Genomic DNA, 108,727 nt, shown 5'->3' with positions numbered 1-108,727 from the left:
CATTGACTTGAGCACTAGGAGACTCGAACCGCTAACCCCACGGCCGTGAAGCAGAAGCTCTACCACTGGAATATGAGGTAGCCACAATACAAAAGATTTAAGAAGCAGCAGTCCGCTATTTATATCATAAAACTACATAATAATACACAGAGGAAAATGAGAGGTTGAAAGAAACTGAAGAGTTGTATCACCACCAAGGTTACAGTTCGATACAGTAAGCTACTGGGAGAGCGATACAGCAAGCTGCTGGGAGAGCGATACAGTAAGCTGCTGGGAGAGCGATACAGTAAGCTGCTGGGAGAGCGATACAGTAAGCTGCTGGGAGAGCGATACAGTAAGCTGCTGGGAGAGCGATACAGCAAGCTGCTGGGAGATCGATGCTGCATGCTGCAGGAAGAGCGATACAGTAAGCTGCAAGCAGAGCGATACAGTAAGCTGCAAGCAGAGCGATGCTGCATGCTGCAGGAAGAGCGATACAGTAAGCTGCTGGGAGAGCGATACAGTAAGCTGCTGGGAGAGCGATACAGCAAGCTGCAAGCAGATCGATGCTGCATGCTGCAGGAAGAGCGATACAGTAAGCTGCAAGCAGAGCGATACAGTAAGCTGCAAGCAGAGCGATACAGTAAGCTGCAAGCAGAGCGATACAGTAAGCTGCAAGCAGAGCGATGCTGCATGCTGCAGGAAGAGCGATACAGTAAGCTGCAAGCAGAGCGATACAGTAAGCTGCAAGCAGAGCGATGCTGCATGCTGCAGGAAGAGCGATACATTGTGAACAACCGGAGCAACAAATCTCAAGGCAGCAAAACCTGACTAGGTCCGAGATGGAGAACCCGGCCTCCAAGGACGCTATCAACGGCCTCCAAGGACGCTATCAACGGCCTCCAAGGACGCTGTCAACGGCCTCCAAGGACGCTGTCAACGGCCTCCAAGGACGCTATCAACGGCCCTAGCTGTGGAGAGCTACAGTGGAGTCAGACCAACGTTTAGTGCACCGAGTGAGTGAATTAAGAGGACGGGATACTACCCTGTGGTTTACGTAAACCCCAAACAACGAAAGGGACACATCATTCACGATTCTTGGTCAGTAAGTCCCCCAGAGGAGAGCCAATTCCGTCGACCTCAGGAGGTCAAAATCACAAGAGAACTGACAACTAATATCGCCCACGACCGCATTCTTCTCTTGTGCTTGTAGTTATCATCGATCGTGGCTTTCCTATTGAAGGTCCAGGACGACGTGTGAAGGAACTGATAGAAGGAGATAAGACTTTAGGAATGAAGATTATAATTTTGAGATGCTGCAGTTTTATTGTGATGGCTGAAGGGCACTTTGTTGGTGAACTTCACAAAGGAAATTGGTTCAGATATAAAGAAAATAATTAGGATATCTTTATTTAATAATATATTTTTTCCATGGATATGCCTGTATAGAACAGGAACTCGGTCATTACTTCGTAAATTGGATTATATATATATATATATATATATATATATATATATATATATATATATATATATATATATATATATATATATATATATATATATATATATATATATATAATAAGTATAATATATATGCCTAATTTAAGCCAAGTTTTCATGAATTAATTGTTTTTCGACTACCTAACCTACCTAACCTAACCTAACCTAACTTTTTCGGCTACCTAACCTAACCTAACCTATAAAGATAGGTTAGGTTAGGTTAGGTAGGGTTGGTTAGGTTCGGTCATATATCTACGTTAATTTTAACTCCAATAAAAAAAAATTGACCTCATACATAATAAAATGGGTAGCTTTATCATTTCATGAGAAAAAAATTAGAGAAAATATATTATTTCAGGAAAACTTGGCCTATTAGGCAAATCAGGCCTTGCATAGTAGGCCGAGAAGTGCATTCTGGCTATTAGGTACGACATATATATATATATATATATATATATATATATATATATATATATATATATATATATATATATATATGATCAGTATAACATATAAGATATATGAGGAAAACATATATTATGAGATTAACATTTTATTCTTCTGGACACAGCTGAAAGGTCCCGGAAATAAATCCCGAAATAAGACATATGCATTTGGGAGACATTTCCTTTCACCTGAAGCACCTCTTCACCTAGTATTAAATATATACCTAGGAGTTAGACAACTGTTATGGGTTGTAACCTGGGAAGAGGCCTAAGTAGGCCTAGGGGACCTGAACGAGCCTAACAGTGTGTCCCCAGATTAGTATGGGGGAACTAATTGTTCCTCTATATTGAAGCTAATATATAACATATGATGAACGAGACATATAACTTATATATGATTAGACTAATGGTATAATTATAGCTGATATGGTCAGTTTCTCAAATTAAAACCCCGACTTTCTATTAAGAGCAAGGACGGAGGCACATTATTATGTCTCTTCCGACTAATTGCAATGATTGCAAAATCAAAAATTAGTCAGTATTGACCCACTATCTTGAGATGATTTCGGGGCTTTAGTGTCCCCGCGGCCCGGTCCTCGATCAGGCCTCCACCCCCAGGAAGCAGCCCGTGACAGTTGACTAACACCCAGGTACCTATTTACTGCTAGGTAACAGGGGCATTCAGGGTGAAAGAAACTTTGCCCATTTGTTTCTGCCTCGTGCGGGAATCGAACCCGCGCCACAGAATTACGAGTCCTGCACGCTATCCACCAGGCTACGAGGCCCCCTATACCCCAACCGCTATATAAAATGTTAAATCTCTCAGGGAATAACTAGACGCTCAGCACCTGAGAAACGAAAGCTAAATCATTTTTAACGAAAGTTAAACCATTTTAACGAGAGCTAAATCATTTTAACGAAAGTTAAACCATTTTAACGAGAGCTAAATCATTTTATCGAGAGCTTAGTTTGATTCTAAAATCACAGTCAACCTACAATTACATTTATTCGTGTGTGTGTAATTAGTATATGTGTACCGCATACCACACAAGTGTACCCGGATGTAGTCGAGTGAGTGGTCGAGAGGCGGATGGCGGAAAACTATTCGACCCGTTATTACTGGGATTAATTAGCCGACGAGGCAGACCAGACGCCAGGTGCTAGTCTACTGAATATGCAAGAGTAGCCAGAAGCTAGCAACGCTGCACAGCAGAAACATCACGCCTATAGTGAAAACTCTTTTGGTTGCGAAATGTTTCCTCTTATAGGAAGGGAATGGAATTATCGGGGAAAGCGCCAAGCCATTACGCCTATATAGCACTTGGAAAGGGTCAGGAAAAGGATTTGGGATGGGACGGGGGAGGGGAAAGGTTGGGGGATTAAACGCCGACCTACATGAAGCGAGACCAACACCCTACCGTCCAGCCCAACTGGTTAGGCTCCTCTTATAACGAGGAGGTTAACGTTGAATTGGGACTACAATTCAAGAAGACTTTTCGTTCTCTAAAGACTGAGAAAGCTCTCCTCACAGCCACAAGGCAAATTACATTGAAATAGTAATTACCTCATGTTTTTGCGTCTTGGCCTCACAAAATGATCTTCATTACTATAATTGCTCTATAATATACTCCAGGATTTCGGGACTCAACGTCTCTAACGGCCCGGTCCCCGACAAGGCCTCCTGGTTGCTGGACTGATCAACCAGGCTGTTGGACGCTGTCAGACAAAAGTGGATTCGTATATTCTTCGTCTCCAGCGCCAACGAGACCACACTAGCTTAAGATTATAGCGAACAGATCCTCAAGAATATATCCATAAATACTTTCCCCTTGAGTTAAACTGAAGTACGACATATTCAAAATTATTTCTCTAAATTTAAAGATGTCCGACTGCATTACTTTATAATAATTATGGTTTAAAATGCAATATAATTTAAGGCAGACACGATAAATATTCCTTTATAGAAACTCACATTTTTCAAGTGTTTTCTAAGTTGCACTCTACAACAACGAGTGATATTTCAGTCACTCTGTTCACCGGACGCTCGAACTCGGACTTCAGAAGTCCAACTCCGTTATCCTACCAACCAAACCATAGCTCCTCACAATAATGTAGTGGTAGGCATCTTGTAGTCTTGGGACACTATGGCGTTGCGCTCTGGTTGATGAGGCTTCATTGTCCTCTTCAGGGCGCAAAACCTGGGTAGGTCGATATGGAGGAGAAGCTGTTACCCATGCAGCAGGTCCCCCCTCTCCACGTTGCTGAAATTGCCTAATGGAAAGGCAAACGTCAATACGATTGGTTCCAGCGCCGTCGTAGGAGCTGCTAGAACGAGGTTGAATTCAACAAGAACTGCCTAGGGGCTCCACCTCCGGATTTTTCCTTGATCTTGTCTCAAAAGTATCTGACTGGTACCTCAAAAGGGTCTCAAAAGTATCTGACTGGTACCTCAAAAGGGTCTCAAAAGTACCTGACTGGTACTTCAAAAGTGTCTCAAAGTACCTGACTGGTACCTCAAAAGGGTCTCAAATTACCTGACTGGTACTTGAAAAGGGTCTCAAAAGTACCTGACTGGTACTTCAAAAGTGTCTCAAAAGTACCTGACTGGTACCTCAAAAGGGTCTCAAAGTACCTGACTGGTACCTCAAAAGGGTCTCAAATTACCTGACTGGTACTTGAAAAGGGTCTCAAAAGTACCTGACTGGTACCTCAAAAGGATCTCAAAAGTACCTGACTGGTGCCTCAAAAGGTCTCAAAAGTACCTGACTGGTACTTCAAAAGTGTCTCAAAAGTACCTGACTGGTACCTCAAAAGGGTCTCAAAAGTACCTGACTGATACCGAGCTTAAATATTTAACGTTCTCTTGAGCACCAAGTTAATTAAAACAAAGTGGCTGCCAGCATAAAATAAAAACATAGTGGGGGAAAATGTTCTTATATTGCATTCACCTGGGCTCGAACCGTAGACCCCACGCTTGTGAGGTCCAAGCTTTATATCGACTGAGCTATTGACTCAAACCGAGCTAGGTCCGCTGTTCGAGTCTCCTACAGCCCACGTAAATATAATGCTTATTTTCACGGAAGTGGAGATGACAATTTATAAGGTTCTTATATATTCTAAAGTTATCCTCACTGAACACTTAGGAGTTTTCGTTTCTTGAGGATCAATTTCATTTTGGCCTCTAATATTTACATGTGTTCCTTTCGAGATTAAAATTACCAGTATTATCAAATCACCTATTTTAGTTATAGTAGAGATGTCCATGACAGGAATTATGTGGGGGTGGTATATGCCTCTTCACTTCCAGCATGTGAGTAGCGAACACATCAATGGCACATGAGTATATTTCGTTCATTAATGATTCATATTCTTATATAGACTATCTAATTATGACCTAATCAGTGGATTGTATATCACTAATTATGATTTACTGACTCTCCATTGCTAATCGGGAAGGTAAAACATTTTGATATTTCTATCTGTTGGAATATGTTCATATATGAGGCTTGACTGCTCAAAGAATACAAAATTTTGATGAGTGTCATGCCTTGAAAATTATCCAGGTTACATAAGTGAATGAAGCAACATATGACAGATAGAATTCAATGTAGTGGCACATTTATGATTTTAAATCAGTTAACATTTTCTGTGATGAGTTTTTTAACCTGAGATCATACACCTATTTCTAAGATTCAACGGAGAAAAATTTCCCAACATACTCAAGGATCCTAACAATCCTAGAGATATCATCCTAACAATCCTAGAGATATCATCCAAACAATCTTAGAGATATCATCCTAACAATCCTAGAGATATCATCCAAACAATCTTAGAGATATCATCCTAACAATCTTAGAGATATCATCCTAACAATCCTAGAGATATCATCCAAACAATCTTAGAGATATCATCCTAACAATCTTAGAGATATCATCCTAACAATCCTAGAGATATCATCCTAACACACAGAAATCACACTAACGTGATACATCCAATGATGTAACCCTGTCGTAGCTCAGTCGATTAAGGCAGTGTCTGGGATGTTCCCGGACGCAGGTTCGTACCCTCGTCACGGCCCTTGTGGATTTGTTCATCATCCAAACAATCCTAGAGATATCATCCTAAAATTCCCATCGAAGCCCATCGTGGTTTGAAACACTCACTAACTTTAACTTTACTAACTTTACTTTTAACTTTACCGAAAAGCTAAAAACGAAATAGAAAGAGCAGCTAGATCGAAGGAAGGGAAGACAACTATCAGGGGGAAAAGCGCCAAGCCATTACGACTTATATAGCACTGGGAAGGGGTCAGGATAAGGATTTGGGATGGGACGGGGGGGAAGGAATGGTGCCCAACCACTTGGATTGTCAGGGATTGAACAGCCGACCTGAAATAAGCGAGACCGTCGATCTACCGTCCAGCCCAAGTGGTTGGGTCTCGTATAGTTAGAGAAAACCATTTCATCAAAGCGAAAATAAGGGAGACAACATCAATAGATGATGGTGGTTTAGAAGCTATATAATTTACTCACATTAGCATATAACTATACTCGCTGTTATAGGAGATTTTGGGGTAAGGATGGACTGTAGATGAAAAATTTAAGTGACATCAGAATTTTTTTTTCCAATTATGGCCCATTTTGTACAAGATCTACTGGAATGGGGAAGTAACTGTTGATTTTTCATGGGTTTCCTTGATCTCATAAATGGTCAGATGTTGATGAATCCTCATTTTCATCTCACAACGCAAGAGAATCACTCGTTTAAATTTTATTAAAAAAGATTCTATTATCATAACACTGACTGTGTTTAACATTTCATCATTTCCTTGAGGGGAAATTTTACTCTGAATCTTTGAGTGTAATTTGCAACTTGTGCACCCAAATTGGACTCCTTCTTACGGGTGAAAGATGGCAATACTTTCTCTTATTCCTAGTTGGCACCAGTGTGAAGTTTGGTGGTTCTCCGAAATCGTGAATTCTCTCCTTTCACTTCAGTATTTCAAAAGGAATTCTCTCCTTTCACTGTAGTATTTCAAAAAGAAGATTCCCTCAGGATGACTTCTTGATAAAAATTATATTGATAACCGTGGAGATTTTACACGTGAGAAGTCACGTTTTTCATATTCGTGAAAATGGGGAGAATTAGATATGAGTCAAAGAAGATAGGTGCAAACTTAGGCAAGAGGATGCTGGCTGCTATCAGCCAGCCGGCGCGGTGTACATACGCATTATGTGTGATGAACGGTGATGTAAAAATGTTCCCAGTGTGAGAACGAGTGTGTGTTTGTGTGTATATGTGTATTTGAGTGTGTGTGTGTATGTGTATTTGTGTGTGTGTGTGTGTGTGTATTTGTATGTGTTTGTGTGCGTTTGTGTGTATTCACCTCGCTTTGAACCTTGCAATCCACCCATCAATTGCTTGGAAATCACTTATTTCAAGGCTCGTTGCAAACCTGCTTCCAGCATTTCTTATTTCTGGACCGCGAATTGTCACACCAGCTGTGCGGTGTTGTGTGTGTGTGTGTGTGTGTGTGTATGTGTGTGTGTGTGTGTGTGTGTGTGTGTGTGTGTGTGTGTGTGTGTGTGTGTATGTGTATTTGAGTTATCTATATGTATTTATTATTTGTGCTTGCAGGATCGAGCTGTTAGTTCTTAGACCCCGCCTTTTTAGCCATCAGCTGTCTAATGTACTGACTCCCGACCTATTTTTCTTGATCATATCAACTCCATATAATACACTAACAAATTCACCGTGCCTTATATTAGAGTGTTCTCAACAACGCCACCATAAAATAGGACATTTACGCGTAATAAAGAGTGCCATTAGTGCCATGCAAAACAATAAAAGGTAATCATTCGTTCATCAAGAGGTCAGAAACGACTCAGATGGTGACACGACTAATGTTGCCCCAACTTCCGATATGGCATCTGTGTTGTGAGTCACGGAATTCTTTCCAAAGAATTAGTGAGCTGTCATAGGGGACAGTCTTGCGTATGTTATTTAATGTCTATTTTGAGAAGCTCTGCCCACAACTCACCATCACGACGGATTTGCTTAACTGGTTTTTGATGATAACTAAATTCTTGAAGAGCTGCAGACTTGGGAGTCTAACAATGGAGTGAGCCCGTCAATTTTGGCAGCCGACTCGGGAGACAGTCTTTTGAGGTTGTCACCTCCTTTGGCAATAGACTTAAGAGATAGTCTAGTTGTGTAATGAGAACATCACCTTTGGCCGCAGACTGGAGAGTTAATGTAGCTGTACACTTGACACAGTCACCTTTGGCATTAGACTTGAGAGACAGTCTAGTTGTACACTGAGGTGTTACTAATGATTTAAGAGGTCAGTCCGTTTCCCCAAAGTTCAATAAAAGTCCGTAGAGTAATTACCAATTAATTGTTCTTATCAGGAAGACGTCAGTTCTCTATGAAGTCAATAAACTCCCATAGATTTTTCTTCAACTAAATAAATTCTTCAAAGATATATTCATTCTGTATAAATAATCCGGCATAAAACCGTCTTTTAATTATCTTTCCCGACTATTTGCTTATAAAAAAAAATTCATGGCGCAAACAAGAAGATTTTCCGTTATACACACACAAGAGGAAGCACTGTGACGTGATATATATATATATATATATATATATATATATATATATATATATATATATATATATATATATATATATATATATATATATATATATATATTATATATATATATATAAATATATCACGAAAATAAACACGTGATTAAGAATGTGACAATGTCAGACCACGGAGGAAAAATGAAACAGGAAATTTCCTTAAGAACTTTCGTATATTAAATACATCTTCAGAAGGTCAGAAGGACCTTCTGAAGATGTATTTAATATACGAAAGTACTTAAGGAAATTTCCTGTTTCATTTTTCCTCCGTGGTCTGACATTGTCATATATATATATATATATATATATATATATATATATATATATATATATATATATATATATATATATATATATATATATATATATTCCAAGACCGGAATATAACGATGCCAACACAAAAGACACTGCACAACATAACAGGCCTATTACGTCCCCCATTTATCCCCTATATATTTATTATATATATATATATATATATATATATATATATATATATATATATATATATATATATATATATATATATATATATATATATGAGAAAATCACTAGGGCAAACTGCCGACGAATTAAACCATCGAATTAAACCGAATTAAACCAAAAAAATCATGGCTAATTCTCCGGCAGTTTGTTAAGGCTCCTCAACAATCCAGTATCATTTGAGGTTGTTACAACGTCTTTTCTTGCAATTACAACAACTATAACATTTATTTGTTTTCGTTTGTAAAGTTATTTCGTCTAGGCGTTGAATAAATCAAAGAAATTAAAACTTTTTTTTAATTTTATTTAAATATAATTTCAAATTACTTTCGCTGACAAGTTGAGAACTTTTCCTTTACTATCCTTGCTTTATGCACTTGGTTTTATTCACGTAAAGATTTTCTATCGTAATAGTAGTCGAGCTTCTAAATCCACTGCTTTAATTAACTCTGCACAAAAAGTTGGTCGAAAAGGGTATCTGCGAATCTATCAAATAGATATCTTAAATAAAGTGGTGTGTTATACTTTTTTTACCTTATAATCTAACAATTTAGAAACAAAATTTTAGATTTTTTTTTTAACATTTAAGCAGGTGTCGTTTATTATATATTTTTTTCAGTTATAAAACTATATGGGATCCCTTATTTTGCTTTCTCTTAAACATGAACACTTCTAAATAAACCTTTAATTGTCATTTTGTACTAAGATTCATTCATTGTGTGTGTTCAAATTTCAAAAGGAAATTATATAAATTTATATATAATAAATTTGTGTTTGTGTGTATATGTGTGTGTGTACATCTGTATGTGTGGGTGAATGTATTTATGTCGGTATATACGTGTATGTATACGTGTACCTGTGTGTACGCAGGTATACACATAGGTGAATGCATATGTACCTGAGTACCATCATCTGCGTGTACTTATCTCCTCATTTATCCGTGTGCGTGCGTGTATATGTGTATGTGTGTGTATATATATATATATATATATATATATATATATATATATATATATATATATATACATACGATGCCTATACATACATATGACAAAGACATACATATATAGCAGTTCAAGACAACGCACATACCTACACTGAGGAACTCACACGCACACAGCGGCGCACATGGCCAAAGGAAAGCATGGATTTCTCATCAGTGGGTAACGATGCTCACTCTCAGGGAGTTTCAGCCTCCTTGGCCAGCCTCTGCTCTCAAATGTCACAATACACCGTCCAGTTTCCTTTCTTCATCTCCAGGTCTACCTCTGGCAGGCAGCCGGTCCCAGGCGTTCGTGGATCTCAACATCCATTGCCAAAAGCATAAATAACTTTCGTAGGGAGAAAAACGCTGTATTGATGCACCGTGAGAGTGTTTTCTGGCCTCTCCTGCGGGCACCAGTGGCCTTTGACCCCTTGTTTGTTGTTATGGTGAGGACCGGAACGCAGCCGCAGCCCCCTGACGGAGGCCGCCAAGCTGCTGAAAGGGTCACACAAATTTTGTTACATTCGGTCAAGAGTCGTTGACTACTGACGTCTGAGTTGCCACCCCTAAGCCGCCTCCTGCGTTCAGTCCTGCTACTTGATTGTATCTACCCAGAGGGGGATTGTCTCCTGCTGGAACGGTAAATTCTTAGATAAATAATACACATAAATATGCCCGGAAGATATATAACAACACAATCGTACAGTACTTCAAGTTAGTCACAAGATGAAATCAGTTTTATTCTTCAGAACGCAAGTACACAGATCTAAGTCTACATAAAAATATTATATTATCGCCTAAACAAAACAAAGAATCAATTTTGACGTGTCAAAAGCGTCTGGGGGGAACTAGGAGGCACCAGGGGCTAGGTGGATTAGTGGCAGTGGGGCTAGGTAGTTAGCAGAAGTAGAGGGGCTAGGTAGTGGAGTAGATACAGTGGGGCTAGGTGGGTGAATAGAGACAGGGGGGGGGGCGCTATCTTCTTGAGATGATTTGATTGGCTACGTGGGTGAGTTCGAGCAGAGAGAACAAACACCACCTACACCATGAGCGGCACAAGCCCATCTACACACCCACACTACGCCTCTCACCATCACCAACCTCTTCCTCTCCCTCTCCCTCTCTCATATCCTGCTTATTGGTCCCACGCTTCCTATCAGAACACCTCCTATGGGCCTTCTACCCTTATGCTATCCCACACCTAGTCTTCTCTATCCACGCTCCTCGTCCCTTTCCCTCTCTCTATCGTCCCTTTCTTGTCTTTCCATTGCTCCGTATATATGTTTCTTATTACTGTTCCAGTCCTTTTCTTTCTTTATGTGTTCCATATGTTTTTAATTATTGTTCTGTCCCTAAGAACCGAGGAATAAAGAGCACTTCAAAAGTCTTATTGGCCTTAGCAAGACAGTTCCTCTCTATATCAACCCAAATTCATTCATCTGTCATTGTGATATCTCTGAGTGTCTTGTTAATAATGTTTTCTGAGCAGATGTTCTGAGGTACTTTGAGCTCTGTAACTGTTTCATGCACTCACGAATATTGGAAGAAATTCGTGTGCTCTAGCCTGAGTTTGCTAGTGCAGGCTGATAGACTTGCGTTTCATGCTTTCTATTGATACCATGTATGACTAACCGTCCTGTGAGATGGAGATATCAGGTGAAGACCAATCAACTTGAGAATGGTCCAGGACGGACCGAAACGTCGTCGTCCCTTCACTTTCTAGTGCGTGGTTTAGTCAACATATTTCAGACAGGTTATTGTGACTCCTCGTCTACATCAGGTAAACTCATAGCTAGCATCTGCTCTGCACCGTATAATTCTACATCTAGAATAGGATAGCAGTACATTGCTGTGTATATTCAAGATTGTTAATATATAAATAATATATTGTATAACCTTCGCTTGAAACAATTCAGGGATGCCAGGTTTATTGTGTTAGCCAATAACGTGTTCCATTAAAACAACCTAATTCCCAAACTAGTATTTACCCAGGTCTTTTCTGATTCTAATCCTATCTAATTTGTCTCCACTGGTTCGAGTTCTGCTTTGTGGTGATGTATTTATGTCCCCATTGTTAGACTTTTTCATTGAATAACGTCACTTGAATAACGTCACCCCCATACACTTTGCTTATCTAGAGAATAAGCAATAAGTTTTTTATTTATCTTAAGACATTCTTAATTCCTTATATCATTTACACAATATAATTCAAAACAACGTGATATATCTGCGAGAAAATCTTTGGACCAAGACGGAGGTATCGAACCATCGCCCCGGTCCTCTCAGACACGAGCCGTGCTTCTCAAAGGATTTTCTCAAAAGTCTTCTTAGTCAGTCAGTCTTCTTAGTATTCGTTCAGGCGAATTTAAATCCATTCTACAGAACGGAGACGATAAAGCTGGGGAAAAATAATTGGTATCTTATTGGGTTTTTGGTTCAGCGTCCGGCCTATCACCAACGGGGGAGGGTTTATGACAAGAACAATAGTTTACTGTCAACTCAGTATACTGGAGCTCTAAATATACTCCAGGACTGAAGTAAACTTAGTGTATACCTAATCAGAGAAGCGAGGTTCACCTCTGGTGATGTATTCAGTGTTGTTTGTTCCGCAGTCAACTAGTGGAACAACTGTAACTAACTGTAACTAACTGTAATTGTAACGCAGTCAACTGTAACTAACTGCCTGATGGTTAAGGCCGTGACACCAGCTTACTGGCCAACAAGCAAGTATTATTGAGCCCTGAACTTAGTACCTGACTTAAGTAGACTCTCTGAGTATACACGGATAAACGGGGAACACCTCTCATTGTATGTAACATTTTAATGCCAATTTTCTTATCGCTAACGCTTCTTGAAATAAATCCTAGTATGCTAATTGCTTTATTCCAGACATTAATGCAATTTTTTGGCTTAAATTCTCTGTTAATCACTCTGACTGCGCAATTTTAACGCTGTCCAGGTGATATATGGGAATTGTTATCATTATCTAGGTTCAGAATCCGTAATTTTATCTGCCTAATTTTTCGTCCATTTTAAAAGCATTTCTCGATCGTGTTGTAGGGATTTTGAGCTTTCTTTTGCCTATATTTTTCTGTAGCTTGAAAAATACATCCAAAATACAGCAATATTTTGATTGTTGCCGCCGGAGGCGGCTAGTTTATTGTGCACCCTATACTCATCCTGTGAGCGGTAGCGCAAAAAGCATTATAGAGGGCACAAAAGGTCTTTATCAGACCTCATCTTTGATTATTACATAAACAATTTCATCTATCCTTCACAACTTATAGTTACAATGTCAGCTAGTTACAGAGAAAGTGCTATTTCAAGAGCTATATATTTACAGTAAGTCATTATACATTAATGGTAGGTCTTATCGCTAATACATAATAGTACATCAATAGTAGTGCTGAATCCTGTGTCTAAGTTCTTTTTATGTAAATGCACATAACAGGCGTGACAAGTGTTGTGATAATGGGTTATTTTGTCATGATCGATATCACTGAAAACTTAGATACAAAAAAAGGAAAACTAGTCGAATCCCTGCGATTATCGACCAATAAATTTAATATTAGTAGTCGGGAAACATATGGAAACAGAGATTGCGGAGATCACTCGCTAGGTAAGAATTCGCAACACTATTTACGAAAAAAAACGTTATATATGTATACATATTTTGCAATATGCACATGAAGGAAATTCCGCGAAAATAATATATCCAGATATCCAAAAAAATACTTTCAATAAATTTCCAAATAGAAGACGTCTCTTCAAATTATATGCCACCGGATTATAAATTCATGCAATAATATGAATGGTAAATTGGCTAATTGGTAGTTAATAACGTAGAGTACTCAATGTAACTGTATCAACCAGGCTTCGTGCGACAAGGGGAGTGCCACAGGGTGCATTTTTGGGGGATTCTGTATTTTTCGTTTTTACTGAAAATTGCGTCGACGATAACTTAAAAAAGCACAGTATAACAATTTGTTGATGTCAGCAAACTAGATAACAGTTACTACTGAACCTTAGGAGCCACAGAGATTATGGTAATTTAAACACACAAGTAAATTGATCTGACTTTATTGATTTTATCCTGGCTTATTAGGTGTTTCTTCATGGTAAAAAAGATATTAAGCGCTCCACATTGTTAGGATAAAAGAAGAAGCAAACTATTATATAAACGCCAAAAATTCTAGCAAAAACAAACAATGTTAAGGACCATGGCGTGAGAGGAACTTTTAACCAGGCTAACAATATGCAAAGGCTGCAAAGAAGGAAAGTAGAATTCGAGGTTTAAGCCACTTGGACAGAACGGTAGAGCGACGGTCTCGCTTCATGCAGGTCGGTGTTCAATCCCCGACCGTCCAAGTGTTTGGGCACCATTCCTCCCCCCCCCCCCCCCCGTCCCATCCCAATTTTATATTCTGACCCCTTCCAAGAGCTATGTAGTCGTAATGGCTTGGCGCTTTCTCTTGGTAGTTCCTCCCTTTTCCCTATTTCGAAGGTATTTATGAATGTCTTCCTGTTGGCCAACGCTGTCCAATATATTATTTCTACTTGTCTGTTTCGTAATATGTTATCTAAGGGGATAATTAACTCTAAAATGCTTTTGCTTCAGAATTGCCTGATTCAGGAGTCAGGTTGAAATTACAATCACCTCTTTCAGACCGAGATGCTATAGACATTTCTGTCCGTAAATGCCTTTCTTCTATTTTTTCAAGGATTGATGGCCTATATATAACTGATATTATTTTGCCTTGTTTATTTTAATTTTAATTTATTCAAATTATTTTTGTTTGCCTCTTTAACTCCAAATTATAAATTTTCCTTCGCGTATATTGCTAATCGCTCACTTCGTCTACTATTCTAACGTCTCAACTGTCTATCAGTATGTAATAATTGTGCTAATTGTTCCCTATTTTCTGAATTCATCCATGTTTCTGTTATCGCAATAATATTAAATGTTTCTCTGTTCACATGAGCTTATAATTCGATCGCTGTTTGTGGAGTCTACACCCGTGGTCTGACACCAAGTGAATTTAATAAATATTGTTCAATGATGGCTCCTATCTTGAGGTTATCTTGAGATGATTTCGGGGCTTAGTGTCCCCGCGACCCGATCCTCGACCAGGCCTCCTTTCTGTTACACACCTCCAAGGAAGCAGCCCGTAGCAGCTGTCTAACTCCCCGGTACCTATTTACTGCTAGGTAACAGAGGCATCAAGGGTGAAAGAAACATTTTGCTCATTTATCTCCGCCATCACCGTTGACCGAACCCGGAACCTCAGGACTACGAATCTGATGCATTGTCCACCCAGCTGTCAGGCGCGATTTGGCTCGTGGCACATTCGCAAACATCAGACTTGTGAATAACTTTGTTGGAAAATCTGAACCATACATTATTCACATACTTGTATGTATGTACCTTACCTAAATAAAAATTATTATTATTATTACATGTCATTTGGGGAAGAGCTTGAAGAGTTTGATCCTGCGGAACGTTACCGGGAGGAAAATCATCCCCTTATAATCCTGACAGTGAAAAGGATATGAGTCTGGATCATCCAGAGATTGGGCTGCTAAAGTGCCATTCCTATGAATAAATCCACAAGGGCCGATGATCCCGGACGCAGGTTCGAATCCTAGTCACGGCCCTTGTGGATTTATTCATTTGATTCATCACGTTAGTGTGATCTCTGTGTGCCATTCCTATTGGGTGTTAGTTTAGTTCATTTATTATGCACCCCATACCCATCTTGTGGGCGGTAGGGGAAAGGGTTACAGAGGCACATAATGGGCTCAGGGACTGAACCCCACAATTCATTTAGCTGAGCAAGTTACAATCTTGATGAGCTGATTACAAAATTCAGTATAAGTCGTCACATTGGGTGTACGTGCGGTAATAGCAGAGTCCTATGAACGCATCCACCACAGGAACCTAGTTGGAATGGGCATTATCCTTATGTAGTTCTTGGAGGGTCATACTGCAAAGTCTTTAGGAGTCATTGGGAAAGAACTTTTACTTTTTATCTTCTAGAAGAATTGAAGTGTAGAGGGATGATCATCCCTGTACAGGTCAACAATGGTAATTCATTTGAAGCTATCAAAAGGGAGCCGGTGGCTGAACGGACAGAACACTGGACGCGTGATCCTGTGGTCCCGGGTTCGATCCCGGGCGCCGGATAGAAACGATGGGCAGAGTTTCTTTCACCCTGATGCCCACTGTTCACTAAGAAGTAAATAGGTACCTGGGAGTTAAACAGCTGCTACGGGCTGCTTCCTGGAGGGAGGGGGGTGTAACGAAAAGGAGGCCTGGTCGGGGACCGGGCCGCAGGGACTCTAGTCCCCGAAATCACCTCAAGATAACCTCTACTTTTAAGATGTCGTTATGTTTACGTTTAAGTCCTTTTCTTCATTATCCTTTTTTAAATTCACTTCATTAATCCCCCAAAACGCCCAACCACTTGGGCTGGACGGTAGAGTGACGGTCTCGCTTCATGCAGGTCGGCGTTCAATTCCCCGACCTTCCAAGTGGTTGGACACCATCCATTTTCCCCCGTCCCATCCCTAAATCCCCCAAAACATATATTTTCGGCCTAAACTATACTCTAGCAATCTCAGCCCGACCCATCTTGAAGGGATATCTTGAGATGATTTCGGGGCTTAGCGTCCCCGCGGCCCGGTTCTCGACCAGACCTCCTTTTTATTACACATTCCCCAGAAAGCAGCCCGTAACAGCTTTCTAACTCCCAGATACATATTTACTGCTAGGTGAACAGGGCAATCAGAGTGAAAGAAACTCTGAACATTGGTTTCCGACTCCATCGGGGATCGAACGCGGAACCTTAGGACTATGAATCCCAAGCGCTGTCCATTCAGCTGTCAGGCCCCGATACTGTTTAGAACTGCCTCCTTACCAACACAGTTTCTACCTGTTGTCACTACCAGTTTAAAACCTGAGAAATGGGTCCCTGTTGTGCGTTAACTACTACAGTTACCCCAGCACGATATGACTTTGTCTCACGTACATGAAAACGAGGGATAGTAGTCCTAAGGGGCCTGGGTTCGATTCCCAACCGAGGCAGAAACAAATGAGCAGAGTTTGTTCCACCTGGTGCGCCTGTTCACCTACCAGTAAGTAGGTACCTCTGAGTTTGATAGCTGCTACGGGCTGCATCCTCGAGATGTGTATGTGTGAGAGAATTATATGTAGTAGATATGAAAGAGGAAAATAGGTTCGGGGAGGTAGTACATTAGACAATCAACGGTTATTAAGCGGGATCAAAGAGCTAGCAGCTAGAGCTTGCTGACAGACACAGAAACTGTCGTAAACTGCACAAATGTCGACACAAATAAGATAGTTACGACAAAAATGTCGAAATTGCAATATAAATTATATCAGATGCCAATAAAAAATCCCATTGACCGTACAATATTAACTCAGTCGGTATTTAACACCAATTTCCCTGATTATCCATTAATTGGCAATTCATCTTTCATGCATAGTGCCAGATATGAATGGGACATCTATCTCCCTTAGATCTAATTTTATCTATAGCGTTTCTATATTTAGCAAGCAACTCCTCACTTCTAGAGGGATGAATTCTAGAAATTTTCTGGTATAATAGAATGAATTCTAGAAGTAGAAAATTGTCCCTGTCAAGTTCAAGTTCAAGTAAGTTTATTGAGACAAGAAAGAAATACATCTCAAAGGGATAGAGTAGCTTTGGCTATTTCTACAGGTGGTTCTATTTCTATTTGCTATTTTCCCCTCTACATTTCTTCTTCTATTAGGGCAGGTAACTCCCTCAACCACGAGGGAAGCCCCACTCCCCCCTTCCTCTCACCAGGAGCCACAAGGCCCTTGGGAACTAAGACGAACATTACGGCTGTGTTGACAAACTGGAGCGATGAAGCCAGACCTTATGACCTGACCTCGTCTGACCTCCGGGGAGACTTTCACAGGGGCCGTGAGACCTGTTAACAACAGCTGTCGGCAACACCTGCAACACATGAACAATAAAATATAGAAAAGTATCTTGTTTTGGGAGGTACAGATGATGGTATAGGTTGTGAGAGTGAGGTAGTGAAGAGGCACGGTTGTGTGAGTGAGGAAGTGAAGAGGTACGGTTGTGAGAGTGAGGTAGTGAAGAGGTACGGTTGTGAGAGTGAGGTAGTGAAGAGGTACGGTTGTGAGAGTGAGGTAGTGAAGAGGTACGGTTGTGTGAGTGAGGAAGTGAAGAGGTACGGTTGTGAGAGTGAGGTAGTGAAGAGGTACGGTTGTGAGAGTGAGGTAGTGAAGAGGTACGGTTGTGAGAGTGAGGTAGTGAAGAGGTACGGTTGTGAGAGTGAGGTAGTGAAGAGGTACGGTTGTGAGAGTGAGGTAGTGAAGAGGTACGGTTGTGAGAGTGAGGTAGTGAAGAGGTACGGTTGTGAGAGTGAGGTAGTGAAGAGGTACGGTTGTGAGAGTGAGGTAGTGAAGAGGTACGGTTGTGAGAGGGAGGTAGTGAAGAGGTACGGTTGTGAGAGTGAGGTAGTGAAGAGGTACGGTTGTGTGAGTGAGGTAGTGAAGAGGTACGGTTGTGAGAGTGAGGTAGTGAAGAGGTACGGTTGTGAGAGTGAGGTAGTGAAGAGGTACGGTTGTGAGAGTGAGGTAGTGAAGAGGTACGGTTGTGAGAGTGAGGTAGTGAAGAGGTACGGTTGTGAGAGTGAGGTAAGTGAAGAGGTACGGTTGTGAGAGTGAGGTAGTGAAGAGGTACGGTTGTGAGAGTGAGGTAGTGAAGAGGTACGGTTGTGGCGAAGGTGGAGTCCCTCTGTCGCTCGGATACTAGCGGCGTCCGGTTACCGGAAACTGTTTGTTGCTGTTCGGAATTCTACCTCACCAACCTCTAAACTTTTATCCCCTTTCCCCCCCCCCCTCCTCCCTCTTTCCACCGACCCCCCATACTTCTATCCCCCCCCCTCACTCCCGAACCCCCCCCCCTCACACACTTCACCCCTCACAATGCTCACCGCATAGAATACTCCCCCCATCCAACACTTCCCTGAACTATGAGGAATGAGTCACGAGGAAAAACTACCGGAATTAAGCTTCGCGTCACTTAAGAAGACAGAAAAGTTACTGGAGGCATGATCACCACATACGAAATTATCAGGAGAATTGATAGAATTAATGTAAATAACACGAAAAAGGGAACACAGGTGGGTGCTCGAACAAGGGAACACAGGTGGAAAATGAGCGGCCAAAAGAGTCAAAAAGACACCAGAAAAGTTTTCTCCGTGTCAGAGTAGTAAACAAGTGTAATGCACTAATTTGTGTAATAGAATTAAAAATCCCAGTCACTGTTTCAAATGTAGATTTCACAGCTCACGATAGCTTGAGGATTCTGGGAACTAGTTAAATGAGAGTTGAGAGGTTGGGACCCAAGAACCGAAGCTCATCCTCTGCAAGTACAATATGGTGAGTAAACATGCTTGCAGAAGGTCAACCTTGAGTTGCTCCAAACATGAATCTCCGAATAAGAAAAACAACACAACTCAGAAGTGAAAGTAAAGAGCATTTAGTCACCAGAGCAGCTTCCCCCTAGCTCCTTGGTCATCTGTGAACCCCCCCCCCCACTTTTCCCAGCTGCGTTCTGTGAACCACCTTATCCCAGCTGCGTTCTGTGTACCACCTTATCCCAGCTGCGTTCTGTGAATCACCTTATCCCAGCTACGTTCTGTGAACCACCTTATCCCAGCTGCGTTCTGTGAACCACCTTATCCCAGCTACGTTCTGTGTACCACCTTATCCCAGCTGCGTTCTGTGAACCACCTTATCCCAGCTGCGTTCTGTGAACCACCTTATCCCAGCTGCGTTCTGTGAACCACCTTATCCCAGCTACGTTCTGTGAACCACCTTATCCCAGCTACGTTCTGTGAACCACCTTATCCCAGCTACGTTCTGTGAACCACCTTATCACAAATGAAATGTTTAAAAATGGAACCAATAAACCACTGTCACAATCTGTGAGTGTTGCAGACTCTTTTTTTCCCCACAGCAACCAGAGTGCATCCAGAGTGACCTCGACGAGCATGCTGCCTATTTAAGGACGCTGGCATAGCTCAACTGTTGCAAAATGCTGTTGAGTATAATCCTTCTCCTCTCACTAAGACATCTCCCTCCCTCCAAGACGTCTTTAGACTATGTTAGAAACTAATTAAACACATTCTGTCAGGCTATAACAATCAATGTTTTATAGTACTGATTCGTCCATAAATTTGTAAATATATGAGGGGGGGGGGGAAATTTCCTAGACGGTATTAAAGTTTGGCGGACGATGAGTATTAAATAACATTAGGGAATGTGGGAGCGTGAGAGACACAGGAAGGGAGTATAGGCCTCTGGGAGGATGATGGGAGGTGGGGATGGGGGAGTGGAGGGAAGATAAGAGGTCGTAAGGAGTTACATTTCGTAAACACAGTGAGAACTTTGCTCAGTACGTGATCACAGCTAAATCACAGAGCAGGTGCAGCAGATGGAGACACTCTCTCTCTCTCTCTCTCTCTCTCTCTCTCTCTATATATATATACATATATATATATATATATATATATATATATATATATATATATATATATATATATATATATATATATATATATATATATATATATGTCGTACCTAGTAGCCAGAACGCACTTCTCGGCCTACTATGCAAGGCCCGATTTGCCTAATAAGCCAAGTTTTCATGAATTAATGATTTTTCGACCACCTAACCTGCCTAACCTAACCTAACCTAACTTTTTCTGTTACCTAACCTAACCTAACCTTTAAAGATAGGCTAGGTTAGGTTAGGTAGGGTTGGTTAGGTTCAGTCAAATATCTATGTTAATTTTAATTCCAATAATATTTGTTTACCTTATACGTAATGAAATGGGTAGCTTTGTCATCTCATAAGAAAAAAATTAGAGAAAATATATTAATTCAGGAAAACTTGGCTTATTAGGCAAATCGGGCCTTGCATAGTAGGCTGAGAAGTGCGTTCTGGCTACTAGGTACGACATATATATATATATATATATATATATATATATGTCGTACCTAGTAGCCAGAACGCTCTTCTCGGCCTACTATACAAGGCCCGATTTGCCTAATAAGCCAAGTTTTCCTGAATTATTATATTTTCTCAATTTTTTTTCTTATGAGATGATAAAGCTACCCATTTCATTATGTATGAGGTCAATATTTTTTTATTGGAGTTAAAATTAACGTAGATATATGACCAAACATAACCAACCCTACCTAACCTAACCTAACCTATCTTTTTAGGTTAGGTTAGGTTAGGTAGCCGAAAAAGTTAGGTTAGGTTTGGTTAGGTAGGTTAGGTAGTCGAAAAACAATTAATTCATGAAAACTTGGCTTATTAGGCAAATCGGGCCTTGCATAGTAGGCAGAGAAGTGCGTTCTGGCTATTAGGTACGACATATATATATATATATATATATATATATATATATATATATATATATATATATATATATATCGTACCTAATAGCCAGAACGCACTTCTCAGCCTACTATTCAAGGCCCAATTTGCCTAATAAGCCAAGTTTTCATGAATTAATGTTTTTTCGTCTACCTAACCAACCTAACCTAACCTAACCTAGCTTTTTTTGGCTACCTAACCTAACCTTACCTATAAATATAGGTTAGGTTAGGTTAGGTAGGGTTGGTTAGGTTCGGTCATATATCTACGTTAATTTTAATTCCAATAAAAAAAAATTGACGTCATACATAGAGAAAAGGGTAGCTTTATCATTTCATAAGAAAAAAATTATAGTAAATATATTAATTCAGGAAAACTTGGCTTATTAGGCAAATAGGGCCTTGAATAGTAGGCTGAGAAGTGAGTTCTGGCTACTAGGTACGACATATATATATATATATATATATATATATATATATATATATATATATATATATATATACACACACACACATATATATATATATGTGTGTGTGTGTTTGTGTGTGTGTGTGTGTGTGTGTGTGTACTAACCTAGATGGGCTTGCAGGGACCTGGCAGCTGAGTGGACAGCGCCTCGGATTCGTAGTCCTGATGTTCCGGGTTTGATCGTCGGTGGAGGCGGAAACAAATGAGCAGAGTTTCTTTCACCTTGATGCTCCTGTTACCTAGCAGTAAATAGGTACCTGGGAGGTAAACAGCTGCTACGGGCTGCTTCCTGGGGTGTGTAACAAAATGAAGGCTTGGTCGAGGACCGGGCCGCGGGGACACTAAGCCCCGAAATCATCTCAAGATTACCTCAAGATAACGTTCTAAGATTAATGCAATGACTCATTTCTCTCGTTTTTCTCATATTTGCATTTACAACTTTGAATCGGATTAGAATAAACTACTTCTACGTCTGGCATATTCCATTTTTTCTCCCTTTCCTCATAACTTATGCCCTTCAATTCAGGAACCAGTCTTGTAGCATACTTCTGGACCTTTTCTAGATTTTCCTTGTTCTTTTTCAGGTAAGGGTTTCATGATGGGGATACATAAGAGTGAGTCTCACCTTCGCTGCATATAGGGACTGGAAAGCCACTTTCTCTAGGAGTATGGGGTGCACAATAAACGACTCGCCTCCGACGGAAACAATAAAAATAAAAAATCCAGATTTGTGGTGTGTGTACTCACCTAGTTGTACTCACTTATTTGTGCTTGCGGGGGTTGAGCTTTTGCTCATTGGTCCCGCCTCTCAACTGTCAATTAACTGGTGTTCAGATTCCTGAGCCTACTGGGCTCTAATCATATTTTCCAATTGTGTATGGAATCAGCCTCCACCACATAAATGCATTCTATCCGGTAACTACTCTGACACTGAAAAGTTCTTTCTAACCTCCCTGTGGCTCATTGGGGCACTCAGTTTCCACTTGTGTCACCTTGTTCGCGTACCAGTTTATCCTTATCTGCCCTGTCAATTCCTCTGAGAATTTTGTAGGCAGTGATCATGTCTCCTCTTACTCTTCTGTCTTCCAGAGTCGTGACGTGCTTTTCTTGCAGCCTTTCCTCGTAACTCATGCCTCTTAGTTCTGGGACTAGCCTAGTGGCATACCTCTGAACTTTTTCCAGCTTCTTTTCATGCTTGACACGGTACGGGCTCAATGCTGCATATTCCAGGATTGGTCTTACATATGTGGTTTTAATGTAATAATCTAAGATGAGGTCTGATAAAGACCTTTTGTGCCCTCTGTAATGCTTTTTGTGCTACCGCTCACAGGATGAGTATGGGGTGCACAATAAACTATAAAAATATGTGGTATACATGGTTCTGAATGATTCCTTACACAGGTTCCTGAAGGCAGTTCTGATGTTAGCCAGCCTTACATACGCCGCCGATGTTATTCTTTTTATGTGGGCTTCAGGAGACAGGATTGGTGGGATATCAACTCCGAGATCCTTCTCTCTGTCCATTTCATGAAGGACTTCTTCTACCATTCGGTATCTTGTGTCTGGCCTCTTGTTTCCACCGCCTAGTTTCATTATCTTACATTCATTCGTGTTGAACTTCAGTAACCATTTGTTGGACTATTCGTTCAGTTTGTCTAGGTCATCTTGGAGCCTCATACTATCTTCCTCTGTCTTAATCCTCCTCATAATCTTGAGGTGTGTGTGTGTGCGTGTGTGTGTGTGTGTGTGTGTGTGTGTGTGTGTGTGTGTGTGTGTGTGTGTGTGTGTGTGTGTGTGTGTGTGTGTGTGTGTGTGTGTGTGTGTGTGTGTGTGTTTGTGTCTCTGTATGTATGTATGTATGTATGCATGTATGTATGAATGTATGTATGTATGTATGTATGTATGTATGTATATGTGTGTGTCAATGTGTGTATGTGTTTTTAGTATGTGTTTTTTAATCTTAATATATTACTGCACTTTCATTATATATGTATCACAAAATTGTACAATTCATCACACACATAGATCCCATACTGAATAAAAATAATGAGAACTTTAGTTAATAAATCCTCAATACATTAACTTTAAACCTCTATAAGATTGCCCTTATAAAATCCTCCCCCCAAAAAAAGTCTGGGAGCGAAAAACAACATCGTAACGTAGGGTGAGGGGAAACGGTGTTGACAGTAAGGGGGTAGGGGGATACGAACCCTGGCCGCCTCGACACCGCCTTCCGTCAGTTGATCCACGACTCCGGGTCTTTTGTTTTGGTTAGGGAGTGATGGTGGTGGTGACCGCGGGTTGCCACCATCCTGGGGCTTGTCTAGTTAAAGCCCCTCACCGCAGCCTTCATTATACGCCACTGTGCACAGTAGAAAGTTGTTTTCACATAGGGGGAGCCGGTCGGCCGAGCGGACAGCACGCGAGACTTGTGATCCTGTGGTCCTGGGTTCGATCCCAGGCGCCGGCGAGAAACAATGGGCAGAGTTTCTTTCAGCCTATGCCCCTGTTACCTAGCAGTAAAATAGGTACCTGAGTGTTAGTCAGCTGTCACGGGCTGCTTCCTGGGGGTGGAGGCCTGGTCGAGGACCGGGCCGCGGGGACACTTAAAGCCCCGAAATCATCTCAAGATAGCCTCAAGATATCCATACATTAAAACATTGATTGTATCCATGATATATATGTGCTTCAGCCTACAGTTTAGACCTATTGTCTTATGTATGACCCTCTGTCCTGCGTGACAGTGAATACCAGCATTATCCTCACTTTAATAAGACCATCAAAATCCTCATATTAGGCAAAATTGTAATTAATTTTGTCAATAAAGATGTTAATAATAATAACTGTGCTTGGTTACGGGCTCACCATAGCCCGTGCTACATGGACACTTCGTTCTGAGTAGCTAAATCTATAACAACAACATTCCACTGTGCAGAGATGCCTCCATTATTGTATGGAAGGTCTGAGCTAGGCCAGATTCCCGAAGCAGTTACACAAGCATTTACGAACCTGCATATTTTTTCTCAATCTTTGGCGGCTTTGTTTATAATTATTAAACAGTTAATGAGCTCCGAAGCACCAGGAGGCTGTTTATAACAATAACAACAGTTGACTGGCAAGTTTTCATGCTTGTAAACTGTTTAATAAATGTAACCAAAGCCGTCAAAGATTGAGGAAAGATGTACACGTTCGTAAGTACTTGCGTAACTGCTTCGTGAATCTCGCCCCTGGTCACTTAGTTAGCTTAATTAGTTTATCAATGACCCCATGCACTTCTTATATGGGCTACGTAGAGGATAGGTTAAAGAATTTCAAAATGAGTTTAGATACTGAACCCTATTATCTCTGAGGTAAGCATTCTATACTTGTTCAGTTCTTGAACTAATTGTGCTATTAGAGACTATTGGTATTAATTAAACTGTGTTCTTAGCTTATCAGAACTGTAATTTAGCAAGTTAAATGAATTATGGGTCAGATCCCTGAGCCCATTATGGGCTTCTGTAATCTTTTCCTCTCCCGCTCACGGGATGGGAATGGGGTCCATTACCGCCAGTGGGATGGGTATGGGGTCCACTACCGCCAGTGGGATGGGTATGGGGTCCACTACCGACCGTGGGATGGGTATGGGGTCCACTACCGCCAGTGGGATGGGTATGGGGTCCACTACCGCCAGTGGGATGGGTATGGGGTCCACTGCCGCCCGCGGGATGGGTATGGAGTCCAAAACAACCCACAGGATGGGCTTGGGGTCTACTACCACCCACAGGATGGGCTTGGGGTCTACTACCACCCATAGGATGGGTATGGGGTCTACTACCACCATAGGATGGGTATGGGGTGCATAATAAATAAACAAAATACACAAACATGCAAGTGGTGAGAGCTTGATCAGCTTATCAGCGAATAGTGACAAGTTAGTTCTCCGCACTGGACGAGGCATGAGAGCGGTTTTCTTACACCCGACGCAACTGATCACTTAGCCGTAAATACTGGGGTACAGGCAGCCAGCTCTCATGGGTGACTTTCTTGGGAAAGTCAGCCGTTGGACTGGACTTAAGACTCCACACGAGACGTCGGTAAAAGATAGATAAGATTTCATTTTGTCGTAGACCTACGTAGATTTGTTGGAGTTCCTGATGTTAGTCAATTTCAGGCTTTGATAAGCACATATTCTGACTAATTAGTCAGAATATGTGACTAATTAATATGTGAATATGTGAATAACTAATTAGACTAACACATCAATTCTCTCGTGCTTGTTGTTGTTTAAGATTCGTTACTTGGAACAAAAAGTTCCAAGTAACACGGGCTATGGTGAGCCCGTAGCCTCTCTCATGCTTCAAGAGGGCAGTCGAGGTGTAATTCACGTGAAATGATCTTTGCTGTCATTATAAATAATATTGCTGCTGCATCTGTGTCTGGCTTTGAACAGAATGTTGCGACTTTGTTTGAAAGATTTAGTCGTGCTGAGGAACCACTGATAATTAATGTGCCAAGGGACGGTGAATGTCAAGGGTATAAGCACTAGGAAAGGAATTGAGGATATGAACTTAGGATAGGATGCTGAAAAGGAATGGTGGCCACCATTTGGTGGGTCGAGGACTGAATGCCGATAATGTGTTATCTTGGTTATCTTGAGATGATTTCGGGGCTTAGTATCCCCACGGCCCGGTCCTCGACCAGGCCTCCACCCCCAGAAAGCAGCCTGTGACAGCTGACTAACTCCCAGGTACCTATTTACTGCTAGGTAACAGGGGCATCAGAGTGAAAGAAACTCTGCCAATTGTTTCTCCATTGTTAATCCACGTGAATATTTGGATTCACGTGGATTATACCGGAGAGTGAATATTTTTAACAAATGTTTGACAGCGTATTAGCCACATTTCGTTTATAAATTTCTAGATTAAATATATAATAACATTTTCTACCGAATACGGTTTTTAGGTGTATATGATAGGACAAAATATGTGTTAACTCTATGAAACAATGTTGCATTTTCATATATCTTCTAATGATAAAATAAACATTTAAATGAAGTGTTTAAATTAATCTACAGTTATCAAACATAATTTTATTCCCGTTCTTGGCAGCAGTAAATATTCAGGAAAGCAGTGTTTTATATATAAATATCATCGGTCATCAAATTTCCACTTATATATCTTCTGAAGTCATTCATCATCATAGACATATCTAGCGGACCAGCCAGAGGTGCAGGGGCCCACACAGGACTATTTCTGCAAAATAAATAAATAAATAATGTAGTAACGACATTCAAACCATGGCGACAGATGTTAACCTAATCAACCACTTCTTGCTAGTCTGTAAAACTACTGGTTTCCAGCTGGCATTGATGGACTCACAGGAACCTGTTAACACCTGTGTGTCTGAGAGACATGCAGATTGTGCAGTAGTAGCAATTAAATACACACACACACACACACACACACACACACACACACACACACACACACACACACATATATATATATATATATATATATATATATATATATATATATATATATATATATATATATATATATATATATATATATATATATATATATATATATATATATATATATATATATATATACATATATATATATATCCATCGCAGTCCTGCTAACTGCGGACTATAGATTGACTTCTTGCAAAACAGTACTTTAAATGGAACTAAATCTCACTATTAAGGGGAAATATCAGGAGAAATCGCCAAGCCATTACGACTATATAGCACTGGGAAAGGGTCAGGATAAGGATTTGGGATGGGACGGGGGGATTGAATGGTGGCCAACCACTTAGACGGTCGGGGATTGAACGCCGACCTGCTTGCAGATCGGCGTTAAAATTGCAAAAATCGGCGTTAAAATTGCAAAAATGAGACACCAAGATTTTCTGTTCATCAGAGAGCTAAAACATTTTTCTAGAGGCTCAGGGTAGGAAAGAGTAGTTTTCGTTTTTTTTTAATTAATCTGCATTCAATACCCACCGAAAGTGGTGGTAGAAATGGTTACAGAGACACATAATGGGTACGAAACGGAACCTCAAGGTTCATTTAGTAACGCTCTTGAGAAACAAGTTACACAATATGAATCACAATATGAATCAATATGAATAATTCAGGTAGTGGCCCTCAACAGTTTCCATACTGAGAACTTTATATATATTTTAAAACGTTACTAATCATATCCCACACATTAATCCAATAAGAGGCAGCTGTGGACAGTTTACGTAGACTTTCTACAATAAGCAAACTTTGGATTTCAGGAAGTAAATTATTTTGAATGTATGCGAACGTTTTCCAGTAATTTCTGTGATTCACTTACACAGAGAATATTCAGTTCCTTCCTGTTCCAATATCTATAAATAATTTACTTAAGGCTATAGGAAGAGTATCATCTGATACGATAGTGATTGATGATTGATCTGATGTAAAGGTGCAAAACCTGTAATAGGAAGTTGTCGAGACCACACACTAGAAGGTGAAGGGACGACGACGTCTCACAATCGACTTGAGAATGGTCCAGGACGGACCGAAACGTCGTCGTCCCTTCACTTTCTAGTGTGTGGTCTGGTCAACATACTTTAGCCACGTTATTGTGACTCATCGTCTGTAATAGGAAATTGGCAGCTGTGAGCTCTATTGAGTAAATCACATTTAATTGGAAAAACTGATATCTTTGTGCTTGGTGTGATAGCGAAGTACGCGACACAGAAATGTGAGGTCTGTGTTTTCTAATAGGGAATGAACGTAACATTGGACAGGTTGAACTTTGGAACGAAGGAGACAGACTTACAAGACAAAGGATAGGGGGTGGATACAGGATAGGAGGGTAGGGCAATGTACCTATGTGTAGGGGGGTGAAGGGGGGAGATACAGGGGGGGGTGTAGAGGTGGTTATAGCAGTGAGGGATGAGTGTGAAGGGACCTATTAACCCTACCGTCATTATAGTAATGGCCTTTAACTGATGCTCGCTACTCTGACGACACTAGCAGGTGCCCAAGGATGAGCTGGCGTTGGTGATATGTGGTATGTGGTATGTGGTGTGTGGTGTGTGGTATGTGGTGTGTGGTATGTGGTATGTGGTATGTGGTATGTGGTGTGTGGTATGTGGTATGTGGTATGTGGTATGTGGTGTGTGGTATGTGGTATGTGGTATGTGGTAGCATGTGTGGTGGTAGAGGGACAAGGAGTCGTATGTTGTCGTGGTAATATTTCGTGTTAATGAAAGTCATGAGGCAAAAAAAAGGGATTTGGGATTGTGATAAAGTTTTAGTAAAGCTGATGAAGAATAGGACAGTAAGGACGAGTTACGGAGATAATAGTGATGTTCATAATGAACATTCTGGTGACATTAGAGCACACACATGGAGAGTGCAACTGTGGCGTTCAAATGATTATAATCCGAGCGATTCCGCGAATTAAAACATTTTAAAGGAGTACTGTATCTACTGTATTTCCTCAAAATATGTTAATATACGAAAGCGCTCGGATTATTTTCGTTTTTCTTTCCTAAGAGGATACTTAAATGTTATATTTGTTTTGCCCAAAACAAGAACAATATTAAACACGGAATATGCATTCATATGCAATGAAACGTGTGTCAGTGTTCGCGGGAGCCCCACAAGGCTCCACCGGGTGCTGCATATCCTCTTCTTCGAGGAGTGAGTGTCCCTGCAAACAACCAGAGGTGGTACCCACTATATATATATATATATATATATATATATATATATATATATATATATGTGTGTGTGTATATCACGAAAATAAACACGTGATTAAGAATGTGACAATGTCAGACCACGAAGGAAAATGAAACAGGAAATTTCCTTAAGTACTTTCGTATATTAAATACATCTTCAGAAGGTCCTGGACCTTCTGAAGATGTATTTAATATACGAAAGTACTTAAGGAAATTTCCTGTTTCATTTTCCTTCGTGGTCTGACATTGTCATATATATATATGTATATATATATATATATATATATATATATATATATATATATATATATATATATATATATATATATATATATATATATATATATATATATATATATATCTTAGTGTTTCTATTTAATAGTGAAAAAGATTGGCAAAAAATATATAATTTCATAGAAAAATGGGTAATTAAACACAGCTGGATTTGCACACTCAAGAATATAATATCATATTCAAGCCAAAACAATTTAAATTGAATAGACACACAGAGTCTGTTCTCACACTGCATATTACAAAATAAAAAGAAGAATATAAATACTGAACTACAAATTTTTTAGTAAAAAAAATCGAACTTATATAATATATAATTATTATATTATCTGAGAAAACAGTGAGCAATAACACATTAAAAGATTACCATACTGTTTTCAAATTGTCTATACCATCCACATATGATTTTACACGTTACAAAACAAATATGTAATAATTATCACACTCTAAATTAAGAAACGAGGCTGGTAGTTACACATTTTTGGTATATATATATATATATGCATATAGGCCTATAATGTCATTCAAATTATTTCTTATTATGAGAAAAGTTTCGTAATCTAGCTGGCAATCTAGCTGGATTTTGAAACTTACAAAAGTTTCGTAATCTAGTTTGAAATTTATGTTGATATAGTAGATCATGGCGCGTATTGCACAACTGTATGGAGATGTTAAGTGTGAAGATTTCTGGCAGAATCGGTAATGGGTATTGAAGGCCTTGCAATAATCATGTATATTGCAAGGGAATAATATAGAATTTATGGGGAAAGATAGCGGCAGGATTGCAGGCTCAGGATCACTTGCAAAAAAAAAAAACTGGGTACCTTCTAGTTCATTATTTGAATTGCAAAAACAGGAATATTTAGGTCAATTTTTTTAGAATATAATCATAAATTTTTACAAATTAAATATTAACTTTATTTCCAGAACTAGTCGTAATTATTTTCTATTTCTAACCGGTGGGTAAGGAAGCTACAATTTTACAAGGTATGCGAATATGTTATGTAATATATTGTATAAGATTGTTTTAATATTCTGCAGTATATTGTATTAGATATCATCATAATATCAGAATATATGCATGTTTTTCATATAATATTACATCCAAAATCCTACAAAATACCACAGTTCCTTAGAAATTTTTCGAGATAATTTTTTAGCAATGAACAAGCGTGATAACATTCAGAGATAACAGGAGTGAAATAAGTTTGATAACCGTTGTGTTATCGAGTCTGCGGCCTTGGCTGGGAGGATATACTCGCACTCTGAGACCAATCAAAATCAACCATTGAGAATCATGAACACCTGTTATACTAATAATTCAGCTTATGTTGTAATCGTATAAATAAATATGAAATTAGCTAATCTACGAGTTAGAATGAGTTAGAAGTGAAAAATAATAAAGAGAAGCGAAGCAATACGTGTGTTACTAGCAAGTCTCATCTTCCTGAAGGTACGGGCTTGTGTCTCTCAGGTCTTGTTGAAGGCTAGTGAACGTACCACTATCCTCCAGAGGGCCAGGAAGAGGGGTGGTGGATAGGGGCGAGGATGGTGGTGCAGGAGCGTGGTGGAGGCTCCGGTAGGGGTTCTGGAGGTGACCTCCTTGGAGGTCAGTGGAGGAGAGTGTCGGAGGAGTGGATGGACCATCCAAAACTCCATGATGAGTGAGTACTGGGTCACGCTGCGTGCTGTCAGTGCTGTCGCTGCTGCTGCTGCTGCTGCTGTTCGTATCAGGAATGTTGCTGTTTTCGTTGCTGCATCTAAGGTTACTGGTGATGGGTGGCTGTTGAACAGCTTGTAGCAGGAGTTTTGTGTCTTCAGGTTGAGGCTTTGGAGCCTCCTGGTTCGGGGATGAACTCGTCTCCTCCTGCTGCTGTTTTTCCAGATGATGCTGTTCCAGCTGCTGTTGCTGCTGCTGCTGCCGTTTCATAGCCAGCTGTCCGCTCTTAGTCCGCTTCCACTTCATCCGTCGGTTTTGGAACCATACCTTTACCTATAGAGGAGGAAACATAACAGTGTAAGTAACTGGGCATTAAGTAATAGAGTAATACAAACTCCAGCGTTTCTGTTACATTTGTAATATAATTGACTACAAATCAAAGCCAGGATTTAATGAGAACTTTCGTGCTAGCTTACGAAACCCGTACATCTGTCTTCTCTTACGTGTTCGCTTACGAGACCCGCACACTTGTCCTCACTTAAGTGTCAATTAACGAAACTAATTCAGCGATACTCGCTAACGAAGCCTTTACGTCTGTCCTCAATCACGGCAGTTTAGTCTGTATTTACTTAATCGTTTAACAAGCTCGAAAACGCAGCGAGGTAGTTCTCGACTCAAGAGTATGATTGTTATAGACAACTTCGTAGCGGTTTTCGATGCTCATAAACTGTTTAATAAATGCAAATTAAGTCGCCATGATTGAGGAAAGATGTAATGGTTTCGTAAGTGAACACTTAAATGCTTAATGAATCCTGGTCCTGAGTATTTTTGTTTCTAATTAAAATTAGAAATGCATCCACTTATTCATATGATTTTTATTAACATTCGGATTTGACTGAAAATCCTTTATTATCCGTTTTTTACTTTATACTCAAAATTTTTATTCATTATGGGGCCTGACAGCTGAGTGGACAGCGCTCGGGGTTCGTAGTCCTAAGATTCCGTTTTCGATCCCCGGTGAAGGCGGAAACAAATTGGCAGAGTTTCTTTCACCTTGATGTCCCCTGTTCACTTAGCAGTAAATAGGTACCTGGGAGTTAGACAGCTGTTACGAGCTGCTTCCTGGAGGTTGTGTAACAAAAAAGGAGGCCTGGTCGAGGACCGGGCCGCGGGGACGCTAAGCCCCGAAATCATCTCTAGATAACCTTAAGATATCATTGGAGTTTCTACAATGCCACTGAGTTTTGGTAACACAATCACAAATAATTTTTTTAAACTTATATATCTCAGTTACTGGTTTACAGTGATGGTTTCAGTTACTGTTTCAGTTTCAGTTACTAGTTACAGTGATGGTTTCTCTTATACGAGGACGGCCTCTAGTTTCCCTGCAGTATTTCTACAAATCTTCAATAACCTTTGGGAGGGAGAGAGAGAGAGCGAGAGAGAGAGAGAGAGAGAGAGAGAGAGAGAGAGAGAGAGAGAGAGAGAGAGAGAGAGAGAGAGAGAGAGAGAGAGAGAGAGAGAGAGAGAGAGAGAGAGAGAGAGAGAGAGAGAGAGAGAGAGCGAGAGAGAGAGAGAGAGATTTGTATTCAAATATTTATTAAAATTTGTGTGTATAGTCCAATTACAGATTTGATGCACGCAAGACTCACTTCAGAATAATATTATTCCTGGAAGGCTCAGTAACTGGGTTAGGGAGCCGTCTTAGATCTCTTCCGAGCATTCTTCCACCTCTGTGCTACCGGTGTTTGATGTTTAGTGTTTTCCATCGACATTAAAGACTATCTCCTTTATTTCAGTCCCACGTTCGGATCCATCTATGATCCGAGTAAATGAATTGTTATCACATACGATATCTTTATTATTATTAATATTATTTTCTACCACAGACGTGGCCACACATTAACAATGCCAACCACATATATACGTTTTCTTGTGTCCTCCATGGACAGGGTTAGAGATTTGTTAAACATATAGTTCAGGGATTTATTGAACAATCAACCACTATTGTATGGCACTTAAGAAGGTGATGATAGTTACCATTTAGACGCTCTAGAGATGAGTGATGGTTTAAAGTCTCATTTGAGTATCAGTTAGACACCTCTGAAGCATTTCTTGAGAGTGTGCAGTCTCGTTGCGTTGGCTTGGCGGCTACTGACAATTTGTCACAGTTTGTTGCATAAAGTGATGTTTTAACAACTAATACGTTCATTGTTATGTCTAGTTATTATGTCGTATCTTTGTTTACAAATGTCTAACATAAAAAATCTTCTCAGTTGACTTTAAATTATCTATCTTGTAATTTTGGTTGGAATAAAAAAGCAGCTAAGTTTTAAGAGATTGCAGCTTTAAATTTAGTTTTGTTTTCTTTCATTTAATGGTGAACATATGGAGTAGCAATATGGCTCAGTTCTCGGCTCATGTTATGCTTGCGTGTTCGTTAGTGTGAGAAACTTTGGATAGATACTTGTCCCTCAATCTATAAGAATATTTTTTACCATCAACATGTAGATGAATCTTTACTAATGTTTAAACATCACTCAAAGATGGATATGTTTGTTTATTACTGAAATATTAAACGCTTGAACTTGAAATTTACGTATTAATTTCAGCCTTATTAAAAAACTAATTTTCTTCATTCATTAATTGCTAATAAGGTTGTTCATTTAATATTTCCAAATCACTGTGAACTAACATTCCTGGGACTAGGCCTACAATATTATCTTTTTTGACCTAAACAATATCAGAATTATTCATTTAAAAAATTTAAGTATTTGTTAATCTTTGCTCTATTTATAATTGTTTTTTAATTTTGCCACGGAGGTCAACGTGACTCTTCCTGTGAGTGAACACACTGCCATATGTACAACACCCCCTAGTAGGAAGAAAACCCTTCCGGGTTGTTCATTGTGTCATTTGTACCCCTGAGGTTGCTTGGACTTCCTTAAGTCTCAGGTGAACAAACTGTGAAACAAGTGAGTAACATCTTCCAATAGTCAAGTTTTCGTTATTCTGGGGGTACTGGGTTACTCTCGTTTTGGTAACATATTCACTAATAATTGTTTAAACTTATATATCTCGGTTACTGGTTCGGTTTCAAATTTGATGTCAAATTCAAATGTGTGTGTGTGTGTGTGTGTGTGTGTGTGTGTGTGTGTGTGTTTGTGTGTGTGTGTGTGTGTGTGTGTGTGTGTGTGTGTGTGTGTGTGTGTGTGTGTGTGTGTGTGTGTGTGTGTGTGTGTGTGTGTGTGTGTGTGTGTGTTTGTGTGTGTGTGTGTACTCACCTAATTGTGCTTGCGGGGGTTGAGCTCTGGCTCTTTGGTCCCGCCTCTCAACTGTCAATCAACTGGTGTACAGATTCCTGAGCCTACTGGGCTCTATCATATGTACATTTGAAACTGTGTGTGTGTGAGTGTGTGTGTGTATGTTTGTGTGTGTGTGTGTGTGTGTGTATGTGTGTGTGTATGTGTATGGATTACATAAAAAGGAAGGGAAGGGGGGGGGGGGGGGGTCCGCTCGCGCCAGACACTACACCAACGCGCCCACAATACCCTGAGCTGTGTATACATTTACAACATAAACACGGTGACTCACTTGTCTCTCGGTGAGGTCAAGCGAGACGGCAATCTCGTAGCGGCGGAGTCTGGTGAGGTAGTTGGAATGCTGAAACTCAGCCTCCAGCTCTCGGATTTGGTGTTTGGTGAAGGCGGTCCGCTCCTTCCTCGGCTTGCCCAGCAGGTCTGCCTTCAGCGCCTCTTCTGTTGAAGGAAATGAGATGGAAAGATGTTAGAGGAGGTCTGTTGTAAGCCCAAAGAAGAATTTTGTGTTCTTTTAACTCCTGATGAATCGTTTGGTATAACGAACTAAGACATAAATTTCCTTTACACAATGAATGACACCTGTGGAAGTAATTCTGCTTCCCCCTTTTTCCGTTTGTAATTAAATGTCTGTGATAATTATTTAGCATTAAGTCGGCGAATAAACTATAATGCTATTCATATTACACATGACAGTTTATATATTTGAGCGCCATGGTTCCTCTTAATATCGCAGGTTTATCGTTGCCGTTAGGTTCTATTTGTCCTTCAACGTGTAAACAGAAGGTTTTGATCGAGCCATTCACGGTCTGGGCCGCTCATAGGTACTGCTATATGCAGTGCTAGAACTGTTTACAGTGCTGGTACTGTTAGCAGTACTAGAACTGTTGGCAGTGATGTGCTATTGGTAATGGCCTGGGTAGTGCTAGCATACATTCTCATGGGTTATAGTGCAGCAAACATCATCGTCCCAGATTCTTAGAAAATGGAATATCCATCGCGTGTACAATGACTATTATTCTTCATTTAATTTAGATATGGGAATCTAATTCAATTATCCATCTTAAATCTGGCTCAAAATGGGTGCAGATCGTCAGTGGAGAGTTGAGGAACTCTCTAATCTTTTCCAATACCGGCAATTTGCTGGGTATGATTACCGCCCATGGGATGGGTATGCTAGAGACCATACCCATCCCATGGGCGGTTGTGGAAAAGGTTAGAGATTGCTCAAAGTAGCCTCATGAACTGAACTGGTCACTGACCATCTCCACCCCTTTTTAATTCTCACCTTCTTGAGCCATGATTAAGGTGGATAGTTATCATATATATGCTTGTGTACATGTAATGGATCGTGAATAGCTACCCAGTCCGAAGATTGTCAGTCTAAGATTGACCGGTGCTGTAAGGACGGGACTCCAGATAGTGAATTTCGACAGAAACACATTAGGCAGTGAAGTAGTGGAGGCAGACTCCAGTGTGTGTGGGGGGGGGGGGGGAAGAATAAAAAGATAAAAAGTTGATTGACAGTTGAGAGGCGGGTCGAAAGAGCAGAGCTCAACCCCCGCAAGCACAACTAGGTGAATACAACTAGGTGAATACAACTAGGTGAATACAACTAGGTGAATAAACTCACACACATACATAACGGTGGGTGGTGGCTGAGTGGACAGCGCTCTAGACTCGTGGACTTAGGGACCGGGTTTCGATCCCCCGGCACCGCCGGAAAAACTAATAAGCAGTTTCCTTCACCCTGATGCCCCTATTACCTAGCAGTAAATAGGTACCTGGGAGTAAGACAGCTGCTATGGGCTGCTTCCTGAGTATGTGTGTGTGTGGGGGGGGGGGAGTAGTTAGTAACAGATGATTGATTGACAGTTGAGAGGCGGGCCGAAAGAGCAGAACTCAACCCCCGCAAGAACAACTAGGTGAATACAACTAGATGAATACACACCCACACTGTGTGTGGGTATCATGCCTAACAAACCTTTTGGAATTCTATGATAAAATAACGAGGATAAGGCAGAACGGAGACGGATGGCCAGACTGCATATTTCTGGACTACCATAAAGCCATTGAAACAGTACCGCACAGGAGACTGCTATTTAAACTTAAGAAGCCGGCAGGAGTAAGCGGAAGGCCCTAGTATGGGCAAGGAACTACCTAACAGGAAGGAGCAAGAGAATTACGGTAAGGGGCGAGAAACTAACTAACGAACTAACTAACTAACTAACGAACTAACGTTCGGACTAACGAACAGTAACGAGTGGAGTACCTCAAGGATCGGTGCTGGGAACCTATTCTATTTCTAATATACGTTAATGACATGTTTACAGTAGTAGAAATGGAAAATGGGAAGTTATGAAAATGGGATTAGGTGATAGGAGACCAAAGGGACAGTACACAATGAAGGGGAACTACCTACCTGTGACGACGCAAGAAAGAGACCTGGGAGTGGACGTAACACCTAATCTATCTCCTGATTCACATATAAATAGGATAACGACAGCAGCGTACTCTACACTGGCAAAAATTTGAGCATCATTCAGAAACCTAAGTAAGGAGGCATTTAGGGCGCTTTATACTGCCTACGTGAGGCCAGTCTTAGAGTATGCCGCCTCATCACGGAGTTCCCACCTGAAGAAACACATAAGGAAACTGGAAAAGGTTCAAAAGTTTGCGACGATGCTCGTCCCAGAGTTACGAAGGATGGGATATGAAGAGCGCCTGATGGAACTGAACCTTACGACACTAGAAAAAAAAAGAGAGAGGGGGGATATGATAGGAACGTATAAAATATTCAGGAAAATTCACAGAGTGGAAATAGAAGAAATGTTCCCACGGAAAAAAATAACAGAACTAGGGAACATGGGTGGAAGCTGGAAACTCAGATGAGTCACAGAGATGTAAGGAAGTTTTCTTTTAGCGTGAGAGTAGTGGAAAAATGGAATGCACTTAAGGAGCAGGTTGTGGGAAGCAAACTCTATTCAAAATTTTAAAACTAGATATGATAGGGAAATGGGACAGAAGTCATTGCAGTAAACAACCGATGGCTAGAAAGGCGGGATCCAAGAGTCAATGTTCGATCCTGCAGGCACAAATAGGTGAGTACACACACACACACACACACACACACACACACACACACACACACACACACACACACACACACACACACACACACACACACACACACACACACACACACACACACACACACACACACACACACACACACACACACACACACACACACACACATACACACACACACACACACACACACACACACACACGCACGCACACACACACACACACACACACACACACACACACACACACACACACACACACACACATACACACACACACACACACACACACACACACACACGCACGCACACACACACACACACACACACACACACACACACACACACACACACACACACACACACACACACACATACACACACACACACACACACACACACACACACACACACACACACACACACACACACATACACACACACACACACACACACACACACACACACACACACACACACACACACACACACACACACACACACACACACACACACACACATACACACACACACACACACACACACACACACACACACGCACACACACACACACACACACACACACACACACACACATACACACACACGCACACACACACACACACACACACACACTCACGCCACGTGCTCACTCTTTCTACACTTACACATTATCTTCCTCCTCCTCCTGCACCCACATGTTCGCCTCTAATAAACATATCATCATCACTTCCTCATTTTCGTTCCTTGAACATAATATTCTCCTTGCCTACTCTACTCCCACCCTCAACACCTCCCCCCCTCACCCCCCCCACCTAGCCTGCCTCAACACCCTTCTCCCCTCCCCCTAGTCTGCCTCTCCTCTCCTAGCACCCTCACCCCTCATAACATACACCCTCACCCCCCTTACAACATACACCCTCACCCCCTCACAACATACACCCTCCCCCCCTCACAACATACACCCTCCCCCCTCACAACATTCACCCTAAATCCTCATAAAATTCCCAAATCTTACACATCACTCAACACTGCCTCTTCCCCTTCCTAACACGCTTCCCTCCGACCCTCTCAACCCCCCTCCCCCCCCTCTTCCCCTTTACCTCCCCCCCCCTCACAGCTCCATCTGCCCCCTCTCACAGCCCCGCCCCTCTCCCCCCCTCTCAACACATTCCAACCTTCGTCACAAAAAAGCTGTGTGTGTGTGTGAAGCTGCAGTGATTAAAAGAACAATAGCGGCCGAGGAGTCAGAAGCATCATGCCCCAGACACCCGGATGCTGGCAGCCACATCCGGGTAGGGAAGGCCAGCAGCAGCAGGAGCAGGAGGAGAAGGTGTAGTGTCAGGAAGCAGGGCCAAGGTGGTGTACTAGGAGGAGGCAGGCCAAGGTGGTGTACTAGGAGGAGGCAGGCCAAGGTGGTGTACTAGGAGGAGGCAGGCCAAGGTGGTGTACTAGGAGGAGGCAGGCCAAGGTGGTGTACTAGGAGGAGGCAGGCCAAGGTGGTGTACTAGGAGGAAGCAGGCCAAGGTGGTGTACTAGGAGGGGGCAGGCCAAGATGGAGTACTAGGAGGAGGCAGGCCAAGGTGGTGTACTAGGAGGGGGCAGGCCAAGGTGGAGTACTAGGAGGAGGCAGGCCAAGGTGGTGTACTAGGAGGAGGCAGGCCAAGGTGGTGTACTAGGAGGGGGCAGGCCAAGGTGGTGTACTAGGAGGGGGCAGGCCAAGGTGGTGTACTAGGAGGGGGCAGGCCAAGGTGGTGTACTAGGAGGGGGCAGGCCAAGGTGGTGTACTAGGAGGGGGCAGGCCAAGGTGGTGTACTAGGAGGGGGCAGGCCAAGGTGGTGTACTAGGAGGGGGCAGGCCAAGGTGGTGTACTAGGAGGGGGCAGGCCAAGGTGGTGTACTAGGAGGGGGCAGGCCAAGGTGGTGTACTAGAAGGGGGCAGGCCAAGGTGGTGTACTAGGAGGGGGCAGGCCAAGGTGGTGTACTAGGAGGGGGCAGGCCAAGGTGGTGTACTAGGAGGAGGCAGGCCAAGGTGGTGTACTAGGAGGAGGCAGGCCAAGGTGGTGTACTAGGAGGGGGCAGGCCAAGGTGGTGTACTAGGAGGAGGCAGGCCAAGGTGGTGTACTAGGAGGGGGCAGGCCAAGGTGGTGTACTAGGAGGGGGCAGGCCAAGGTGGTGTACTAGGAGGAGGCAGGCCAAGGTGGTGTACTAGGAGGAAGAAGGTAGAACGAGAAGAACCAGGAGTTAAGGGAAGGTAGCAGTTGAGGACCAGAAATAGGACAGAACCTGAGAGGGAACCAAAGGAGAGTGCCAAAGTGGAGAGCCATTACAAGCACCAGGGCTGAGAACTAAGGGGGATGGGATGGGATGGAGGGATAATGGCCAAGGATAATGAATGTGGTAGGAGAGAGAGAACGAGGTCAAAAACGGGGAATAGGACCAAGGTTGGATAATGTGATGGAAGAGGATCAAGGCTGGATAATGTGATGGAAGAGGATCAAGGCTGGATAATGTGATGGAAGAGGATCAAGGCTGGATAATGTGATGGAAGAGGATCAAGGCTGGATAATGTGATGGAAGAGGATCAAGGCTGGATAATGTGATGGAAGAGGATCAAGGCTGGATAATGTGATGGAAGAGGATCAAGGCTGGATAATGTGATGGAAGAGGATCAAGGCTGGATAATGTGATGGAAGAGGATCAAGGCTGTATAATGTGATGGAAGAGGACCAAGGCTGGATAATGTGATAGAAAATAGCTGGTGAGAAACAAATATGACTTGCACTTCTGCAATTTTGTAAATCCTCATCACATGTTTTGCTGCATCCCCCTCGCCCCCCCCCCCCCTTCCCCCTCCACCACCCAAAAAAAAATGAACCATTAGGATATTATTTTGCAATTCCAATCAAAAGGAAAAAGCTGTACTTCCATTTTTATTGATAAGAAACCGAAATGATTCAAAAACATTATCATATTGTAATATACAGAAAGTTAACATTTAATAATTTTTTTATAAATTATTAATTTTATTAATCATTTATTAAGATTTCTTCACTTATTCCAATTCAAATTGGAATTACATCAGATTTTTTAGAATATTTGATGTAATTTCACTCGGAATAAGTTTCCGGAAAAAAAAATTATTACTAAAACATAACACAAAAATCGGGTTCCAAAATAAATTCAGTTGTATGCGCACTGGCAAAAAACTTTAGATCAATTTACGAAGCTTCCAGAAAGCTATACCGCCAAAAGCCCTTTACTTGGGCTGGACGGTAGAGCGACGGTCTCCCTTCATGCAGGTTGGCGTTCGATCCCCGACCGTCCAAGTGGTTGGGCACCATTCCTTCCCCCCGTCCCATCCCAAATCCTTATCTCTTCGAAGTGATATTTAGTCGAAATAGCTTAACGCTTTCTCCCGATAGTTCCCTTCCCTGCATTAGTGCATCAATTTACCTCCATCTACAGATAAATTAATTACTTTCCAATGGTTTACACAGATGAGTATAGTTATTCACCTCACACTTACGGCGTGAGGTAAGGTGTGAGTAAACACCATGCAGGTAAGGGTCGTGTTGGGGTCTAGATTGAGACATTCATCTGTCGAATCAAATGTTTTTTGTATTTGTATCAAAAGCAAATGCTTTTGATACTCTCCTGATAAGATCTTAGCTGATCAGGAGAAAGCGCCGAGTCTCTAGGACTATATACCTTTCACGTGACTTATTGTCCTCAATCAAGGTGGTGTTTTAAGCACGCAGATACTGGCTCATGAACTCACACACTATGTTGACCAGACCACACACTAGAAAGTGAAGAGACGACGACGTTTCGGTCCGTCCTGGACCATTCTCAAGTCGATTGTGAGAATGATCGACTTGAGAATGGGCTAGGACGGACCGAAACGTCGTCGTCCCTTCACTTTCTAGTGTGTGTGGTTTGGTCAACATATTTCAGCTACGTTATTGTAACTCCTCGTCTCACACATTATGTTATAAAATGGTTAGTCGTGAGACCCTTCAGACCTGCCTGTATCAGGCACCTGAAGCTGTGGACTCACTTGGTTAACTCATGTGTTCTTGTGCAGGCGATGAGTCACAATAACGTGGCTGACGAATGTTGACCAGACCACACACTAGAAGGTGAAGGGACGACGACGTTTCGGTCCGTCCTGGACCATTCTCGTGTTCTTGATGATGTCCTTATAATGCACTCATAAAGATCATGAGTGGAGGCTACTTATCACATGGTCCTAACTAACTACCCAGTGAGATGGTGAGGTTTTAACACACACACACACACACACACACACACACACACACACACACACACACACACACACACACACACACACACACACACACACACACACACATACACACACACACACACACACACACACACACACACACTATGTAACGCTTCACATGGTCTTAGATAGCTGCATAAGTACAGATGTATCTATATATAAGAAAAAAGAATGCTTTCTCGAAAGGTACAAATATATCTCTCCAGACATACAATACCATGAGAGTGTTTGCTGAGCTGCCAATTAGACTTCAAAAAGACACATTGAACACTGTTTATATAGGGCTGACGTAAATCTGTGTATTTATGTATGTATGTATGTATGTATGTATGTATGTATGTATGTATGTATGTATGTATGTATGTATGTATGTATGTATGTATGTATGTATGTATGTATGTATGTATGTATATATGTATGTATGTATGTATGTATGTATGTATGTATGTATGTATGTGTGTGTGTATGTATGTATGTATGTATGTATGTAGGTTAGATTAGCATTTTATAAGCCCTACAATCACCTGTGATTGTTCAATAAATCGGTGATCTATATGTTTAACAGAGCTCTAACTAATTCAGGGTGTATGATTAGAAGAAAATGTATATATGTTAATTTATCATTGTAAATGTGTGGCCACGTCTGTGGTAGAACACAAATAAAAGTCCTGTGCTAGTACTGTTTAATGGAAGTCTGAAACATGACGTCTTACCTGACGCGAGACAAAATTCACCACAATTTGAGACCAGTTTCCTTAACATAATTAAGATACAAAGTTTTGGAGAGAATTAAAATCGACAGTTCGAATGTTGATCAGACCACACACTAGAAGGTGAAGGGACGACGACGTTTCGCTCCGTCCTGGATCATTCTCAAGTCGATTGTAATGAGGAAGTAGATGCAGGCAATAAATAGGCAAGAGCGGTGAGGAACAAAGTAAGATGTAGTAGAAGGGATAGTAGTAGGAATAAGAACGTAGAGAGCCTATTGGCCCATGCGAGGCAACTCCTATTAAAACCACCGAATGAGAGGAGATAGTTCGAATGTTTCAATTTAGACCCAAACATTCTTCTAACCTACATAGTTTCCTTCCCGATCAAAACTTGCTTCGCTTAATATTTTATTGGGTTAGAACCCAGCTCTCAGACGACATTTATTGATCTATAAATGATTTTGATGCAACAGAGAATTAACCTTTGAATAAATAGCCTCTCTAGACCCGTCTTGCTGACACAAAGTGTGCGTGTTTGGCAGCTAATCTAAGTTTGCTATCTTTACTCATGAGTATGGCTCATCATGTGTATTTCAGCATATATGAATGTCTATAGCTGAAGACTTGTAAAAGTCACATATACACATTCAGCTCCTCATGTACATGTTTTGATATTCTGTTTATGGGTCAATTTTTACTATTATTATTCTTTATTTAATTATTATTGAATTTTTTGTTTATTAGTGGGGAATATCTGGTTAGTATTTCATCTAAGAAATGTATAATGTGGGGGCTTGATTTCATAGAAGAGATCTAAGCTCTTGGGCCACCAGCTGTCGGGGGCGAGGCAGCTCATCTTAGAGTAATCTCTCTAGCACTGAGTGGTCTAAATTATCAATGGTGTTCCACACCCTGGAAGTTTACCTCTGCAGTCTGATGTCCAGTGGGTACAAGTTTAGTTCACATGATGAGGGGAAGAAGGGAGAGGGAGGCGAGGGAAGAGAAGGAAGTAATGGGGAGAGAGGTTTAGTGAGAGGGGAGTGAGAGGGGGTGAGAGGGGAGTGAGAGGGAGAGAGAGGCGGGAGAGGGGGTATGGAGACACTAAGGAAGACCGAGGGTGAAGGATCATCTTGCACCATGTAGACACTCCCTCATACACAGTCATCTTGGTTTTTATACAATCTCCCTCACTTTTTTTGGCCTCACTTTCTTCCTACTCTAATCATTCATTGTAATATGTTGCACGCATTAACCACTCCATCATTGCAAGCCTTAACACTCCATCATTGTACGCATTAACCACTCCATCATTGCAAGCCTTAACACTCCATCATTGCAAGCATTAACCACTCCATCATTGCAAGCCTTAACCACTCCATCATTGTAAGCATTAACGACTCCATCATTGTACGCATTAACCACTCCATCATTGTACGCATTAACCACTCCATCATTGCGCGCATTAACCACTCCATCATTGCAAGTCTTAACCACTCCATTATTGCAAGTCTTAACCACTCCATCATTGCAAGCCTTAACCACTCCATCATTGCAAGCCTTAACCACTCGATCATTGCAAGCATTAACCACTCCATCATTGCAAGCCTTAACCACTCCATCATTGCAAGCATTAACCACTCCATCATTGCACGCATTAACCACTCCATCATTGCAAGTCTTAACCACTCCATCATTGCAAGCCTTAACCACTCCATCATTGCAAGCATTAACTACTCCATCATTGTAAGCATTAACCACTCCATCATTGCACGCATTAACCACTCCAGAGACGTCGGGCTATAGACAGTAGAGACGTCAGGCTATAGACAGGAGAGACGTCAGGCTATAGACAGTAGAGACGACAGTTTAAGACAGGAGAGACGTCAGGCTATAGACAGGAGAGCCGCCAGTTTAAGACAGGAGAGACGTCAGGCTATAGACAGGAGAGACGTCAGGCTATAGACAGTAGAGACGCCAGTTTAAGACAGGAGAGACGTCAGGCTATAGACAGGAGAGCCGCCAGTTTAAGACAGGAGAGCCGCCAGTTTAAGACAGGAGAGACGTCAGGCTATAGACAGGAGAGCCGCCAGTTTAAGACAGGAGAGACGTCAGACTATAGACAGGAGAGACGCCAGTTTAAGACAGGAGAGACGTCAGGCTATAGACAGGAGAGACGTCTGGCTATAGACAGGAGAGACATCAGGCTATAGACAGGAGAGACATCAGGCTATAGACAGGAGAGCCGCCAGTTTAAGACAGGAGAGACGTCAGGCTATAGACAGGAGAGACACCAGTTTAAGACAGGAGAGACGTCAGGCTATAGACAGGAGAGCCGCGAGTTTAAGACAGGAGAGACGTCAGGCTATAGACAGGAGAGACATCAGGCTATAGACAGGAGAGACATCAGGCTATAGACAGGAGAGACATCAGGCTATAGACAGGAGAGACATCAGGCTATAGACAGGAGAGACATCAGGCTATAGACAGGAGAGACATCAGGCTATAGACAGGAGAGACATCAGGCTATAGACAGGAGAGACATCAGGCTATAGACAGGAGAGACATCAGGCTATGGACAGGAGAGACGTCAGACTATAGACAGGAGAGACGTGGAGTTACAGACACTAGAGGCTACACGACGCATGCGCGGTGGCGTCGGGTACCAGACGACGGGTCGTGCCGGGTCCCATTACATCCACACTCCACCAGGGATTTATTACCAACATTGCCCCATTTTATGTCGGAGGTTATAAAGCTGGATATTATCACCCCGTCCCATTAAGCTTGAATATCAGGGCGAGCTGCGTGAGTGTGATACTACACCTAGTGTGCTGAGCCCCTCTGACACGAATGGCACAGGAGTGCCACCAGATGATAGGTACAGCGACACCTGTTAGACAATAGCCAGCGTGTCCCCTTTGTAGCAGCAACAGTGGTGTCTGTCAGACATGAGCCAGCGTGTTCCCTTTGTAGCAGTACCAGTGGTGCCTGTCAGACATGAGCCAGCGTGTTCCCTTTGTAGCAGCACCAGTGGTGTCTGTCAGACATGAGCCAGCGTGTTCCCTTTGTAGCAGCACCAGTGGTGCCTGTCAGACATGAGCCAGCGTGTTCCCTTTGTAGCAGCAACAGTGGTACCTGTCAGATATGAGCTAGGGGGGGACATCTGTTTCCAGCGACAGCTGCACCTCTTAGACATGTGCCAGAGCGACATGTGCAGCCAGTTATCAGATAAGAGCCAGAGCGACACCTGTTCCCGACATTTTCTTTCCACTTGAAGAGCGGAAAATCGCTGCGAATGCATCATAGGTTCCTTTATCTGGCATCACATTCCGGAGACTAAAGTTACTTAGAAGGCCTCGTTGCAAGGAGCAACATTCGTTATATTCTAAGTGGCTACTCGTCATTCCCAAGATTAAAAGCATTCCTGGCACCACCAACAATGTAACATATTAATGTCTGCAACCAGAGCAAATCACAGCTCATGCATGATTGCACAATAAAGTGCTCTTATCACTGAATAATATTCCTCTCCACAAAGGCACTTGACGACTTAAAGCACTCACTGGGAAGCTTGTTTTTACGCCAAGTTGCTCAGTATAATCGACTTTAATTAGCGCCTAGCGTGATAAACTGGAGTAGATTCAAGCGTTGTTTACGGATCTAGTCTGGATTTTAAGACCGTAATCTGACGCCTATCTTGGTATAAAATGATGAAGTTCGCTTTTAGAAAAAATTTACCACCAGTCACCAAGGAACTGGGTCCCTTCTAGGAGGGGAATTCACTCTGTGTAAAATTGTGCTTTAGTGCCCTCTAGTTTTCTCTGGCTTGTCTTTTCAAACGAGCTTATTTTGCCTCCCCTTTTAATCTCATAACAAGGCACTTGAAACTCGTATGTGTGTGGAAAATTTAATGAACTTGCAAAGGATAGGAAAAAAAAGTCTTCGTATTTATTCGTGTGAAATAGAGCTAATTAGACTTTGATGGTGTTTGCAGCTGTGATAATCAGTCTCGACTCCATACTCTGACTTAGATGACACATTTCTCCCCTACTCGAGCCTTTCAACATCCATCCTTCCCTTATAATAGTGGCCACTTTCCCCCCATAAAACTGTCTGACACCTCCTCTCGCCCTCTTACCACACTGCTTCTTGCTTCAGCCCCCAAACACTAACCCACACTGCCCATGCCACAGCCCCCAAACACTACCCACACTGCCCATGCCACAGCCCCCAAACACCACCCACACTGCCCATGCCACAGCCTCCAAACTCTATCCCCACACTGCCCATGCCACAGCCCCGAAACGCCACCCACACTGCCCATGCCACAGCCCCCAAACACCACCCACACTGCCCCATGCTACAGCCCCCAAACACTAACCCACACTGCCCATGCCACAGCCCCCAAACACCACCCACACTGCCCATGCCACAGCCCCCAAACACTACCCACACTGCCCATGCCACAGCCCCCAAACACTACCCACACTGCCCATGCCACAGCCCCCAAACACCACCCACACTGCCCATGCCACAGCCCCAAACACCACCCACACACTGCCCATGCTACAGCCCCCAAACACCACCCACACTGCCCATGCCACAGTCCCCAAACACCACCCACACTGCCCCATATCACAGCCCCCAAACACCACCCACACTGCCCATACCACAGCCCCCAAACACTACCCACACACTGCCCATGCCACAGTCCCCAAACACCACCCACACTGCCCATGCCACAGCCCCCAAACACCACCCACACTGCCCATGCCACAGCCCCCAAACACCACCCACACTTCTCTAAAGACTCCCCACCGCAGCCTGTCGCATAATTTCCCCAGTTGTCGGCGTGAAAGTGGCTGAGCAAGTTTCGTGTCCTGGTGTTGGAGTTGGTGACGCAGGAGCTGATGTTCCACATCCTGGTGGAGGCGGGAGTGTGTCGACCGCCATATCCCGGCCCCCATCCTTGCCTCCATGCTCTGACACTAACTATATCCTCGTAATGACACTGCTATGTGACTCCCAGTCACAAAAAAGCGCCAAGAAAAACGTGTGTGACTGGCCTGAGTAGCGAGCAACCGCCGCTCTGACGTAGCTCTGACGTAGCCGTGACGTCAGCCGACGAAGACTCAGGTGGGACACAGAAAAACAAAGAGGATCTCGGCTCAGGTTTCTTTGCAGACGGCCATGTTGCTGACTTGAGGCAGCTGCCTTCCTCTCGCCTCACTGCTGGCACCTTTTACCGCACGATTACGTTCACAAAGAGGTAGATTAAAGAGGTTACGATGGATTGGGTTACTCAGAAAGAAGTATTATTCAGGCACTTGGATTCTTGGATATTTCTCGCCTGGGGCAAGAGGTGAAAGGTCAAGAGAGAGGGCAGCCAACACTGGTCTGACAGCAGCTGTCTGCCACTCAACGATACTCACAGTAATTGTCTGAAGTTCTTGACAATCATTATGTTTTGTCTTAAGGAACTCAAGGGTCTTAAGACACTTTGTCTTCGTATAGAGTTTTCTTAACATTTTGCTAAATGGTATTAATATAAACTTTCATTTTAAAGTGTTCATAACTTTTTGTATTATGTTTTTTTGTAATGTTAGCACAGCTGTTCTCCTGAAATACTGCTTCTCCCACAGACTCTACCGCAGACACTCCAACAGACACTTCCACACAGACTCCACCACAGACACTCCCACAGACACTACCCCAGACACTCCCAGACACTAGCAGACAGTGACACACTCACAGTCCAAATTAGTGACAAAGACATAACTGTACGAATATTCAAAAATTCTGTTACAGGATCTACCAAAATCACTTTCATAACAACTACTAAAAAACGCTTTCTAATTAACTGTCACAGACATCCTTTACAGAAAATGATTCACTATCATGCTGTCAAATATATTTTCACAGGCACTGAAAAAGTAAATTTTCTAAATAAATTGTTACAGACAATCTCACAGGAGCACTCACAGACTGTAACAGTCACTGAAAATATCATATGTAGCACCATAGACTAAATCAGAGAAAATTTCACAATTGGCACAAAGTCTGCCAGTGCAGACTACTGATCACATGCCTCTATATGACTAACTATCCTGTGTGATGGGGATTTTTTAGCATCACGTAGCTAGCTTTTTGACACACTGTACTCCTCTTCATATAGTCTAGGTTAGCTGCACAAATGCAGATGTACCTAATGTGATATTAATAATAAAAAAATCCCAAATTGTAAGAATCTGACGACTGACTAAGCATCCTGTTAGATCGGATTTTTTTAGCATCATGTAGCTAGCTAGCTCTTGAAACATAGTATGTAACCCTTCACACAGTAGCTGCATAAATGCACATTTACCTACATATGTTAATAAAAATACGACACAAACTATATACTCTTTACACTGTCTTGAGTGGATACATAAATGAACATGTACAGTACATATGTATGTGTTAATGCAGGGGGGGGGAAAAAGCGACAATGTTCCTTGTAATATATGCAAAGTTTGCGGATGTAGGATACTGATCACATGGCCATTCTTGACTAACAGTCCTGTGGGCTGAAGGTTTGAATCATTTAATCCTACGTATAGTTATGATAGCTGCATAAATGAGGGTGTACCGAAGTATGTGGATTAAAAAACTAATGAAATACATATTTGTAACTGATACTGATACACTGACACTCACACAGATACACTGACACTCACACAGATACACTGACACACTGATACACCGACATGGCACTCTCACACTCACACAACAAACAAACATTGTGTTTGTTATGTGAAATAAAAAAAAATTGTGCAGTTTGTTTGCTCAAACTATGTCACTTTGTCAAAAAAACAGCAGTTACTCTGACAGGCGCTGTTGTTCACATTAGCACATAAATAACCACAGATATCAGCAAAGAAACTGTTAAACTCAATTCACAGGAACTACCTCTAATATAATCACAGGAACTACCACTGGCACTGTCATAGGAACTGCAGCTACTGCCTCTAAGACAACTATCTTAGACACCATCGTAGGAACTTTCAACATTATAGCAATCAACATACCAGTAATTTACAACAATATCACAACAATTGCAGCTACAGACACCACTAATTAGCCTCCACAGACACCACCTTAACTGCCTCGTTCTTAATCTCAGGAGAGTAGGACAAACCCACCCATAAAATTCCGAATAGGGAGGTTATCTTCTTGAGGTTATTTTGAGATGATTTTGGGTCTTATTGTCCCCGCGGCCCGGTCCTCGACCAGGCCTCCTTTTTGTTACACATCCCCAGGAAACAGCCCGTAGTAGCTGCTACGAGCTGGGAAGCTGTTTATTCACAACAAGTCAATTAATAAGCAGATTTATGTCGTGCTATTAGTCTGCAACTAGCTAATTACTAGTCTAAGGCTAGCTCCTGGTGCGGAGCCTTGGGTACCTATTTACTGCTAGGTGAACAGTGGCATTAGGTGAAACGTAACGTGCCCAACCACTTCGCCCAGAAATCGATCCCAGGGTTCCCAATTGTGAGTAGAGAACCAAGGCAAGGGAATTACCATGAGAAAGAACTAAGCTATTTCGACTTTACAGCACTTGGGATCGAGAACGAAGCCAACTGCGCTACGAGACCGTAGAAGGTTTTGACAAACTAACAGATACCAAGAGACAAAAATAACGAGATGTTTTCCAAAAAAATGTAGATAAAGGCCTCCAATCAGCATTTATAATCACTAGAGAAACATATCAAATTATAATTATCAGAGAGGTTGATAAACATATCCAATCGTCAGAGAAGATGAACACATACAATCATCAGAGGAACAAATTAACAATATCCTCAACTAAGTATATGTTAAAAAATCAAACAATCTCGATGATAACAAATATTAACTCCTAGAAATATAATTCCAGCATTAGAGCCAATCACCTCGTGAACAGAAGACAACTTCAAACTCTTCAAGACAACAAGACATTGAACACTGATATGTATCTTAAGTCAGCGGGTTATTATTGACCTCACCAACGCCCAGTGACAATACTAACCCGCCTCTAGCATCATATTGACCACGGTGTTCCCGGCTAGTTTGGGGCCAGATTCACAAAACTGTTACGCAAGTACTTACGAACTTCCTCAATCTTTGACGGCTTTGGTTTCATTTATTAAACAGTTTACTACCATGAAAACTTGCCAATCAACGGTTGTTACTGTTATAAACAGCCTCCTGGTGCTTCGGAGCTCATTGGCCTCGTAGCCTGGTGGATAGCGCGCAGGACTCGTAATTCTGTGGCGCGGGTTCGATTCCCGCACGAGGCAGAAACAAATGGTCAAAGTTTCTTTCACCCTGAATGCCCCTGTTACCTAGCAGTAAATAGGTACCTGGGTGTTAGTCAGCTGTCACGGGCTGCTTCCTGGGGGTGGAGGTCTGGTCAAGGACCGGGCCGCGGGGACACTAAAGCCCCGAAATCAACTCAAGATAACCTCAAGATAACTGTTTAATAATTGTAAACAAAGCCGCCAAAGATTGAGAAAAGATGGACAGGTTCGTAAGTGCTTCGTGAATCTGACCCCTGGTGATGACATCTGTCATGATAGGATCTACGGGAGGTTTCATGGTGAGCTTTAGTGAGCATGAATCATGGTAATGCCATATTTGTACTTCATGATGCTATCGTTTTAAATTCGGGACCAAATAATATACTTGATATCTTATTTTGCATGTTTCTCATTAGTAGTATGGTGTTGTTATCGTGTGTTGTGAGATATAAGGGTACATGTTGTGGCCAGAGTATGTAACATTATGGGGTCATATAACATCATGTGTAACATTATGCTATATAACAGCATCCCATATAACACCATCACATATAACACTATCCCATATAACACCATTATATATAAAACCATCCCATAACACACCATCACATATAACACCATCACATATAACACTATCCCATATAAAACCATCATATATAACACCATCATATATAAAATCATCACATATAACACCAACTTATATAACAGCATCCCATATAACAACACTCCGATATAACAACACCCCGATACAACAACACCGATATAACAACACCCCGATATAACAACACCCCGATATAATAACACCCCCGATATAACAACACCACGATACAACAACACCCCGATATAACAACACCCCGATATAACAACACCCCCGATATAACAACACCACGATACAACAACACCCCGATATAACAACACCCCCCCATTTAACAACACCCCCATATCTCAATCAATGAATCATGCTGTCAGGATTTTTGGCACAGGCCGAGAGGGAGCCAACATCTCAAGGAAGATAATCCTGGCTGCGATGTTAACCTGAGAGTGTCATGGTACAACCAACCTGTGAGGGATAATACCGGAACTTCATGGAAATAATATGTAAATATTGTTAGGATATGTTAGCATCTTCATAGCATGATCTAAGATATGTTGAACTGACTATTGTACTAGTGACTCACTAACAAGGCTAAGATTAAGCCCTTGGTGTGATATTTAAGGCGGGGGGACATGCTTAATAGTCACTGTGAAGAGCGAAATATGACACATTCACTTACTTTATATATATATATATATATATATATATATATATATATATATATATATATATATATATATATATATATATATATATATATGCGGAAAATCCACAGAGAAATATGAAATGAGGTGAACGTTTCGGCTTTGTTAAAGCCTTTGTCAACACCAGACTGACTAAGGAGAAGGGAGAAGGGGGGAAGATATATAGGCCGACACCTGACCACCCCATCCCAAGGGTTGGTCAGGTGTAATTAACCAAAAACAGGTATAGCTTAGCTTAGAATGGTCAAAGAGGATTAAGCGGTCAGAGAATAAGGATGAAAGATTAAAGAAAAGCCTCATGAACACACAATATTTGAATATACAATTATAATGAGACATTGTAAGCCTCTCTATCAGAGTTGTTTCTTAAACTGTTGTGCAATATTATAACTTAAAAATGGATCAAGTTTGTACATTCCAGTACTAACATTAAGAAGATTTGGACACTGACTGATTAGAGCAGACTCAATCAAATTCCGTTCCACGAAATCCCCACAATTGGTAATGCTTTTTGCCCCATTCCAGTTAATATTGTGATCGCATAAACTCGTATGTAGATATAATGCATTAGACGTTTGGGCAGTTCTAATACTATAAGCATGTTGTGACAACCGCAATTGTAAGGACTTTCCTGTTTGTCCAAGGTACACAGAATCACAATCATTGCAGGGAATCGAATACACACAACCTGCTGTATCAGGGGAGTTTTTTATTAAATTGGATTTGATCGTACTATTAGTGAACACCAAATTTATATTAAGTTTCTTAAAAATCAGAGACAATTTTTCAAGTCCACTCGCATAAGGTACCACCAATGAGTTAATAATTTTTGGTTTCGCCTTAGGGACGTGATTATAAAACGTACGCTTGGCTTGTACAAACGAGAAATCCAAAAACCTCTTAGGATATTGTAAACTCTTCCCAATTTCATATATATATGAAATTGGGAAGAGTTTACAATATCCTAAGAGGTTTTTGGATTTCTCGTTTGTACAAGCCAAGCGTACGTTTTATAATCACGTCCCTAAGGCGAAACCAAAAATTATTAACTCATTGGTGGTACCTTATGCGAGTGGACTTGAAAAATTGTCTCTGATTTTTAAGAAACTTAATATAAATTTGGTGTTCACTAATAGTACGATCAAATCCAATTTAATAAAAAACTCCCCTGATACAGCAGGTTGTGTGTATTCGATTCCCTGCAATGATTGTGATTCTGTGTACCTTGGACAAACAGGAAAGTCCTTACAATTGCGGTTGTCACAACATGCTTATAGTATTAGAACTGCCCAAACGTCTAATGCATTATATCTACATACGAGTTTATGCGATCACAATATTAACTGGAATGGGGCAAAAAGCATTACCAATTGTGGGGATTTCGTGGAACGGAATTTGATTGAGTCTGCTCTAATCAGTCAGTGTCCAAATCTTCTTAATGTTAGTACTGGAATGTACAAACTTGATCCATTTTTAAGTTATAATATTGCACAACAGTTTAAGAAACAACTCTGATAGAGAGGCTTACAATGTCTCATTATAATTGTATATTCAAATATTGTGTGTTCATGAGGCTTTTCTTTAATCTTTCATCCTTATTCTCTGACCGCTTAATCCTCTTTGACCATTCTAAGTTAGCTATACCTGTTTTTGGTTAATTACACCTGACCAACCCTTGGGATGGGGTGGTCAGGTGTCGGCCTATATATCTTCCCCCCTTCTCCCTTCTCCTTAGTCAGTCTGGTGTTGACAAAGGCTTTAACAAAGCCGAAACGTTCACCTCATTTCATATTTCTCTGTGGATTTTCCGCATAAAATGATCAGTGTTTTGTGATCGTCAATTGCATATATATATATATATATATATATATATTGAAATAGAACATTCTCTGTAAATAGCTGACATTGTAACTATAAGGTGTGAAGGATAGATGAAATTGTTTGTATAATGATCTAAAATGAGGTCTGATAAAGACCTTTTGTGCCCTCTGTAATGATTTTTGCGCTACCGCTCACAGGATGAGTATGGGGTGAACAATAAACTAGCCGCCTCCGGCGGCAACAATCAAATCAATCAATCAAACTGCGAATTGCCAAAAATATTAAACAAAATCGTAATAATAATTTATTTATATAAAAAAATACATTGGGAAAGGGGGGATGATCATACATTATGCATATATTATAAATTATCTTCATGGCAATTCATACTAATTTTAATGTCAATAACCACGTACAAATCTTCAGGCAGGAAACAATGCCCAAAACTACTCGAAAGGATGTTAGTTTAACAAACAATTATTACACTATTGGGTCATTTGGATCAACAGATTACGCAAACAGCTCATTAGAGTTTGGACTAGCATTGCTAAACGAATTTGGGGGTTTGAAGCAATTATGTGTCGCTGGAACCATTTGTCCACGACCGTTCACTGGATGGGTACAGTGTATTATATCTGAATTTGACTGAGAATTGTCCATAATTACGAGTAGTGATGTTGATGGGTAGTAAAAGTGACGCAGAGTGACGCAAAGAGACACAGAGTGACACAGAGTGACACAGAGTGGCACAAAGTGGCACAGTGTGACACAGAGTGGCACAGAGTGACACAGAGTGACACAGAGTGGAATAGAGTGACACATAGTAACGCAGAGTGGCACAGAGTGACACAGAGTGACACAGAGTGACACAGAGTGACTCAAAGTGACAGAGATCGAGGCGTTGGCCGGCCACCAGCGGTACCTGAAGTGGCCGACAGGTAAAGCAAGATACTGAACTCATACTGTTGAAAAGTGCAACATACTTGCAATGTCTTAATGCTCCCTCACGTCACAGTCACTGTGCAGCATCACGACAGTCACTGTGCATCATCACAACACAGTCACTGTGCATCATCACTTCACAGTCACTGTGCAACATCACTTCACAGACTGCAGCGTCACCGTCTTTCTGAATGCTTTCATCTGGGTAAATGTACTACTAAATCTTTCTAAAGAAAATCTGCCTTTGTTACATGATGCTTGAGATGAGCTGAGGAAGGGTAAGTGTTCTTGAGTTGCAGGATTAAGAAAAACCTCAAGACAATTGGTAATTAACTTAGTGATGACAGGAGAAGAATATGAAGAGGAGGAAGAGAGATAGGCAAAGCCAAGCATAGACAGACATACAGAGAGTGATAGAGAGAATTGTAATTATTGAGATGGATAAGAAAGATTTCTTTAAACCAGATAAGATCCCCAATAGGAACTACGAGGTGTGTAAGACAGTGGGAACGGTGGCAACCTCACAGACGTTGACTAACTACCGTTGGAGGTGATAACTGGCGCGTTGGGATCAAGGTAAACACCCCTTGTTAGAAGAGATAATATGAACGTCGCAGCTGTTGGGCATTTGTGAACTTGGGGTCCTTACGGCTGAGTGGACAGCGCTCGATGTTCGTAGTCCTTGGATCCCGGGTTCTATCCCCGGCGGAGGCGGAAACAAAGGGGTAGAGTTTCTTTCACCCTAATGCACTGTTCACCTAGCAGTAAATAGGTACCTGTGAGTTAGATAGCTGCTAAGGCTGCTTTCTAGGGATGTGTAACAAAAAGGAGGCCTGGTCGTGGACCGGGCCGTAGGGACGCTAAGCCCCGAAATCATCTCAAGATAACCTAAACATAGATGTATGTGCGTTGTGCCCAACCACTTGGACGGTCGGGGATTGAACGCCGACCTGCAAGTAGCGAGACCGTCGCTCTACCGTCCAGCCCAAGGTGATTGGGCAATGTTAACACGCATTTGACGGTGGTGGTCCTTGTTACAATGGTACAACAACTTGTTACAATGGTACAACAACTTGTTACAACGGTACAATATTAAATAGGGTGCATGCGATCTCGTCTATCTTGCATAGACAAAGTTAGAGATCTATAGAGATCTGTGGTGATCAGTGTTGGTGGTGGTGCGCTGAATTTCAACACCACCCCTACTGTGTCGTGCGCAGCGGGGGTGCGCAGGGTCGGTGCGCAGCGGGATGCGCAGGGGGAGAGTCGGACGACACATCGCGCGTCTGTCGACCAGCAAATAATTCCCGGCAAGAATCACAACACTGTCTGGGGGAGCCGGCGGGGAGGACGCGGGTGGCCAGCTCCGTCTCTCTCTCTCTCTCTCTTCGGGGAAATTTGTGTTTTAATATTATCATTTTTCTACCACAGATGTGGCCACACATTTACAGTGCTAACCATCATTTTTCTACCACAGATGTGGCCACACATTTACAGTGCTAACCATCATTTTTCTACCACAGACGTGGCCACACATTTACAATGCTAACCATTGTTTTTCTACCACAGACGTGGCCACACATTTACAATGCTAACCGTAATTTTTTTACCACAGATGTGGCCACACATTTACACTGCTAACCATCGTTTTTCTACCACAGACGTGGCCACACATTTACAATGCTAACCAGCATATATATATATATATATATATATATATATATATATATATATATATATATATATATATATATATATATATATATATATGTCGTACCTAGTAGCCAGAACGCACTTCTCAGCCTACTATACAAGGCCCGATTTGCCTAATAAGCCAAGTTTTCATGAATTAATGTTTCTTCGACTACCTAACCTACCTAACCTAACCTAACTTTTTCGGCTACCTAACTGAACCTAACCTATAAAGATAGGTTAGGTTAGGTTAGGTAGGGTTGGTTAGGTTCGGTCATATATCTACGTTAGTTTTAACTCCAATAAAATAAGATTGACCTCATACATAATGAAATGGGTAGCTTTATCATTTCATAAGAAAAAAATTAGAGAAAATATATTAATTCATGAAAACTTGGCTTATTAGGCAAATCGGGCCTTGCATAGTAGGCTGAGAAGTGCGTTCTGGCTACTAGGTACGACATATATAAATATATATATATATATATATATATGTATATATATATATATATATATATATATATATATATATATATATATATATATATATATATATATATATATATATATATATATATATATATATTCATCTGTCCTCCAAGGACATGGCTAGAGATCTGTTAAACATATAGATCAGTGATTTATTGAACAATCTACCACAAAAGGGGACTGTGAGGATTACACACAGAAATCACAATAGCGTGATGTATCAAATGAACAAATCCACAAGGGCTTTGACGAGGATTCGAACCTACGTCCGAGAGCATCCCAGACGCTGCCTTAATCGAATGAGCTACGACATGGTATAAGAATTGCAACCAGAAATTCTACTGAATTTACTTGGATCCTGCAGCCTCTCCGAGACACAAACCAGGATTTTACACAACTCCCCCCTGCACTCGAGCTATGTCAATAGGCCGTTCTTCACCCTTACTAGTGACTGTGAGGATTGTGGTCTAGGTCTTTATCGCCCGCCTAACTAGCCTTGCACATGTTGCATTTCAGTTTAATTATTCTGACGATCAAATTCATTGTTGAATCTGGCCTTATAGATGTGGATGGAGGTGGCTTATACAACTTTTAGAGCAGTCTACTTGTTAACTACTCGTACAGGGTACGAGTACTTTATTACGCTACTTCGGCTAATTTGCCTTTCCAGTTTCCATATAGATTTTTTTAATTGTTGCCGCCGGAGGCGGGTAGTTTATTGTGCACCCCATACTCATCCTGTGAGCGGTAGCGCAAAAAAAAAGCATTACAGAGGGCACAAAATGTGTTTATCAGACCTCTTCTTAGATTATTACATAAACAATTTCATCTATCCTTCACACCTTATAACTACAATGTCAGCTAGTTACAGAGAAACTGCTATTACAAGAGCTACATATTAACAGTAAGTCATTATGCATACATGGCAGGTCTTATCGCTAATATATAATAGTTTGAGCAATGGAGATGTGTCATAGGGGAGCTGCTGTTTATTATTAGTCTTCACAATACACTACTTGTTTCTTAATCTCATATGTCGTTTATCTACTGGAAGCGAAATATGGATACAGTGCAAGGATTTCAGGTAATTTATCCATGGTAATAAGATAGGTTTCTATATCATACAGCATGAGCTTAGATTTATCTCTAAATGGCTCAATTTCATTACAATCTAAGATATAGTGTTCGAGTGTGTGTCCCTGTCTTTGTCCACACTCATTACATACTTCATCTAGATCCCTATACAAGCCGAACTGGCAGAGATACTTGTAGCCAAGTCTTGTACGAGCTGTGACAACATCTGTTAGTCTACTGACTTTGTTACTTGCCCCATACACATGTTTTGCTTCACACATTTCATTATGATGAACAATGGACCTGCTAGTTCCAGTTTGCACTGTTCTACTTGCTTAAAATTCCTCCTGGAGTTCTCGTCTAATGATAACTCAAGATTCCGTTCAATACTGTCTTTATTTACTGCAACTTTAGCAAGGGCGTCAACTTTATTATGTTCCTGCAAGCCAATGTGAGAAGGGGAAGAGAAGGGAACTATTTGGAGAAAGCGTCAAGCTATTTCAACTTTATAGCACTTGGAAGGGGTCAGGATAAGGATTAGGGATGGGACAGGGGGAAGGAATGGTGCCCAACCACTTGGACGGTCGGGGATTGAACGCCGACCAGCACGAAGCGAGACCATCACTCTACTGTCCAGCCCAAATAGTTGGGCAACAATGTGAGAAGGAATCCACAACATTTTTATATTTACCATCTTACTAAGTATGCTTATATATCTATGTCTGGCTTCTTAGACAAGCACGTTATTACTTGATTGCAAACTGTTTACTGCTAGTAGTGAGAAAAGGGAATGGGGAATAATTAAGCTGTCTTCTTCAGTGTTGTCAATAATTTCGAATACTACCAGTCTTGCTACCAAACTCAACTTGCATTGTGGATGCCTAGTTACTAATTCTTATATTCCTTTCGATCTATGGCCCCTTGTCCTGCTTTCTCTCAGTGTAAAGAGGCTATCTTTACGTCTGTAAGAATCCATGTCGATGCTTTATTAGCCAGAAACTAATAAAGCCTCCAAACTGCAAATTTTGTCTCCTCAAACCTTCCCATAGAATAATTACCATGCTGTGGTACCAAAGTTTAGTGGTACCTAACCTATCCCCCATCGAGTGTGTGTGTGTGTGTGTGTGTGTGTGTGTGTGTGTGTGTGTGTGTGTGTGTGTGTGTGTGTGTGTGTGTGTGTGTGTGTGTGTGTGTGTGTATATGTGTGTGTATATGTATGTGTGTGTGTGTGTGTGTGTGTGTGTGTGTGTGTGTGTGTGTGTGTGTGTGTGTGTGTGTGTGTGTGTGTGTGTGTGTGTGTGTGTGTGTGTGTGTGTGTGTGTGTGTGTGTGTGTGTGTGTGTGTGTGTGTGTGTGTGTGTGTGTGTGTGTGTGTGTGTGTGTGTGTGTGTGTGTGTGTGTGTGTGTGTGTGTATGGTACGGGCGTCAGTAGCATCTCGGGTGACCGCGGGTAAATAATGAGAGCTCTTGGGTTGTACAGGCGACCGCCCTGTTGACGAACATCAGAGGTTGGGTTTCCACACCTGGTAATGGTGCGTGGGGAGGACTGGAGGCTGTTTACCTTGGTGTACACCAACACCAGAGAGGCTGGGACAGTTTACCTTGGTCTACACTAACACCAGAGAGGCTGGGACAGTTTACCTCGGTCTACACCAACACCAGAGAGGCTGGGACAGTTTACCTAGGTCTACACTAACAGGGCAAGAAGAGAACCTAGTGTGATCCACCGCGAAGGCAGAGAATTTTCAGCAGAAAGCGTCAAGCCATTACGACTATACAGCACTTGGAAGGGGTCAGGATAAGGATTTGGGATGGGACAGGGGGAAAGAAATGGTGCCAAACCACTTGGACGGTCGGGAATCGAACGCCGACCAGCAGGAGGCGAGACAGTCGCTCTACCGTCCAGCCCTAGTGGTTAGGGTTCCACTGAGAGAGTTAGCGGCGCCCTCAGTACACCAACCATCGTTCATCCTTCCCCACACCATTTCAAGGCTTTTTTTATTAGGACATTTTCTCATCTGAGACTATGACTTCTCCGGGCTGTAATGGACTTTAGGAGGCAAGTGGGGAAACTTTCCTCGCGAACTACACCTCGTTATTGTTACGACATTGTTAGTGTGGTTGAGTAACTATATATAACTAATAAGTTGGATATAGTTATGACCTTGTTGATCAGTTATAATTATGACTAAAAGTTATAAGTTTGTTGTTAATGGTTAATTATTAATGGGCATTAAAAGAGGATAATTATAGGGTGTTAAAAGTATCAATACAAGACAGAACACGAAACAATGGGTATAAATTGGAAAAGTGTACAATTAGGAAAGACCTGGCTAAATACTGGTTCGGTAACAGGGATGTTGATTTGTGGAACCAATTACCACGTAACGTGGTGGAGGTGGGGTCCCTCGATTGTTTCAAGCGTGGGTTGGACATGTATATGAGTGGCATTGGGTGGTTATAAATAGGAACTGCCTCGTATGGGCCAATTGGCCTTCTGCAGTTACCTTTATTCTTACGTTCTTATGATTTTATTAAGAGTTACCTTATTAGTTACAATTGTAACCGGTTTATTACAGAATCAGTCTATAGTTCTAGAACCAGTCTCTAATGGGTAGTTAAAGAAGTATTACATAAGAAAATAAGAACATAAGAACAAAGACAACTGCAGAAGGCCTATTGGCCCAGGTAACGGGGTGAGAATAGCTTGAGCTACCTCATCCCTTTGTGTGTATTTTACCTCAATAAACTTATTTCAGTTTCAATTTCAATTTCAATATTGGCCCATACGAGGCAGCTCCTATTTATAACCACCCAATCCCACTCATATTCTTCACTGATATGTTGTTATTATTATTTTATTAGATAGATATAGTTGTGCTTACCGGATATAGCTCCCACTGCGTTGTTTACACCTGTGACCTTATCTATGCTGCAAGAGAGGCTGTCTCTGTCTGTCTCTTTGTCTGTCTGTCTGTCTGTCTGATTGTCTGCTTATCTATCTGGGGGGTAGGCTTAAGTTATAAGTGCTTTATAAAGCATCACCCTGTAATCCACCCCACAATGTGATTTGTCAGTGATAAAATCGGGAATTTGATTTCCGTAGAGTTGTCTCTTATTTTCATGAATTACCCAAGGGGATAACTGAATTCATTCGGGCTACTGTGATGAAAACAGTGAGTAAGGAAGAGAGTTATGGTGATGAGGAGGAGTATAGATAGTGAAGATAGTGTATAGTGAAGATATGGAATGAGGGGAAAGGAGGAATAGGGGGATAATATGAGGACAAGAGCAGTACTGATAACAGTAGGCACGGAGAGATTGACAAAGAAAGATATAGATAGAGATAGACAAAGAAAGATAGATAGAGAGATGGATACATGGAGAGAAAGAGACGCAGTGACAGAGATAGATAGATACATACATACATACATACATACATACATACATACATACATACATACATACATACATACATACATACATACATACATACATACATACATACATACATACATACATATATACATACATATCCAAAGACAGATAGATAGACAGACAGATAGGAAGATATAAGTAGACAGAGACAGATAGATGGTGATAGATAGCGATAGAGCTAGACAGAGACAGAAAAATATATACAGATAGATATTTAGATGGATAAATAGGTAGATAAATAGATAGATAAAAATCTAGATATATAGATGGATAAATCTATGAATAGAATGATAAATATGTAGATAATTAGATAGATAAATAGAAAGAGATATAGGAAGACAGGTAAATAGAAGTAAATATATAGAGATAGGTAAATAGAGATGGATAAATAGAGATAGATAAATATAAATACATTGACAGAGACAGAGAGATAGGAAGATAAAGATAATATAGATTGAAAGATAGATAGATAGAGAGAGAGAGAGAGAGAGAGAGAGAGAGAGAGAGAGAGAGAGAGAGAGAGAGAGAGAGAGAGAGAGAGAGAGAGAGAGAGAGAGAGAGAGAGAGAGAGAGAGAGAGAGAGAGAGAGAGAGAGAGAGAGAGAGAGAGAGAGAGAGAGAGAGAGAGAGAGAGAGAGAGAGAGAGAGAGAGAGAGAGAGAGAGAGAGAGAGAGAGAGAGAGAGAGAGAGGGGGGAGTTATGGGGAGACAGACGGAAGGAGAGGGGGAGGGGAACAGGAGAGGGAAGGAGAGAGGGGGGATAACGGTGGAGAGGTTTGAGTACAAGTCCGTTCTCCAAGCTGAGTACTAATTGGACTGTTCTCCAAGACGAGTAATATGAGGCTCGTCCTCCAAGATGAGTACTGACCCGTTTACCAGGCTGAGGATTAGCCCAATCATCATGCTGAGGACTAGGCACCTCGTTCTCCAATCTGAATACTAATTCATACTGAAAGTTGAGTATTAGGTAATAGGCAGCTTCTTCAGCTTCTCAACCAAGTCTAATCGACCCAACCACTTGGGCTGGACGGTAGAGCGACGGTCTCGCTTCATGCAGGTCGGCGTTCTATCCCCCGACCGTCCAAGTGGTTGGATACCATTCCTTTTCCCACCGTCCCATCCCAAATCCTTATCCTGACCCCCTTCGAAGTGATACACATTCGTAATGGCTTGGCGCTTTATCCTGATAGGTCCCTTCCCTTCAAGCTGAGTACTATCCAATTGTACTAAGAAGTACTTAGTACGAACCGAGTACTAAGAAGCCAGTTTCTTCTCCAGCATTGAAAAGCGGACCCCACTGGGGCTATCCTGCCTCTAAATCACTCCAAACTCAGAGCTCATGTAATAATAGTAGAGTTGTAGGGGGTAGTAGTTGTAGTGTTAATAGTAGTAGCAGTATTAGTAGCAGTAGTAGCAGTATTAGTAGCAGTAGTAGCAGTATTAGTAGCAGTAGTAGCAGTACAAGTAGTAGAAGCAGTAGAAATAGTAGGAGTTGCAATATTATGATCAGTAGTAACAGCAGCATTAGTAGCAATAACAGTAGTTGCAACAGCAGTAGTAGATGTAGTAGTAGCAGTAGAAGTAGCAGTAGAAGTAGCAGCAGCAGTAAACAGTGTTGATTATCACACTCAGTAATCATGTACTCTACCAGACGAGACCAATACAGCCCCAGGAAGAGAGAGAGAGAGAGACAGAGAGAGAGAGAGATACTAGCAGAACAGCAGGGTGGTGCGACACCCAACACTGCATAGCCGGAATAACTTAGTATCCCCTGGGTGTAGCATGTCCGTCATGCATGAGTTGTGTGAAGCGACCAGCCCCGGACACCTACAGAGCCACAGAAACACCCCCTCTCTCTCTCTCTCTCTCTCTCTGTCTCACTCCTCAGCCTCCGTCACCGCAAAACAAGCTAGGTCTTAACCCTCTCCTTCGGTACACTAATTAGAACCTGAGAACCCGTCCGAAGCAGTATTAATGGGGGTCGTTAGCAGGGAAGGAGGTAGGGCCAACAGTTAGTGCGGGTCGAGTGATCAGTGTGTGTGTGAGTGAGCTCTCGGCGTTTCATGACGTGAGATCGTGTGACTTTTAAAAATCTACTAGCAGCTGTCTGAGCTAATTTGCATTTGTCTTAGTCATTTTAAAAGAATTTCGCTCCGACTTGGCGACGATAATGCATATTTGGTTAGGTTTGTGGTAGAGTGTTCCCTAGTATATCGTTATCAATTGTTTATATGTGTGTGTGTGTGTGTGTGTGTGACAAAGGCTTTATGAACGTCAGAACCATTAATCACTAAGAACTCTTTTGACCCGACCAGGTTTCGAACCCTCGCCATCGGAATCCCTCCCTGGGGTACAGGGTACTGTAACCACTTCACCAATGATCGTCTGATTATTGGTGTACACACACACACACACACGCACACACAGACACACACACACACACACACACACACACACACACACACACACACACACACACACACACACACACACACACACACACACACACACACACACACACACACACACAAACGGCATTCAGAAACTTGTGTAGGGAATCATTCAGAACTTTGTATACCACATATGTCAGGCCAATCCTGGAGTATGTGGCTCCAGCATGGAGTCCATATCTAGTGAAGCATAAGACTAAACTGGAAAAGGTTCAAAGGTTTGTCACCAGAATAGTACCCGAGCTGAGAGGTATGAGCTACGAGGAGAGACTACGGGAATTAAACCTCACTTCGCTGGAAGACAAAAGAGTTAGGGGGGGGCATGATCACCACATTCAAGATTTTCAAGGGAATTGACAGGGTAGATAAAGACAGGCTATTTAACACAAGGGGCATACGCACTAGGGGACACAGGTGGAAACTGAGTACCCAAATGAGCCACAGAGACATAAGAAAGAACTTTTTCAGTGTCCGAGTAGTTAATAAATGGAATTCACTAGACAGTGATGTGGTGGAGGCTGACTCCATACACAGTTTCAAATGTAGATATGATAGAGCCCAGTAGGCTCAGGAATCTGTACACCAGTTGATTGACAGTTGAGAGGCGGGACCAAAGAGCCAGAGCTCAACCCCCGCAACCACAACTAGGTGAGTACACACACACACACACACACACACACACACACACACACACACACACACACACACACACACACGAGGGGGCCTCGTAGCCTGGTAGGGGGCCTCGTAGCCTGGTGGATAGCGCGCAGGACTCGTAATTCTGTGGCGCGGGTTCGATTCCCGCACGAGGCAGAAACAAATGGGCAAAGTTTCTTTCACCCTAAGTGCCCCTGTTACCTAGCAGTAAATAGGCACCTGGGAGTTAGTCAGCTGTCACGGGCTGCTTCCTGGGGTGTGTGTGTGTGTGTGTGGGGTGGGAAATTAAAAAAAAAAAAAAAAAAAAAAAAAAAAAAAAAAAAAAAAAAAGTAGTTAGTAAACAGTTGATTGACAGTTGAGAGGCGGGCCGAAAGAGCAAAGCTCAACCCCCGCAAAAACACAACTAGTAAACACAACACAACTAGTAAACACACACACACACACACACACATATATATATATATATATATATATATATATATATATATATATATATATATATATATATATATATATATATATATATATATATATATAATATGTGAACAAACCTGAACCGTTTCCAGGCATATATGCAACTAAAAACTCACACCCCAGAAGTTACTCGAACCCATACTGCCAGGAGCACTCTGCAACTGGTGTACAGGACCCCTTAACCACTCGACCATCCCGACCGGACAAAAGATGATGGTAGCCGGGGCTAGTTCCCCATCATCCCGCCGGCACTCTGATGGTAGTCTTGGGCTTGGTATTTTATCAGATCACCTCATTCTTTGGGGCACACGTGAGGAACACAAATGCGAACAAATGCAAACTGGGGACCTGAATGGTCCCCAGGCATATATGCAACTGAAAAATCGCACCCCAGAAGTGACTCGAACTCACTTCTGGATCGAGCCCATACTGCTCCTGGCAGTATGGGTTCGAGTCAATTGATTATCACCTAATTAACGTGATACTCTCGCTCTGTGTCCTGTTTAATGTGATATATTCGGCCCTTAGGTCCTGTTTAATGTTATATATTAGGCCCTTAGGTCCTGTTTAATGTAATAAAGTCGTTTCTAAGTCGTAATTAACGTGATACAATCGTCCCTGGGGCTGTTTAACGTGTTACAATCGCCATAGGTCTGTTTAACGTGATATAGACGTCCGTAGGTTCTGTTTAACGTGACACAATCGTCACTAGGTACTGTTTAACCCGATACAGTCATCCCCTATAGGTCCTGTTTAACCCGATACAGTCATTCCTAATACAGTACGTCCTGTTTAACGTTATACTATATGAATGCGTTTGGGAGGATATATATATATATATATATATACATATATATATATATATATATATATATATATATATATATATATATATATATATATATATATATATATATATATATATATGTATATATATATATATATATATATATATATATATATATATATATATATATATATATATATATATATATATATATATATATATATATATATATATATGACAATGTCAGACCACGGTGGAAAAATGAAACAGGAATTTCCTTAAGTACTTTCGTATATTAAATACATCTTCAGAAGGAACATCTTCAGAATCCTTCTGAAGATGTATTTAATATACGAAAGTACTTAAGGAAATTCCTGTTTCATTTTCCACCGTGGTCTGACATTGTCACATTCTTAATCACGTGTTTATTTTCGTGATATACACACATATATATATATATATATATATATATATATATATATATATATATATATATATATATATATATATATATATATATATATATATATATATATAGGAGTTGCCTCACATGGGCATAAAGGGCATTAGAAGATTCCTCACTTGGAAATTATTGACCTCATTAGAAGGTATTGGACGATAATGGGCCAATAGAATCTCTGTAGATACCGTGATTCCTTAATTTGTATTGGTTCTCTCGTCTCCAGGAATTGGTTAGTGTTACGTCTCTTATGATGTGTTTTGAATCTTCTCAATATTTCTTATGTTTTTTTTACTGTCGGGGGTAATTGAAAAATTAACTCTCCAAAGTTCATTTTCTCATTTTCGTTTTATTTATGGTGTGAGGCCTAAAAGCGTCTTGCAAGGACTTAAACTGATGACAGGTCCTGTTTAACATGATAGCGATGTCAATTGGTCCCGTTTAATATATCATTTGTCACCAGGTTCTGTTTAACATGATACCGTCTTCCCCAGGGTGCTGTTTAACATCATAAAGTTTTCCCTTGGCCTGTTTAAAATAATACTGTTCCCCCCCTCCCTCGTTCTGTTTAACATGATTCTCTTTTCTTCGGGTCCTGTTTAACATGATACCTTTTTCTTATCCTGTTTAACATGCCGTTTTCTCCTGGTCCTCTTTATCCTGATAGTTCCCCAGATATTGTTTAACAATACACCGTTTTTCTCTCGGCTCCTGTTTAATATCATGTTTCTGTTTTTTTTCCTCAAGACGTGTTTAAAAATTTAATACATAACAGATTGCATACTGTAACACTGAGGCTAGTTCTAGCCTTGTGTTCTATGTGTCCTGGCTTTGTGTTCTGTGTGTTCTAGCCTTGTGTTCTATATGTTCTTGCCTTGTGTTCTATGTGTCCTAGCTTTGTGTTCTGTGTGTTCTAGCCTTGTGTTCTATATGTTCTTGCCTTGTGTTCTTAATTTGTGAAGGTTTAATTTATTCATTTTGTCGTTATTGCCTACAATTCAATTTCTTTATTGTGCACCCGATACCTATCCCCGGGACGGTGGTGGAAAGGGTTACAGAGGCCCACATTGGGTTTAGGAACTGAACCAAATAGTTCATTTAGCTAAGCAAGTAACAATCTTTTGAAGCTAGTTACACAATTGTTAACGTTTTATATATATATAAATATATATATATATATATATATATATATATATATATATATATATATATATATATATATATATATATATATATATATATACATATATATATATATAATATTTGGGAAGATATTTACAATTTTTAATGGCGAGAATTTTAAGGAGAAAATTTAGGATTTTCATTCCTCCACACAGCCCCAGAATTCACTGCTCCTGTTGGCTATTATGTGTTATTATGTGACTCTATTATGTGGAATCGACTCGTGTCGGGTGTTTTCATGTAATTTTAATATGATCTGTCGTTGTGAATCGCCTGAAGGCCTTCAGAGAGGCCGGTGTGAGGTATCTGGGGATTTACAATTACTTATCCATGTCCCGTGTTCTTCAAACTGGCCTCATAATGTATAGAAAGTTGACCACTGTTGGCTACTAATCGCATGATCCTTAACACCTCTTAGCTAACCTCCCTTGAGACGGAGATTTATAAGAAACCTCGCAGTTCCCCGACCGTCCAAGTGGTTGGGCATCATTCCTCACCCTCCGTCCCATCCGAAATCCTTATCCTGACCTCCTTCCAAGTGCTATATAGTCGCAATGGCTTGGCGCTTTCCCCCCCCCCTGATAATATCCTACCCTATCTGTAGTTCTTGACACAAACTATGTAACCCTTCATAAAGTCTAAGACAGCTACTTGATTGACCGAGTACTTAACCAAAAAATTAATATATGTTTTGCAGATGATGAGTCACAATAACGTGGCTGAAGTATGTTGACCAGACCACACATTAGAAAATGAAGGGATGACGACGTGTCGGTCCGTCCTGGACCATTCTCAAGTCGATTGTCACCGCGGACCTTAATATATGTTTTCACTTACCACAACTGAGGGATCAGAAAGTATGGTGAATACCGCTAGGCGCGTTCTTATATGGAACTGTTGAGTAAGAACTCTGCAGCGCAATGTTTTAATGCCGATATATGTATTCTCACAACCCAATGTTCCTTCTTGTATATAAATAAATAAATAAATACATATGCCATGAATACAAACGTATCATGACTGCTTTCTCAAAATATAAGCGTCAGGTGTACTATCAAAATTATGTGATGCAGAAAAGCATACAATGTCATGAATTTTATATGCTAGAATGTTCTATATTGACCGATTTCCGACCTTCTGGGATGAAAAATGCTGATCTTTTCTCTGGGCTCGTCCGTGCTACTTGCCCCGCTCCTGAGCCATTTAACTCCCCTACGGGCTCACCATTGCCCGTGATACTTACCCCTGCTCCTGAGCCAAGTAAGTCCACTACGGGCTCACCATAGCCCGTGCTACCTGCCCCCGTTCCCGTGCCAGGTAAGTCCACTACGGCTCACCATAGCCCGTGCTACTTGGAACTTGTTCCGAGTAGCTGAATCTATAACAACAACAACCTAGTTTATATTTTGGACTAAGATATACTTGCTTATTAACCAGCAAGTTTCTGTGGTGGCCCTAATAACCCTCCAGTGGTTGATAGCCCTTAATAGCCTTCCAGAGGTTGATGGGTCTTTAATCCAACAAGAAACCTAACAAATGCAAACATGTGTATATATACATGAACCTAATTCCTAAATCCCATTATGCTCATGTATATACACCTGTGGCAGAAAATCAACACAAGGGACTCACCTGTGTTTTCGGAGTGGTGGTGGGAGAGTTCCGCGCGATGGTCACTAACTAGTGACCCCAAGGAGGTCAATACATCTCCGTTGAGTGCCCCAAAGGTCATTTCTCCGGCGCTAGGCCCTGCTAGGGGCAGCAGGCTGCCTAGGGACGAGGTCTGATCGCTCCCGTGGTTGCTGGGTAGGACGGAGGACAGCGTAACTAGGTCGTCGGTAGGCGGGGATAGGCTGCTGAAGGCGGCGTGGCTCGGTAGATAGTTTGTGAATTGTGAGGTGGACACGTAGTGGGCAGCCGAGGTGAAGGAATGAGCGGAGGGCAGCAGGTGAGACGTCGGTGGGGACGAGGTCGGGGACCCGCTGCCATCTGACGGTGGGTCACTTTCCGGCGTTAGAGGAGCCGGATAGTCGGCGGGGGTGATGTAGTGCATAGGATAGGTGAGGTCGTGGGATGGGTGGAGGGCGTCGTGGGGCGTGGGCGTGCGTGGCAGAATGGGCGGTAGGCCGTATTCTACAAGCGAGGAGGAAAACAGCCCACCATAGTCTCGTGTGATGTCAGTGGTTTCCAGAAGTGCCCATTCTGACCCGGAGAGAAGCCCTGGGTATGGTGACCCCCTGGGGGGCTCTAGGGGCGCCAGGGTGGCCAGGGACGGCCCCAGGGACACCATTGTGCCCGGGGTCGCAGGCAGGGACACTCCCCCACCTAACACTGTCTGCTCCATGGTGCTGATTGTTTTCCTTAACTACCGCTTTGAATCACTGTGGTTTCAATACACTTCCAAGCACCTTTGACCCCCCCCTTACCCGTCTCTGCTATATAAATCACTCTACTGCCCAATTACCTCGCCCCTCGGGGCAAAATGTCAAACTTGAAATGCTCGGCGTGGCAGCATATACACATAATGCATTATTCGAATGGTTAGGGAATTCTTATTTTGCGCGAATATAATAATGATTCGTTTCACTGTAAAAAAAACTCTTTGGCACTTTTATGATATTCGTTCAAGTCTCATTACAGTCAAAATTGATGTGTAGCCGTCAGCGCTGCGCTAAAACTGGCTGTGTGTCACTGCGACGGAGATAGTGAAATCTAAGCTCTGGGTATGAGCGCTCATCCACGGCAGCTTATAGTCTCCTGCACTTGCCTAGCCAGCGAGGTCTCTCCCGTGCCACTAACATCACCAAACAATAATGGTGATGTTAGACATCACTTCACTTCACAAGCAGCAGCCGTTATCACCTTTGAGAAAAGTGTCAACACCTCACAATCACAAAACGTCAAGCACAAGCGTCAAGCACGTCAGGTCTTCGCGGAATTGCGTGTGATGTGGGGAACCACCTGTCAAGTGAGGGGTATTGTGGCGGAGGGTGTTGTGTCCCCTCGCGCCAGAACCCACTAGAGGGGGCGGGGCGCCGTGACGTGGCTCCTCTCACCAGCCAATCACGCCCCAGCCTCACAACCAGCCTTCACCAACCCGACTCCGGATTTTAGTTTTGATACGAATACTGAGTTATGATTGGCAGTGGAGAGGCTAAAATCAACAAGTGCCTCCCCCTTCCTGACAGAAGTCAACCCGAATATCCTGGGCTTGGAGTCGCTCCTGTGTAAACATATCTCAACCCTTCACAACATCTCTCTATAATATTGGCATACTGGCTTACCAATATAGGGCTATAGTTTATAATATTGGCATACTGAATTACCAATATATGGATATAGTTTTGTACTTTTAATCTGGTTCCTGTAATATGTACAATGATAGGCGTTACAGATTACAGATTACAGATAACAGATTGAAATTACAGATTACAGGGCATAATGGGCTCAGAACTGAACCCTAAACTACATTTGGTTGAGTAAGGTACTCTCGTGTTATTGCAGTATTGCAAAACGTCGTTCTAAAGCTTTGTATGCGAAAAGACTGAAGAATGAACAAATCCACAAGGCCCATGATTAGGGTTCGAACCTACCCTTGTGGATTCATTCATATGATGCATCACGCTGTTGTGATTTCTGTGTGCAAAGACTGACGAAATTTTTTCCTCAGAATGGCCATAAATTAGTTAAGTTTATTATGCGATCATCCTGTGATTAGCACAGAGCCGGGTTACACACACTGGGCTCAGGAACTGAATCCCAAAACCCAAAACATACCACAATAAACGTATCAATTTATTTTAAGTAAAGTTAATGATAATAACGAAGACATTTCTAGGAAATATTCCATGGTTAGGTTCAATAATATTTTCCGCAGAGGAACTAGCACCGTTTCCAGCACTATTCACATATAAGAATTTGGGAAATGAATACTTTAAAAGGATTATTTTCATTGATACGAATGTATTCATTTGTAGATATCAAAGTTGCATGAAAATTTCATGTAATTTTCATGCAAAGTTGTGAAAATGGTAACTAGTCGGGGAAAGTTGATCACGCTCTGGAATATTCCTTCTCATGTCCGAATAAAGAAAATGAAAATGAAAATGAAAGAGCAAATATACCGACTTTCTGGTGATGCTAAGAGATCATACTGAATCCTGTTTCCCCAGAGAATCTTCTATAAATCATCAGACAGCAAAGCAGTGAATCAGCACGCAATGAAACTGCAGCCATCGTTATCAATCATTATAGAGGCAAAGAATCTGCGATAGAAAGCAATTAGCTTAGCACATATATAGATTCTGATTTCGCTATTTTTCCTCGTCACAAAATAATGTAAGCTTGAAGCTTGGATAAATGATAATCTCCTTGTCTGATGATCTCTTAACTGGAGACAGTTAATTGTATCCAAGCTTTACTGGGATATGTTGACCAGACCACACACTAGAAAGTGAAGAGACGACGATGACGTTTCGGTCCGTCCTGGACCATTCTCAATGGTCTAGGACGGACCGAAACGTCGTCGTCCCTTCACCTTCTAGTGTGTGGTTTGGTCAACATATTTCTGCCACGTTATTGTGACTCCTCATCTGCATATGTTTACCTGGATACACTTAACAAGACACTGAACCCGGCAGCTCTCCTTCCTCACGGTGGGTACAATGATACTACACTGATATGCTAACTCACAGGATATGTAACCCTGAAAAAAATAACCGAACTTCGAGATAACATTTTTAAACTAGATTTAAGGCAACTTCACGCGCCCTGACAGATCTGATGGGAGAGGAGGAGGATGAGGGTGATTGAATATAGTTCAGCATATGATCATTCTACGTTAATAAGCAAAACAGTGACATTTAAAATATTCCAGTTTGGAATTGAAGGATATTTTCTATAAATATAAAGACAGACAGGAAGATACGCGCAGAAATATACACATTACCTGAATTTATGAAAAACAGAAAGCACACTAGAAACATATTCACAGACATACTCAGAAGCAAATACACCAACTCACTCAGAAGCATATACACCAACACACTCAGAAACACACATTCAGATGCACGCAAAAACACAGACAAACGCAATTTAAATGCACGAGAAATCCTGCATGCCGTTGAAAAATGTTAAATACAATATTAATAAACCAAAAAAAAAAAAGGTGAAAAACTAGAACCGCTAAACTACAGATCAATATCACTAACACGCAAGTTACTAGCAACGAAGCAATTAGAACATTTGGAACAGCTCTATATATAGTTAGCCTTAAAACACCAGCACGACTTTAACAAAGGAAAATCTTGCTTCACAGAAACCAAACATGGCGTGTTCTCGACTGTCAAAATGAATTTGATAATTTAATAAACAAGAGACTCCCGTTTAAGCTGGAGAAGGCATATGTACTAGGAAGAATCTTCCCAGTATCTCTCAGGAAGTAAGCAAGTATTGCAGTAAGCGGTGGAGATATCAGAGTAAGGGGTTACGAGTGGAGTACCACAAGGGTTGGTGCTGGGACCGCTTATATCCCAGCATATATGACGTATATCCTCTTTCATATATATACGTCAACGACATGAGAGTGGAAAATAGCTACTTCATATCAGTGTTTACAGACGATGCAAAAGTAATGGAAAGAGGCTGCAGGATCCAGTAAGTTCAGTAGAACTTCGGTTTCAACTCTTTTGACCATGTCGTAGCTTAGTCGATAAAGGCAGCGTCTGGGATGTTCTCGGACGTAGGTTCGAATCCGCGTCACGGCCCTTGTGGATTTGTTCATTTAATGGAAAGAGGTTTTGTCTCTCAATACCCTGTTGCCAAAACCCCAATTCAATGCATGGGGGATTGTAAGCAATAATGTGAAGATCTATTCAGAAATATGGGATGGTAAGGGCAGCAGATTCCAGCATTAAAAAATGAGAAAGATTCGTGAGTACTCAAAACCTTAGATCAAATACCAGAAGCACTCATTAGAAATGTCCTCTCATCAGCCTAGGACATAATGGCTGTGAATTCTTCAGAAATTTAGACCAAAATAATTTTCTGGGCAATATGAATATCAGATGTATGAACCATGAAAGGAGCCGGTCGGCCGAGTGGACAGCACGCTGGACTTGTGATCCTGTGGTCCCGGGGTCGATCCCGGGCACCGGCGAGAAACAATGGGCAGAGTTTCTTTCACCCTATGCCCCTGTTACCTAGCAGTAAAATAGGTACCTGGGTGTTAGTCAGCTGTCACGGGCTGCTTCCTGGGGGTGGAGGCCTGGTCGAGGACCGGGCCGCGGGGACACTAAAGCCCCGAAATCATCTCAAGATAACCTCATGATAGCCATTTTTGAATATGCTACACCATTTTTTCATAATTAAGTCGAAAACTGTGAACTGGTAAGAGATGTGCAATATGTTCAAGGATGTGCAATATGTTCAAAAATGTTCACTAAAGCTCGCCCTCGAGCTGGAGGGATTAAGCTTCAAGGAGAGGCTGAAGTAAGTGGACTTCGCCAGACTATATAGGTTAGGAGAGATCCAGCCGAGTACATTTAGGTGAGTACATCTAGGTGAGTACGTCCAGGTGAGTACATCTAGGTGAGTACATCCAGGTGAGTACATCCAGGTGAGCACATCTAGGTTAGTACATCCAAGTGAGTACATCTAGGTGAGTACATCCAGGTGAGTACATCCAGGTATGTATGCAAACACATAAAGACTCACACACACACACACACATATAAATGCACATAGATACACGCACACAAACACTCATTCAGCTGCACTTTAATATACACAGGCGCAACCATAAAGACATTCACACGCTATTCTCTCTCTCTCTCTCACACACACACACACACACACACACACACACACACACACACACACACACACACACACGCACACGTACATATGGGGAGTATCATTTCCTGGCAAACAGTGCATAAAAACGCCTACTTGAATGTCTATGCGAATCGTCGCACTGCGAACATGTCTAGTCGTACTTCAGCATGTTACAGAATGTCTATAGTAACACACTAAGGTATTACATACATACAGTCATTCTCCAGCATATTACAGAATATCTAGAGTCAACAGCGTGTTATAGAATGTCTACTATCATAATTATATCATTTCAGAGCCAGTTAAATAAATTAGGATGAATATGGAAGCTTTATTCGAAAGGAACCAACAAATTTTTATTTTATTTTCAAACTCTCTTGATCTATCACGTGATTTATCTATTACATAAGTTCTACACCTTCCCTCTCAAGCCTCGTGAGAGGTCTGAAACAGAAGGAATACAGTAAACCTGTACAGCAAGCTTACCCACACAGGAATGAAATGGAAGTATCAGGGAGGGGAAAGCGCCAAGTCATTACGACTATATAGCACTTGGAAGGGGTCAGGATAAGGATTTGGGATGGGACGGGGGGAAAAGGAATGGTGCCCAACCACTTGTGGACGGTCGGGGATTGAACGCCGACCTGCATGAAGCGAGACCCTCGCTCTACCGTCCAGCTATTACAAGAACGGCTCATAACACTATATGCATACTCTCTGCATGGAAAATAAGAGTGTTATCATATACATTACAGATAATCGATGATCTGACTACAAAAATGAACAGTAAAATGATTGCTTAGTGGAGTTCAAGTATGTTTATTGAGACAAGAATGAAATACATCTCAAAGGAATAGAGTAGCGTAGGCTATTTCCACTCCCCTGCTTAGTGGAGTGAATCATATGTAGGAAATGCAGAATAAATTCAGAAGTGCCATAGGCATACACAGTTAACACTTCCTGAGTATGCCTCGTCAATATATTCCCATCTACCAGGTATAATATTCCCATCTACCAGCTATAATATTCCCATCTACCAGCTATAATATTCCCATCTACCAGCTATAGTGTTCCCATCTACCAGCTATAATATTCCCATCTACCAGCTATAGTGTTCCCATCTACCAGCTATAGTGTTCCCATCTACCAGCTATAGTGTTCCCATCTACCAGCTATAGTGTTCCCATCTACCAGCTATAATATTCCCATCTACCAGCTATAATATTCCCATCTACCAGCTATGTAAAGACCCCTGACATTTTAAAATGGGCTTTCGACAAGTTCCTGCTGGAAGCGACAGTATATCTTGAGGTTATCTTGAGATGATTTCGGGGCTTAGCGTTCCAACGGCCCGGTCCTCGACCAGGCCTCCTATTTGTTACAACCTCCCCCCCCCAGGAAGCAGCTTGTAGCAGCTCTCTAACTCGCAGGTACCTGTTTACTGCTAGGTGACCAGGTGCATCAGGGTAATAGAAACTTTGCTCATTTGTTTCCGCCTCCGCCGGGGAATGAACCCGGAACCTTAGGACTACGAGTCCCGAGCGCTGTCTAATCAGCCATCAGGTCCCTATGGAATTAGATTGGATTAGATGGGATTGTATAAGTTAGATTGTATAATACCGATGAAGTTTTGCGGGCCGCTGCTAACACATTTATGTGTTAGCTAACATTTATGAAGTAAATTACCACTTAATATAATAGACTGGAGAAAACTTGATTAATTTAAGAGTAGCTACACATTTATAGGAATAAATTTGGGTTGATATAAAAAGAGGTATAACCCAGCAAGCTTTCAACAGTTCCTATATTAATGTGTTGTGGTGTTATGTTATTATTGTTCACGTTATTATTTGTTCTGGTGGAGAACAATTTTTTAAGCTGGCTACAGGAAAATGCAAGTAAATTATACTGTAAATATTGCAGAATGTATCTTCAACCATAGTGCAAGAATGTCACAATATACCTACCATTATAATCCAGATATATTTCTCCACTCATCCTTCAAGATAAGATATCACTCAAGATATCACTCATCATTTCAAGATAACATGGAAAGTTGAAGCAACATGCTCAAGAGAGAGAGGGGTAAATTAGCCCATTTCGCGAAGACTTCCATGTTACAAAGACTCCTTGTCTTTGAACTTTTGAAACAGTGCAAAAGTTTCATTCAAAGTTAAGGTTAACTGTTCACAGTTTCAGTCACAAAGTTAAAGTTTCATTCACAATTACATCCATCAATAATTCGATTAAGGTTTCATTGTATTTTAATATCGTTGTGGGCCAAAACTCTGCTTCATGACTCGGCCAATAATGTATATGTAATTTATATTGTATTTTCTTAAATAAAGATAAAAAAAATAATGTAGGCGAAGCCAGAGGTTGTAGTGGGGGTGGTACTAATCTGACAGTCAGCAAACTAGTTTTAGATGCGTGTATACACAGCTGCATAATGATGTATGTTTATGCTTTGTCTTATCGCTATGCATTTTAAGATATGTGTCTTGTGTGTGTGTGTGTGTGTGTGTGTGTGTGTGTGTGTGTGTGTGTGTGTGTGTGTGTGTGTGTGTGTGTGTGTGTGTGTGTGTGTGTGTGTGGTACCCACACCCATCTCAAAAAACACGTCCTCTTACTCAACCCACTCCACGTACAACCTAAACTTTCAACGGGAATCGACAATGAGAGTTTTTACATTTACAAATTTCGAAAGATACACAAATTTTCAAGGGGAAAATGGGATTTAATTATTATGGCAACTGTAGTGCTTCTTGGGCACATAGGAATTCCTGTCCACTCTTGTCCTTGGGGTTAGTCCTGGTGGTCGGGGCACTATGGGGTACTGGGTCTAGTCATTTAGGCCATTAAAGTAGCCTGCTTTCGTGTCCTGGAGTGAGTGCATTCTCTGGCGTCCTGGGGTGAGTGCATTCTCTGGCGTCCTGGGGTGAGTGCATTCTCTGGCGTCCTGGGGTGAGTGCATTCTCTGGCGTCTTGGGGTGAGTGCATTCCCTGGCGTCCTGGGGTGAGTGCATTCTCTGGCGTCCTGGGGTGAGTGCATTCTCTGGCGTCCTGGGGTGAGTGCATTCTCTGGCGTCCTGGGGGTGGGTGCACTCATGGGTCCTGGGTGTGTACATGCACTCTGGTACCCTCGGATGGTTGACAGTTCCTCCTTCTCTGGAGGAAGATAGATGTTTCCGGTGACGGGGGATTTTGCGGTTAGTGTCAGCCGTTGAAGCCCGTTTGTATATGTTTGGCGGCTCGCTGGTGACAACAGCCAGGCGCTTTTATTGTCCTGTCCGGGTACCCAGAGGTTGTCAAGGTTCCGGTCAAGGTTATATAATGTATATATATATATATATATATATATATATATATATATATATATATATATATATATATATATATATATATATATATATATATATATTTTATAACTCGCACGAGTTCGAATCCCGGGAGGGAAGGAAATAGTTGGGCACATTTCCTTCGCCTAATTGCTCTGTTCACCTCGCAGCAAGTAGGTACCCAGGAGTTAAGTCAGCTTGTTTTCTATTTTTTTCATTGTTGCCGCCGGAGGTTGCTAGTTTATTGTGCACCCGATACTCATCCTGTGAGCGGTAGCGCAAAAAGCATTACAGAGGGCACAAAAGGTCTTTATCAGACCTCATCTTAGATTTATTACATAAACAGTTTCATCTATCCTTCACACCTTATAGTTACAATGTCAGCTAGTTACAGAGAAAGTGCTATTTCAAGAGTTAAATATTTACAGTCATTATACATTAATGGTAGGACTTATCGCTAATACATGATAGTTTGACCATTGGAGATATTACAGAGTCATAGGGGAGCTGCTGTTTATTATTAGTCTTCACAATACACTACTTGTTTCTTAATCTCATATGTCGTTTATCTACTGGGAGCGAAATATGGATACAGTGCAAGGATTTCAGGTATTTTATCCTTGGTAATAAGATAGGTTGTCATATCATACAGCGTGAGCTTAGATTTATCTCTAAATGGCTCAGTTTTATTACAATCCAATGATATAGTGTTCGAGTGTGTGTCCCTGTCTTTGTCCACACACTTTACACTTTACTTCATCTAGATCCCTATACAAGCCGAACTGCCAGAGATACTTGTAGCCAAGTCTTATACGAGCTGTGACAACATCTGTTAGTCTGTTAACTTTGTTTATTTTTATTTATTTATTTATTTGTTATATATACAAGAAGGTACATTGGGTTTGTGAGAATACATAGCATGGTATTTACAATCTTGTAAAGCCACTAGTACGCGCAGCGTTTCGGGCAGATCCTTAATCTAATAGATAATTTTAAGTAGGTAAATTCCAACTAAATTAATGTAATGATAACTGATACATAGCAAGAATAAAATTGAGATGAGAGAGATTAGTAGGTATATTAAAGCTCTGACTGATTGCACTGACAGCATGATTGGTAATTTAAACAAGATTAATAGGCACCATACAGCAAATTGATAGCACATATAAGAAGACAGCAATGATCACAATGGTAAAGTTGCTTGGATTGGGTACATAAAGATTGGGAGATTGGGTAGCACTAGATACAGTGCAATTTTAAAGCAACAAGGCTAGAAAACTATGAAGATGAAATTAGGTACTTTTTAGTTTTGTTTTTGAATGACGCTAAAGTTGGACAGCTTTTCAATTCATTAGGGAGTGAGTTCCATAGACTTGCCCCATACAGCTTGTTATGGGGTTGCATCATAGGCGGGGTCAGTAATGCGACCCAGGGGAAAGACCTCGATAAAAGGATAACGTGTATGAATACACTCTGGCATCCTGTCCCCCGACACAGTGAATTATTCAATTTATTATGATGGGTATGTATGTATAAATATTATACAAGTTTACGCTGAAACGTTTTCTTAAAACTAAAAAAATTACATTGTCATAGAAAATGAGAATATAATGTTTGTATAGTAAACTGCTCTAAATATTTTTCTGCAAATTTTTTTAACACATGTAATTGGGCTTCTATCATATAACTAATGAGATGAGAGGGTATAGTTTACCCTTAACTATAAATTAAGGAAAATATTTTGCTACAATCATACAAAAAATATGCGTAAGTATCCACAAGGAAAGGGAAACAAAAATTCTGAAAATTCTCGTGTTTCACCTCATTATCAACAATATAAGGAAATTCTAAGGGAAATGCTGCATTTTCTTGATAATGTGATGGAACACGAAAACGTTCGGACTTTTTCTTTCCTAGTGGATACTTATGCATAACTAAATCAAGTGTTTTTTTGTGAGTAGTCGTGCAAAAATAAATATATATGTCTCCCCTTGACTTCTTTGAGTCAAAGAATGGAAAGTTTTTACAGAAAACGACTTGGCAATAATTTCCTACAAACTACTGTATTTTGTTCACCCAATTGTTTCCCCTATCCTGAGAAATAGAACCTATTAGGGTTATCAAGGTCCACCAAAGGCAATTATATATGACCTTCTGCAGAATGCAATTAGCAACAGTTGTATAAGAAAAACAGTTGTCTAACTCACAGGTACCTATTTACTGAGTCATTTGGCATCATGAAACGTGTCCCTCCGCCTCAGATCCGCACGGGAGTCGAACCTGTGACACTCGGTTCTTGGGACAGGTAGCCATATAGACCTATTGAGGTTTCCCTAGCCATGGAACCCTGCTTGGAATGCCTAGTAAGAGTATGACCCCAATATGTCACCTAAAACGCGATCATTGCCACCCTCACTCCAGCCCGGAGTGGTGGGAACCCCCGTTTAAATCGCTTGCCGGGGAAATTTACCCTCCTGGGAGTTATACCTGGAGGTAATTGTCTGAACTAGCGTGCAGGGACGCCGTGACGCCGAGACGCCGGTACAGGGGCAGCGCCCCCTTCGTCATTAAAGGTAACAGCTGATTCCAACGCCGACTTCGAGTCCAATGTCTCTCCTGGCTGTTAAGGATTTGCCCTCCACCTTGTCTACTACGACGACCTTGACAGAAGTCCCGGACAAGATAGCAAGGAGTGAGAATAGAGGTGCGTCCTTGCCACCTCGTGGAGACGGCGCCTTAACCACCGAATGGCTCCAAAATACACTATAATTGTACAGTGGGTACAATTAGTAGGACACAGAAATATGTATTAGAGTTAAACATAAGTGGCACAGCTTGTTAAGGAAGCAGGCTAAGAGTGTGCATTATAGGTGTGGTCGCTGATAAGAGGAAAGTCTCAAATCACTGCGTAGGTCCTCCATAACTTTGGATCCGAGTTAATACCGTGAATGATTTGGCCTGAACAAATCCACAAGGGCCGTGACGAGGATTCGAACCTGCGTCTGCGTGCATCCCAGACACTGCCTTAATCGACTGAGCTACGGATTGTGGCTTTGTGGATTTGTTCATTGGATACATCACGTTAGTGTGATTTCTGTGTGTAAACTTGGCCTGGGTTCGTATCCTGGCCGGGGAGGATTTACTGGGCGCCAATCCTTAATTCTAGCCTCTGTTTACCCAACACTAAAATGGGTACCTGGTTGTGAAACGATTTGGCGGGTCGTATTCCAGGGAACATTGTATTAAGGAAGAGAATATGCTTGGGGGACCATTCAAACTTGTTCGCATTTGTGTTGCTCACGTGGCCCTACAAAATGAGGTGATTTGATGAAATAACTATGCCCAAGATTACCATCAAAATGCCGTCGGGACGGTGGTTCAAATAGCCTCGGCTATCATCGTCTTTTGTACGGTTACTGATGGTCGAGTGGTTTAAGGTTCCATGTACACCAGTAGCATTGTGCTCCTGGCGGTCTGGGTTCGAGTCATTTCTGGAATGTGGAGTTTTCATTCTTGGGGACCATTCAAGCTTGTTCGCATATATATATATATATATATATATATATATATATATATATATATATATATATATATATATATATATATATATCAAGTAAAAATAAACCATGAAAGCTTATGTTGTTTATATAATCATCGGTAAATAGACTATAACATGTAGGAATTAGTAAATGTACTGAAATAATTATTTGAAAATCTTTATTGATAAAAGGTTCACATGGTTTCAAAATGGTAACTATTAACTAATGAGGACCTTACCATTAATACAGCCTTCGCCAGGTGCTAAACACTGCATGGGAACTTTTCTTAAATATTTAAACCCTTACATAGAGAGTTTCCTCGAAGATATAAACACGTAACATTGAGTTCAGTTTATTGACAACTCAGAGATATGCTTACAAATATACAAAGTTGATATTGTATTATGGCTAAGGCTAAGCATATGAGTTTATACAGAAACTACTGATGGATCCCTGTTTAGTCTTTCCTCTATGGTTCCTTAGGGGGATTGGGTTCTCTTCTGGGGTATATAATGACTAATAAATCATCCTTATTTCTGTTATATATTTTTTCACTGTTGGTATTTGTGTGTGAGTGTGTGTGTGTGTGTGTGTGTGTGTGTGTGTGTGTGTGTGTGTGTGTGTGTGTGTGTGTGTGTGTGTGTGTGTGTGTGTGTGTGTGTGTGTGTAAATACACTTATTATCATTAAGTGAAGGCCATGCCTTGTTCCCAAGGACATGGAAACAATACCTAAGTCCCCAAAACTGACACATTTACTACGTAATATAATATAAAAAGGAATAACTTTATTCACAGTTATATGGAATAATTCTGCTCAGTGGCAGAAATATTATATATAGAAATATTATATTCTGCAAACTTTTTAATAAAAAAAATCGAATCATATTTTAAAGTGATGTTAACAAAAGTAAGGCTTGGAAGTGACTAGCTTGAGACAGTCTGTGTCTGTTTGAGCACTTTGCGAATTTTGGCTACAATGAGCGCGGTTTCTCAGGTCCCGGAAAATTCGGCGCACACAATGTGTTCTGAGCGCCCTAACTAGGGGCTCACCATAGCCCATGCTGTTTGGAACTTTTTGTTCCAGGTAGCGAATCTTTAACAGCAAACCCCTGATGCTGAGAACGCGGTCCTCAGCCCTACGAAACACATGGTTGCTAGCAACTCTGGTTGCAAAAGGACCAAATTGACATTTTTCGTGCAGTTGAGAATTTCACGTATGTGAAAAAAGTTGTATTTTCCTGAAATTCTACAGTAAAATATCACAAGATATCAAATGATTGATTATTTTATCAATTGATTTTGACCATTCATACAGAGAAGTTATCGCAAAAAGTGATTTGGTGTAGCCAAAATTGTGTGAGGAAATGATAACGAGTTCTAATGAGGCCTTGAAAGTAAGTAAGTAAGTAAGTAAGTAAAGTAAGTAAGTAAAAGTAAGGGAAAAGGAATGACTCTCAATGGACCAACTATTATATTTTCTACTTTTCATGTCTCTAACATGACCTAGACCATGTGTGTGTGTGTGTGTGTATGTGTATGAGAGCATTAACTGCTACTTGCCTCTAACATGGAGCACTGCACAAAGCTCCCTGCAGTGCCAGGTATATTCCTTAACATATCGGTAATTATATTCGGCGTAGGAAGATCCAGAAATTTAGGCGAGTAATATCACTTTTATTGGAAATTATGTAGATGAGAAAGATAAGAAAAAGTACTGCGATGGTGAAGCAGATATTTTACACATGTATATATGTAATGACAATAAATGTGTTACATTTGCATACGTGTAATAACTACATAGTGACAGACCCCATATATGAGTCTAAATATGTTACATGTATGTAACATATATGTTACATGTATGTAACATATATGTTACATGTATGTAACATATATGTTACATATATATATATGAATTGACTACAAAATTATTTCAAATCTGTCATAGAAGTTTAATTGATAACTCTCTGTAACTTACATCTTTTATAACTAATCCTGGTGAGTTATAACTCTCTTTGTGCGTTATAATTTTCCGCTGAAGGACGACACTTGGTTATCTTACAAACAAAAAGATAAAGTATGTATTCGACAAACGTAACAGTCGAAGATCTAATTATTGGATATAGAAGATTCATTATAGTGTCATTAGTCTAATATTCTTTATTCTGCTCTATTGACGGTCTTGAAATATTCAAAACAACATTAATGTGTCACAAGTAGTTGAAGAAATTTGTTAAAAATATAAAGTTAAGATCTGTGTCATTATTTAGAATGACAGAAAAATACATAATGTTATTTTGAATATACATTTAGAACAGGAAAACAGTGTGTTCTGGAACTGTTTCAGTTCAGGACAAATTTATGAATTACTGGGTAACTTAATAGAGGTGAGATCCTTGGATTGTTTCAAGCGTAGGTTAGACATAAAAAGTAGATAAAAGTAGGAGCTGCCTCATATAGGCCAATATAGGCCTTGGTTGTTGACCATATTATGTTATTTATTTAGCTTGTGGCAATTACAGAGTTTTTCAGTTGTATAAGGAGGCTAGAGAGAGTGTGTGTATAGGTATTTGACGTATAAGGAAGAGCTTGGGGACAGTGTATTAGTATATGAGGTATAAGAATGTCCGAAAAATTATTGGTCGCGAATATAAGTCAATGAGCAGGAGGAACGAATTATATATTTATAAGAAAAGGTGGGTATATGAACCTACCTCATATTATAGGAGGTGGATTTATGAAATTATATGAGATGGGTATGGAACTAATTGTGATTTACGAGAACTATAAAAAGAGAGAAAGCTGAAGAAATGCGTTGTGTAATTACGCATTTATTAATCAGTGTAATTAGTATGTAATGAGGAGCAACTGTACCTACCTACCTGAAATTTAGAGGTACTGAAATACGGGTTTTAGATCTCGCTTCTGAACCTTTTTGTCGAGTGTTGAACAGGTTCCCGAGTCTGGCCTCACATAGAGCTCTTTATAGAGTTTGCCCTCTCATGGGGCTGTTAATAGAGTCTGGCCTCACATAGAGCTGTTTATAGAGTCTGGCCTCACATAGAGCTCTTTATGGAGTCTGGCTTCACATAGAGCTCTTTATAGAGTCTGGCCTCACATGGAGCTGTTAATAGAGTCTGCCTCTACACTTCGAATTCAGTGTATTCAGTTTCTTCACTTCTCTAACACAAATTTTTCTTTATTCAATTTCTGATTCATTAGGGTACAATTTTGTTTTCCACCTGTGTCGTTTGATTCGTTTAATACGCATGACAAATGGTATGTTTTTGTCTGATCTTAAGACAAATATATCTCTGAATATTTTGCATGTGGTGATCATGTTTTTTTCCTCTCCTCAGGTGACGTGAACTAATTCTTTTAGACTCTCTTAGCAACTAAAACCACTTACCTCTGGGGCTAATCTGTTGGCACACGATTGAACATTTTAAACCTTTGTTTTGAGGATGAAGGGAAATAGGATTCGACACCTTGTTCGTAGTTCTGAAGGCAGTTCTATAGTTGGGGGTGTCTTTCGAGAGCGTCTGGTAGTATGTTCTGCATGGTGACAACACTGGGGGCTAGATTCACGAAGCAGTTACACAAATACTTACGAACCTGGGGCTAGATTCATGAAGCAGTTACGCAAGTACTTACGAACCTGGGGCTAGATTCACGGAGCAGTTACGCAAGTACTTACGAACCTGGGGGCTAGATTCACGGAGCAGTTACGCAAGTACTTACGAACCTGGGGCTAGATTCACGAAGCAGTTACGCAAGTACTTACGAACCTGGGGCTAGATTCACGAAGCAGTTACACAAGTACTTACGAACCTGGGGCTAGATTCACGGAGCAGTTACGCAAGTACTTACGAACCTGGGGCTAGATTCACGGAGCAGTTACGCAAGCACTTACGAACCTGGGGCTAGATTCACGGAGCAGTTACGCAAGCACTTACGAACCTGGGGCTGGATTCACGAAGCAGTTACACAAGTACTTACGAACCTGGGGCTAGATTCACGAAGCAGTTACGCAAGTACTTACGAACCTGGGGCTAGATTCACGAAGCAGTTACACAAGTACTTACGAACCTGGAGGCTAGATTCACGGAGCAGTTACGCAAGTACTTACGAACCTGGGGCTAGATTCACGAAGCAGTTATGCAAGTACTTACGAACCTGGGGCTAGATTCACGAAGCAGTTACGCAAGTACTTACGAACCTGGGGCTAGATTCACGAAGCAGTTACACAAGTACTTACGAACCTGGGGCTAGATTCACGGAGCAGTTACACAAGTACTTACGAACCTGGGGCTAGATTCACGAAGCAGTTATGCAAGTACTTACGAACCTGGGGCTAGATTCACGAAGCAGTTACGCAAGTACTTACGAACCTGGGGCTAGATTCACGGAGCAGTTACGCAAGTACTTACGAACCTGGGGCTAGATTCACGAAGCAGTTACGCAAGTACTTACGAACCTGGGGCTAGATTCACGGAGCAGTTACGCAAGTACTTACAAACCTGGGGCTAGATTCACGAAGCAGTTGCGCAAGTACTTACGAACCTAGGGCTAGATTCACGAAGCAGTTACGCAAGTACTTACGAACCTAGGGCTAGATTCACGAAGCAGTTACGCAAGCACTTACGAACCTGGGGCTAGATTCACGGAGCAGTTACGCAAACACTTACGAACGTGTACATCTTTCCTTAAACTTTGACGACTTTGGTTAAATTTATTAAACATTTTACAAGCATGAGAACTTCCCAATTAAATGTTGTTATTGTTATAAACAGCCTCCTGGTGCTTCGGAGCTCATTAACTGTTTAATAATTGTAAACAAAGCCGCCAAAGACTGAGATCAGATGTACAGGTTCGTAAGTGCTTGAGTAACTGCTTCGTGAATCCTACCCCAGGTCTTGAAATTGGTCGACTTCAAGAGTGTTTCATGCCAATTTTGTAATTTAGGGTCAGGCTTCTTGTTCCTATAACCCAACCTCATTATAATGTACTTGCTGAAGTTCCTTGCTGTTTTTACCTTTTAATTTATGCAGTTTTTCTGTAATTTTATTTCAAGTCATATCTACAGTGCAACATATGTTCTTGTGTTGCGTAGCGAAGGCGCTTCAATGTGTTGTACTATCCTTTGTATTATAGCATTTTCCTTGCTATACACAGAGTACTCGTGATATATCTAAGAGACTAGAGCGTGCAGCTGGGAACACCCAGTGGGCAGGTTCGAATCCTCATCACGGTTTCTGTGTATTTTATCATTGTCCTTACTTGCATGGTATGTAAATTAGGTGTGTAGTTTATCTTCTTCCATTTCTTTCTCCTTTTGTACATTGACACTGAATTGGCTGTCATCTAACTTTCTGGTAGCTTTCCGGATCCTAGTAAACTGTTATGTATCGTAAGCGGCCAGAAGAATGTCTTCCACTCCAGTTCTCAGTATGCTAAATGAGTTACTGTTTAGTGAGAAAAATCTTCCTTCTCAATTCAGATCCTTCCCATTCCTCTGTTAAATAGATCTCCAAGACTCTCGCTTTGAGAGAGTCTTGGAGATCTATAGAGTTCTTTGGAGATCTATAGAGATCTTTGATAGAGTTTCACGCACATCTCCCTGTCATTCTCTGTGAATGAGACCTTTCGTGTTCTCAGTTTAATTTTCTGACAATTTATGCTGTTTTCCTTCTCACTTGATTCTAAAGCTTCTTGAACTGGCTCCTGCCCCATATGCTACGTTATTTAAAATACATGTTTTACACTTCTCATTATAATGTACTCGGCTTAAGCCATGTGGTTCTTCCTTCTGATCAGTTATTCATATAGTTCCTGTTGTGTCTTTTGCCATAGTGTCTATAAGTACTGGTTATTTGCCTCTTGATTAAAACAGGTGTTTCGGAGCTCATTAACTGTTTAATAATTGTAAACAAAGCCGCTAAAGATTGATAAAAGATGTACAGGTTCGTAAGTACTTGCGTAACTGCTTCATGAATCTGGCCACCAGGTGTTGGAAACCTGATCCAAATGTATATGGGAGGATAATGGTTGTGGTGAGCCTAATGGAGATGTGGTTAGGATAATGGATAAACAATTCAAAACTTAAATTAGAATCGATAACTATAGACAAGGGAGTGTGAGGGGGTGAGATGTAATGTGCATAGAGTGATAGAACGAGTCTTATGAAGATAGTTCTGGCAGGGAGAGATGATGTGCCTGGCCTTATCCCCCAGTGGTTGGGTGCTAGGGATTTTTACCCCAGTGGTTGGGTGCTAGGGATTTTTACCCCAGTGGTTGGGTGCTAGGGATTTTTACCCCAGTGGTTGGGTGCTAGGGATTTTTACCCCAGTGGTTGGGTGCTAGGGATTTTTACCCCAGTGGTTGGGTGCTAGGGATTTTTACCCCGGTGGCTGGGTGCCTGAGTTAAACACAGCTGCCGAGTACCAGGACTCAGCTCAGCTCTAAGGAGTCAGAGCTTAACACAGCTGCACTGTGTCGTGTCGCCTGAGGAAGAGTTCCGGTCAAGGGCGAAAGAAATCGATCTTAAGTCAAATAATTAATTACACGGGATTTCTGGAAGAGGTATACTTCGTGGAATACCGAGTTTGAGGGAATTTACAAATATTTCGCTGTACTGAGCGCTAGAGAGAGCCGGTATAAATAGTTTTGCTAGCTGGTCGTAAGACGAATATCTGGCGAGATACAGATCTTACAGGTGGAAGAGGATTAATGGGGTCCCGCTGGATAAATAGCCCACGCGAGTATTAGGAATATAGCCAGAATTGTAGCAGCTTCTATAGCTATGACTAAAGCATATGACTCTGATTGTGACGAAAATCATGGTTGGGGTTGGTGATGATATGTTTGGCGAGGTAGGTGATGACCGTGGTTGTGTTCGTATTAAGAGTTTTAGCGAGGTTAAGAGCCTGAGTGAACCGATCAAAACATTGGGATATTAAAAGTGTGGTTGACAGGGATGAGGCGACCACAATGGGGGTGAGGAGGCCGTCTGTCTACCGGATTGAGACGATTACACTAGAGGTGAGGAGGCCGTCCGTCTACCGGATTGTAGCCACCACACTAGGGGTGAGGAGGCCGTCCATTTACCGGATTGAGACGACCACACTAGGGGGCGAGGAGTCCTTCCGTATACCGGATTATGGCCACCACACTAGGGGGCGAGGAGGCCGTCCGTATACCGGATTATGGCCACCACACTAGGGGGCGAGGAGGCCGTCCGTATACCGGATTGTGGCCACCACACTAGGGGGCGAGGAGGCCGTCCGTATACCGGATTGTGGCCACCACACTAGGGGCGAGGAAGCCGTCCATCTCCCGGATTGTGTTGGGGGCTTAAGACGACGTGGGTGTTGCCGTGGCCGTGACCAAGGCGGAGGCGAGGGCGGGCGCTACAGGAGAGTAAGACCCCGACGGGTAGGATCGAGAGCCAGCAGCTTGCATGAAGGATGTGTTGAGGGTGGAGACGACGGGCGTCACTATGATCTGTGGAGGAAGATTATATCAGTCATACACGTCCATCACACAATGTTTTTATATATATATAGTGTGTGTGTGTGTGTGTGTGTGTGTGTGTGTGTGTGTGTGTGTGTGTGTGTGTGTGTGTGTGTGTGTGTGTGTGTGTGTGTGTGTGTGTGTGTGTGTGTGTGTGTGTGTGTGTGTGTGTGTGTAAATCACGAAAATTTACACGTGATGAAAAATGTGGCCCCTTACTGGTATAAATCTAACGTGCCTTGTATTTTCTTATCACTTGAGAATGAACCATGTTGGTTCGAAACGTTGTGTAAATTTTATAATAAGTGTAATACATTTTACAGTTATTTATTTCTTGTTCTTCACCTCGAACAAAGATGACCTTTGGAAAACTCCTCTTTCAATTAAATCAAGATACTAGAACACTAGTCAGAGGGATAGAAGCCCTAAACAAGAAAATAATCAATATAGAATATGCAGTCATATTCAATGAAACATGTATATGTATATATATATATATATATATATATATATATATATATATATATATATATATATATATATATATATATATATATATATATATGTATATATATATATATATATATATATATATATATATATATATATATATATATATATATATATATATATATATATATATGTATGTATTTACTTAAACAGTTACCTCAAATACGAATATTAATAAATATAATGTCATTTTCTAATAAAGCAAAAGTTTACCAGAGAAACTCGAACTGCAAGAATGCGTTATCTCTCAGGCAACTCTGGATGCTTTGCAGTTTTCATCAGTTCCCCCAAACAGATGGCTTAAGTCCAACCCTTGATAACCCTATTTTTCAAACATTTCAAATGGGGTTGGAATGCACCAAACATTTCCCCTGTAATCAAAACACACACACACACGCGAAACTGACTTCTCTTACACATGCGCAGTAGGCAGCAATAAAATTAAATCACTTGATAGCTGGTTATTATAGGATAAGGTCAGGGGGCCATGTGGTGCCCCCTTACTCAGACACTAATGGTTAACGACAGAGGGTGTCTCTTCTGATTAGTAGGCACCTTGAGTGTGGCTACATCTCTGCTGTTATCAAGGACCTCCCTTTAACCCGTCTTAGTGATTCGTAGTTAATGCTTTCTGGCAATAAATGAGGCTTGATATCAGTAACTGTTTCATTACACACAGAAATCACAATAGCGTCATGCATCAAAGGAACAAATCTGGTTGCAAGTCTTTTTGACCATGTCGTAGCTCAGTCGATTAAGGCAGCGTCTGGGATGCTCTCGGACGTAGGTTCGAATCCTCGTCACGACCCTTGTGGATTTGTTCAATAACTGTTGATATCAAGCGATAATTCAGGCTTACCATCAGGTACTGATGATTCCAGTTGATAATTGATAATTCCTGTCAATAACTGATGATTAAAATATATAATAAATTTATTTCTTCAATCGATAATATTCTAACTTCAAGCATTAATTGATGATTGCAATAAATAAATCAAGCTTGCATTCAATACTTGAGGCTTTCAATCAAAAACAGATTATTCCAATCAATGCTTCATAATTTCAGTCAATACTTGACCCTTCCAATCAATGCTTAATGATTTTAATCAATGATTGAAACATGTAATCACCAATTGATGATTCAAATCAATAATTGATGACTCCAATCAATAATTGATAATTACAATCAATAATTGAGTCTCATACTCAATAATTATGCCTTTAAATCAATAAGTGAGACCTTCAATCAATAAATGAAAACTGTAATATATAACTACACCTTAAAATCAATAACCTGGGATTGGAATCAATAATTGTAGCTTACATTCAACAATTTAGGACTTAATTAATAATGTTAAATTGACATCAATAATTGAGTATTTCAATCAATAATTGAGAATTTTAATCAATGGGGTAGGATTGCAATTATTAATTAAGCTTTCTATGCACTAAAACTGCAGCTTCAACTTTTAATTGAGGTCTATAATTAATAGTTTGGGGTTGCAATAATTGATTGATCTTTGGTATAAATATTTGCAAAATCTCACCACTTACCAAGTCAATTTGCTAAGGAAAATGAAGTAGGAATGAAAAGATTACTTAAATAATATTTCAGTAGCGATAAACTAAGCGTGTTATCAAATGCTGTTGCATGAGAGATGAAATATGTAAATATATTGAAGTTGCAAACCCTATTTTGATATTTGCATACTGTATGTGGTATTTAACATATTTCACTGCTAATAACCCTGTCAGCTATGTATTACGGTTCGTGCACGACGATGCAACAATGTGTTGGTAAACATTCACTTGCGACATAATACAACCATGTGTTGTCACTATACACATGCACTATGACACATTAATGCGTTGGTCAACATTATCATGGCGTCTTTAAAGTCATCACATGCACAGATACAGAAGGAGAATGTGGGTTTTTACGAACATAAATCACAATAGCGTGATGCATCAAGTGAACAAATCCACAAGGGCCGTGATGAGGTTTCGAACTTACGTCCTAGAGGATCCCAGACTGCGCCTTAATCGACTGTGCAACGACATGGTTAAAAGAATTGCAACCGGGAGTTGAACTACCCTGACACGGATCCTGCAGTCTCTCTCTCGTCACGGCCCTTGTGGATTTGTTCATTTGATGCATCACGCTATTGTCATTTCTGTATGTAATGAAGTAAGGGCGAAGAGGGAGAACAGCTAATTGACAGAGCCCGGGTGCATGGGGGGGAAATTGTGTAAAACCTTGGTTTGTGTCTCGGAGAGGCTGCAGGATCCGTGTGAGGTCAGACTGATAATCTAACAAGAGATGAGTATATGAGTAAACAAGAGAGTTAGACTGATAATCTAACAAGAGATGAATATATGTGGGATATCATATCATCTACACTACTGTGGGATAACCCCTTACATTAACCCTTACAGGAAGATAACAAGTTTGATTCATTTGCTACTGTCACATCACGAAATAATTCGTGTTTATACATGAAAAACACAAATTGGACACCGTTTACAAATAGTTCTAAATATTTATTGGTTGAGTCAATTCTCTCACCATTGATCACTCACCATATGGTGCTGAGAGGACCACAAATCACCGGCGAATTAATTAATCAAATAATAAATGACTTTATTTACTGAATTCAAACCAGATAAAAACTACCAGTTACTGTATATAAGTATATGGTCAGGAGGCTCTGAATCGTGATTTTTTTTGTTTTTTGTGTAGAGCTTAAAACACTAAGAATGTTTTTATTAATTCTATTAAGACAGGTAGACACAGGCTGATGTGTATTATTTTGATGGGAGTATCTTATCTTGAGGTTATCTTGAGATGATTTCAGGGCTTAGCGTCCCCGCGGCCCTGTCCTCGACTAGGCCTCTTTTTTGTTACGCATTCCCTAGGAAGCAGCCCGTAGCAGCTGTCTAACTCCCAGGTACCTATTTACTGCTAGGGGAAACGGGGGCATCAGAGTGAAAGAAACTCTGCCCATTTGTTTCCACCTCCACCGGAGATTGAACCCGGAACCTTAGGACTACGAGTCCCGAGCGCTATTCACTCAGCTGTCAGGCCCCAGTAAGTAGATTAGTTCTAACCTATTTGTGCAGGCGAGGAGTCACAATAACGTGGCTAAAGTATGTTGACCAGACCACACACTAGAAGGTGAAGGGACGACGACGTTTCGGTCCGTCCTGGACCACCTGGAGATCACCATGGGGGACAGGTCACCATCGCTGAGACCATGGGAGATCACCATAAGTGTCACAGCAAATTGTAGTTCCAAGTGTCCCAGTGGTCAAAATTGTCGTTCCAAGTGTCCCAGTGAACAAAACTGTCGTTCCAAGTGGCTTCAGTGGACAAAACTGTCGTTCCAAGTATCCCAGTGGACAAAATTGTCGTTCCAAGTGGCTTCAGTGGACAGTATTCACTGAAGCTCCACAGTAATGTTGAAATCTTTTTATAATTTAGATGAGTGGTTTATGGTGGACAGGAATATTGTTAGTGTGGTTGTGTTGGTGGGCGTGGGTGGGGGAGGGGTCTGCTGGTGGGCGTGGGGCGGTCTGCTGGTGGGCGTGGGGCGGTCTGCTGGTGGGCGTGGGGCGGTCTGCTAGTGGGCGTAGGCGGTCTTGACACATTCCTAATATTTACAATCTTAGATTCCAATATTGTAAACAACTTATAAATGTCTTTTACCACTGAGACACCCACTGACAACGTCTGTCATGAGCATTCTCCAGAGAAGTATTTTTCATTCATTCTATACATTTCAGTGCACCAAATTACATTACAAAGTCGTTCGTCTGAACGTGATTACTGCAGATTGTAAACTGAGGATAAGAGTAGTTACAATCAGACAATCACATACTTCCTTGCGTTATTTTGAAACATATTCCATAAAGGTAGTTTTTCATTTCATTTCAAGAGTTTTATATATTTTTTTAGCTATGTTTATGCCGTGTTTACAAAGTTTGAGTGAGATTCCTGTATCTTTAAAAGAGATTCTAAAGCCAACCATCGCTGTGTCGCAGAGTCCGCGAGGCCATAAATGTAGCACAGCGTGAGGAGGAGGAGGAGGTGTCTGGAGGAGCTGTGGAGAGGGAGACGTCGGCTGGAGGAGGTGTCTGGAGGAGCTGTGGAGAGGGAGACGTCGGCTGGAGTGGAACAGAATCTTTTACTACCAGTGCCAGACATCCTCTTAGGTGCCTTGAGTGTGTTCTTGCTGCTCGTGTTCTACCCTTCGTGCTGTGTTCTCGTGCTGTGTTTTCGTGCTGTGTTTTCGTGATGTGCTCTCGTGCTGTGCTGTCATGTTCTGTTCCTCTTTTTTGTTCTTCTATTTGCCCGAAACGCAAGCCACGTGCTAGTGGCTTTACAAGATTGTAAAATCAACATCATTCCTATGTTCTCTCTTCACCTCTGGAGGGAGTTGGTCGGCCGAGCGGACAGCACGCTGGACTTGTGATCCTGTGGTCCTGGGTTCGATCCCAGGCGCCGGCGAGAAAAAATGGGCAGAGTTTCTTTCACCCTATGCCCCTGTTACCTAGCAATAAATTAGGTACCTGGGTGTTAGTCAGCTGTCACGGGCTGCTTCCTGGGGGTGGAGGCCTGGTCGAGGACCGGGCCGCGGGGACACTAAAAGCCCCGAAATCATCGCAAGATAACCTCACAAGATAACCCCAATATACCTTCTTGTATATAAATAAATAAATAAATTATCGACGGTGACTCTGATCATAACTTTAACCTTGTAAATAATGTGATGTTTTAATTCGGAGTAAAATTATTAAAAATTATTATTATTATTATTATTATTTATTGCAATAGAACTAAAAGAGACTAACAAAACAGTGAGAGATAAAAACACATAAAGAGAAAGAGATAACTGCCAGAACAAGAGTGAAAGATAAGAAGAGCGAGAAGAACAGAGGGGAATTAATGAATGAGAGGGTAGAATGTTCAACTCTAAGGATCATCTTAACTCTTGTGGGTTGTAATCTGCCATTAATGTGTAATTTTAGTTTGTGTTTGAAAGGGAATTAGGTATGCTTAGGGGGTACCATCTGGCCATGCCCTGTGGCTAGGGGAGATTGGTGCCCTGAAGCTATATAAACACCCTATACCCCCCCCCCCTCCCCGAAGTGACAAGGGGGAGTTAGGGTCACAGCAATAAGTACTACTCAACGTGTTCAACTCTAAGAATGTAAGACTGCATCTCTGAAAGAGTCAGACTTTATGCTTAAGGCTGGACAGTTTTACTGGGAAAATCTATTATTTTAAAATGGGGAGAGTATGAATACGGGAGAAGAACATTAGAACATCGATTGAAAAGATTCCTCATTCCTCATTCTGTGGTAAGAATATGACGGTAAGAATATGATGGTAAGAATATGACGGGTCGTCATTCCCCTGCAAAGGGTACAGGAGAATTAGCTCAGAAAATACAGGGCAATAATACAGGATTGCAGCGGGTAGAGAGGTGAAATTGACTTGTATTTCAGGAAGTACTGAGCCCAAAATGACCAACAAATGATACCGAATCTTGCTGTAACTACTTGGAGCTCGTAGACCGATTGTGAGTGCAATGTCTTTCATATTACAGGTGACTAGTAGGATATATATATATGTGACTAATCACACGTATAGGTGATTAGTCACATGTATAGGTGACTAGACACGCCAGCTACATAATAGGACACTGATAGAGTTCTTGTAATAATGGACAATTACTATCTGTATGCCTTGGAGAGTGCTCAATACAAATTTGGAGAAGCAGTAGAATGTCTTGGAAAATGCTTTGATAAATTGCTAGGACAATACAATAAGCAATGTCTGATGCTTTATTGGGTTCATGCATGACCCAAGCAAGCAATTGCTTGCAACGGCAGGAGATGCAGGATAAAATGGTTCCATGCGTTGCTTTAGTCAATTGACTACAGGAATTGTGGCAAATAAGAATCACATAGTCACTGGTTATTGGTCACTGTTCACAGGTCAAAGGTTACAGGTCATTTGTCACTGCTGTTTTGCAGATTGTACAGTACAGAAAAGATGAATTAAATACAGAGAATATGAAGTAAATACAAAGAATATGAAGTAAATACAGAGAATATGAAGAAAATACAGAGAATATGAAGTAAATACAGAGAATAATAATAGAAAATGCATGCCTTTAATGCATTAAGGGGTAACTAAGGCAAACAAATGCTACAGAGAGCAACTATGTTAATATAAACGAACACACATAAGCAAAACCCCATGCAGTGAAGGAAACATACCACCATTGACCAACCGGAGCACAGTTAGGGGTCACCAGGGAAGCACATCACCAGCAGGGAGCAGTCACCGAGAGGAAGCGGTCACCAGGAGGGAATGGAGACAGGAAGGGTGATCGAGTGAATGCGGTAGCGAAGCATTTGTCGACGGGAGAGAGGGTTAAGGGAGAGAGAGAGGTAGGACTAAATCGTACACAGAACGGTTCGACGAAGCTCGTTTTCTAATTGAGGAAACCGTATGTATATTGTTAGGATAGGATGTATTAACTTATGGTAGACTGTACTAAGCTCGAATTAGGTTAGTTTAGGTGAGGTTTGTTTTAATATTCGTTTACGAACTTTCTGTGTAAGAATATGACTCGTTTTCAGGAGAAATAGCGTCGGAAAAAAGTGCTATTTGTATAGAAAACGGGTTTGTTATGACCGAGATGCAAGATGGAGGGGGGACTACGACATTAGGAAAATGCTCCATTGAGACCAAAATTAGGGATTTAGCAAGAAACATTTTATTTAAGCAAAATATATGCAATCAGATTTTTAACATCAAAAGAAACGATGTTTTCACAAACAAAATTGTAACATCAATTCATGCCGAATTGTTATTATACCAAAGAAAACATTATAAAAACTGTAATCTGGGGTTTATGAAAAGAGAAAATTTTTAAGTGAAGATGATATATATATATATATATATATATATATATATATATATATATATATATATATATATATATATATATATATATATATATATATATATATATATATATATATATATATATATATATATATATATATATATATATTACTAAAAGGTAAAGTATTAATTAATGAAAAAGAGATAATTATAAATGCAGTTAAATTTAAATAAAGATAACCGCAAAGAAAAAGCTTCTCAGCTAGATATGAAGATAAGGTTCAGACCGAGCACACTGGGAAGGGGGAGCTGGAGGATAAGGTTCAGACCGAGCACACTGGGAAGGGGGAGCTGGAGGATAAGGTTCAGGGCGTTCACAGCTCTACCAAAACACAGCATTATGCTAGAAGGTCAGGTCAAAGGTGGTGAGAGAGGCGGGGAACAAGGTCAGAAGTCCTCGTAGGGGTCAAACTGAAAAGCAAGTAGAAGCATCTTATGGCACTACACCAGTCGTTATTACATCTTGACATAGAGGTCAAAATATGAGAAAAACTGTTGGAATGACACAAAGTAGGTCGAATTAAACGGATGGATCAAACCCTTTTCTACATTTGATTAAATGTTAGACATTTTTATTAGATGTGTCAATGAGCAAATCAGTAGAGCCGTGATGAGGGATCGAACCTATGACGTTGGGTGTTCCCACGAACACGCCTTAGTCAACTAGACCACGACATGGTCAAAAAGATGGCAACCTGGAGTTCTACTAAACACACAAGGGTTTCCTGAGGCTTCCACTGATGACAGAACAGGATTTTTGACACATTCTCCCCATTCACTCTGCCTCTCTCCTCCAGGAATGTTCCACCTCTGGCGCTCCTCTTTCAATACACAGAGAGTAATCACGTTATATGATAATTGATCAGTAATTCATCGCGTTAGTGTGATTACTCTGTGTATCGAAATAGAATCGTCAGAGGTAGAACATTCGTGCATTTCAGAGCCAGAGTGCATGGGGTGGATTGTGTGAAAATCGTGTTATGGCGTCAGTGGAAGCCTCAGAAAACCCTCGTGTATTCAGTAGAACTCCAGGTTACAATCCTTTTGACCAAGTCGTGGTCTAGTTGACTAGGGTGTGTACTTGAGAACACCCACCGTCATAGGTTCGAATCTTCATCGCTGCTCCTACGGATTGTCTTCTTCTTCGACCTATGATTATTATTATTATTATTATTATTTATGACTCTCTTACCATGTGGTTAGCATATGAGTGAATACATATAGATAATTTTACTATATATTTAGTCTACACAACACATCAAACTTCCTGGCGTCAGTGTAGAGACGTGGAGGAAGGGACTGCAAGGTGAACAACCTACCTTAAACTCTGAAATAAATGTTAATTATATCCAAAACACTAAAACATCTTAGTCTGTGAGTATACTGCATTTTACTTCCAAGTTACTGTATTAATCCTGTGAGATGGTATTCCTGTGGGAGTGTACATGGGAGTATATTAAACTATGTGGGAGTTGGTTACATGGATTTACAATGGGGTATACGGGAACTAGCTATACATAGGAGAATATGAGTTGGTTATATGGGAGCATATGGGAGTCGGGTATATTGAAATGCAGTGGAATACATGTGGGTACATGGGAATATATTGGAGTACATGGGAGGAGGTGATATGGGAGCATATTAGAATACATGGGAGAAACTCATTACCCAACACTGCCCTATAATGATCTCAAATTCAATAAACGAATTATCAAATATTAGATAAATGAAATATATTAGGTTACAGAGACTTGTATATATTTTCTAACTAACTGCTAGTAAATATAGCTAAAAGTTGTCTCACTATTTGTCACAACAAATAAACATGTACTCCAAAAATACTTACCTAAAGTGAATTATAATTCCTAATACAGATGGAACGAGGGGGAGAATACAGCCATAAATACAGCTGTTGTAGTTAATATGGAGCGATTGTCATTAGGAATATAAAACTGAAATGTTTTATTGGCACTTAAGGTGGGCGTTGTAATTAGTCTCAATGAGGTCTGGCGAGCTAGGGAGATAACTGCCTTCCTCACACACTCAACTCTCACTTCCTCACACACTCAACTCTCACTTCCTCACACACTCAACTCTCACTTCCTCACACACTCACTTCTCACGTCTCACTTATTCACACACTCTCACCCTCACAGAGTCATTTGAAATCATTTTTTTCGGTAGCAGAGTAACGAACAAATAAAATGCATTAGGAATTGATGCTTTGGAGGCATTTCCCCACCATGATGGGGTTCAGTGCAGCAGCCAAATATTTTTATTAGCTGACCAGACCACACACTAGAAGGTGAAGGGACGACGACGTTTCGGTCCGTCCTGGACCATTCTCAAGTCGATTCGTGAATCCATTCTTCCTGGACCATTCTTCAAGTCGAGTGAATCGACTTCAGAATGGTCCAGGACGGACCGAAACGTCGTCGTCCCTTCACCTTCTAGTGTGTGTGGTCTGGTCAACATACTTTAGCCACGTTATTGTGACTCCTCGCCTGCATTTTTGTTCGCTATTACGCATTGCGAGTAGTTAAACTGACCGACCAATTTTCAGAACTTTGTCATTTAATTATATTATTGAACTTAATGGGCATCAGTTCCAAATATGCCAAAAATATGCAATAAATAAAAACTAGTTCGATTTCAGTCAAACTTTTTTTTACTATTTGTATATGCAAAAGGTTTCATCTGGTGCAAATCTCAGCATCGTTGAATAAAATAGGAACAAAAATATTAAATTATGTGTCAAAATTTTCCAAAATGATCAAAAATTAACATCAAACACAAGTGTCAACTGAAATCATGTCTATGACTCAGCTATCACAATAGCAGATAATAAAACAAAAATAATTATTATTTTTATCCACCCCAAAAAATTTAGTTAAAAAAAATAGATTTTTTTTCTTATTTGTTTATCAAACGATTTGCATGAAACTTATACACCTGACTGCACGTAAGTCTATCTGTAAGGGTGCCAATTTTGGAGGAAATTGGTCGATGTCAAATTCAACCACAGATGGCAGCACCTTTGACTTTATTTTCTATTTATTTGTTTTTAAGTAACATAAACGTAATATTAACTCTTTCATTTTTTATTCAAGTTACATGAAACTTACACCTTATATGTAGAGTTTATGTCTCTACAATCTAGTTGTTTTATTTAATGATGTTAAATAATGAGAGACGACAACTCCTCTTCCAATTAAACCAAGATGCTAGAACACTAGTCAGAGGGATAGAAGAACTAAACAAGAAAATAATACAGAATATGCAGTTATATTTAATGAAACATATATATATATATATATATATATATATATATATATATATATATATATATATATATATATATATATATATATATATATATATATATATATATATATATATATATATAATAGGCATAGAAATAACCTGTTACAATATATCTTATAACTGAAAGGAAAGCTCTTCGCTAATATTACAGAGGTCCTCCCTAATATTAAATAGGGACATTAAGGGGCGAGGATCACTCTAAAATAGGAGAGACTCTGGACATGCTATCGTGCTCGAGTTTATCACAGAACATTTCCCTTTGTTATGCAACAATTTATCATTGCCCACGGTATAAGGGCTGTCCAGCGTGCCAATGAATTCCTTTGTGAGTGAGAGGGAGCCGAGGGCCCCCCCTTACCTCCTACAATGGTAGCCGCTGACGGACTGATCGCCCACACGACGTATCGTCTACACAATACTTGAGAGATATCTGGCTGAGTCTTCTACTGTACCAGTTCAAAGTCTGTATACAAATATTTGGTTTTCTTTGACACGTGGGGGATCGTGTGTCATCATTTTGTCCAAATTCGATGTAATAGACCTCGTCTTAGATTATTACATAAACAATTTCATCTATCCTTCACACCTTATAGTTACAATGTCAGCTAGTTACAGAGAAAGTGCTATAAAGAAGCATTGATGTTTATAGGAGGAAATCAAAAAATTAAATAGTGACTTTACTTAACTCTTGTCATGTGCTTGTGCATCGTGACCTAATCTTCTGTGTATTCTCTTTGCTATACTTAAATTCTTATATATTCTCCTAACACTATATGCTGCTCACATTATCCCTTTCTACTTTTTTAGTTCGTTGGTTTCCAGACTAAGTTAACATTAACGCCTCACCTGAGTACACCAGAAAAGGTATTACCAAAACACAATTCAGCTTTGAGGTCATATTTATTACACATAGAAGTCACAATAACGTGATGCATCAAGTGAACAAATAATTTTGTACGTACGTTGAGAGTACGGCCTATTGACATAGCTCGAGTGCATGGGGGGAGTTGTGTAAAACCCTGGTTTGTGTCTCGGAGAGGCTGCAGGATCCAGTAAGTTCAGTAGAACTTCGGTTTCAACTCTTTTTACCATGTCGTAGCTCAGTCGATTAAGGCAGTGTTTGGGATGCTCCCGGACGCAGGTTCGAATCTTCGTCACGGCGATGAGTCACAATAACGTGGCTAAAGTATGATGACCAGACCACACACTAGAAGGTGAAGGGACGACGACGTTTCTGTCCGTCCTGGGCCATTCTCAAGACGATTGTCAATCGGACCGAAACGGACGGACCGAAACGTCGTCGTCCCTTCACATTCTAGTGTGTGGTCTTGTCATCCTCGTCACGTCCCTTGCGGATTTGTTCATATCTATTTCTCACATTCGTCATTGCACCATCAATTTTCCTTCCCTGATTAACTTATCCTGTAAATTAACTTCCACACATTATTTTTATCGCAATTGCACAGATAATTTAAAGTTTACCTACAACACTTCTCCATTCACAGCAGTTATACACAGTTATCCTTATGTTATCTTGAGGTTATCTTGAGATGATTTCGGGGCTTTTAGTGTCCCCGCGGCCCGGTCCTCGACCAGGCCTCCACCCCCAGGAAGCAGCCCGTGACAGCTGACTAACTCCCAGGTACCTATTTACTGCTAGGTAACAGGGGCATTCAGGGTGAAAGAAACTTTGCCCATTTGTTTCTGCCTCGTGCGGGAATCGAACCCGCGCCACAGAATTACGAGACCTGCGCGCTATCCACCAGGCTACGAGGCCCATGAACCTCAACAATAGTTTGTAAGGCACGGCTCGCGGCATCGATAATCAGAATTGTTTCAGATACAGAATTGTTCCCACGATTGCGACGATTGTCAATCGTCCCACAGCACGATTGACAAGTGTCAATCTTGGAGATTGTTGATCTTGGAGATGGGACAGAGGGAATTGAAAATACAGCGTGTAAAGAGATAAAAGAGGGAGTACGGAAAGAGACAGATAATGCAGAGGGAACAGAGAATAAAGCTAGGACAGAGACTAAAGTTGCGACAGAGAGTAAAGCAGAGAGATAAGGATTAGGGATGGGACGGGGGGAAAGGAATGGTGCCCAACCACTTGGGCGGTCGGGGATTGATCCCTGACCTGCATGAAGCGACACCGTTGCTCTACCGTCCAACCCACGTGTTGAGGAAAAGACAGAAAGTACAAAAGGGACAGAGGGGATATTGGACAAATAAATAAATAAATATATATATATATATATATATATGCAAACAAGCCTGAATGGTCCCCAGGACTATATACAACTGAAAACTCACACCCCAGAAGTGACTCGAACCCATACTCCCACAACTGGTATGTACAGGGACGCCTTAATCCGCTTGACCATCACGACCGGACATAAGGAAGTGATAGCCGAGGCTATATGAACCACTTCCCCGCCGGCACTCGGATGGTAATCTTGGGCATAGCATTTTATCAAATCACCTCATTCTTTGGGGCACACGTGAGGAACACAAATGCAAACAAGCCTGAATGGTCCCCAGGACTATATACAACTGAAAACTCACACCCCAGAAGTGACTCGAACCCATACTCCCACAACTGGTATGTACAGGGACGCCTTAATCCGCTTGACCATCACGACCGGACATAAGGAAGTGATAGCCGAGGCTATATGAACCACTTCCCCGCCGGCACTCGGATGGTAATCTTGGGCATAGCATTTTATCAAATCACCTCATTCTTTGGGGCACACGTGAGGAACACAAATGCAAACAAGCCTGAATGGTCCCCAGGACTATATACAACTGAAAACTCACACCCCAGAAGTGACTCGAACCCATACTCCCACAACTGGTATGTACAGGGACGCCTTAATCCGCTTGACCATCACGACCGGACATAAGGAAGTGATAGCCGAGGCTATATGAACCACTTCCCCGCCGGCACTCGGATGGTAATCTTGGGCATAGCATTTTATCAAATCACCTCATTCTTTGGGGCACACGTGAGGAACACAAATGCAAACAAGCCTGAATGGTCCCCAGGACTATATACAACTGAAAACTCACACCCCAGAAGTGACTCGAACCCATACTCCCACAACTGGTATGTACAGGGACGCCTTAATCCGCTTGACCATCACGACCGGACATAAGGAAGTGATAGCCGAGGCTATATGAACCACTTCCCAGGCACTCGGATGGTAATCTTGGGCATAGCATTTTATCATTTGATTATGGTGATTTGATAAAATGCTATGCCCAAGATTACCATCCGAGTGCCGGCGGGGAAGTGGTTCATATAGCCTCGGCTATCACTTCCTTATGTCCGGTCGTGATGGTCAAGCGGATTAAGGCGTCCCTGTACATACCAGTTGTGGGAGTATGGGTTCGAGTCACTTCTGGGGTGTGAGTTTTCAGTTGTATATAGTCCTGGGGACCATTCAGGCTTGTTTGCATTTGTGTTCCTCACGTGTGCCCCAAAGAATGAGGTGATTTGATAAAATGCTATGCCCAAGATTACCATCCGAGTGCCGGCGGGGAAGTGGTTCATATAGCCTCGGCTATCACTTCCTTATGTCCGGTCGTGATGGTCAAGCGGATTAAGGCGTCCCTGTACATACCAGTTGTGGGAGTATGGGTTCGAGTCACTTCTGGGGTGTGAGTTTTCAGTTGTATATAGTCCTGGGGACCATTCAGGCTTGTTTGCATTTGTGTTCCTCACGTGTGCCCCAAAGAATGAGGTGATTTGATAAAATGCTATGCCCAAGATTACCATCCGAGTGCCGGCGGGGAAGTGGTTCATATAGCCTCGGCTATCACTTCCTTATGTCCGGTCGTGATGGTCAAGCGGATTAAGGCGTCCCTGTACATACCAGTTGTGGGAGTATGGGTTCGAGTCACTTCTGGGGTGTGAGTTTTCAGTTGTATATAGTCCTGGGGACCATTCAGGCTTGTTTGCATTTGTGTTCCTCACGTGTGCCCCAAAGAATGAGGTGATTTGATAAAATGCTATGCCCAAGATTACCATCCGAGTGCCGGCGGGGAAGTGGTTCATATAGCCTCGGCTATCACTTCCTTATGTCCGGTCGTGATGGTCAAGCGGATTAAGGCGTCCCTGTACATACCAGTTGTGGGAGTATGGGTTCGAGTCACTTCTGGGGTGTGAGTTTTCAGTTGTATATAGTCCTGGGGACCATTCAGGCTTGTTTGCATTTGTGTTCCTCACGTGTGCCCCAAAGAATGAGGTGATTTGATAAAATGCTATGCCCAAGATTACCATCCGAGTGCCGGCGGGGAAGTGGTTCATATAGCCTCGGCTATCACTTCCTTATGTCCGGTCGTGATGGTCAAGCGGATTAAGGCGTCCCTGTACATACCAGTTGTGGGAGTATGGGTTCGAGTCACTTCTGGGGTGTGAGTTTTCAGTTGTATATAGTCCTGGGGACCATTCAGGCTTGTTTGCATTTGTGTTCCTCACGTGTGCCCCAAAGAATGAGGTGATTTGATAAAATGCTATGCCCAAGATTACCATCCGAGTGCCGGCGGGGAAGTGGTTCATATAGCCTCGGCTATCACTTCCTTATGTCCGGTCGTGATGGTCAAGCGGATTAAGGCGTCCCTGTACATACCAGTTGTGGGAGTATGGGTTCGAGTCACTTCTGGGGTGTGAGTTTTCAGTTGTATATAGTCCTGGGGACCATTCAGGCTTGTTTGCATTTGTGTTCCTCACGTGTGCCCCAAAGAATGAGGTGATTTGATAAAATGCTATGCCCAAGATTACCATCCGAGTGCCGGCGGGGAAGTGGTTCATATAGCCTCGGCTATCACTTCCTTATGTCCGGTCGTGATGGTCAAGCGGATTAAGGCGTCCCTGTACATACCAGTTGTGGGAGTATGGGTTCGAGTCACTTCTGGGGTGTGAGTTTTCAGTTGTATATAGTCCTGGGGACCATTCAGGCTTGTTTGCATTTGTGTTCCTCACGTGTGCCCCAAAGAATGAGGTGATTTGATAAAATGCTATGCCCAAGATTACCATCCGAGTGCCGGCGGGGAAGTGGTTCATATAGCCTCGGCTATCACTTCCTTATGTCCGGTCGTGATGGTCAAGCGGATTAAGGCGTCCCTGTACATACCAGTTGTGGGAGTATGGGTTCGAGTCACTTCTGGGGTGTGAGTTTTCAGTTGTATATAGTCCTGGGGACCATTCAGGCTTGTTTGCATTTGTGTTCCTCACGTGTGCCCCAAAGAATGAGGTGATTTGATAAAATGCTATGCCCAAGATTACCATCCGAGTGCCGGCGGGGAAGTGGTTCATATAGCCTCGGCTATCACTTCCTTATGTCCGGTCGTGATGGTCAAGCGGATTAAGGCGTCCCTGTACATACCAGTCGTGGGAGTATGGGTTCGAGTCACTTCTGGGGTGTGAGTTTTCAGTTATATATATATATATATATATATATATATATATATATATATATATATATATATATATATATATATATATATATATATATATATATATATATATATATATATATATATATAATATTTGTTTAGTTTTTCTTACGAACATCACCCCTCCCTCGACACATTATCTATCCTTGTAAATAATGTTTAAAATGAACATCACAGTTAACATAATTTTCAAGAAGTTTCTTTCATGTAGACACTTACTCGAACCTCCATTGTTAATCCCAAGAGGCTCCACCACACACATAATACACTTGAACTTATGATTCATTTCACTCGCTATTTGACTGAGTAACATTCTCCTCTTGAATTCCTCACTTTGTAACTGAAATCATCTTAAATGAAGCAGAACATTTCATACTATTCTTGTCTCATTAACTAAAACTTACCTCTTTTTGTATCATTAACAAAGACTCACCTATTTTTGTCTCATTAACGAAGACTCACCTGAGCTATTCCACCTTTCCAGCGCGTTTGATATCGTTTCCGACAGCGTCTAGGGCAGCAGGAACACAGAATTCGAGTGAAAGCCCTGTCCAAAAAAGTTCAAAGTTAGTTTGTATACAAAGTTAATTTGCTAATGCTCAGCATATTATGGCATACAATTTATTACAAACATTAACAGAAGGAAAATGTTTTTGATATATAATTCAGGGCAAAATTCTCGGTGACTAAGATAAATGAACTGTATTTGTGTTGTGGTTATTTGATGGTGAAAGCTGTGTGTGTGTGGTGGCTTGATGTTCTGATCAGTGATCAGATCAGTGATTCTGATCACTGATCAGAATCTGATCAGTGTGGTGATGTAAATTTGGATGTGAAACTGCCTGACCAACAGAATTGTTGCTTTGTGGAAGATGATAGAAAGAATTTAATAGAAAATAAGTGAAAGATTATCTATTCAAGTAACGAGAGAATAATTACCTTAGGGAATAAGGACATTTTCGTAACGGAACATACAAGATAATTATTCCAATTTATAACAATTATGAGTGAAGGAATAAAATAATTTGAGTAAGTTACACAAATTTAGGTTTAAATGAATGAATGAATTAACAAAGAGGTAAATAGAGAGATAATTTACGACCGTGAAAGAGACAGATATAGTAAAAAAAAATAATCCAAAGTTCGCATAAAAATAATTACGAAATTATAGTAATTGATGACATCAACACAGAAAGCCCCCACCAGCTCCCATTTTCTTTAACTGTCCGAATTAAGTAGCACCAAAAATCCTGTATTTCAAGGAACAAATTTCATCTATACTCAAAATATTAGCAGAGTTTTTCCCTCTGGCACCGTTATCAGTGAACGTTATCATGGGTGCCAGAGATAACACAAACATTGATATCCTTCTGTAAAGCTTCTAATCAGTTTATATTATCCATCCACCGTTATCGCTTGGGTGAGTCTGGTCTGGCTTCTCTAATTTCCTCACTTGCAAATCTAATATCCTGACAGTGTTGGCTGCGTCGCTGATAACCCCTGTCTGCTGGAGGTGTTCGTCATCGTGTCTGCTGGAGACGGTCGTCAGAGGGTCTGCTGGAGTTGTTATTCACTGTCTCGGCTGGATCGTTCACAGTTTCTGCTGTAGGTGTCATTCAGTGTCTCTGCTGAAGGTGATCATCGTGTCTGCTGGAGGTATTCGGCACTGTGTCTGCTGGAGGTCTTCATCATAGTGTCTGTTGGAGCTGTATCAGATTGTCTGCTGAAGGGGTTTGTAACAGGAGGGCCAAGTGTCTGCTCGAGCTAGAGCAATTGTCTGTGAGTGTCTGCTGGAGTTGGTTCATTTGTCAGTCAGTGTCTGCAGTAACTGGGTCAGTTGTCACCCAGTGTCTGCTGAAAGTGTCTGTGAAAGCGGAGCCATGTGTCTGCTGGAGCTGGGCCAGATTTTGTGCTGGGATCAGGTTTGTGAAGGCAGAGACCATGTGTATATATGTGAGAGTTATGAGATTTTTGGGTTTAGATGTTTGTATATTAGACCAAGTGTTTGTAGGGAGTGGTCATATATCTGTATGGTGGGATCAGGTGTATGAATTAACAGGTGTTTGTAAAAAGGTGTCGGGTATATGTGTGAGACGTGATTAGGTGCCAGTATGGGAGAGTCAGGTGTGGGTATTTTGAGTCATGTGCTTCCAGAGAGGAGAATATAATATCTGAAAGAAGGAGTCAGGTGTATATATGGAGGTATCAGGTGTGTATAGACAAATAAGTGCCTTAATACCATATCTTGGTGTCAGTATGGAGCCAGATATGTATATATAATGTGTTATTTTTCTGTATGGATGAACAAGGTCTCTATATGATGTCTAGATATCTTTATGAATCTGGATATAGAGGTCAGATGTGTATATGTAAATGGCAGGTGTTTATTTGTAAAGGGCAGGGACCTATATGTAGGGGTCAGGTGTTTATATATGGGTCAGGTTTCTTTATAAGGGACAAACGCCTGTATGTGGGAATGAAAGGGGACTGATATAAAAAATAGATATAGACATAGCCACGATTCCATATTGAGAAATCATATAAAATATCCTAACAATATTACTTACTCTCGTATAGGATATATGCATATTTTACACATATGTTGTGTTTTTTGTATATTACATCATTCCTTTATTGTAAGTAATTTTTAAAGTGATTTTATAGGGAAAAAACGTGATTTTTCTGTAAATAAATACAATATATTTTGAGTTGATGTTGTAAAAGAATTTGCCAGCAAATATGGTACATCAAATACTACTAAAATGCTTGTTATCATAATGCTTGCTATCTTGCTATGTTATCATAATGCTTGCTATCGTGTTATGTTATCATAATGCTTGTGCTTGTCAAGATGCTTGTTATCACTTGTCTCTACACATAATTAGTGTTAGAGACTTTTCTGGTGTGGCAAGCAAAAACTTCGCTTTGAGATATTGAAAGTTAGAGCAAGTTCACCGTAGAGTGAAAAGTTGCACTGTTCTTCTACGGTGTTTCTAGTAGAGGAAACTAGTTTCTAGTTTCTATCTTCAATGACATGCTGAAGTATCATAAACTCGACGATTGAGTTCAAGGAGACAGGTG

General features: G+C 41.2%; 3 protein-coding genes across 4 annotated transcripts in view; all 3 read right to left on the bottom strand.

Moving 5' to 3' along the window:
- Positions 1-219: 219 nt before the first annotated feature.
- On the bottom strand, positions 220-23,528 carry LOC138370583 (uro-adherence factor A-like). Its single transcript, XM_069334976.1, has 2 exons — positions 23,418-23,528; positions 220-747 (listed from the first exon to the last, which is right to left on the bottom strand). The coding sequence occupies exons 1-2, from the start codon at positions 23,526-23,528 to the stop codon at positions 220-222; spliced, it is 639 nt and encodes a 212-aa protein (XP_069191077.1).
- A 6,606-nt stretch (positions 23,529-30,134) lies between these two features.
- Positions 30,135-71,117, bottom strand: LOC123751381 (uncharacterized). Its single transcript, XM_045733478.2, has 3 exons — positions 69,782-71,117; positions 35,236-35,399; positions 30,135-31,974 (listed from the first exon to the last, which is right to left on the bottom strand). Exons 1-3 carry the CDS (start codon positions 70,491-70,493, stop codon positions 31,411-31,413), a joined length of 1,440 nt encoding a protein of 479 aa, XP_045589434.2. The 5' UTR covers positions 70,494-71,117; the 3' UTR covers positions 30,135-31,410.
- A 10,904-nt stretch (positions 71,118-82,021) lies between these two features.
- Positions 82,022-108,727, bottom strand: part of LOC123751393 (dopamine receptor 2) — a 251,635-nt gene continuing 224,929 nt past the window's right edge. For both annotated transcript variants that reach the window (XM_069332778.1, XM_069332779.1), the window contains exons 4-5: positions 106,109-106,193; positions 82,022-89,364 (exon numbers count right to left, since the gene is read on the bottom strand). In XM_069332778.1, coding sequence (XP_069188879.1) covers positions 89,215-89,364; positions 106,109-106,193 — 235 coding nt within the window. In that variant the 3' untranslated portion in view covers positions 82,022-89,214. The remainder of the gene's footprint in view (positions 89,365-106,108; positions 106,194-108,727) is intronic.

Source organism: Procambarus clarkii, chromosome 4 (assembly GCF_040958095.1).
Source record: "Procambarus clarkii isolate CNS0578487 chromosome 4, FALCON_Pclarkii_2.0, whole genome shotgun sequence".
In the NCBI taxonomy this organism is placed as follows: domain Eukaryota; kingdom Metazoa; phylum Arthropoda; class Malacostraca; order Decapoda; family Cambaridae; genus Procambarus; species Procambarus clarkii.
Note: the sequence above shows the minus strand (reverse complement) of the source record. Positions and strands in the feature narration are given on the sequence as shown.

Coding starts and splice junctions, on each gene's coding strand:
- LOC138370583 (XM_069334976.1), bottom strand. CDS start 23,528: ATGGTAGAAGAAGTCCTTCATGAAATGGACAGAGAGAAGGATCTCGGA. Junction 748..23,417: donor GAATAACATCGGCGGCGTAT/GTAAGGCTGGCT, acceptor CTCTTCCTGCAG/CATGCAGCATCGCTCTGCTT.
- LOC123751381 (XM_045733478.2), bottom strand. CDS start 70,493: ATGGAGCAGACAGTGTTAGGTGGGGGAGTGTCCCTGCCTGCGACCCCG. Junction 35,400..69,781: donor CCACCACTCCGAAAACACAG/GTGAGTCCCTTG, acceptor TTCCTTCAACAG/AAGAGGCGCTGAAGGCAGAC. Junction 31,975..35,235: donor TTGACCTCACCGAGAGACAA/GTGAGTCACCGT, acceptor CCTCCTCTATAG/GTAAAGGTATGGTTCCAAAA.